Below are 144,179 nucleotides of genomic sequence, written 5' to 3'. Positions count from 1 at the left end.
CAATAAATGCAACTCTTCAGGACTGGGGTTTTAGGTAAATAATGCAACAAGGAAGTGAGACAGGTAGGTCAATGAAAGTTCCTAGCAAAGGGTTAGGCAAATAGAATGGGCAGTCAATTAATTAAAATGCTTTTCAAAATGAACAAACTGACCTGGCTTTCTTGGTGAGCTATTACCAGGTTCTTTTGAGTTCTTAAAACATTTTCTTTACTCTCTGTTTCACAACAAACGTGGGCCAATTGCTGTGAGTTAATTGAAAAGGATTGTTTCCTAGTTGCCAAGAAACGGCGCTTTCTTACATTATGCAGGCCATTATGTGCACAGATCAAGCTTCCTGATTTTTCTTTCAGGGTTTAAGAATATTGGCTGCTGTGATTTAGTTGTCCCTTGAGCAGAGGAGCGCAAGTCAAGAAGGATTTCAGGGGTATTGTTCCATTTCAATTTACCAGGTAAGATTTGGATTTATTTGAAAGTGCTATCTTCTCCCTTATGCTTAACTTTTCCTAAATCACTTAAATGCTTTTGAGTGAATGGGTGAATATGAAACGATGACTTTACCTGGGATAGCTTCAAGTAAAATCGTGCTAAATTGATTTTCTTCCAGCTGAAGTTTCTGAGGGAAAAAATTTTTTTTAAAGAGGTAGCCCTAATAATTGAGGTCTGTGAGACAGCCTCTAGAGTTTGTTTCTCATTGTTTTCAGAGTAGTAGATACAGGTAAACCAAGAAGTTGTGAGTGTATTTAGGGTTGAAATTCTAAAATCATTGCTATGGAAGCAAATATCATGATTTCTTGTTTGGAGAAAAGATTTCAAATCTGACTGGTTCCAGCTGAGAAATGGACTTTATATTTGTTAACTTCAAAAGGAAGACTTGTTGATCTTATGTATAACTTTGTTACCTGTCTCTCTTAAAAACAAAGCCTCTCTGTTGGCTATTTTCCTCATGATTTTATCTTAGAGATGAAGATAAAATCAGGGTCCTGTACTCAGTGTAGCTTACTAATACATATGATACAAACAAAAAATGCACCCTTCTTTCTCAGGAAGGAAAATATCATTTATTGATTCAAGGTTAGCTGCTCCCAGGCAAAGTAGTGCTCGCTGTGGATAATAATGTGGGGTAAGTGTTTGACGAGGACCCTGTGTATTGAGTTTGTTGAGTCAATTCATCCTCCCACTCTTAGAGTTCACACTTTCACAGGGTTAGGTTGAACTCTGTAATCCTGTGAACTTACACTCACAACATCACACAGTTTACATAGACTATACGTTGAAAACAAGCTTTGTCAAATTTGCAGGGAACCTAGCTGAGCGCTGTTATTGATCCTCTCTTTCAAAGTCATATTTTACCTCCTCTCCTGCATGGCTCTGGATTTCCTAGGAATATATTTCCTTTACAAGGAAGATCATTGTAACGGATACAAGTCAGGTCAAACATTTGTCGTCTCATTAAGTAAGTTTCCATTTGTTCAGAGTTTGAAGACAACTGATTATAAAGATGACCTGTGCAATATGAACCCTAGCTGATGCTGGAAAGAAAGCATTGCAGCATGCCTTTAATGATAATATGATTTGGGTTTTCCACCAGTGAACCCACACTCTGGTTAGGAAACTATTTTGTGCAATACTGTGAATCACTATCAATGAAGGGATAGTTGAATATGACATTCAAACCATCCATTTATTTTTAACTTGTCAAATTGGAGTCTCCTTTCTTGAATTTCTATACATTTTAAACTAAAATAACAAATCACAGTATCATCAGTTATCACAAATTCATTACACTGTATTTTTTATTTACATAGTAGTAAAATTAAGCAGCCCATTTAAATAAATGCATGGTTTGTAGTTATGTATACTTGGTGTGACTTACTACCATTTTTGGAACAGTGTATTTCTTTCCAGGTAAGATGTAATTAAACAATTCCATTCTAGCTTACATTCCCTTTTTTACCTTGTCAAAAAGTTCTCTTTGCCCTGACAATATACTTTTGATATTATTGGTATTATGGTGCTTAAAATATCTATGCTGGTAAAATTTTTGCCTAGTCATTTTGTATTTATTGGAGCAGGGTGACAGGTGAATATGTAGAATGGGTAGAGTAGAGCAGAAGTCAGACTGATACAATATCTTACAGGCAGATTTCTTCCCACCTAGCTCACCAGTTCTTCTTTGTAAGTATAACAGAGTGTTTGTGACATTAATAAACTATTAAATATATTTAATAGTGTAACAATAAATCTTGTCTTTATTTCTGAATGGTATTTTTTAAATTAAATATTAACTGATACTGATTTGCTTCTCTGTGGATTAAGAATTTTACAAAAAGAATGATGTCCACCTAGGATGGGATGGGAATCAGTCTATAAAATTTTTGTTCAACCTTAATTAAGAAGAGACTGAATTGCACTGACAGTTTGTAGATCACAGTGACTAAAATACCATAAAATGATAGACTTTGAAAGGCACTTATTGATTATTGAGTCTAATGGCTTTGAAACTTTATTTTGAGGAGTCCTACATATTCCCAAAAAGCATTATAACAGGTGAGCCTATGAAGGTAGGAGGAGTAGTTAGCTGGTGGTGTAGGGAAAACAAACTGTATTATCAATCAGCCCATGCTTTTCCAGTTTGTCTGCAAGAACACAGAGGGCCTAAGGGTATTTCACAAAGTCTTTGTGGAAATCAAGATACACTGCATTACTCTGATCTACAATTCAAGGAACTCAGTCAAATATGAGATTAATTTGACATATCTCATACCATGCACTCAAGGTTTTTGACAGTCAATTCTTCTATTACAGGCACTCAGCATGTCTTTGATTGTTCTAGAATTATTTCAGGGATCCTTACTAAGTAGCTTATCAATTTTTTTTAACACCACCGATTTTTAAATTTTTTTGAAAATTGGGATTGTTTATTTTATGGTACAACTCAAAATAATTTCAAAGATTTCTAAAAATATTATTGTGCCTTTGATAATTTTCCCATACTCTTTTGATATGAAATTTACCTAACTTTAGAAATCCAGAATAATGTATAAAGTAATACAGTGCTTTCTTACTGTTACCTAAAAATGGTCTTTGTAATATTAGAAGATTGTCTAAACGGAGAAGATTATGCAAAATATTTCAGTAATTTTAATGGTTCTATTATTTATCTATACACAATCAGCACCACACTTTATCTTGTTCTGATAAGCCAGAGGAGACATTCCTTTTTTTTGCTCTTAATTTTGTTTTTAAACAAGGATTTTAAACTTCTCAACTGCAGTGATATGATTTTTGAATCACTCTTATAAGTTCCTTTTTCCATGTTTGCTTTTAAGTATTTCTTTCTGGGTTTTTTTTCATTCTTATCAATTTATTTGGCAGAGATTTAAAACAAAGTTTGACAAAACAAGGTATTTTTGAGGAAACTAAATTTCTATTAGGAGAGGAAAACAGAATAACCCACATCGAGAGCAATCAGTCAATGTCACAAAAATTACAAATGTCACTCCAGCAATTGCTACCTGTTTATAAAACTAAAGGATTGAAAACAATTTAAATGTCCATCAATAGAAAACTCATTATTTAAATTATGAAGTATTTATATAATAAAATAGTACGCACCGCTATAAAGGAATGAAGAAATTCTATATGTGTAGTTGAAGAATCTTCAAGATATGCCGTTAAATGAAAAAAATCAAAGTGCAGAACAAGTATGGGGTGTACAACCATTTATACTAAAAATATAATTTAAATATGTGATTTTATATTCATAAAATACCTTTGATAGAACACACAAGAAACTGGTAATGGTGGTTGTCTCTGAGAAGCGGAACAGAATAGCTGATTGTTCCAGTTATCTATAGCCCAGAACTTAGCAGCACAAAACAACATCTCTTTTATCACACTCACAGATTCTGTGGGTCAAGAATTTGGTTAGGGGGGCTTCCCTGGTGGCGCAGTGGTTGAGAGTCCGCCCACCGATGCAGGGTACGCGGGTTCGTGCCCCGGTCCGGGAGGATCCCACGTGCCGCGGAGCAGCTGGGCCCGTGAGCCATGGCCGCTGGGCCTGCGCATCCGGAGCCTGTGCTCCAAAGAGGCCCGCATACCCAAAAAAAAAAAAAAAAAAAAAAAAAAGAATTTGTGTAGGGCACAGTGCAGGGGATGGGGGCAACTTATCTCTCTGGTCATTGATGTCTGGAGCTCCAGCTGTGAAGAACTGATTGGCAGCATGTGACTTGAATGGCCAGAGCCTGACACATCTGAAGACTCTTCACTCCCTGTCTGGCACCCAGGCTACCGACTCAGCTGGCACTGTTAACCAGGGTGCCTACAAGCAATCTCTCCAGGTGACTGGAGCTCCCTCACAGCACGGTGGCCTCAGAGTAATTAGACCTCCTATGTGGCAACTCAGGGCTCCAAGAGCAAGTGTTCCAACAAGCAAGGCACATGCTGCATGGCCTTTACAGCTAGCCTCCAAAATCATATCCACCGTCCTCTATTGGTTGAAGCAGTCATAAACCATATTTGGTTTACCCATTCATCTCTGGGTGTGCTTATAAGTATTTCTAAAACCTGAGAATACTGTCTATCTTTTCTTCCTTCCTTTTGAGCAGTTATTCTCAATTTGGCAATGTCTGAAGATATTTTTTGGTTGCACAACAGAGGGGGTGTGGTACTCCCAACATCTAGTGGGTAGAGGCCAGGGTTGCTGCTAAACGTCTCACAATGTACAGGGTACTCCCTAGAACAAAGAAGTATCAGATTCCAAACGTCAATAATGCTGAGACTGAGACTGGCTAAATACATGATTATGGGTTAGAGTTTTTGTTTTCAAAAATCTGAAATCTCATGTGCCTTCATTGCTTTTATTTATAATATTGGCCTACAGGATCACACCTAATTTTTAATTGAACCTTCTGGAATCTGCCTATGTAAAGTCTAGGAATCATGATCTAACTGGATTGTCCAGTTTTCCCTTCCTTGATTATTACCATAATAAATATGACAATGGTCACATTATCTTTAAACTCATGTCACATCCATATTACTAAATAGTGCTTTGTCTGAATGACTTGTACAATATTTCCCTCATTGCTTCTACTTGTGAATAAAGAGGGACTCATTAAGGCAAGACAATAATATCATCTGTTTAACTGTTGTGCTCCTGATTTCATGTCCAAAGTCACTCTTTAATAACCATTCATTCATTCTATAGATATTTATTGAGCACCTATCATGTTCCAGAAACTGTTTTAGTTAGGAATTCAGTAATGAATAAAATAAAAATCCCATTTTTGTTGTGATTACATTCTAGTGGAAATCAGAAGATCCAAAATCCCCCTTTCTTCAACCATTTTTGATCCTGGTCTATTACATGTTCAAAACAAAATAACAGAATCTGATGCATTATAACTATATAAATAGTTGCAAAAGTTTGGTCATACTTTTTTTTTTTTTTTTCCATGTAAACCCTCTGCTTCTTGGGGACTGCCAAGAACCTTTTCATTAATTTTTGAATTTCACTTTCTGGCAGATATCTCTGTTTTCAACTTGCTTGATGTATATTCTAGAGAAGACTGACTTTTGAAGTAAATTTTGAATGAAGGGAAATATAATGTTTGATGAGTTGAAATAATGTTAGTAAGAAAAGTCAATCTGGCATTTAGGAAAAAAAGGCATAAAAGTAAAGATGGAAAATTGTGAGTGGAAAGAGGCTAGTCAGGCCTGAAATTTATTTTATTTGCTATGCCAAGAAAAAAGGGAAAAGAAAAGAAGAAAAAGGATAAAAGATAAAGAGCTATAATGTATCTTTCCAGTGTAACCATAACTCAGAGTAATTCATTTTCTTGGGTAGATATTTCTATACCTGGTGAATTCTTCAGAATTTCTTACCTATGTCATAGTTTATTCCTCAATAGCCACTGATGAAGTTATTGGTTTCTTCTTTGGATAAGGAATGAGAAGCATAAATGAAGCAAGGTATTATAATTTTAATATTCTGATCCAGATATTTCTTTTGATTTTACTTTGTAGTTTCTTTCCTTCCCGAATGCTTTTTTTTTTAGTGTACACAGAATTGTTTTCTTAGTATATATAGGAGTTAAAAGTTCTGCTAATATGTTAAAATGTGAAAAAAGGGATTTGATGCTCTAAAATTCTCAGACTTTGTAAAGTTATCAGTTTTAAGTAATCAGTTAGCTTATGAAATTTCTGTTTACCAAAAGCTATGATTCTCACCTTCTTCTGCTCTTCTATTTAAAAATAGAGATCATACCTAAGTAGGAGGTTATTAGTATAAAAAAATTCCAAAGAAACAATATAACTGTAGCGACAAAAAATGTTTAAAAATTATGTGAGTATATTTTCTGGAGTTTACTGAAAATGAGAGAAATTCTAATATTATGCCTTACAACTAGTTTTCTAGCAATAAATTTGAAAAAAATTAAAAAAAAATTTTAATCTCAAAAGTCTTAGTGGTACTGACAGATTACAGCGAAATTACCTTTGTTGTGTGAGCGAAACAAAAAGGCCTCTTTTCATCTTTGTCCAAGTCCAGGCTTTGCCATCTATAAATGTGCTGAATGCGGGCAAGAACCTAGATTGTCTCAACCATAAACTCGGTAAAAACACTTATCTTGTAGTGTCATTATGGAAACTAAATGAGATATTACAGTTTAGTACTTGTCACAGAGAAACTATTTGGTAATATGATGTTCCCCTTTCTTTGCAACTCCTAGACTATCATAATTCAATTCATAGAAAAGATTCTAAAGGAACCTTAACAATCATCTAGTTTGTCACACATCTGATGCTTGAATTGTTTATGTTTTCCTGGTCACAATACGCTTTATTGGTCTAATAAAATAAGAGTTACCTCCTAAGACAACAGACATTTATAAATATTATGCTGAAACATATAAAATTGTCACTTTTATAGGTCAAACAGTCTAATACTGGCAAATTTCTTATGTTCCAATCTAATACATATAATATAAAAGCAAATCTTATTTCCCAAAATATAATTTTATATGATAAAGTCTGACATAACTTGATAATGCTAGAATGTAAATATAGTTCTATTAGATGTTTTAAAAAAATTATAAAAAGACACTACTAGAAAAATAGTCCTTAAGAGCTTTATGCACGGATCAACAAACTAGTCTGTGGGCCAAATCCAGACTGTCTTGTGGTTTTGTCAGCCCACAGGGTAAGAATTGTTTTTACATTTTTAAACAGTTGAAAAAAAATTCAAAGAAGGATAATACTTTGTGACACATAAAAATTATATGAAATTCAAATTTCAGGGTCCATAAATAAAGTTTTCTTGGAATAACCCATGCTCACTCATTTACATGTTGTCTTAGGCTGCTATTCTGCAAAAACAGAGTTTAGTAGTTGCAACATAGGTGTTATGGCTTGAAAAGCCTACAATATTTATTATCTGGCCCTCTACAGAAAAAGTTTGACTACCCCTGTCTTAGAGTCAAGCTGCCTACATTCGAATGCCATCGCCACCACTTCTTGGCTCTGTGATTTAGATAAGTTAATCTTTGTGAGTCTTGGTTTCCACATTTTAAAATAGGCATCCTAACAGTACTTATATCACAGGATAATTATGAGTAACTAATACATCATAAGTACTCTCTAAATGTTAGTACAATTATTAATATTCTTCCAGGGTGCTATTGTAAATGATTGGGGGGAAAAACTATAGAAGCTTGGAAGTGCAGGTGGGTGACAATTGTTGCATCACCATATCATGATATAACACCAGTTGTCAGCATTCTATGGACCTAATAGTAAAATGTAACCACTTGCTCATAGGAATGATTTTAATACTTACATCTCACTCATACCACATGGACCATTTCAAGTTAAAAATATTTAAGTTTCTAAATTTGCAAGTGCTAAGCTGCAAAGTAGGGGCTGTTTTCTCCCTGGGACAATGAACATCTGCTGAAACAATTTGTCCAACAGAGCTTTTGCCTCTGCCGGCCTTTTTTTTTTTTTTTTAAAGAAATGGAAAAAGGATCATTGTTTAACTTCAATTCTTCTCATCTTCTAAACCAAGAAACAATTCCTCTCAGCACTAGATGTTTCTAGGATTTGGAAAAGTAAAGGGGCCTCAGCTTTTTATTTAGTTTTTCCTATTTTCAAGTAAGGGTAAGTAGAATTTTACTTAGAGCGCCATATTATTTTTTCCTTCTTATTTGAGTATTGTTTGAAAGACCACAGGCTTTTCTAGATGATTTAAGATTTCTGTAGTGAATTGAGCTCCACAGCACTTTCTAAGTCTGAGAGAGACTGGCGGGTGGGGTAGTGGTTATCACACAGCAGAAAAGGGGTCAAGCTTTAAATTAGAAAGGCTTTTAAGAAGCTCATATCTATTACTTTTTGTATGCAAAGTCAGAGTGGTCTGAAGGGAAGATGATCCAAAATCTTGAAAATAAATTAAATGCTCCCAAAGCTAAAATCCAATAGCATCCTAGAGATAATGGATGGTTAAGTAGAACTGCTGATAAACTTCAAGTCTAAGACTTATCAGTCAGGTTACCTCTCCAGCTTTTCTGCATTGGTTTCCCCAGGGAAAGCTGGAGAGAGGACACTTCAAGCACTCAGCTTTATAATGCACACTTAAGAAGGCAGTGAATAATAACCATTAGAGTTCTCTGGGTAAACCAGGTTGAATTAAAGGTGCTTCTTTTGTTACTTACTTTAAAGTAGAGCTTCTGGTCCTTGGGGATTACACCAAGAGCAATGAGTCATATCTGAAATGAGGAAGGGAAAGTGTTGTCAAATTTCATGTTGATTCATAAGAATAAGCATGAAAGGTTGTTCACAGTATTTCAGTGGGGGCAGGGAGACACAAGGGGAGACCAGAGAATCAAATACTTGAGCACTGAAGAGTTTCTATTTGCTATAAAAGATTGAAGAACCTTGCTGTTTTCAAATAGAGGACTTCATTATATATAAATTATTCCTGATTTTTTAAAATTTTATTTTATTCAAGTATAGTTGATTTACAATGTTGTGTTAATTTCTGCTATACAGCTAAGTGATTCAGTTATATATATATATATATATATATATATATATATATATACACACACACACACACACACACACATTCTTTTTCATATTCTTTTCCATTATGGTTTATCACAGGATATTGAATATAGTTTCCTATTCCTGATTTTTTTATTGTTTTCTAATTATTGTTATTTATAAAATGGTCAAGTATATAAAGAAAAAGAAAATGTTTTAGCTACCAAGTCAAAAATATTTTGCCACCTGCTATGTATTTTGCCAGCCAGTTAAAATCTTTAGCATTCTTTGGTACAAAGCCTTAAGATGATTGTGGGGTGGATGGAAATTTTCCTCTGTTAGAAACTTTTGGATGATAGTCAAACACTTTTGTAATTTCCTTCACCACTTTTAGCTCCTTTTGGCATCACTTATTTCAAGTATGCCTCAGGAATGTCAAGAAAATTGCCAGATATTATTTTGAATATTGTATTTTAATACAATATCAGGCTAAAGTTGTTCCTAGAGACTTCAGAAATAAAGGTAGAGTGCTTCTTTCTTATCTTTTAGCAAAATGGAAAACTTTAATTAAGACCCCATGGAGCTTTTGGTCAGTCTCCTACCTGTGAAAGTAGATTAGAAAAGAATTTTTATCCTCTGGCAGTAACAGATTTACTTTGGGGGGATGAGGGGAGAAGGAATTGGGTAGAAGGAAAACCAGAAGCTAGACTTGTCACTTAAGTTATCAAATGGTCCAAATATTTGTTCCAAAGCCATTGACTTCATTGGAGTTGTTTTGTCCTGAATATTGGCATTTGAGCCCTCCTCAGTTAAACCTTTTAGAATAATGACTCTGGCAATACTTTGGAATAAACTTTCCATGGTTATTTCCTCAGTTGAGTAAGTCTACAACTAGAAATTCTATCATTTCTGGCTACTCTAACTCCCGATACAAGTATGTGAGGTTTGTTGCCCTGGCACCAATAGGGAAAGAATGGTAGAGCAGGGAGACACCTCATGGGATCATCTAATCCATACTAAAATCATTCAAAACAGATGGTTCTTTAGTCAAAAGTTTTCCAAGGAAATCGTTACACTGGCAATTGCAGTATGACTAGGCTTATAACAATAAAAGAGGCTTGCTTGCCTTTCTGATCAAGAATCATTGCAATATCAAACAAAGGGTGAATTCTTTCCTAAGAAGCTTATGAGTAATTCAGGTCTCTACAAGCATTCCAGGAACAAGATTCTTTTTGGTTACTAAGATTGTAAGTGTGATTTTGGCCCAAAGGCTTAAAACCAAAGCACATATGCTGTGTCTCACTTGTTCTATGGACCACTTCCCTTTTCATTCCTCTCAGTATTTTTTTTCTATCTCTGTTATCTTGAGAAACAATAAGTATTTTTAGCAGGCTCACCTGAATTAATCTCTTACAGGGCTAACGTATTTGAACTAACAACCACAAAAAATAATTTACGGGGAAAACTCTTCCCTGCTCTATATTTTCTAGCTCTTATCCCATTATTTTTAGCTTTGTGACCTTGGGCAAGTCATTTAAATTCTCTGGGTCTCAGTTTCCTCTTCTGTATAAAATAAGAACGTGAATCTAGATGACTGAAAGAGTCTCTTTTAGCTCCAACAGTCTATAACCCAATCTATCATAAAGCAAAATTGTGACCTTTATCACGAAGAAAGGACAGTGGGAGGGAAACGCGTGAGGAATTTTTTCTCATTTCTCTCACTCCTACAAATGCTGCAAATGGCTGAAGTTAGAGACTCAGAACTTTATTAGGTATGTTAATTGTCAAGTTTTGCACAAGGTTTTAGAAGCTGAAGGGGTGAGAGATTTTAAGCTACAATCTTTTATTTTTCCCATTTTTGACTAATTTCAAGACTTGAAACCTGTTGTATTTTAGAATACTGAATAACATATCATGTGTTAGTTTCTTAGGAAATAACAGCTAACTGAATTTAATAGTTCACATTAGTATTGACATCTTCCTTCTAATTAATAAAATATAATTTTTCCCCCCAAGTTTTGTGATAAATGTGCTTACTCCTGCAAATGGCCAATATTTCTTTCTAATACTCCTTTGCTGAAATCCTCCAAAAAAGTTCAAAATACTTTTACTCCAGATAGAAAATACTGCTAAAAATTTACTTTTAATGATTCCATTCCACATGCAAATAGACTTTTAGAATCCAACTCTTTATCTATGGCTCTGAGGGTCAGAGGGGAGAAGAATATGTTATTAACAAACCTCCTATTGCTCTTCTTGAGATTTCCTCAAATGGCAGAGAAAACTAAAACTATGAGAAAATTACTGGAGAGCTCTAATAATAATAATAAAATATCCAATTTTGGTTACACAATTTAATTAACATACTGGGGAAAGGAGCTAAAATAAAAGGACTAGTTATGTTTCATTTCCTGAATTGTTATTTCCAAAAACAGAAACATTTTGTCCACTTCCCATTTTGTGGAGCTATTGCAAAAATTTTCTGCCATCACAAATCTTAGAGACAGTGAATCTTACTTAAAAGTTGTGGACAGCCTACTGCCGAAGTGCCAAAGTAGACTTGGTTTCATGTGCAAGATCTAGGAGCATAGCTGTTCTATTAGATTACGTTAGGAACCAGCCTTGGCGACAAGTTAAATCTTTCAAAGATTAAAAAATACTTCATTTTAACTGTCACTTGCTTAGTATGTCAGGCTGATTAAGGTTAGGTTAGCTCAGTGACACCATTGAGTGTTACCAAACACTGCAAATAATTGTGCATGGAGAGATAATAGCTGCAAGAAGAGCCGGTGACCAACTACAATGCTTATGTTTTTATTTTTCTATCACTGCTGAAAAAGTAAATAAATTTAATTAAAAAATTTCCACAGAATTTATAAAACCTGATTTATTCAAAGTTTAAAAATTGATCCATATTACAAAATCAAAATAATGTAAATAGTTTTATACCTTTTATTGGTAGAATATACAAACTCAGAGAACCAAGAACCTGTGACTTTCAACTTTAAAAAACCCTCATTTTCCAGTGTGTTTTCAATATATTCTATTAGATCTTCTTTGAAAATGAAAAGTACTCTACTACAGATTGCACTGATCTCAACAGGAGGAGAAAACAATCTATTTTTCATTAGAGTTCCTGATGGAAACAACAGAGAGAGCCAGTAATTTGTTAAGTGCAATAATGTCTCCATGAAAATCATGAATGAGGGACTTTCCTGGTGGAACAGTGGTTAAGAATCCGCCTGCCAATGCAGGGGACACGGGTTCAAGCCCTGGTCCAGGAAGATCCCACATGCTGCGGAGCAACTAAGCCTGTGCGCCACAACTACTGAGCCTGCACTCTAGAGCCCACAAGCCACAACTACTGAGCCCACGTGCCACATCTACTGAAGCCCACACGCCTAGAGCCCGTGCTCTGCAAAGAGAAGCCACCGCGATGAGAAGCCTGCGCACCGCAATGAAGAGTAGCCCCTGCTCGCGGCAACTAGAGAAGGCCCGTGCACAGCAACGAAGACCCAACGCAGCCAAAAGAAAATCATGAATGAAGGACATGATTTTTAAAAGATTAACTTGTGAGGATAATTCCCAGGTACATAATATTTTTCTAAACTGCCTTGCTTCAAGAAGGCCTCTCCAGAGAATAATTGAAACAATAAGAAAATAAACTTTAAAACATTATATAAGACATTCAATATATTTTTCTTCAAAATACATTTCACTGACTTAGTAGATATTCCAGGTAAGAAGGCACTAGTTTTATACTGGAATTTAGACATTTTCATTGGTTCAAAAGTATTCATTAAGAAAAACCTATATCTCGCTGAAGCACTGAGTCATAAGATTAAAAACTGTCCAATATTATTTTCTACTCCAGACAATATTATCTTTTGTGTTCCAACACTCAGCTCTTCCACTTAATTGGTACGTCTCATATGTTATATAGATAACAGCTCTTTTAATACTCGGAACCATTAGTTGTGTGTCCAAGATAACCTACATTCACAAATAGATAAGTACTTTTATTTTTGCATAGAAATGAAGAATGAGGAAATTTAGAAGTTAGATTTCTAAAAAGATAATTTAAAAGGTTCTCATTTAGCTATTTATCCATGTATCAGCAGCCTGGTGGCCCTAGTCACCCCCTTTGCTCAGTTGCCTACAATAGCTAACTGGAAATGGTCCCGCTTTTGCCCCTTCTCTGGGTCTCACATATAGTGTGAAACATAATTTTCTTCTTTTTTTTGTTTTGCTGCCACCCCTGCTTCCCACCCTACTTCCCATTAGATGTGGCAAAGGTCAGGGGGTTCATCCTCCCCACTTTACTCTTTATTTTCAGTTCCTACTAATGCTGAATTATCTCTTTCACATCCTTCCTCCTATGGCTATCCTCTTCTATCCATTTTGCATAAACACAAATGTAAAACATGTGTTTTCATTTATTTCCCTGAAACACAATCACACCAGGCAGTTGGGTTAAAGGTTTGGGTGGATATCTTGGGATACAAGGGTATTATATCACAGCACAGCATGGCAAATAATGTGAAACTGAACATCAGACATCTCTGTTCACTGGCAGTATTTGCCACTAACCAGCACCTTTTCTCAGGACCTAGCTCCTAATGTCTTGCAGCCATCTTCCCTACCTCCTATTATCCTCCATTGCTTTTCCTGGTTTTGGAACACTTGATTCATCCATCTCTGGCTAAAGCAAAACATTCTTCTTACTTTATTATGCAGGCGATGTTTTCTTTGTCCAATTTTTAGCTCATTTTAGACAAGCCCCAAATGCAGAATCAAAGATGGCTCACCAAAATGCTTTTGCTAAATAAGACATTTTTCTCCATGAGGAATTCCTTTTTTTTAAAATACATTTATTTATTTTATTTATTTATTTTTGGCTGCGTTGGGTCTTCGTTGCTGTGTGCAGGTTTTCTCTAGCTGTGGTGAGCGGGGGCTACTCTTCGTTGCAGTGCACGGGCTTCTCATTGCAGTGGCTTCTCTTGTTGCGGGTCACGGGCTTTAGGCATGCAGGCTTCAGTAGTTGTGGCATGCGGGCTCAGCAGTTGTGGCCCAACGGGCTCTAGAGAGCAGGCTCAGTAGTTGTGGAGAATGGGCTTAGTTGCTCCGCGGCATGTGGAATCTTCCCGGACCAGGGATTGAACCTGTGTCCCCTGCATTGGCAGGCAGATTCTTAACCACTGCGCCACCAGGGAACCCTCCATGAGGAATTCTGTTACCTGCCTTTGAGCTGCCCAACCACCCCCACACACACAAGTTTTGTAGCACACTCTACATTTTAAAGGCCATTCAGCCAGCAAGGTATTAAGTTTTTGAAGGGCCCTGGGAAGAAACCTAGGATTCATTCCCATGTTCTTCCTATTCCCTCCTGACCATAACCAAATCCCAAGCCCTGTTGATTCTGCTGGAAACATCTCTCTTACTTCTACTGCTACCCTTATCCAACACAGCATTGTCTTTTCACCAGTATTAGTTCAGCAGCCTCCTAATCCATTGTTGGGAGGAGAAACTTATCCTCTACCAACTTAAGTCCAAGTGGTTGGGAGCCTACAAGTTAATTGATGACAGATGGATTAACAGGAGAAAAGTTAATTTTCACATACAAGTGAGAGGACCCCGTATGAAGTGGCTCCCCAAACAGCTAGGAGTAAGGGTTTATATACAAGCTTAATGAAGGGGGGTGGATGAATTTAGGAATTCAAAGGATGGAAGGTTCTGATGAGGCTTGTGCATACAGTTTTCTGGAATGTCCCAATGCCTAAGGCCAGTCACCTTCCTGACTAGAGGCTTCCCCAGAGACTGGGTTTGGGGCAGCTGACTCTCACAAAGCCCTGCTTTAGTCAGATAAGGGAAGTCCTGATAAGATTACTTTCTGCAGACGTTTTCATTTTGAAGTAATCCGCATACCATTTTGGTGGGTTGATGATCCCTACACTATCTCCCTACATCCAGTCTTGTTTCCACACCTGTTCACGTTGCAGCCAGATATTTCTAAAACACCTGATCATGACACTCCCTTTCTTAAAAATACTTCAGTGGCTTTTCACTGCCAAGGATTATGATTTATAATCCTAGATTTACCACTTACCTACTAAAGCTTAAAGAACCAAAGAGTAAAATTGTATAAATCTAGCCTATATGGCCAAAGTTGATTTACATGGCAGGAAAGGTAAGGCAAGGTGGGTAAATTATGATATACCAAAACATTAGTATTTAGTGCCATGACACATTTTGCATCTATGTTTCTCAGATTTTACTTCTGAAGTTCCTACTTGGGGCAGTGTGCCAGGTACCAAATCTTTTTCTCTTCCCTTCGATTTTGATTAACATTTCATTCCTTTAGGGCCTTACTGAAACGCCTGGCTAAGTTAGTTCATAAGCTTATTCTTATTAGTGTTAATAAGTTAATGTACTATGCATTTCCACATACAGTGTTTCTATTTGAATAAGGTCATTCATGACTAATACCACGGGATGACCTATAAAAGGCATTTCAGACCCTGAAGCAACAAGCTAAGGAGAAAATCTGAGCAAATGGGCTTTGAATACCTCTTAAACCCAAGGTTCTTGCTCTGCTTATGAATAGAACTGGCCCTGAAGGGAAGAATTCTATTGCCTTTGTATAATCTGCACCCCTCAGGAGAGGGGTTCATGCTACTTTGTATTACTCTATTATGTAGCACAACCTCAGTGTACCAAATGGGATATTTTGCTATCCAGCTGTGATTCCTACATACTTGAATTGTCCATATGTATTTTTAAAATAGATTTATTTAGATATAATTTACATGCCATAAAATTCACCCTATTTAAAGTGTACAGTTGAGTAACTTTTAGTATATTCTGAGCTGTGTGACCAACACCCCTATCTAATTTTCAAACATTCTCATCATCCCCAAAAGAAACGCTGTACACATCAGCAGTCATTCCCTATTCCCACCCCCATTACCTCAACCTAGCACTAGGTAACAATCTATTTTCTGGCTCTACAGATTTGTCTATTCTGGACTTTCTGTACAAATTGAATCATACATCATGTGACCTTTTGTGAATGGCATCCTTCACCTAGCATAATGTTTTCAATATTCCTCCATGTTGTAGCATGTATCAGTACTTCATTCCTTTTTGTTGCCAAATAATATTCCATTATATGGATGTGCCACCATTGTTTATCCATTCATCGGTTGATGGACATTTGGGTTGTTTCCACTTTTTGTCTATTGCGAATAATGCTGCTATGAACATTAGTGTACACATTTTTGTGTGGATATATGTTTTCAATTCTCTTGCTTGTATACCTTGCTGTAGAATTGTTGGTCATATGGTAATTCTATGTTTAACATTTTGAGAAACTGCCAAACTATTTCCAAAGTGGCTACAGCAGTTTATATTCCCATCAGCAAGTATGAGCATTCCAATTTCTCTGCATCTTTGCCAACCCTTGTTATTGCCATCTGGTGGGTATGAAGTAGTATCTCATTATGGTTTTGATTTGCCTTTCCCTAAGGACCATTGATGTTGATCATCTTTTCATGAGCTTATTGGCCATTTGTATATCTTCCCTGGAGAAATGTATATTCACATCCTTTGACCATTTCTTATTGTGTTATTTGTTTTTATTATTATTGAGTTTTAAGAGTTATTTATATATTCTAGATATAAATTGTTTGTCAGATATATGATTTACAAATATTTTCTCCCACTCTGTGGGTTGTCTCTTCACGTTTTTGTCAGCTTCTTTTGAAGCACAAAATTTTTTAATTTTGAGGAGGTCTAATTTGTCTATTTTTTCTTTTGTTGCTTACTCTTTTGGAATCATATCCAAGAAAATATTGCTTAAGCTAAGGTTACAAAGGTTTGCTTTTATGTTTTTTTTCTAAGAGTTTTATAATTTTAGCTTTTAACTTTAGGTCTAGGATCCATTTTTGATTAATGTTTGTATATGGTATGAAGTGGGTGTCTAACTTCATTCTTTTTCATGTAGGTATCCAGTTATCTCAGCACCATTTGTTGAAATTGCATATACTTTTAAACCATATGCTAGGAAGCTGTTGAGTTAACAGTTCTGTTAGTCATTTGTTACTGAGTAACCTAGTAAGCAAATTCAACTCTGAGAGACTTCAGGTATCAGTATTTGGTTCTGTAGATTTGTATATACTGTTTATCTCTTCTTGCTTTTGAGTATTTTGTGAGTTTTGTTCTGTTGAATATTTCATGTATTTGGATGCATTTCTCTTCCCTAAAGTAAATATATAATTTACTATATTTAAATACTGATTTACCATATTTAATAGTGGGAACTGCTACATGTAATTAATCTTGACCTACAAAGAGCTAGCAATTCATCCATTTATTTCCTCAAGAAGTTTTTTGAGTACCTATGTGTCATGGATATAATGCTGGGAATATAGTAATAAACAAAACATATTCCTTGTCCTCGAAGAACATATTCTAGAGAGAAGAAGCAAACAAACAAACAGAAACCAAAAAAAAAAATATGTGAGGTATGGATGTTGATACATGTTAAGAAGAAAATAACAGCCAGAGGAAGAGGGTGAAGAGTGATGCAAAAGTGTTGCCAGTCTGTATAGAGTAGTCAGCGATCTCTTTGATGAAGGCAACATTTAGTCAGAAACTGGAAGGCTGCATCAAACTATCTATGGCCGATATCCTAAGGACGAGTGTTCCATGCAGCGGTAAGAGCAAGTGCAGCGACCTGAGATGGGACATGCTTCGCTCAGCTCAAATTTTCTCCCTCCCTCTGTAATTCTAACGCCAACAGCATAATTTCTGTACACATTCCAATTTCACCATAGTTTCTCTTCTAAAACCATTTTGCCATAATTGATTATATATTGTACCATACCTAAGAAGATTCAGTTTGGATGTTTCAAAATTAGATAAATTTAAACAAAACAACAAAAAACCCCAAACATTTTCCTGCATTACATTTTGCATCCTTGCTGAAGCACGATTTCTGATGTTGCAACTTCAGTCCAATTCAGCAAACTTAACTGAATGCCTACAGTGATATTTCCCAAATTGTAATCTGTGGACCATATTTGTGATTCAGAACTTTCACTACGACTTGAAAATGGTTTGAATAATTAAATGGTTAATAATTAAATGGTTTGAATAATTAAAATTAGGCCTCAGTAATTTATGACTATGCCTGTATGCTTGTTTTCTGACAATATGGAATGTAGTGAATGCCACCAGGGTGACTTAATTCCAAGGAGCTGTATGTTGAGGAATCTTATGGCTTATGCATAGCCTACCTTGAGCGTCATCAGCTATGACACACCGGGTGTGTATCATGGGGTCAATTCGTCACTTATGCCACATATGGCTATAGTAATTTAATAACTCACTGGAGTTACTGTTAGGAAATCAGATGTTGTTGCCTGTACACCACTGAATATCAATAACCAAAGAGAAGATACATTTGCCATGAAAATTTCAATGCATTTTACAGACAGTACTTTTCTTAAAAAGTCATCACTTTTTGACAGTAATACCCTGAAAATCAATGCCCCACCTTTCTCTGTTCCTCCTTCCCTTTGTTCATGATCTCTGTTTCGGATTACTTTAGGCAGTTGGTAAATCTTAAGTGGCCTGGATATGTGAAAGCAAGGTGCTTTGATATTTTCAATATTTAAACTCAGAATATTCCAGAATGCCCTAAATTAAAATGCAATTATGAAATGCCCTTTTGCCTTTTCACCAAATATATTCAATTCCTACCCACTGACTAAGGTAAAATAATCCTTTCTGTCCCTTAACTCACATTAAAACTCTTTCCCCTTGCCTAGCATTTCTTTTTGTTTGTTTGTTGTTTTTTAGGTTTTTTTCCAACTGGCAAATAACATGTACATTTTATTTTTAAAGAAAAATATGGCCTAATATAAAATAAAATTGGAATCAAGCAGTCTTTTTTTGTAAACATCTTTATTGGAGTATAATTACTTTACAATGGTGTGTTAGTTTCTGCTTTATAACAAAGTGAATCAGCCATACATATACATATATCCCCATATCTCCTCCCTCTTGCATCTCCCTCCCTCCCACCCTCCCTATCTCACCCCTCTAGGTGGACACAAAGCACTGAGCTGATCTCCCTGTACTACATGGCTGCTTACCACTACCTATCGGTTTTACATTTGGTAGTGTATATATGTACATGCTACTCTCTCACTTTGTCCCAGCTTATCCTTCCCCCTCCTCATGTCCTCAAGTCCATTCTCTAGTAGGTCTGCATCTTTATTCCCGTCCTGCCCCTAGGTTCTTCATGACCATTTTTTTTTTTTTTTTAGATTCCATATATATGTGTTAGCATACAGTATTTGTTTTTCTCTTTCTGACTTACTTCACTCTGTATGACAGACTCTAGGTCCATCCGCCTCACTACAAATGACTCAATTTCATTTCTTTTTATGGCTGAGTAATATTCCATTGTATATATGTGCCACATCTTCTTTATCCATTCATCTGTCGATGGACACTTAGGTTGCTTCCATGTCCTGGCTATTGTAAATAGAGCTGCAATGAACATTGTGGTACATGACTCCTTTTGAATTATGGTTTTCTCAGGGTATATGCCCAGTAGTGGGATTGCTGGGTTGTATGGTAGTTCTATTTTTAGTTTTGTAAGGAACCTCCATACTGTTCTCCATAGTGGCTGTATCAATTTACATTCCTACCAACAGTGCAGGAGGGTTCCCTTTTCTCCACACCCTCTCCAGCTTTTATTGTTTGTAGATTTTTTGATGATGGCCATTCTGACTGGTGTGAGATGACATCTCACTGTAGTTTTGATTTGCATTTGTCTAATGATTAATGATGTTGAGCATTCTTTCATGTGTTTGTTGGCAGTCTGTATATCTTCTTTGGAGAAATTTCTATTTAGGTCTTCTGCCCATTTTTGGATTGGGTTGTTTGTTTTTTGGATATTGAGCTGCTTGCAAATTTTGGAGATTAATCCTTTGTCAATTGCTTCATTTGCAAATATTTTCTCCCATTCTGAGGGTTGTCTTTTGGTCTTGTTTATGGTTTCCTTTGCTGTGCAAAAGCTTTTAAGTTTCATAAGGTCCCATTTGTTTATTTTTGTTTTTATTTCCATTTCTCTAGGAGGTGGGTCAAAAAGGATTTTGTTGGGATTTATGTCATAGAGTGTTCTGCCTGTTTTCCTCTAAGAGTTTTATAGTGTCTGGCTTTACATTTAGGTCTTTAATCCATTTTGAGTTTATTTTTGTGTATGGCGTTAGAGAGTGTTCTAATTTCATTCTTTTACATGTAGCTGTCCAGTTTTCCCAGCACCGCTTATTGAAGATTGCCTAGCATTTCTTATGCCGTATTTTCCACACTGTGTTATGCATACATCCCTTGACTACCATCAGCTAGGAGCATACCCTAGGGCTGTAGAGGGTTCTCAGTAAATATTTACAAATGTATTATTATTATGGCCTGGAAGTATTAGGGAGATAAATATCAGAATGATCCCATGGGGTTCAACTTTGTTTCTATTTTGGTTTCTTAGTTTTGTTTCTTTAATTTGAAAAGCTTTGATTAAAAAAAAAAACAGGAGAGAATGAGTGGGAAGAAAAGTTTAAAGTATGTCATTCCTTTAGAGATATTTTTTTTCATTGTTTTTACCTGCCCAGTGGTTAGATATAGAATTCAAGTTAAAAAACAAAATGAAACAAATGTTGTTTTGAGTCCTAATGGCTAGTTCCTTTGAATGTGGCTGGAATGATGGTCTTTAAAGGGTGTTACCAGATTACATCTTTGCCAAGTAAGGAAGGTGGAGCTGTGTGGGAATGAGGCTTTGTTTAGTCAGGTTGTATAATGTTTTGCTGAGACATGTTGGGAAAAGCAATCCAAAGTAATGTGGACTCACTATGAAGTCACAGTCTGAAGCACACCTTATAAAGTTTAGAGATTTTTTTTGTGATCCTCTTGGAAATTTGCATACCAGAAATGTTAGAGAAAATTAACTCTAATATATGTGTATGTATGTATATACAGTCCCTTCCCCTAACATTTGTGGGACTTGAAGAATAGTACAAATAAAGGCCCATATACAACACATCAAGTTATAAAGCATAGTATCTTCAAATAAAGTATGTTCTTTTCTCCCACCTTAAAAATACGTCTTCAGACAAAGTTAAAATTTAAAACTCTTTGATAACCTTGGAGCTTCATGTTTAAAAAGTGGAGATCCTGGAAAAGCCTGGTCTACAGCCCACAGCCCAGCTCCCCCACCCTTCTCTTCCCATCCCCAGCTCCATCCCACAAGGTGAGAGGTCTCAAGAGGATGCAGGTGGCCACATCTATTCACACATCCATATCAGATCCATAGCAAACAGCTGCCTCTTGGGCCTCCCTTGGGCCTAGGGGTGCAGAACAATCCATGCCTAGGGACTAGGGAAGAAGCTGAAGCAGGCTCAGGGCCTTTTGGGTGGAGAAGTCTGGAATTCCAGGTAACCAGAGAAGGCATAGGGGCATGGTTCAGGCTCTGGGTAGGCACAATCATTTAGTTCTTGGATTCTTTGTCTTGTGCAAAGGGCTGTAGTCAGAGGAAGGGCAGAGAGATTCTCTGAAACAGAAGGCACAGAACAGATGCCCTTCTTGCCTGAGTCAAAGAGCCATACTGTGTGTATATATATTTGTGTGTGTGTGTGTGTGTGTGTGTGTACACCAAGCTCTGATGCCTATATATCTTTTAAAGATATAGAAAATTTGACATATACTCAGGTATCGAGGGAGAGATATAACCTTATGGATGATCTGAAAGGATGAACAATACTTGATTGTATTACAATACATGACAATACATACTTGTCATTGTGTACACTAGAACAATTAATGGACTGTGGACATCTAAATACTTCAAACAAATAATGATACGTTATAAAATAATGAGATTGAAGCCCCTTTCAGAAAGGCCTAGAAAGCTGTCATTTCTCTCATCCATGTACTGAAGGATCAACTTCATCTCACTCCCTACTGTACAGCTCTGCCCTAGGGAAAATGAGGAGGATTATCTCTTGCTGAACAGAGCCCAGCAGGGGACTGATGTGAGAAGCCCCCTTCAGTTAGGTTCCCCTCACCCATCCTCCAACCTCCAACCCTTTTGGTATCTTCACAACCTCTTACCTTGAGCCCCCTTGCTCCTCTTGTATGCACTTTGGAAGGGATTTTCTTAAAATTTCACAGCCCTTTAACCTCATGAGCTGCTGAATATCTTAAGCCATAGAGAGAGTTGAAGCTCAATCTTTAGTCTTTTGAACAAAAAATACTGAAGCCCTCACTATATTTACTTTTGTGGTATGGGGATAGTGAAAGGAGATATTCAACAAAATGAAGCATGTGAATAAGAAAAGATTACTTTTTGTATGTGAATGTGGCTTTTAATTTTTCTGAGAGGCAATTTTTCAGCTAGCGTCTGTATTTCACAAATGGAATAGTCAAAAACTTGCTTCTAGGTAATAGGAGAATCCACCAAGGTATATAAAATGCAGTAAAGTAGGGCTTCCCTGGTGGCGCAGTGGTTGAGAGTCCACCTGCCGATGCAGGGGACGCGGGTTCGTGCCCCGGTCTGGGAAGATCCCACATGCTGCGGAGGGGCTGGGCCCGTGAGCCATGGCCGCTGGGCCTGCGCGTCCGGAGCCTGTGCTCCGCAGCGGGAGAGGCCACAACAGTGAGAGGCCCGCGTACCGCAAAAAAAGAAAAAAAAAATGCAGTAAAGTAGTTCTTAATAAAATGAATCAGACGTTTGAGCAGATATTGCAAATACACATATGTGAACCACTGAGGTTTAACACTGTATTTAATAGTCTTGGATAACTTGAAGTAGTGAATTTAATCTGCCATGATCTGATTTGTCAGAATTTGAAATGAGACAAGGTATTTTTCTGATATTTTAAGTGATCTACACCATGGATCATGGCTATTTGTAGGTTTCTTTACTACCATGTTCTCAAATATGTTATTACTCTGCAAAGAAGAAAGTGGGTAATTGTCCTATGTAGATAAACAGAGGGAGGGGGCGAGCTTGCACGCTGCCTGAGGACAAGGACATCTTGCTGGCTCACCACCCTCTTTCCAGAATCTAGAATCCAGAATGGCCCATAGTAAGGTCCTTGTAAGTATCCGGTGGCTAACAAAAGAATAAGTGAATTAATGGAAGTAATTTATATCAAGTATTGACTATGGCCCAGAGATTAGTGTTTTAGTTTGATTAGTGTTTGGTATATTGTATGGCATTAAATCTTGAGTTATAAGTGAAGAAAATGAGAATCAACAAGGTTACATAACCTGCCCAAGATAACACAACTTGTGAAATGATGGACTCACCTACCAACTATACTGTGATTTCATTATTTTTATTTCCTTGTAATATGTATACATATCACAGATTTAAATCTTGTTAGCTGTGACTGGCGTATCAAGAATATGACAGTTATATATAGTCAGTAACTTCCTTTCAAGGCTACCAGTATAGTTTGAAAGAGGGAAGCCAGTAATCTGTGGTCTAACATGGCAAAATTCTGTGCACTAAGTAATCCTGGCTCCTCTACCTCAGGGAGAAGCAGAGTTTCTGAGCAGACTTCTGACCTCTTTCTAGTGGCAATCAATAATCAGGGACCTCTGACGGCCACACATAGCAGGAAGAACAAACTATTACTTGTTCTCCAGAACCTTTCTTTTCAACTTGCTCTGACTTCCCGGACTCTGGGTCTTGATTACCTAGAACCATGGCTCTTGCCACCTGTGCTTGGCCTTACCTGACTTCCCTGGACTCCAGCCTAATGTATAACAACCTTGTGCCCCTCCCAGCCTGTTTCTACCTCCCCTGGCCTACCCGAAGCTCTCGAATGATGGTATCTGCCAGAACCTACCTGGCTCTTCTGCATGTTCTCTTGGCCTATGTAACCTCATAACCACCTAAGCAGTGAACTGCTGAAAATCTTAGGAGTCCTAAAAATAACTGGAAAACAAATTAGCTCTTATTCTAAACTGTCTTCTTTGTTACTATAACACTTATGTGGGACTTCCTTCTGTTCAGATAGGCCTGAGAGATGAATCTTCAAGAATATAACGAGTATTGGGTGACTATTTTCTTTTATCTGCAGGTATCCAACATTTGCAAAAGGACTGTAGTGTGTGTGTGTGGGGGGGGGGGGGTTGTGGATATGTATTGGATCAAATTTCGGTTGTTTTGCTAAGGTGTTGTTAAATGTTAGCTGGAACTGAACTGAAATGGTCTTGTGAAAAATAAAATGAAATCTGAACTGTAAATACTGATGAAAACCAAACCCACATCAGATAGTGTTCCTGCCATTAGCAGTAAGCATCTGTGCATGGGATGACTTAGTGGCTGCCACAGTTTACAAAGCAGTTAAAAAATTGTCACATGTTATTAATGTCTTTAGGGAATTGTTTTACTTGTCAAGGACAAAGATGGAGAGGGTCCCTAGCAAGAACTTGAGCTAATGTTACATATACTGTCTCACTGTAAAATGATGTGTATTAAAAAAAATATTCATTCTTAAATGTGAATTGTATTAATCATTAAAGTCATTTCAAAGTCCTCATGGGAAAGGTAAAGTGTTTTCTAGTTTCTAACCAGTGAAACTGAACAACAGGCAGATAAAGTCTGGGAAGTTGTTCAACTGAACTAATTTGTTTTAAACACCTGATGTTAAATATTTGATTAAAATTTTCCTTACCAACACTCAGTTTGGAATACAGAAAATGTTCATTTCAGAACATCTCAGACACTAAAGGTACTTGCATATTGTAACTAGATTGGTATATACAGAAAAAAGGTATTTTTAGACTATGTTAGAGCTAAAACTGTTGGCAACTGGGGGTTCTGTGAATTCATGTGAAGGTGGCATGGCTTATAAAATGAGGGCACTGGGAAAAAGAATTACACTTGCTTTCTGGTTCTAGCTTTGCCAATAACTAGGTTTGGTGAGCTTGGGCAGGTCATTTGACCTCCTTTGGCGTTAAATTTTTCTCACGGTAAATGAAGGACTGGGCTCTGATTTCTAAGGTCAATTAAAGCTATGAAATCATATGGTTTTTCTAGGAGTTTCTTTCAAAATACACATTGCCTTTTTAAAAAAATATCTTTATTGGAGTATAATTGCTTTACAAGGGTGTGCTAGTTTCTGCTGTATAACAAAATGAATCAGCTATACATATACATATATCCCCATATCTCCTCCCTCTTGCGTCTCCCTCCCACCCTCTCTATCCCACCCCTCTACGTGGACACAAAGCACTGAGCTGATCTCCCTGTGCTATGCGGCTCCTTCCCACTAGCTATCTATTTTACATTTGGTAGTGTATATGAGTCCATGCCACTCTCTCACTTCGTCCCAGCTTATGCTTCCACCTCCCTGTGTCCTCAAGTCCATTCTCTACATCTGCATCTTTATTCCTGTTCTGCCCCTAGGTTCTTCAGAACCTTTTTTTTTTTAGATTCCATATATTTGTGTTAGCATACGGTATTTGTTTTCCTCTTTCTGACTTACTTCACTCTGTATGAAAGTCTCTAGTTCCATCCACCTCATTATAAATAACTCAATTTCGTTTCTTTTTATGGCTGAGTAATATTCCATTGTATATATGTGCCACATCTTCTTTATCCATTCATCTGTCGATGGACACTTAGGTTGCTTCCATGTCCTGGCTATTGTAAATAGAGCTGCAATGAACATTGTGGTACATGACTCTTTTTGAATTATGGTTTTCTCAGGGTGTATGCCCAGTAGTGGGATTGCTGGGTCATATGGTAGTTCTACTTTTAGTTTTTTAAGGAACCTCCATACTGTTCTCCATAGTGGCTGTATCAATTTATATTCCCACCAACAGTGCAAGAGGGTTCTCTTTTCTCCACACCCTCTCCAGCATTTACTGTTTGTAGATTTTTTGATGATGGCCATTCTGACTAGTGTGAGATGACATCTCACTGTAGTTTTGATTTGCATTTCTCTAATGATTAGTGATGTTGAGCATCCCTTCATGTGTTTGTTGGTATAAAATACACATTGCCTTTTTACTGGACCTATCCTAAAGGTATTACTGGACCTTATCCAATCATAGCTTTGGCAAACAATACGGCCACTGAAAAGCTACTTGCGTCACTTGATTTTATTTTTTCAAACTCAAACAATACCTGGCAAATAAAGAAAGGTTACTGAATTGTGATTGGCACAATGATACATGGTCAGCTGCACTGAGAATTTAAGCAAACTATATATATCATCAGGGTGCAGAATGAAGGTGAGGGCTGATCTGCAATTACCTGCATTTGTGAATCAAACCAACGTTATAATTGTGGGTGTGGAACAAATGCCAAAAGCCCAACTGTGTCACACACTTTCTTTATGCCTATATCCAGTGTTGTTTTTAGCACAGTTTCCATCCTCTCCTACTCACTGGCTTTTCCACTAGAATGCACACACAGCAATTTTTTCTAGCCCTCCTCCTCCCAGATCTTCTATCGCAGCAGTCACCAACCTTTTTGGCACCAGGGACCAGTTTCGTGGAAGACAATTTTTCCACGGACAGATTGGGGCGGGGGATGGTTTCGGGATGATTCCAGTGCATTACATTTATTGTGCACTTTATTTCTATTATTATTACATTGTAATATATAATGAAATAATTACACAACTCACCATTATGCAGAATCAGTGGGAGCCCTGAGCTTGTTTTCACTTGCCACTGACTGATAGGGTTTTGTTTTTTTTTTTAAATATTTATTTATTTGGTTGCTTGGGGTCTTAGTTGCGGCAGGCAGCCTCCTTAGTTGTGGCATGTGAACTCCTAGTTGCAGCATGCATGTGGGATCTAGTTCCCTGACCAGGGATCAAACCTGGGCCCCCTGCATTGGGAGCGTGGAGTCCACTGCGCCACCAGGGAAGTCCCCTCACTGATAGGGTTTTGATATGAGTCTGCAAGCAATTGATTTATTATGGTCTCTGTGCAGTTAAACCTCTCTGCTAATGATAATCTGTATTTGCAGCTGCTCCTCAGTGCTAGCATCACAGCCTCAGCTCCACCTCAGATCATCAGGCATTAGATTCTCATGAGGAGTGTGCAATCTAGATCCCTCGCATGCACAGTTCACAGTAGGGTCCACACTCCTATGAGAATCTGATGCCACCACTGATCTGACAGGAGGCGGAGCTCAGGCAATAATGCAAGCAATGGGGAGCGGCTGTAAATACAGATGAAGCTTTGCTCGCTCACCAGCGCTCACCTCCTACTGTGCTGCCCATTTCCTAACAGGCCACGGACTGTTATCAGTCCGTGGCCCAGGGATTGGGGAACCCTGTTCTATTGCATTTACCACCATAGTCCACCCTTTATTCTTTGCACCCTCTCATTTCTGTGACACTACCCAACCTTCTTCCTTGGTTCTCACTCTTCTCTCTATACCTTAAATTTGGCTGTAATACAAGATATATTCCTAGACCCTGTGCTCTTCTGTATTGGTTCTCACTCCCTCAGAGTTTTTCTTGACGAATTGTCACTAATATGTGGATAGCTCCAAAGTTGACATCTTTATTTTTGATCACCTTTATACAAGTTTAAAAATAACTGCCCACTAGCTATATATTCTTATTCATTCATTCATTCATTCCCTAGGCAGAGAACATACTTTGAAAGGACTATTTTAAGGCAAATGGAGCATTTGAGGGATCATTTGTTAAACATGTCATTTCTAGAAAGAAGTGTTATGCTAAGTGTCTCAATATTTGCTGGATATTCAAAAAGCATTTTCAGTTTTCTTATATGACTAAATTAGATGTCCTATTTTTAAAAAAATAATGACTCGTGTTTTTTATGATTTGGAAATTACTTAGGAGAAACAGAATTTAAGAATAAGACTTTCAGGGTGGGGGACTTCCCTGGCAGTCCAGTGGTTAAGACTTCGCCTTCCAATGCAGGGGGTGCAGGATCGATCCTGGTCAGGGAACTAGGATCCCACATGCCTCACAGCCAAAACAAACACCACAGGATAAAACAGAAGCAATATTGTAACAAATTCAATAAAGACTTTAAAAAATGGTCCACGTCAAAAAAAAAAAAATATTTGAAAAAAAAAAGAATAAGACTTTGGGGTTTTTAGAATATATTAATTTTCAACTCAAAAAGAATCTTATATGTAACATATAAGATGCATATGTAATGCCCTTACATGAAACAGTCTGTAGTTGAATTACTCATCCTCCTCCTCGTCTCCTGTCTAGCACCCTAAACTACTTCCCATACCTGCTGCCCAAATCAGCTCTCCCCATCTCTGTTTGTATCATCCTTTCTTTGGTTTTACAACAGAGAAACCCCTTGCTCTTCCTGTTCCGTCTTCCCCTGGATTCCTTTATCCTTTATCAGACAGTGCATGGATTCTTGCCTCATATTCTTTTTCAAAAGCAGCCCTCTGCGTTCTCTCTGCCCCTCCCCAAGTGAGAACACCTTACATCTGCAATATTGCAACTATCTGTTCCCTTGCAGTCTCAATTCTCTTAACTCTCTTCTAAATCCCTCCTGAAACCTGCCAGCTAGATCTTCATAAAGCATTTTATACCATGCTTCTGTATCATCAGTAGCTTTCTAGTGACTACAGGATGAAGTCTAAACACTGCACATTCAAGACCCACCACAACTCTCTGATCCCTTCAAGAAAAGTTGAATTGCTATGTTTTGAAATAGAAGAGGGACTGTTTAGAACTGAGAATTTTAATGTTAAGAGGAGTTTTGATTCTTAGCAGAGTTTGTTTAATCTCTTATCTGTAGATCTGTTGGGAGATAACCTTTTTCTGCAAACAGAAATAAGAACAAACAACTGTGGACATAGATTTTTAGAAAAAATATATTGACGAAGGGAATAAAGAGGGCTGAAAGCGGAGGGATTTGGCTTCCTGTCTGAGTAAGGTTGGGGCCTCCTAGACACACTAGGATGCTTTGGAAGCCTAGGGAGGTAATATCTCACATGAGAGCATTTAGTACCAAGGTCAGACCAGAAGTGAAGCAAGAATTTGATATGTTTATGTATTAAGGCCTATGAGAAAGACTTACAGGTTAAGGCAAGAATCTGTAATTATTCTAAATATTTAATATTGCTCTTTAAATTGGAATAACATACCTTGAAAACACATTTTAAGAAAGACTTGTCCTTATTACAATAGTTTTTGAATCTATACAATTTACTTTAAATATACTCTAAATAGAAAGCAGAAGTACTGCCTTGTGAGACTTTCTGAAAGCTGAAAATACATGCAGATGAAGATCCTCAAATACAACCCTTATGTTATCTAGTAGAATTGGCAACTCAATCCAGTTACTTGAACCACACTCCAGAAGTTATGAAAGAAAGTGAAATGCAGTACAGAGCTTATAAGTGTTCTGGAGTCAGACAGCCCAGGTTCAAATCCGGGCTATGCCCTTATTAGCCAGGTATTTGTGGGTAAGTTACTTAATCTTTCTAGTGATATGTTTCAGTTGCCTTAACTATAGAATATGAATAATAACACTACCTACCTCATTGGATTGTGCTGAGGAATAAATGAGATGATGCATGTAAAGTGCTTAAAAATGGCACCAAGTACATATTTGAGTACTTATTAAGAATGCTGCAAAGTAGACAGTATTATATCTGTTTTACAGATTATGAAACCAAGTCATAGAGAAATCTCTCTAAACTTGCCTAAAGTAACACTAATTCTAAACTCTACAGCCTCAACAACTCCAAAATCTTAGCTCTTTCTCCATGCTGCCTGCCTCCTTGCTTTTGTATTGCTGGAGGTATGATAATGAATCAGACACTGGCCCTGTCATCAAGAGTGACACTGTTAAAAGGGAGAAAAACAAGAAGTGAATGGACAGTTCTGCACAGGTTCTCCAGGAGCACTGATAAAAGGAAACAACTCAGTCTGGAAGGGCTGGGGATGGCTTCTATAGCAGTTTCCAGCTAAATCAGGTCTTGAAGTGTGGACAGGAATTAGATCATGGGCTTCCATGGGTGGGAGACTGTCCTAAGGAGAGGAAACAGCAAACAAAGGAGTGGAGAGGACTCTCTGCGGGCAAAGGTGCAAAAAGGCTATGAGAGAGGACACAAAACATTCAGTATTTACAATAGATCAGCTCAGCTGGAATGTGGAATTTGGGGTAGGGCTGGGGCCTGGTTTTAAGGAGAAGAAGTTGAAGCAGTTCTCTTCTACCAGCCATGAAAATAAAAGTCAAGAAGAGGCAGCACAAATGCTTGTACACAATGCACAGGCCCCAAACAATAAGTACCCTTAGATAGGGAGACTGGTACTCATTTACTTTGAGGCATAAGTCAAAATACTTTTAAATATAATGTATGCCTCAGGCCTGGAGAGGTCAGACATGTCTATAGGTAGTGTATATTTTATACACTAACAATCGAGAGAAATCTCCACTTCCCTCTTCCAGGTATTCTTTCTTAAAGACACTTATCTGCATTAGAATTATGTTAAAACTCTTTTGTTTCTAAAGGAAAAACATCCTCCTGGCTTCTTGTGTGAAAAATACTATCTTTGGTGTTTTAATCTAACCATTCTCACAGCAGTAGATCATCTATAGAACATCTTAATGCCCCATAGATGGGCTACAGAGAAGTGATGGTTTAAGGACCTCTTTAATTTTTTTTTTCTAGTTGTTACTTTTATTTTTCTTAACTCTGAAATTGAACATATTTACATATATTTATGGTATATTTTGAATTAAAAACTTAATATAAACATATTGATATCCTTTACCAATTTTCCTTTAGTTGTGTTGATATTCTTCTTAAGAGTTGTAGAACTTTATTTTTTCAATTTTTTTTGAAGTATAGTAACATTGTAAGATTTACAATGTTGCTAGTTTCAGGTGTATAGCGAAGTGAATCAGTATACACATACATATATCCACTTTTTTTTTTTTTTTAGATTCTTTTCCCATATACACCATTACAGAGTACTGAGTAGAGTTCCCTGCGCTATACGGCAAGTTCTTATTAGTTATCTATTTTATATATAATAGTGTGTATGTCAATCCTAATTTCCCAATTTATCCATCCCCCCCTTATGTCCTGGTAACCATAAATTTGTTTTCTACATCTGTGACTCTACTTCTGTTCTGTAAATAAGTTCATTTGTACCCTTTTTTTAGATTCCACATATAAGTGATATCACATGATACTTGTCTTTCTGCATCTGACTTACTTCACTCAGTATGACAATTTCTAGGTCCATCCATGTTGCTGCAAATGGCATTATTTTGTTCTTTTTTATGGCTGAGTAATATTCCATTGTATAAATGTACCACATCTTCTTTATCCATTCCTCTGTTGGACATTTAAGTTGCTTCCATGTCCTGACTGTTGTAAATAGTGCTGCAGTGAATATTGGGGTGCATGTATGTTTTTGAATTACGGTTTTCTCTGGGTGTATGCCCAGGAGTGGGAATGCTGGGTCACATGGTAGTTCTATTTTTAGTTTCTTAAGGAACCTCCATACTGTTCTCCATACAAGTTGTACCAATTTATATTCCCATCAACAAACAGTGTAAAAGTGTTTCCTTTTTTCCGCACTCTCTCCAGCATCTCTACTGTTTGTAGATTTTTTGACGATGGCCATTCTGACCAGTGTGAGGTGATACCTCACTGTAGTTCTGATTTGCATTTCTCTAATAATTAGTGATGTTGAGCATCTTTTCATGTGCTTTTTGGCCATCTTATGTCTTTGTTGGAGAAATGTCTATTTAGATCTTCTGCCCATTTTTTAATTGGGCTGTTTGTTTTTTTGATATTGAGCTGCATGAGCTGTTTGTATATTTTGGAGATTAATCCTTTGCTGGTTGCTTCATTTGCAAATATTTTCTCCCATTCTGAGGGTTGTCTTATTGTATTGTTTATGGTTTCCTTTGCTGTGCAAAAGCTTTTAAATTTAATTAGATCCCATTTGTTTATTTTTGTCTTTATTTTCATTACTCTAGGAGGTGTATTAAAAAAGATCTTGCTGCGATTTATGTCAAAGAATGTCCTACCTGTGTTTTCCTCTAAGAGTTTTATAGTGTCAGGCCTTACATTTAGGTCTTTAACCCATTTTGAGTTTATTTTTGTGTATGGTGTTAGGGAGTGTTCTAATTTCATTCTTTTACATGCAGCTGTCCAGTTCTTCCAGCACCACTTATTGAAGGCCTCTTTAATCTTTACTCCTAACAGGAGATTATCTCAAGATAATAGTGGGTTTTAATAGTGCAAGTTTATTATTAAAACCATTTATTAAGAAGTAATTAAAATCTAAGGTAATTGGGCACCTTAGGAAATTTCAACACAGTACCTTCCTTACTCTGAAAGACAACTTCGTCCATCTAATGCCTCCTTGGATAGTTTGTAGGAAAGTTATTTACATGGTGCCAGCATATTGAGAAATCATCTATCTTAACACTGTTAATATTAGTGACAGCAGAACTCCTTGTGGTACAGACTTTAATTCATTTAACCAATAAAGTGTGACTAAGTGCTGGGCACTGTGTTAAGCACTAGGGATGTATGTGTGCAAATATAAAATATCCATGATGTAATATGATGAGTACTAATATAGAAGTATGCATCAAATCCATCTGACTTGAGAATCTAGAGAGAACATCCCCAAACCTGGAGAAAACAATAATAATTAAGCAACTCGTTAATTTTTTCTCTTGTAACTGGACGTGGGAGGGTTGAATCATTTTCTATAGGTCAGAAAAACATCTGATTAGCACTAACTTGTCTAGCGTTTGATCCTAATTCAAATAGTGATGATGTTACTGGAATTGTTAGTTCCCTTATCTTTTAAAATACCCTGGTCTCCCCTATGTGTTCTAAAAATGCAAACTATGTAATATGCACCTGCTTAACTGGAAATGTTTCCTTAGGTTATCTAATATGTAACAAAATATTTTTAAAGTCGTCAATCTCTAAAGTATGATAGTATTCCTAAAAACACTTAATGTGGATATCATAATTTATATAATTAAGATTCTTTTGAGACTATGAAAACTGCAAAACATATTTCTTTTTTTTAACATCTTTATTAGAGTCTAATTGCTTTACAATGGTGTGTCAGTTTCTGCTTTACAACAAAGTGAATCAGTTATAATATACATATGTCCCCATATCTCCTCCCTCTTGCATCTCCCTCCTTCCCGCCCTCCCTATCAGACCCCTCCAGGTGGTCACAAAGCACCAAGTTGATCTCCCTGTGCTATGCGGCTCCTTCCCACTAGCTATCTATTTTACATTTGGTGGTGTATATATGTCCATGCCACTCTCTCATTTTGTCCCAGCTTACCCTTCCCCCTCCCCGTATCCTCAAGTCCATTCTCTAGTAGGTCTGCATCTTTATTCCCGTCCTGCCCCTAGGTTCTTCTGACCATTTTCTTTTTCTTTTTTTTTAAGATTCCATATATATGTGTTAGCATGGGGTATTTTTTTTTCTCTTTCTGACTTACTTCACTCTGTATGACAGTCTCTAGCTCCATCCACCTCACTACAAATAACTCAGTTTCGTTTCTTTTTATGGCTGAGTAATATCCATTGTATGTATGTGCCACATCTTCTTTATCCATTCATCTATTCATGGACACTTAGGTTGCTTCCATGTCCTGGCTATTGTAAATAGAGCTGCAATAAACATTGTGGTACATGACTCCTTTGGAATTATGGTTTTCTCAGGGTATATGCCCAGTAGTGGGATTGCTGGGTCATATGGTAGTTCTATTTTTAGTTTTTTAAGGAACCTCCATACTGTTCTCCACAGTGGCTGTATCAATTTACATTCCCACCAACAGTGCAAGAGGGTTCCCTTTTCTCCACACCCTCTCCAGCATTTATTGTTTCTAAATTTTTTGATGATGGCCATTCTCACCGGTATGAGATGATATCTCATTGTAGTTTTTATTTGCATTTCTCTAATGATTAATGATGTTGAGCATTCTTTCATGTGTTTGTTGGCAGTCTGTATACCTTCTTTGAAGAAATGTCTATTTAGGTCTTCTGTACATTTTTGGATTGGGTTCTTTGTTTTTTTGATATTGAGCTGCATGAGTTGCTTGTGTTTTGGAGATTAATCCTTTGTCAGTTGCTTCATTTGCAAATATTTTCTCCCATTCTGAGGGTTGTCTTTTCACCTTGTTTATGGTTTTCTGTGCTGTGCAAAAGCTTTGAAGTTTCATTAGGTCCAATTTGTTTATGTTTGTTTTAATTTCCATTTCTCCAGCAGGTGGGTAAAAAAGGATCTTGCTGTGATTTATGTCATAGAGTGTTCTGCCTATGTTTTCCTCTAAGAGTTTGATGGATTCTGGCCTTATATTTAAGTCTTTAATCCATTTTTAGTTTATTTTTGTGTATGGTGTTAGGGAGTGTTCTAATTTCATTCTTTTACATGTAGCTGTCCAGTTTTCACAGCACCATTATTGAAGAGGATGTCTTTTCTCCACTGTATATTCTTGCCTCCTTTATCAAAGACAAGGTGACCGTATGTGTGTGGGTTTATCTCTGGGCTTTCTATACTGTTCCATTGATCTGTATTTCTGTTTTTGTGTCAGTACCGTACTGTCTTGATTACTGTAGCTTTGTAGTATAGTCTGAAGTCAGGGTGCCTGATTCTTCCAGCTCCGTTTTTCGTTCTCAAGATTGCTTTGGCTATTCAGGGTCTTTTGTGTTTCCATACAAATTGTGAAATTTTTTGTTCTAGTTCTGTGAAAAATGCCAGTGGTAGATTGATAGGGATTGCATTGAATCTGTAGATTGCTTTGGGTAGTAGAGTCATTTTCACAATGTTGATTCTTCCAATCCAAGAACATGGTATATCTCTCCATCTATTTGTATCTTTAATTTCTTTCATCAGTTTCTTATAATTTTCTGCATACAGGTCTTTTGTCTCCTTAGGTAGGTTTATTCCTATTTTATTCTTTTTGTTGCAATGGTAAATGGGAGTGTTTTCTTAATTTCACTTTCAGATTTTTCATCATTAGTGTATAGCAATGCAAGAGATTTCTGTGCATTAATTTTGTATCCTGCTACTTTGCCAAATGCATTGATTAGCTCTAGTAGTTTTCTGGTAGCATCTTTAGGACTCTCTATGTATAGTAGCATGTCATCTGCAAACAGTGACAGCTTTACTTCTTCTTTTCCAATTTGGATTCCTTTTATTCCTTTTTCTTCTCTGATTGCTGTGGCTAAAACTTCTAAAACTATGTTGAATAATAGTGGTGAGAGTGGGCAACCTTGTTTTGTTCCTGATCTTAGTGGAAATGGTTTCAAATTTTCACCATTGAAGACGATGTTGGCTGTGGACTTGTCATATACGGCCTTTATTATGTTGAGGAAAGTTCCCTATATGCCTACTTTCTTTTTTTTTTTTTTTTTTAAACATCTTTATTGGAGCATAATTGCTTTACAATGGTATGTTAGTTTCAGCTTCACAACAAAATGAATCAGTTATATATATACATATGTTCCCATATCTCTTCCCGCTTGCGTCACCCTCCCTCCCACCCTCCCTATCCCACCCCTCCAGGCGGTCACACAGCACCGAGCTGATCTCCCTGTGCTATGCGGCTGCTTCCCACTAGCTATCTACCTTACGTTTGGTAGTGTATACATGTCCATGCCTCTTTATTGCTTTGTCACCGTTTACCCTCCCCCCTCCCCATAGCCTCAAGTCCATTCTCTAGTAAGTCTGTGTCTTTATTCCTGTTTCACCCCTAGGTTTTTCATGACATTTTTTTTTTCTTAAATTCCACATATATGTGTTAGCATACGGTATTTGTCTCTCTCTTTCTGACTTACTTCACTCTGTATGACAGACTCTAGGTCTATCCACCTCATTACAAATAGCTCAATTTCGTCTCTTTTTATGGCTGAGTAATACTCCATTGTATATATGTGCCACATCTTCTTTATCCATTCATCCGATGATGGACACTTAGGTTGTTTCCATCTCTGGGCTATTGTAAATAGAGCTGCAATGAACATTTTGGTACATGACTCTTTTTGAATTATGGTTTTCTCAAGGTATATGCCCAGTAGTGGGATTGCTGGGTCATATGGTAGTTCTATTTGTAGCTTTTTAAGGAACCTCCATACTGTTCTCCACAGTGGCTGTATCAATTTACATTCCCACCAACAGTGTAAGAGGGTTCCCTTTTCTCCACACCCTCTCCAGCATTTATTGTTTCTAGATTTTTTGATGATGGCCATTCTGACTGGTGTGAGATGATATCTCATTGTAGTTTTGATTTGCATTTCTCTAATGATTAGTGATGTTGAGCATTCTTTCATGTGTTTGTTGGCACTCTGTATATCTTCTTTGGAGAAATGTCTATTTAGGTCTTCTGCCCATTTTTGGATTGGGTTGTTTGTTCTTTTGTTATTAAGCTGCATGAGCTGCTTATAAATTTTGGAGATTAATCCTTTGTCAGTTGCTTCATTTGCAAATATTTTCTCCCATTCTGAGGGTTGTCTTTTGGTCTTCTTTATGGTTTCCTTTGCTGCGCAAAAGCTTTTAAGTTTCATTAGGTCCCATTTGTTTACTTTTGTTTTTATTTCCATTTCTCTAGGAGGTGGGTCAAAAAGGATCTTGCTGTGATTTATGTCATAGAGTGTTCTGCCTATGTTTTCCTCTAAGAGTTTGATAGTTTCTGGCCATACATTTAGGTCTTTAATCCATTTTGAGCTTATTTTTGTGTATGGTGTTAGGGAGTGATCTAATCTCATACTTTTACATGTAGCTGTCCAGTTTTCCCAGCACCACTTATTGAATAGGCTGTCCTTTCTCCACTGTACATTTCTGCCTCCTTTGTCAAAGATAAGGTGACCATATGTGTGTGGGTTTATCTCTGGGCTTTCTATCCTGTTCCATTGATCTATATTTCTGTTTTGTGCCAGTACCATACTGTCTTGATTACTGTAGCTTTGTAGTATAGTCTGAAGTCAGGAAGCCTGATTCCTCCAGCTCCATTTTTCGTTCTCAAAATTGCTTTGGCTATTCGGGGTCTTTTGTGTTTCCATACAAATTGTGACATTTTTTGTTCTAGTTCTGTGAAAAATGCCAGTGGTAGTTTCACAGGGATTGCATTGAATCTGTAGATTGCTTTGGGTAGTAGAGTCATTTTCACAATGTTGATTCTTCCAATCCAAGAACATGGTATATCTCTCCATCTATTTGTATCATTTTTAATTTCTTTCATCAGTGTCTTATAATTTTCTGCATACAGGTCTTTTGTCTCCTTAGGTAGGTTTATTCCTACGTATTTATTCTTTTTGTTGCAATGGTAAATGGGAGTGTTTTCTTGATTTCACTTTCAGATTTTTCATCCTTAGTGTATAGGAATGCCAGAGATTTCTGTGCATTAATTTTGTATCCTGCTACTTTACCAAATTCATTGATTAGCTCTAGTAGTTTTCTGGTAGCATCTTTAGGACTCTCTATGTATAGTATCATGTCATCTGCAAACAGTGACAGCTTTACTTCTTCTTTTCCGATTTGGATTCCTTTTATGCCTACTTTCTGGAGGGTTTTTATCATATATGGGTGTTGAATTTTGTTGAAAGCTTTGTCTGCATCTATTGAGATGATCATGTGGTTTTTCTCCTTCAATTTGTTAATATGGTGTATCATGTTGATTGATTTGCATATATTGAAGAATCCTTGCACTCCTGGGATAAACCCCACTTGATCATAATGTATGATCCTTTTAATGTGCTGTTGGATTCTCTTTGCTAGTATTTTGTTGAGGATTTTTGCATCTATGTTCATCAGTGATATTGGCCTGTAGTTTTCTTTCTTTGTGACATCTTTGTCTGGTTTTGGTATCAGAGTGATGGTGGCCTCGTAGAATGAGTTTGGGAGTTTTCCTCCCTCTGGTATATTTTGGAAGAGTTTGAGAAGGATAGATGTTAGCTCTTCTGTAAATGTTTGATAGAATTCACCTGTGAAGCCATCTGGTCCTGGGCTTTTGTTTGTTGGAAGATTTTTAATCACAGTTTCAATTTCAGTGCTTGTGATCGGTCTGTTCATATTTTCTATTTCTTCCTGGTTCAGTCTTGGAAGGTTGTGCATTGCTAAGAATTTGTCCATTTCTTCCAGGTTGTTCATTTTATTGGCATAGAGTTGCTTGTAGTAATCTCTCATGATCCTTTGTATTTCTGCAGTGTCCGTTGTTACTTCTCCTTTTTCATTTCTAATTCTACTGATTTGAGTCTTCTCCCTTTTTTTCTTGATAAGTCTGGCTAATGGTTTATCAATTTTATCTTCTCAAAGAACCAGCTTTTAGTTTTATTGATCTTTGCTATCGTTTCCTTCTTTTTCATTTATTTCTGATCTGATCTTTATGATTTCTTTCCTTCTGCTAGTTTTGGGGTTTTTTTTTGTTCTTTTTTCTCTAATTGCTTTAGGTGTAAAGTTTGGTTGTTTATTTGAGATGTTTCTTGTTTCTTAAAGTAGGCTTGTATAGCTATAAACTTCCCTCTTAGAACTGCTTTTGCTGCATCCCATACGTTTTGGGTCATTGTGTTTTCATTGTCATTCGTTTCTATGTAGTTTTTGATTTCTTCTTTGATTTCTTCAGTGATCTCTTGGTTATTAAGTAATGTGTTGTTTAGCCTCCATGTGTTTGTATTTCTTACAGATTTTTTCCTGTAATTGATTCTAGTCTCATAGTGTTGCGGTTGGAAAAGATACTTGATACAATTTCAATTTGCTTAAACTTACCAAGGCTTGATTTGTAACCCAAGATATGATCTATCCTGGAGAATGTTCCATGAGCACTTGAGAAGAATATGCATTCTGTTGTTTTCGGATGGAATGTTCTATAAATATCAATTAAGTCCACCTTGTTTAATGTATCATTTAAAGCTTGTGTTTCCTTATTTATTTTCATTTTGGATGATCTGTCCATTGGTGAAAGTGGGGTGTTAAAGTCCCCTACTATGATTGTGTTACTGTCTATTTCCCCTTTTATGGCTGTTAGTATTTGCCTTATGTATTGAGGTGCTCCTATGTTGGGTGCATAAATATTGATAATTGTTATATCTTCTTCTTGGATTGATCCCTTGATCATTATAGTGTCCTTCTTTGTCTCTTGTAATAGTCTTTGTTTTAAAGTGTATTTTGTCTGATATGAGAATTGCTACTCCAGCTTTCTTTTGATTTCCATTTGCATGGAATATCTTTTTCCATCCTCTCACTTTCAGTGTGTATGTGTCCCTAGGTCTGAAGTGTGTCTCTTGTAGACAGCATATATACAGGTCTTATTTTTGTATCCATTCAGCCAGTCTATGTCTTTTGGTTGGAGCATTTAATCAATTTACACTTAAGGTAATTATCGATATGTATGTTCCTTTTCCCATTTTCTTAATTGTTTTGGGTTTATTATTGTAGGTCTTTTCCTTCTCTTGTGTTTTCTGCCTAGGGAAGTTCCTTTAGCATTTTTTGTAAAGCTGGTTTGGTGGTGCTGAATTCTCTTAGCTTTTGCTTGTCTGTAAAGCTTTTAATTTATCCATCAAATCTGAATGAGATCCTTGCTGGGTAGAGTAATCTTGGTTGTAGGTTTTTCTCTTTCATCACTTTAAATATGTCCTGCCACTCCCTTCTGGCTTGCAGAGTTTCTGCTGAAGGATCAGCTGTTAACCTTATGGGGATTCCCTTGTGTGTTACTTGTTGTTTTTCCCTTGCTGCTTTTAATATTTGTTTTTTGTATTTAATTTTTGATAGTTTGATTAATATGTGTCTTGGTGTGTTTCTCCTTGGATTTATCCTGTATAGGATTCCCTGTGCTTCCTGGAGTTGATTAACTATTTCCTTTCCCATATTAGGGAAGTTTTCAACTATAATCTTTTCAAATATTTTCTCAGTCCCTTTCTTTTTCTCTTCTTCTTCTGGGACCCCTACAATTCGAATGTTCGTCTGTTTAATGTTGTCCCAGAGGTCTCTTAGACTGTCCTCAATTCTTTTCATTCTTTTTTCTTTATTCTGCTCTGCAGTAGTAATTTCCACTCTTTTATCTTCCAGATCACTTATCCATTCTTCTGCCCCTGTTATTTTGCTATTGATCCCTTCTAGAGAATTTTTAATTTCATTTATTGTGTTGTTCATCTCTGTTTGTTTGCTCTTTAGTTCTTCTAGGTCCTTGTTAAACGTTTCTTGTATTTTGTCCCTTCTACTTCCAAGATTTTGGATCATCTTTACTATCATTATTCTGAATTCTTTTTCAGGTAGACTGCCTATTTCCTCTTCATTCGTTTGGTCTGGTGGTTTTTACCTTGCTCCTTCATCTGCTGTGTGTTTTTCTGTCTTCTCATTTTGCTTAACTTACTGTATTTGGTGTCTCCTTTTCGCAGGCTGCAGGTTCATAGTTTCCGTTGTTTTTGGTGTCCTTCCCCAGTAGCTAGGGTTGGTTCAATGGGTTGTGTAGGCTTCCTCATGGAGGGGACTAGTGCCTGTGTTCTGGTGGATGAGGCTGGATCTTGTCCTTCTGGTGGGCAGGTCCACGTCTGGTGGTGTGTTTTGGGATGTTTGTGGCCTTATTATGATTTTAGGCAGCCTCTGTGCTAATGGATGGGGTTGTGTTCCTGTCCTGCTAGTTGTTTGGCATAGGGTGTCCAGAACTGTAGCTTGCTGGTCGTTGAGTGGTGCTGGGTCTTGGTGTTGAGATGGAGATCTCTGGGAGATTTTCACCATTTGATATTACGTGGAGCTGGGAGGACTCTTGTGGACCAGTGTCCTGAACTTGGCTCTCCCAACTCAGTGGCACAGCCCTGATGCTCTGCTGGAGCACCAAGAGCCTGTCCTCCACACAGCTCAGAATAAAAGGGAGAAAAAAAAGAAAGAAAGAAGATAAAATAAAGTAAAATAAAATAGTTATGAAAATAAAAAATAATTATTAAGAAAAAAAAGCTTTTTAAGTAATTAACAAAAAATGGAGAGAACCCTAGGACAAATGGTAAAAGCAAAGCTATACAGAGAAAATCACACACAGAAGCATACACATACACACTCACAGAAAGAGAAAAAGGGGGAAAAAATATATATATATATATATATCGTTGCTTCCAACATCCACCTCCTCAATTTAGGATGATTCGTTGTCTATTCAGATATTCCAGAGACGCAGGGTACATCAAGTTGATTATGGAGATTTAATCCGCTGCTCCTGAGGCTGCTGGGAGAGATTTCCCTTTCTCTTGTTTGTTCGCACAGGTCCCGGAGTTCAGCTTTGGATTTGGACCCACCTCTGTGTGTAGGTCGCCTGAGGGCATCTTTTCTTCGCTCAGACAGTATGGGGTTAAAGGAGCAGCTGATTCAGGGTCTCTGGCTCACTCAGGCCGGGGGGAGAGAGGGGTACGGATGTGGGTCGAGCTTGCGGCGGCAGAGGCCAGCGTGACATTTCACCAGCCTGAGGTGCGCCTTGTGTTCTCCCGGGGAAAGTTGTCCCTGGATCACGGGACCTGGCAGTGGCAGGCTGCACAGGTTCCCGGGAGAGGAGGTGTGGAGAGTGACCTGTGCTTGCACACAGGCTTCTTTGTGGCTGCAGCAGCAGTCTTAGCGTCTCATGCCCGTCTCTGGGGTCCGCGCTGGTAGCCGCCGCTCGGGCCCATCTTTGGAGCTCCTTTAAGCAGCGCTCTTAATCCCCTGTCCTCGCACACCAGGAAACAAAGAGGCAAGAAAAAGTCTCTTGCCTCTTCGGCAGCTCCAGACTTTTTCCTGGACTCTCTCCCGGGTAGCCATGGCGCACTAGCCCCTTTTAGGCTCTGTTCACTCAGGCAACCCCAGTCCTCTCCCTGGGATCCGACCTCCGAAGCCGGAGCCTCAGCTCCCAGCCCTGACCCGTCCCTGCGGGTGAGCAGACACACCTCTCGGGCTGGTGAGTGCTGGTCGGCTCCGATCCTCTGTGCAGGAATCTCTCCGCTGTGCCCTCCGCACCCCTGTTGCTGCGTTTTCCTCCGTGGCTCTGAAACTTCCCCCACCTCTGCCACCCACAGTCTCCGCCTGAGAAGGGGCTTCCTAGTTTGTGGAAACCTTTCCTCCTTCACAGCTCCCTCCCACTGGTGCAGGTCCTGTCCCTATTCTTTGTCTCTGTTTTTTCTTTTGCCCTCCCCAAGTACGGGGGCGTTTCTTGCGTTTTGGGAGGTCTGAGGTCTTCTGCCAGCGTTCAGTAGGTGTTCTGTAGGAGTTGTTCCACATGTAGATGTATTTCTGATGTATTTGTGGGGAGGAAGGTGATCTCTGCGTCTTACTCTTCCGCCATCTTGAAGCTCCTCAAAACATATTTCTCTAAAACTCTGAAGCCATTTTTTTGTTGCCTTTGAAGCAGAAACATTTTCATGTAATAAATCTGTGATCTATTTGTCATTGTAATCTGAATTCTTTAATCTATTATGGATAATTTATTATGGATAAATCACAATTTTTAATCTGAAGAGTCTAAACGTTCAAATAATTTAAAGGAATGTCTTTGTCTAGCCTGTGTCAGAACTTATATTTCCCACTTCACATGGAGAATTTCAGATTTAATACTTCCTCTGCTTTTCCATGTGAGGGTGATATCAGCTTCATTTGTCAACAGTGCTGTTACTGTTCTTTAGCTCATTTCTTTTTATCCTAATTTCCTCATCCCCAATAATCATATGGCAGTGATACCAATTTTAATATATTAATGGGATTTATATTTCATTTAAAAAAATTAGTGCCTTCCTATTTTTTTCTTTTTGGCGGTACGTGGGCCACTCACTGTTGTGGCCTCTCCCGTTGCGGAGCACAGGCTCCGGACGCACAGGCTCATCGGGCATGGCTCACGGGCCCAGCCGCTCCGCAGCATGTGGGATCTTCCTGGACCGGGGCACGAACCCGTGTCCCCTGCATCAGCAGGTGGACTCTCAACCACTGCACCACTAGGGAAGCCCAGTGCCTTCCTATTTTTTAGGTGTAGAAGAAGAGAAAATATATAGTGCTGGTTCCATGTATTTGAAATACAGTGCCCAAATATACCAAATTAGTTTCAAACAAAATTCCTATTTATGATAGAATTAACTATAATAGAGGATCATAGACATTTCCAAATCTCCCCAACTGTTAGAAACATGAAATAATTCTTGCTGACTATATTAGAAAAGGCATCCTGATCAGTTTGCAGGTAGATAATGCCCATTTAACATATGAATATTTGAACATTTCCTGTTTATAATCATAATGCCTTTCACTTATAGATGGAAATGCTTCTAGTTTTTTTTCACCCCCCAGATTTATTGAGATATAATTGACATATAACATTGTATAAGTTTAAAGTGTACAACATGTTGATTTGGTACTTTGAGTATATTGCAAAATAATTACCACCCATAGTGTTAGCTAACACCTCTATCATGTCACATAATTACCATTTTTTTTTGTGGTAAGTACATTTAAGATCTACTTGATTAGTAACTTGCAAATATATAGTACAGCATTATTAACTATAATCACCATTCTATATATTAGGTCCCCAGAACTTATTCATCTTTAACTAGACATTTGTACCCTTTGATCAATACGTCTAGTTTTTAAAGTCCTTTCCCATGTGTTTGTTTGGTTCTCACAAATCTCAATATATATCGATATATATAACAATATATTATATATTAACTATATACATAAACTATAGAGAGTGAGAAGTGTGGTTCAGTTATCTTTGTTAAACAGAGAAAATGTAAAATGTTTATATGTTCTGTAACAGTGGTCAGCAGACTATGGCCCAGAGGCCAAATCTGACCCACCACCTGCTTTTGAAAATAAAGTTTTATTGGAAGACAGCCCTGCTCATTCATTTATGTATTGCCTATGGCTGCTTTTGTTGTGCAATGGCAGAACTGAGTAGTGACAGAGACCATTAGGCTCACAAAGCTTTAAAACATTTACTATCTGGCCTCTTAATGAAAAAAAAAATTTCTAATCCTGTTCTACAGCAATTTTTCCTTAAGAACCATATTTAAATAATTAATTTAAAACTTTTTCCAACTTTATGATGTCAAAATTAATAGTGTCCAATACATGGCATATACATTTTCTATGGGAACTCTGCATACCACAAGAAGTGAACTATGGAATTTCACAGCATTTAATGCTACTATTTTATAATGTAGGAAACAGCATATCAAGATATGCATGTTAATAATAAAATAATTAGGGGAATTTTTTTTTTTTTTCTGTACGCGGGCCTCTCACTGTTGTGGCCTCCCCCGTTGCGGAGCACAGGCTCTGGACGTGCAGGCTCTGCAGCCATGGCTCACGGGCCCAGCCGCTCCGCGGCATGTGGGATCCTCCCGGACTGGGGCACGAACCCGCGTCCCCTGCATCGGCAGGCGGACTCTCAACCACTGCGCCACCAGGGAAGCCCATTTAGGGGAATTTTGATTTATTGATATTGATGTGACTTTACTGAACCAGAGAAGTTCAGAAAAAGTCTCCTCTTAAAAGTGAAACTAATACAGTTCTAATTTAGTATGGTGTGCAAGTCCATTCCTATCAATATTTCAGCTTAGCTTGCGTGTAGCTAGCTCTTAACAGAAGCAATTATCAAATGATTCTTATAGTCTTAAAATAAACACTAAGGCTGATTTAACCTTACTTTTGAACATCATTTCCTACTACGGAGTTTTACACTTGAGCACAAATATCTGGCTCTTTCTTTAGAAACATCATCTTCAGACAAGATGCGCTCTAATTCTATGATATGTAATGTAAAAATGTATCAATAGATTCTCACCAGTTGAACATACAAATGAACTAAATACAGATTCTCTGGAAGGCATACATAACTTCAAATTATTGCCTAACTCTTGTCTTTCTACTCTTAAGATATTTAACTTTGGAGAAATGGGAAACACCAGACTCCCGTTTATTACTGCTAGAAATTTGAGGGAAATTTATTTCAGAACATAAAATAAAGAACTGGTGTAGATAAATGAAACACAAATGTATAGTAAAGTTAGAAGTTGTTTTTAAAAATGAAACTACAACATGTCAGGGGCTTCCCTGGTGGCGCAGTGGTTGAGAATCTGCCTGCCAATGCGGGAACACGGGTTCGAGCCCTGGTCTGGTAGGATCCCACATGCCGCGGAGCAACCAGGCCCGTGAGCCACAGCCACTGAGCGTGCGCGTCTGGAGCCTGTGCTCCGCAACGCGGGGCCGCGACAGTGAGAGGCCCGCGCACCGCGATGAAGAGTGGCCCCCGCTCGCCGCAACTGGAGAAAGCCCTCGCACAGAAACGAAGACCCAACACAGCCAAAAATAAATAAACAAATTTAAATTTAAAAAAAAATATGAAACTACAACATTTTAACTGTCAGAATGCTTTCCTTTGGGGTTTTATTTTGATGTATTTCAGCTATCGAAAAATAATGGGATCTTTCCCTTAAAGACCCAAAACTCAACATCTTTCTAAAAAGAAATGCAACCAACTTTCAAGTGTCTTTTCATGGCTATACTATAGTTCTTGTGGGTCTTATCAGTAGCAGTTATATTCAAGTGCTTATGGGTAGGCATCTATTCCAAAAACTTATTTCATAATATATCTTCTGAGCATTACCTTTATTTACCCATTTTCCATTGTAACTTATAGCTTAATTAAACTAAATTAAACTGCTTCCCTGGTGGTCCAGTGGTAAAGAATCTGCCTTACAATGCAGGGGACATGGGTTTGATCCCTGGTCAGGGAACTAAGATCCCACATGCCACGGGGCAACTAAGCCCGCGCACCACAATTACTGAGCTCGTGTGCCTCAATGAGAGAGCCTGCATGCTGCAAACTACAGAGCCCATGCACCCTGGAGCCTCTGCACCGCTGCTAGAGAAAAGAAAACCTACACACCACAACTAGAGAGAAGCCCGTGCACCACGACGAAGAGCCCGTGCACCGCAAAAAAAAAAAAAAAAAAAAAAAAAAAAAAAAAAATCCCACATGCCTCTACGAAGATCCTGCGTGCCACAACTAAGACCCGATGCAGCCAAAAAACAAACAAATTAAAAACATTGATGATCTACTAAATTCAAGGAATGAATACAGTTTGAAAGAAAATCTTACTTAACATTCTCTATAAGTTTGGGGCTAGATACTCTTCCCTCAAGGACTGGTCAACTGTGACAAAGTTGAATAGAGCCAAGATTAAACAAATTCTATTCTATTTGTTCATTTTCCATTCCTGCTTATACCTCAGTGGTTTCAATAGCTTTCTAGCTGGTTTCCTTTAAGAAGAAACATAATGTCATAATAGACATAAAAGTTCAATTGCTAAATACTCAGTGAATGTTAGTTCCCTTTCTTTCTTATCTTACTTCTTTACCTTTCCCCTCTCCGTCAGGATTTCCCAAGTCAAAATCACTCTCCTCACCCTTGCCAGAAAATTTTTTTCCTTTTTTAATAACAGTGTTTTTAAAGCTGGTTGATGTTGGTTCTACAGCAAAAGGGAAAGAAAGTGTGAACAGGAATCTCTCACTGCTTCTCCAGGCAAAAAAGTTCCCCTTTGATTCATTTTCTGACCTTACTTGCTTTTCAACATTTTTTTTAAGTGACATTTTAAAGCACTTGCCTGTACCACTAAGATGATAACAACCTTATACTGAAGTTCCTCATTATGACCCTCATTAGTTTGTAAGTTTCTGGGTATCAGAAACTAACTCTTAGTACTCAATTCCTATCTGGGTCAAGTAAATCTCCTTGTACAAAAGCATGACACAACTATTAATTGAATTTAAAAAAAGTGTACATGGATTGAATGATTCTTACTTTAAGTATATTTAAAATTTTATATAATTTGTCAGTAACAAGGGCACTCCAGTCAAAAAATTAAATTTGCAGTAAGTTTTATAAATGTATTACTTTTATTTGCAAAGTTTAATTCACTAGAAATAACTTTATTTAGCAATAAATATTTCTAAAATTATATGTCTATTCATATATATATATGTATGTATATACACACACACACACACACATACATGCACATAGATGAACTGGGTTTTTCACTGAGATTTTCATATTATAAATCAACTTTGTAAAATGAAAAGTTTTGTTAAAAAGATTAGTAGTATCAAAAGTTGTTTTGATCAAGCCAAATTGACAGCTAAGTCACTTTTATATTGATAACTGAGTCAAGTTTGTCTGATGGAGAAACCAGGAATTCTAAAAAAATTACAGACTTTGGCAGTCACATTTAAGTACTTTGCAGTTAAAAGCAGCAACGGTTTATTTAACAAGTTGCTCGGAATCAAGTGGAACTTACTGTTTTGGTGTTTTGCCTGACTTTTTTTCCATTTACAAGTGAATCAATGCCCCGTAGATAGAAATAGTTTTTTAAATACAGCCAAAATGAAATGGCTAATTTCACCAATATATTTTATTAACTGGAATGATAGTACTCTTTAATGGCATTTGTCTGACACCAGGTTTGTGTATTTCTTCACACATTCTGTTAAATGAACACCTGCCAAAGCAAATATCTGACTGATATTTATACCAGACTGTTTCTACGTAGGAACACTATGTTACACTGCTTGCTTACTTGAAGGAATACAGAAGATTAGAAGTTGTGAATGTTGAATACAAACTTTGGTTTCTTTTTTTTGAAATGCTAACTCAAAGTAGAATTTTCAAAACTGAAATTTACTGACAATAAAAGGTACTCACAAACCAGAATCTAAATAACTCCCCCCAAATTGTTCAAATCTTTAATCAATCCTCGATACTAATTTTTATCAAACATCAAGCAATTTTTTTCAAAAGAAAGTTTCTAAAAATATTGACTCAATACAACAATAGAACACCAAAATAGTCTAGGTGTGAATCTTTTTTGATTCACTTGAGTACTGCTTGCATTATGAGGCTTTGTGGTTTATACGAAGGGTCTCTGATGATCAAGTTCATTGTTTTTAAGGTTGAGGAGACTCAAGCGCAAGCCTGAACAGAGAAAAGAGAGCAGAGCCAAGGTCAGCTTTTCTCCTGTTTCTACATGGTGCCTCCAGAATTCCTCCAAGGAGCCCTAGGAGCTACTGGTGGGGCTGTAGAAGGGCTAAGCAGGCAGGACCCCTCACTTTTCCCTCACACACTGCACTCTCTTTAATAAGGGTTATTCTGCTGCACCTCTTTTACATATTTGAAATTCTAGGTAAGAATGAGTTTGAAGAAAAAACTCTGTCCCTAAAAAACAAATCTGAAAACCACTGTATTACCTTGTGCACCATAAGGAAGAGGGGGAATATCAGACCCAAATTTGAAATGACGTCCCTGTTAGTAGCCAGCATGAGAAACACTTAGAAATTGCATTCCAAAATAAGGGAAAAGGGATCCTGAATGTAGTTTTTTTGTACAAGTAAAGCCCTATTTTATTATTTTTTTTCTTGTACATCGGTTGTTGACTTAGTGTTTCTAGAAATTTGAATTGTACAAAAATGAACAATGAATAAACAAAGTTTGGTAGAGAAACTTCCAATGTGTTTCAGAATGCAAGAAAAAGTGAGGCTTACAGAAAAGCATAAGAATAAACTAGTTAACAGAAATCAGAACAATGGAAAGTTAAATGACAGTAAGAGCACCATATGGACTAAAAGACTCAGGAAGAGCTTTCTGGAAAAGAGGCACTCAAGTAAGAGTAGAAGATAAGGGAGATGGCATTCCTGGTGGCAAGAACAACAGAGATGAAGGGGGGGAAAATCATGTTTATTGAAGAGAAAGAAGATACAACCAAACGGAGAGGACTGTTTGTGTCAGTGGGATATGAGCTTGAATTGGTAAAATGGGGTTTTATTGAAGAAGCCCCTGGAAGGTAATTGAGGACTGTACATTTAAAGTATGCATAAGGGCAATATGGTACTACCTTTGGTACTCAACAGAAGATGTGCTTTGGTGCTAGCAGGCTGGCAGTGCATTTTGAACATTCAAGGAAGTTTCTTTTATTGTGTTAAATTACAGGTGGTGGAAAAAATGTAGGTGGTACTTCAAAAGATGCTAGATTGTTTTTAGAGATTTAAAATCACATACGCAATAGGAGACACACATGGACATTTTATACTGCTCTCACAACTCTGTTGTCTGGGGAAAAAAAGCTTAGGAAGTGTATACCATGACCTAATCCATATCTTTCATGTCATATTTATGTAATATGCATAATTTAAAATTTTTGTCATCCCTTTTAAATAATTTGTAAAATAAATTAAGAAATTTTGCTTAATGGTAAGCGCTATGTGTTTGAGAAATGATATTCGAAATAAACTTGTTTCTCGTAGAGTAGAAATACTATTGGATATAGTAGAAAAACAAGATAATTACTATTACTAGATAATTAAAACTGAAGATAATTAAAACTGAAGAAACAACTTCCCTTAAAAAGATTTGAATTAAATGACCCTGGAGAAGTGTTCTTTTCCATTTATAGCTTTTATTTCTGTTTCTTCATTATGCAAGACATGGAGACAAAATTTTACCTAGCATAAATGAATAATATAAAGGAAGAATCAATGGACTAGAAATATCCTTCCAAGGTCAATCCAATGAATGGTCCCTATATTGTATGACTATTAATTTTTAGGCAGAAGCAGATAAACCATCATTTTTTATAAGCAACACATCTGTTATATAGGTTAAAATCAATCTCAAATGAAAATTATCCTACAAAAATATTTTTAACTTCTAAATATATTTCTTCAATCTCCAGTGTCTTTGGACCACCCAACTGAATGTTAAATGTTTCCATTCTTCTTTTCTTTTTCTTTTACCAAGTCCACTATGGAGGTGTGTGGCTATGCATGCATGTGCCATGGTTCTCCTTTGCTAAAGTCTGATATGGAGAAAATTATTTTTCTAAGGAGAAAAAAATTTTCCTTCTTGGGAATTACCTGGTTTTGCTGGATACTTTGATATTCTTATTGAGGGGTGTGCATGGGAAGTCCATCAAAGGGTATGTTTGACTGAGAATAGTGGTAACTGGACAGTTTTCTAAAATGAGTGGCTTCTATAATGCAGTGTTTTAGTTTTTCTTAGAAGGCAAGCTTGGAAAGAGAGCAGAATTGCATTTAAATAAAACCGTGTTAAGAAAGGGAGGGGAGAAGAGTGATGAGATGGCTAGTTTCAGATAAGAGCATAATTTTGAAGAGTACTGATATGCCAGATAACAATGTTGATTATAATCTTCTCCTTGGTAGTCCTCCTCCATTTTCCAGACTTGTAAATCTTAGTAAAATTGACTTCACCCGCTCTGGTATTGTGTGGGTGGACCTGCCTTGAGGATGGGTGTTGGGGAAAGAGCAGAGGCTTCTTGATGTAATAACCTCTGGATGGCTCACAAGCATAAGGACACATACACATTCACAGACATGCACACACGCAGACCTGTGCATACATGCACACAAATGTATATCGCCATGTAAAAAGCACCTGTCAGCTTAAGCCATTTCCACACTGACCGGGCAAGGTTGGTTCAGGTAAAACTTACACTGGTTTTGAATCACTGTGATTGTACTCATGGTAGAAAATAGAACTTTAAGAGCATTCATAAACTAATTTGGCCCTTTGATAAATCTTTGGAAATGGATAGAAAATTCAGAACTTTTGGTACTTCCAGGGCCACACAGCCTGTGATTATAATCATTCAGAAATTTTCCATCATTTATCTTGTTTTCTTTTGCTGGAGGTTATTTTGTACTTTGGGGATATTAAGAATCAAAACTATGCATTTATATGGATAAAGGACTTCATTCTAATTCGTATTCATAACTCAAGAAACTCCATGTCAGAGTTGTTGAATTATTGCTTTTCACCATGTCTCCCTCTGCACAGTTTAGTGGATTGGATGTTCTCTAAGACCTATTCTAGTTCAGAAAATATTAGTTATTATAGGACCTCTTAGTATTATGTGTAGATGCTAATATCCAGTGGCATAAAAAGGATTCTGCTGGTAAGGAAGAAGATGGAGCAGTGATGGTTTGGCAGGTAACCAACAGTATAGGTTACCAAGGCAAATCTGAATTTTTGTTGACTAAAACATAATTTCCTCTAATATTAAGTAGTTAGTTCTATAACAGTATGTAATTTAGCCTGCCTTCTGATTCAGGGATAGGATTTTTTTCTATAAACATTTATTTTTTGTTTCTGAGGCTCTTAACATTGTTAGAACAGGGAAAGCACACATCAATGCATATGAAATTATTAACATAATTTTTATTAAGTATTCTGAACTAAGAGAAGGAGATAGCTCGTTTGCACATTTCCCCTTTTCTACATCATTCTTAGGGCACATGTTAGAGGTTCTCCATGTACATGGTTGCTGGCTCCTTCTCCTTTATATTAGCTGTTCACATTACCCATGGCCAAAACCTCAATTTCCTGTGTTCCCTTCCTCCTTCCAGTTTCCCACCTTTTAAAACATATCCATATCCTTGGAGCCCTATTTGTACTTATGTGATAATGGTTTTATATGGGCTAGATTAACTGTGCTAATATTTACTTTGCTAATGTGTTGGACCTCTAAGGTAATTTAAGGCTTTAATTGTTTCAAAAGTTCAACCCCTTTAAAAATCTCTTCAGGAATGCTGCCAGTTTACACATCTTGATGGAATGGCCATTTTGGCTTCCCTATCACACTCACAGAAGCAGGTGGCTACAAGAAACGTTGGTTGGCCTGTATGACTCCACTGTCTGGAGTCTGTTCATTATGTCAGCCTGATCTCTCATCTTACGCCATCTCTCATTCCCTCATCAAACTCACATTGCAAATTGCTGGTTTCTGCAGCCATTTTCTCCACCCTGTTTCCTGTGTCATCTTGAGTGATTCATATGTGACTTCAATATTTATAGAGATGCCCCACCCAACACCCTGAACTCATTATTTCTTGACCTCCTCTGCTGCTCAGGCCTTTTAACTCCTTTGGATCTCAGTGATCTACTACCAGTGCTATACCCCAGTGCTACCTTGTCTTCCCCAGAAACTCATCTCTCTTAATTACATTTCATAATCATACTGTCTTAATCTGAGTTCCTGCTTCTTCCAACTATCCCTATTCTTTACTTCTAGCAAACTAACTCTTTGGCTCATAAAGAATCTAAAACCTTAGGAAAACAGCAAAGATTCAAGTCTCTGAGCCCCTCTATGACCCTGCTTCTTTATCCTCTGCCCTACCTCTTCCATCCAGTCTGCATTCTGTGGTTTATCTCACCAACTAATGTCTCTACTATCATCACACTCAAGCTCTGAGCTCCTCTCCTGGAGGAATCTAAACTTTTGTCTCTTGAAATTCCACACCTACGTACCTAAGCCTGCCAAATAAAGTTATATCATTGCCATCAGCATTGTAAAGTGGTTAAGAGCATGGACTCTGGAGCCTGACCACCAAAGCTCAGTTCCTGGTTCCTCCACTTACTAGCTGGGTGCCCTTAGCAAAACAGCGTGACCACTTTGTGCCTCATTTTCTTCATCTGTAAGAAGGTAATAATAACTGAACACATCTCATAGAGATGCTATGATGAATAAATGAGCTAATATTTATAAGGTGCTTAGAGAGGTATGTAACTGTTAAATAAACAAGTATTCTACTTCTCCCTTGTAGTTTTTATTCCATTTTTAATAACAGCTATTTCAAAACTTCACTCTCTTTAATTCTCCAAAAAGCTCACTCTCCATCACTTCAACAGATGATCTGGCCTCATTCTCAGAGTACATATAGGACAGTAGGTGTGAATTCCTTTAAATTATCTTATCCTAGAAATTTAACTACATTGGTGCATTTATATCTCTTTCCAATCTAAAAGAAAGAAATCACCTGCTAAAATTAAGTTTCCTCCCTTCAAATACCTAACCTTTTGTGTATATTTAACCTTTCTCTGTCTACTTGTTCCTTTCTTTAACCAGTAAACATGTTTTAATTCCCATGCATTCCCCTCAAAAAATAACCAAAAATCCTTCTTCAACTCTACATTTCCTTTTAGCTATTTTCCTATCTTCATCTTTCTCTTCATCAGATGCCTACATTTCCTGTTTCTACCTTTACCTCTTTCATGACTATGTTACTCAGAAATGATAGTAATTGTAAGAAGGTCTAATATTAAAATCAAGTGGGAATAAACTTCAAGGGATCAAAACTTTAGAACTTGGCTTTTTCCCAACCTTAACCAGACATAGATATTCATGATCTTGAATGCTCGTATATTTATATAACGGCTTTCCTGCTCTTTTGTTCTACCATAACGAATTAATTGTTATCATTTGACTACCCCTGCTATTTCCTGTTTCCCTCTTCTAAAAAGAATTAGCCCTACAGACTCCCACTACAATCAAGGCTTCACTCTTCACCATTCCACCACAATTACTGTCAAGGTCAGCAATAACATCTCGATTTCCAAATCCAGAGGTCAATTCTCAGTGTTCATCTTAATCAACTTCTCAGGAAGTTGGTAGAATTTACCATTTCCTCTTCTTTAAAACCTTTTTTTTTTCAGTTGCCTTCTGGATACCACTTTCAGTTCTCTTCCTACCTTGCTAGTTGATCTCTCTTAGCCTCCTCTGATGGATGCTTCTCAATTATCTGCCTCTAAAATGTGAAGTACCCCAAGACACTATCCTTAGATAGCTCTTCGTAACATTCTTCACCAATTCCCCCATGGTGGCCCCAGCTAATTTTTGAGCTTTAGATACCACCTATATGCTGATGACTCCTAAACTTATGTGCTAGTCCACATTTTCCCCTTGAACTCTATACTCATATATCCAAATGCTTACTCAATATATACACTTAGATGTCTAACAGGCTTTTCAAACTTAACACACTGAACAAACTTTTATTTCTCCCAGAACTCCTCCACCTTTAATCTTCTTCATTTCAGTCAGAGACAGTGTATGAACTTAATAGTTTATACTGGTAAAAGAATGAAAGCCGGTGAAGGAGACTGGGAAGTAGTAAAATGTAAGATCAAGAAAGAAATGTGAGGCATAATCAATCCTGACAAGAGCTATAAAGATACCTATAAAATTAGAGCTGAAAGGATCCACTAGACTTGACATTTTATAAGTCATTGATGACTACTGCCTTAATAGGCTTAGAATAGCTTACTTGGGAAATAGGAGGAAGGCTGACCAGAATCATATAGAAAAAATGGCTGTCTGATATTAATGATGCCAAACACACACACACGCACACACACACACACACCCTTACAATATTTAAGCCAAACTTTCATTCAGAGTTCCACCTTTGTACTGTAATTTCTCTCTCTTTTTTTTTTTGATGTGGACCATTTTAAAAGTCTTTTTTGAATTTGTTACAATATTGCTTCTGTTTTACGTTTTGGTTTTTCAGCCACGAGGCACGTGGGATCTTAGCTCCCCGACCGGGGATTGAACCCATACCCCCTGCACTGGAAGGCAAAGTCTTAACCACTGGACCGCCAGGGAAGTCCCTGTATTGTATTTCTGACTGCTTGGGGCTACATCTCTTATATGTATTATAAGTACCTCATATCTAATATGTCCAATAATGAACTCAATTCCTTTCTTCTCTGTTCTCCTTACTCTCAAACAAATTAATGCCTAATCATTCTAAATTCTCTATCATGTTGAATGACACCAATACCTATCCATTACCTAAAGTACAAAGCAAACCTGGGGATCATTCTATTTCCTCCTCCCCACCCACTTCTAATCTGTCAAATCTGATTGCAGCCCTTATCTCCATTGGTCTAACTCAAGTTTTTATAAACCTCCGTCCTCCAACCCCTGCCACCAAACTAATAAGCCTCCTACCTGGTTCCCTTGCCTGAGGCTTTCCCATGCCCTATTCTTTCAACTGTATAGTTACAGTTATCTTTCAGTAAAGCACTTTAGTTAAAAAGTGCTGCTTCCAACTTCACACTGGCAGTAATACACTCCCTTAAAATAGCACACCAAGGCCTTTAAAATTTGGCTCTCACCTACCATTTCAACCTCAGTCTATGACAGTTCCTCACTTGCCTTAACATAATCAAACTGAAAAATACACTGCATGGGGTCAGACACATACTTCCCACACTTCTATATCTGGAATACCTAGAGCTTTCAAAGTTCAAATAAGTTTTTATCCTTAAATTGTAAATACAATTATTAAGATTTTTAAAAGTTTGAAAAATAAAAGAAAAAAATTTAGCCATAATATTGTCATTTAATAGAACATCTTTGTTTCCCTCCTAACGTTCCTCTCTGAAAATACATATTTGTAAACATATAATTTTGCTTAAGATTCTCACATATTTTATTTAGCTATTCCTTGTTATGTTACAGAAAAGAAATATCAAAAATTATAAAATTTATTTTGATAAAAAGAAATAAATGGGGCTTCCCGGGTGGCGCAGTGGTTGAGAGTCCGCCTGCCGACGCAGGGGACACAGGTTCGTGCCCCGGTCCGCGAAGATCCCACATGCCGCGGAGCGGCTGGGCCCGTGAGCCATGGCCGCTGAGCCTGCGCGTTCAGAGCCTGTGCTCCGCAACGGGAGAGGCCACAACAGTGAGAGGCCCGCATACCACAAAAAAAAAAAAGAAATGAAAGAAAAAAGAGGAAAAAAAACAAGGGTGGGGACAGAATCGAGCCATGAATAAAGTTTAAGATGCATTCCATGATGACCTACTCATCCACCATGAGTGAGCCACACATTTGGCTTTCAATTTTCTAGCTGCCAATGTGAAAAGAGAAACTCTGTCAGTTATCTAACTCCCAGTGCCCGTGAGATTAACCAAAAATGTCCTGGTAATTTTAACTCTTCTTGGAACAAATATTGTGAAAAGATATTTCTCCTGAAGGGAATACAGGGGCGATATACTTAACAACCTGTGGGAAGATTCTTTATTGGAGATGGTACATCTCATTTCATGTCACTGCTCAAATCAAGAATCAGTATAGGCAGATGCCATTGCACAAATCATAGAGTAATTCTGTAAAAACCATCTTCTTGGAAATCATTTGATACTATCAAGGCACCCAGCTCTTTGCTGGTCTGCTTTAAATCATGAGTAAATATAATATATTGAAATACTCACATATCATATATGTTAGTCACAGTAGTGACTGAAGTTTATCCTTTAGAAAAACTTTCTGAATATTGTTTCTCTTCAACATAGAGTTTAAAATAGTTCTTAGGTGAAATCTTAAAACGTCATGTCCCATACTGGGCAGGTGAAGCTTGCTTGGAAGACCAGATTTTAGGTTGAGAAGCAAAAACTCCCTCTTTTTGATCAGGAACATTGTTCCCTTTGAGAAAGTCCTCTGAGTGCAAGAATGTGGCTGGGCCAGGGATGTTACAGTCTTGGGCTTTTGCATCTAATAAAGAACAGAATGTTATCCTAGAAGGACTCAAACATAACCTGAATAACATACTTGTTTGCAGAGATTCTCACTGTCTCCAACCTTGAGTCCTCTCCAGAAATATGCATAGGTGGAGCTACAGATTTTGGGCCAGAAGTATCAACTTTACTTCTGTAATATTACATGCTAGTAAGAAACCTGAATACTCATATCTTTGTTTTTACATTCTCTGAGTTTTTCAGAAGATTTGGTGAGATAAAAACAATTTTTCTACCTTTGCCTTTGTGTTTGCAGGACTGTTGAGTTATGGATTCTCGTCCCTCAATAATTCTGTCACTAAGATGGCTGACCTTAGGCAGGCTTCTTAAAATTTCTGAGCTTAGTTCTCCTCCCTTGTGAAATGAGGGAGTCTTAGTAGGTAATCGCCTCCCTTGAATTCCCTCTGCCCATCAGCTGTAAGTGGAGAATCCCCTCAGTTTGATGACAGTAAGTGGTTGCTAATGTTTCTCTAACAGCGGACCTGGAGTATCTAAGACAGTCACACATCTTGGCTAAGAGCATGGGCTTTGCAGGGGAAAAGTCCTGGTTCTACTCTGCCCCTTACTACTATGTGGCCTGGGGCAAGTATTAACCTCTCTGAAGCTCAGTTTCCCTTCTGTAAAGTGAAAGTAATATAAGCTCTTATAGAGTTGTACTAAATGAGACAGGTATAAATCCAGGTATAAATACTGTGTCTGGAACAAAGCAAGTGCTCAATCAAAACTATCCGTTTTTAATATCATTACCCTGGATCCACTGAAATAATCGCTCTTCTAACAGCATTTCTCCAAGTTGAATATCAGCACTAGTGTAATTACAGTGTTTAAAGGTTTTAATTACAGTGTTTAAAGGTTTTGAGGTGCCAACTTGAGTTGACTTGTTTTAGAAAAAAATTGGAAAGACGTAGGCTCAGGGAAATTTTTAAAAATTAAGCAAAACAACCTGTGTGCTGACCTTTACCCTGTAGTTCTTTTATTTAATAACCGTCTGTTAGCAAACACCACTTTAAGCTGTTTGATTAGTCCTAATGTAATCCAGGCCAAATATGCTACCTAACAGCAATAATAAACTTTTTCGCCTCAAAGAAATTTTAATGGCATTTGCTTTACTTTTCTGTTTGTTTTGAAACAAGATTGTGAAGAAGTTCTTAGTTTGGGGTTCCCATCAATAGATGTTTAGTCCTTTTAACTTTTGATCATATGTAGATTATATTTCAATACAACTAAGTACAATAAAATCATTCTTAGATAGCAGAGATAAGCTTTGAAGGCTAAGTACTTATTTTATAATTTTAAAGCAATTGTTTACCCACAAAAGAAAAGGAAAAAAATTCCCCCAAATGTGGGAAACCGGAGTTCTTTGCTGTGCTCTTAACTACAGCAGGAAATACGTGTTTGTTTATTATGACCCTAGTGCTTCCATAGCCAGATTAACATTCAAACACAGAGTTTTTATTCCTCTTAACCAACAATTGTCACCCTGACTGTGGAAACTGATAATTTGCAGGGAGTTCGAGAAGAATACTTGTATAATTACATCCACTAGAGCCTGGCTTGTACCCACAACTTTTCGATAAATTCTTTGTGAACAGAGAACACTTCTAAGAGTAGGTCCCCCTACAGGGTGTATTAATTAACATGCGGTAATGTGCTGGGTCAACCTTTGTCAAACATGACTTTCAAGGACTATCAAATTTTATAGCAAAAGAGTTCAGAATTACCATTATATGTTAAGGAAGTCTCCTTGTTGATTCTAGGTTTTTCCTCATTCATGAGATGTGAGCCTCAACTGATTTGTAACCGGTTGTGAAAGAGTAATCACTTGTATTGCTGCTAGAAAGTTCTCTGCAGGATAAAAGGTGAGTAATATATTTTATAGATAGATAAATAAGACTCTACACTGATGCTTAAGTCCTGAATACCTGCATGTTAAAACCCCAAATTTATCAAGCCATTGTAGAGACATATTAATTCAATTTTAAAAGTTCTTAGGGGGCTTCCCTGGTGGCGCAGTGGTTGAGAGTCCGCCTGCCGATGCAGGGAACACGGGTTCGTGCCCCAGTCTGGGAGGATCCCACATGCCATGGAGCGGCTGGGCCCGTGAGCCATGGCCGCTGGGCCTGCGCGTCCGGAGTCTATGCCCCGCAACAGGAGAGGCCACAACAGTGAGAGGCCCGTGTACCGCAAAAAAAAAAAAAAAAAAGTTCTTAGGAACTAGCTTATTATTTTCTGTCTCTATAGCTGTTATTTCCTTCAATATTTTATTATTGGATTAACTTTCATAGAACATCACTTATTTTAAAAGCAATTTTAAAGGATTGCTTACTGAATTTATACACAACTTTATTTTCTTAATACACAACTTTCTAAAAATTGCTTATAATCATTATTTGTTTGCCAAAATGATTTAATCAGAGGAAAGAGATTATTAAGTGGATACATCTTATAGCTTCTGAATTAAGGGAGACACAAAGGGGGATTTAAAACTGTCACTAAGTTCTAAGGGATCTACTGGCCCTGCCCACCAATACAGTGCTGGTGGAAATTGAGTGTCCTTGTTTTGACGGCCTACCTGCTCAATCTTGTACTTTTTGGTTAGTGATGGTAAGGAAAGTTGGTGGAGCTGAATGTAAAGAATAGCCAAAAATGGTTTAGCAGAATCCTGTCTGAATCTGGCAGAAACCCTGCTTTCTCCCCATTTTGTCCACCCTCAAACTTGCCAAGCCTTGTTCACTTTGGCTTTATTTTAAAAATGCATTTCTGGTGAGTGAGGAAAGGTTTTGTACTGTGTTTTCAATGACTCACCCAAAATAACTCCATTGAACTTGTAAACGGTCCTGTACTGAATGCAGATTGTGTTTGTTCTGAGATGGGCATGAAGGGGCTGCAGAATGGAGATTAGAGAGGGGAAATGTGGTGGGATAGGCCAGTGCAGTTTATATTTATTCAGGTTCAGGAACACATCAGAATTACTTTTTAAAAAGACATTGTGTGTGTGTGTGTGTGTGTGTGTGTGTGTGTGTGTGTGTGTGTGTGTGTGGTGTGTTTTAAAAAAACATTTATGAGGTCTGTACCCTTTAAAGCTTTTAAAGATACATCGTATTACATAGATACGTGGTTCATCTAGTTATCAACCTTTTTTCTGATCCTCATAAAATGTGGAAGGGGAGATTTACATGTAAATATATAATGCCAAATATATGCATAGTGAAATCATTTTTTTACAGTTCTAAATGCCTTCAAATAGGAAGAATCATATAGGCAACATAAGAGCTAGAAATTAATCTTAAATTAGGAAAAAAACGTGTATCAATAAATTGATCATATAAAAGTAGTGTTAAAACTCGAAAATGCAATAATGACTCCCTCTTGTTTTGTTGTGTACCGCAGAAAAACGTTTTATATCAAGTGGCATAGATTGAGCATCTGATATCAATAAATATACCTTTTCCAAAGCTTTTATGATTCAAAATATCAGAGACCTTTAAAAACAATATTTTAGGGCAGGACTGAAAAGAAAATGAAGAAAAGGACTGATCTAAACATGAGCATTAAAGCTTCACAGATGAATTAAAAACATTTTGGCTTTCCCATGTGTTACTATGTCCAGTTATAAGGATTTCAAAACCTCCTTTGAGTTGTTTCATGAATTTATGAAACAGACCAAATAAAGCTTATTCTGTTATATAATCTTGCTTCACCCATTGTTGATGAAGAATAGATGAGCCATTCTCACCTGTTGCTCAGAAACACCAGAGAATTGAGCCACTGAAAAGAAAACAAGCAGGCTAACAACGTTTTACCATGGAGAGGGTAAATTTAGCACTATGTGGCAAACTGAAGAAATTGTGATCTGGGAACGGTGAAATGAATGATAAACGACAAGTTTTAGCATGCACAAAATCAGAAAGTATATAAACTTACCCAGATTATGTAAATAATTTGCAAGGCAAAGTTCCAGTGGTATTAACACCTGCTTCTTCCGATGTGTACCTGGGAGAATGAAGGAAATCAAAATAGATGGTTTTGCTATGTTAATGCTTACTTATGAGGACAATGAACTAGTATAATAAGAGTTTTTGCTAATGTGGAAAAACCCAAAAGTATAGGTAATCGGTTTATAGACCTTAAATATTTAATTTTATTACTTTAAAATATACACAATAACCAGAAATATTTTAATGGTTAATAATGACAAAGAAATATATCAAAAAATCAGTCTAAGTCAGACTAACCACCTTTCCTCATAGTTCAATTACATGATTTGTAAATAAACCTTTGAAAGTTTTTGAAGAATTCATTCATTCAGTAACATTTCCCTTTTATCCTCTTTTATCCTATTGTAAATCATCCCACTGGTATCCCTGGAAATCTCAACAGTTATGTTGAGGGGGCCCAAAACATTACATGTCGAAATGAATTTTAGAAATGCTGGGTTAAGCAAAGTTAAACAGTTTTATTTTAAAAAAATAAATCTTGAAAACTTCGCAAGTCTTTAACATTCACTGCGACTGGGATGGGCTTGGGGCAGGTGAAAATATGCAGAGTTTACCAAACTTACTTTATACAGAATTCTTTCCTCCAGGCAATTCTATTATTAAGACAAAAGGGATCTGGGAGGTGTAAGGTAAATAGAATGGCAGATTAAATAAAAAGTGTAGCATTTTATATTTCAATTTGTTAAACTGCAGCACTATACCACTCTCTGATCAGATTCCTAATTACTAAGATTTTGATGCACAAAATAAAATTTTTAATTATGTAAAGACTAAAGAAACAATACCTTAACTAGAACCAAAATGCCTTAGCTTACCTAGTAGTAAATCTTGTTTTGTAATTTGGAGGCATGTGTTAAGGCCTAGAAAAGCAAAAAATAAGTAATTAATTAAACTGAGCATAATGTTTCACTTTTGATATATGCTTTTACCACTTAAAATTGCCTAATTTAACTAGTCTGTTTTCTGTCCTAGCCTGAATTTATGCCATTTAAAAAATTCAGCTGCATAAGCATGAAGACAGATGCCATTTACTATAAGAATAATCCCCCCATATAAAATTAACTGATTTTTGTCTGCTGCGATATAATAATGCCTAGAGCTATACTGAGCAACCACTTTATTTCATATAATCCTCACATCACCTTGGGAAGGTAGTTATCATGATTGCAACTTCACAGATGAGGAATGTGATATCCAGAGATATTAGCTGTCTTACCCTAGGCCATACAACTAGAAAGAGACAGAAACTGATTTCAAACTTCAGTCTGACACCAAAGACCCTACTGTTCCCACTACATCATGCTGGATGGGATTATCCACGTCTAACATAAATGTATTTCTTCCTCCACCTTGTAGGCTTTAGTAACTCAGACATTATTCTTTATGTAGAACTTCTGCAACGTTGATTGGCAGTAGGTCTACAATACAGTACTTGTTTAGAAAAAAAAATCCTTGCAGAAGCAAGCAAACAACTAGACTCTCCTCAGGTGTAGTATGGCATTCATTTCTGAATAAATTAAATACCTTGGGCAGTTTTCTAAAATCTCAAAGTTGAGAATACAATTAAAACCCCTTACTTTTCAAAATAGCTTACTGTTTCAAGGATTTCCTTCTTTATTAGTTCTGTATCCTCAACATTTTACATTAAAATTATCATGTAGAAGAAAACATATGATTGTGCTATTGGTGATTCAAGAATTGCTGTACTCTATTCTAATGTTACCTGCTGGCAATTTTTCCCACTTTCTTTATCATTTGACTTGGTGGTTTGGTTTTTAAATATAAAATGTGGTTCATTATTCTCAAAAATTCTTTATTGTCTTAAAGTATTTAAACAACAAAACTATGTAAAAGGTAATAGGCCATAGAGAAACAACATAAAGCAAGTAAATATTTTATCCATTTGCCAGTCCATTCTGAAGAATGTAAAGCATAGAAAATTTACCTCAAGAGAACTCAATGTTCCTTGTGGGATTAGCACTGTACTAAAAGTGTAAGGTGTGCAAGAAGAATATAGAATAACGTTCTTTAGTCTCCATTTACAGTCTGCCTAGGAAGTCAAACATACCCTCAGAAGCCAGTCATATTATTTACTGCACAGTTCAGTCCCAAAATAAATGAGACAGACATTCAGTTATATACCAGGGAATTGTGGAAAAGATGTGACCAGAGGTGGTGGAAAGATGTAGTCCAGGAAAAGTTCTGGATCAGCTGGATCTTGAAGATCATTAAGGTATTGGACAGAAAGAACAGGAATGAAATGAGAGGCTAGGATAGAGAGTTAGCAACAGCATGTGGAAATGATGGAACTGGGTAGGGTGGGGTCCATCAGGGCCCTGAATGAAACTGAAGACAGTATACTTTGTTCTGTGTGGCTTCTGACCAGCCCTTTCAGTGCCTTCTCTCCAGGTACCTCCCTCACTTGCTTTCCTGCTCACCTTTCCTACAGGCAGCTAGACACTGGCCTATTTTGAAGGACCATTAAACTGTTAGCTGCATTTTGCTATAGGACTCTTGAAGGCTGGAAAGCTTTTCAGATTCAAAGAAAAAATTTTTTAAGATTCAAAGAAAAAATAGTGAAATGGCAAGGCAATGAGATACCAGTATCCCTGTTCTAGCTCCCTCTCATATTTCACAGTATAAGGCCCAGAATGATATTATGATGGTTCTGGGAAGTTTGTCTGGATCTTGGATATGATGTTGAATAGGATTTTATAGTCTTTCTGCTAATAAGATTTTAAAAATAACAAAAGGGACTGCTCAAACTCATTTTTAAAATGTTCTAAACCTTTACATCATTTGTATCTTGTAGCACCAAAATCCAAGCAAGTATTTCTACTTTTTCCCAGCTGTTCCTTGCTCTATTTTCCTTCACCTCTCTATGTCTAATTTCAATGTGGAATTTCCAAATTAAATCTTTCATACATAACACGACCACAATAAATAACTTTCTTAAGCGTGAAAGGAGCACTCCACGAAGCTTAGTCTTTTCCAGTTCTGATATTTTGACAAGAAATACCAATTACGCGCCTCTTTCTCCCATCTTTCTCCACCATTTCTTGGACAGAATTCTTTGGACTCCTCGAAGAATAACTTCCAGCGAGCCCAAGCAGACACTCAGTTTGGACGCAGTGAAGAAGGGCGTTGAGTGAAACTTGGCCTTTCCACATTCCTTCTGTTTTTGGGGTGAGAGGAGAAGTTAATAAGCAAAGATTACTAACCAACAAGGAACCAAATTTCGCCTGCTCCGCCGGCCGCGACGGGGTACCGGGGATAGGGGACAGAGGGCGGGGGACAGGGGACAGAGGGCGGGGGACAGGGGTCGGGCCTTTCCACTCTGCGCTCGCCGCGCCCCGCCCCGCGCGCCCCCGGCCGGAAGGGGGCGTGGAACGCCGCTGAGGGAGGGGCGCGCTGACGCGCGGCGGCCGGCCAGGCCCCTGGCGCGTCAGGCTGAGGCGGGAGGAGGGGCGGGGGCCGAGGGGAGGGCGGGGCGGGGCGGGGGCCGAGGGGAGGGCGGGGCGGGGAGCCGGGACTGGGGCCGTCCGGCGCTCGGCTCCCAGCCGCGCTGGCTCGAGCCGCTCGCGCTCCCGCGCCGCGCCCGGCCGGCTTCATGTGAAACGCTGGCCCTCCGCCCCCTCCCTCCCCTTCCTTCCCTCCCTTCCTCCCTCCCGTCCCCTCCTCCTCCTCCTCCTCCCCCCGCGCCTGCTCCAGCTCCCCGGGGCCCCCAGCCCGGCCGGGCGCTGACCGCAGGGGCTGGGGTCCCAGCCGCCGCCTTGTCTCTCACAGGCTCCGGTTGGGGTTGCGGAGCCCCCGGTGCAGCCATGGACCGGCCCCTGGTGGCGTCGGCGGAGGCGGAGGAGGAACTGGAGTGGCAAGTGGCGAGTCGCAGGAGGAAGGCCTGGGCCAAGTGCCGCGGCTCCTGGCAGGCGTCGGAGACGGAGGACCTGTCCACAGAAGCTACGACGCAGGACGAGGACGAGGACGACGAGGAAGACCTCTCTGGAGCGAAGCTGCCGGCGGCCGCGGGGAGAGGTCCGTGCGCCCCGCGGGGCAGCGGCGGGCGGGGAGCTCAGGGAAGTTCGGGCGGGCGGGGAAAAGTCTCGTGCGCTTTGGGCGACTGCTGTGAGTTCTGGAAGATCGTCCTGGGCTCGAGAGGCCGAGGGGAGAGGGGACATTTCCGACCTTTAAACGTGCGTGCTTGGTAAGGCGTCTCCAGCGTCGAGACACCCAGGTGCTATCATTTCCCTTCAGATGGTCTCTAAGCCGTGTTGCTTAGGCTGCATTCTGCCCCCAGTAGATTTTCCTACCTGGGGGTATCCAGGGTGGCCCCACGGTAGGAGTCCTCCTGGGGTCGGTAACGAGCTGTCCCCTCGCTCTGCCCCGCAGGAAACGTGCCCAACGAGAAGATCGCGATATGGCTCAAGGACTGCCGGTGAGTCCTCGGTTGCGCCGCTCGCGTCCCGGGGAAAGATCAGCGCTGATGGGACGCCCGGGCGGAGTGACTCGGGCCGCCGTCCTTGCGGGTCCCTTGGACCTCGTAAGCCGTAAACCGGAAAGTGAGCCGGCGGATAGCTTCCTCCTTTAAGCGATTAGAAATGGAAGTGCTGTGACCGCCGATTATTTGGTGACCATGTTGACTTCACAGTTATTAGGACTTCAGCTCCGGTGCGTGATGTTAGCATCAGAGATCAGAAACCTGAAACAGATAATCATGCCATGTTATTATGCTTGCCCTGTTTCTATTTGAAAGGATTGTCACATTTCACACAGTATTTTATTTTGCTTTTGTTTTGACATGTGTATATCTGGCAGAAGAGTCATTTCCCTTTCAAATGTGTTTTAGATGAATGTAATTTACTTAACTACAGTAACCGGGCTTTAACTTTATGTTGGTGCCTTAATTCTGTTTGGAGAACTGTTAAAACTAGCTAACTACTTTGTTCTAGCTTACTTCTTGGACATGAATTTGTCAGATGGCCCTGGAATTCACAGAAGGGAAATAGAGCTTTGAAGACATTCAGGCTGCATAAATCTGTTTAATTACATGCTTTGGTAGCTGGTACAGAAATGTTTGATAAAGTACAGAGGAGATTAATCGTATCTTACTACAGTAAAATGTACTTATTTCATATTTTAATTATTTTTTTCCAACTTATTTGCTACTTATAAAATCTCACATGAAGAATGTTGGCTTTTTAACTTTTCTTAAGATGTTTGCTTCTGTACATATTTTTTGCCATCTCAATTTGGGCTTTTCTTAATCTTTTGTCCAAGTACCAGAGTTTGAGAAGTCTTTTCTGGTGGGGAGAGAGAAATGATACTTATATATGCCAGTTTATTTTTCTTTCTTAAAGACATAAAATATTGAACATTACTCTGTTGCTATCCTGTTTTGGTGAATTGCCTGGAGCCTTACTGAACACTCTTTATTATAGAGCTCTTTAACCTTTATTGAGGATGTCATAGACCCTTCTGAGATATGATGAAATATATGGACCTTTTCTCTAAAGATGCACAAAAAAATGTTTAAGAGCAAGAGAAGAATCATGTTATGTTTATTTTATGGTGTACGGGAGTTAAGATTATATAAGAGTTATATCAAGTAGACAGTAAATAAGTGCATCTTTTAAGATAAATGCAGTGGGCAAATGTTAACATTCACCAAGACACAAGATCTCTGAAAATTCCAGGAGTTTTGTTGCTAATCTTGATTTATGTAGGCAGATTCTATAGTCTGTTGCGGATTTCCTACATAGGTTTCTTTCTTGTTCCCTACAGCTTCACCTATTCTGTACGAAAGGGACATTCATTTGTACTCTGGAGAGCTAGAACAAAGTCTTTTATTGTTAGCTTTATTATTACAGATTTGACTGCTAGGATATATGCAAGTTTTTTTTTTTTCTATAACAATTTAGGGTCCTTCCCAGAGTCAGGCATCTGTCTACTTTGTATATTATGTACAGATGATCTGAAGACAGCATCCGCCCCCAACCCCCCTGATAAGTTCTCAAATATTCTTTGTTTTCTTATTGCTTTCCATATCCTGAATAAAGATACCATGTTGTTTTTCCTTAAAGGGAGTCTTTATTTTGGTAATTTTTTTTTTTTTTTTGTGGCTAAGCTGAAACAAATTGCTTGAATAAGTAGCATCTAAGAAGGGATAGAGTTTTTGATAAGATTTTTAAGAGGGCAATTATAAGAGTGAGAGACTTGTTTTTGAAGGAGAATGCCAGTTATATTCTGCTCATTTGCCATTTTCTGTTGGTGCCCAGGTCAGTTGAGACATTTACAGAAGGAGTAATGCAATGTTTTGTCCTACGAAAGTAACCGCCAGGGAAGAGGAATGACTTTTTTGAGGGCATAAAGTATAGTTTTATTAAAATATATGCAAAAACTTCAAGGTTTTATTATCTTTATGGTCATGGCTTATTCTTTTTCATTTCAAAAGCACTTTTAAAGAACTGCCATTGCTTGTATATTTGTTTTAACATTTAACATTTAAGTGGCATTTCAGTAATATTTCTTTGAAACTGATATTTTTATGATTGATCCCATTTCTGATGTGAATTTATAACAGGTATAAATTGTTGCTGACGAAAGGCTTATAACACAAAGTAGAACTTTCATAATGAAACAACCTGTTTCTTTCTTAACTTAGTTTTGAGAAAGAAATGAAAAACATTTTGCATTAAAAAGATTTCTAAGTTATCTGTGTTTGAACAACAAGAATGTGAAAGAATTTTAGTAATGGCTAGTTCTTAGGGTTGATTCTCAAGCCAACTTTTTAGTAATTTTCTTTTCAGAGTTAAATGAAGAATACATGTATTTTTTTTAGTTTAAAAGCCTAAAATTCCAAACTTCTCCATTGTATCAGAAAAGATAATAGTTGGGGTAAGGGAGGCATTGAGTGGTGCTCTAAAATGCTTGATGGGATTTGAGAAAACTGTTGAGCCTTATTTCTAACTATACTCTGACTTTTTAATTTTATTGAGATAAAGATTTGTTTTTTCTTAATTCTCTTTCCTGTTTCTAGGGAGGGGATTGAGGGGAGCAGACATTTTCTTAAGGCCTGTTGTCATTCTCTTTTCTTTTTCTGTTTTTGTAAAGAAAATGCCAATTCATATCATTTGTAATTGCCATTCTTGCTCTTAATTGCTGGCAGATCAGACGTGTGATTAGATCATTCCTGGTGATCTGACTTGATGATAGGTATTTGCTTAGTAGGATATTACTTATGTAATTCACTTGCATTCCATGTGCATTTGGGAGGAAAATTCAACTGTGATTAGAAGCTTGCTTAGCTATAACCCTTTAAAGTGTAAGGCTGTGCAGTGACAGCTTTCCAGACAGCTTTTCAAGACTAAGGTTTATATGTTTGTGTGGTTTCAGTACCCCTTTGGGAGCCTCACTGGATGAGCAAAGCAGTAGTACACTCAAGGGTAAGAGAAAGTTGCCTTTCTAAATCTGTTCTTTATGAGGGTCCTACTTTATATGTCCTCTGAGTGAAAGAGTGTGTGTGTGTATAAATTATAAAAGTGATGTTCATGTTTATAAAGTATGGTGTTTTAAGATAAAAGCCTAAAGGGAGAAACCTTGTCATGAACCATAAAACAGTGATGAGTTTAAACAAATTACCAAACCTTTCCACAATATGAAACTCGTTTCTTTTTATTGTCCAATTAGATATTATAAAGACTAATTAAATACATAAATATGATATGTAAACATAGGGAAAATATATGTTGAGTGAAACAGGTGAGCTTTAGTGTAGCATTTAGTGTAGCATTTCTTTGCTTACATTAACTGAGATTGCCACACCTGTGCAAGGCAAAATTCTGAAGTTCAAAGTACAACAAGAATGTGCAGGTAGTGGCAAGGCATATGAAAAACATTTATAGTATCAGGAAAATCTAGCTTGAGCTCCTGACTTAATATAAGGGGGTAAAAGGAATGATTGTGCTGGGATCTGGTTTCCCATGAAACTGTTGGGTAAGATACATTATCTAACTGAACATCTTAGAGGCTTATTAAGTATAAAGTAGCCTGTAGATTGGGGCTTCTAATAACTTTACCTGGCTGCAAATCATGGTTTCCTTTACGATAAAGTGAAAACTTATATTTCCTTCCTGAAATTATATAATCAGAATAACCTGTGAGTACATTCAGGTCTGAAATGCTTTACTGTGTCTTATATTTTGCTTGGTCAGTTTGTTTTAATTAAAACAGTGATTTTCTGTGGGGGTCAGAAAGAACAGAATACCAGCATGAATCTTCTAATGTTTCTTTCAGGTGTGCTTGTGAGAAATGGAGGAAGTTTTGAGGATGATTTGTCCTTGGGAGCTGAAGGTATGTTTGGAAGAACTGTACCTTCATATAGTTTTAAAATTAAAAAAAATATAGAGAGAGAAAGTCATGTGTTTTCATGTTTATGATCCTCAAAGCTAAATTTAAAGTTCTTGAAAGTGGCTCAGACACATTTTACAGAACCTTTTATGTGTTAATAATCTAGTAAGAGCCTATAGGAGACCTGTAGGAATGGCTCTGGAAAACCATTGTGCAATGTCCAAAGGTCTTCCTTGGACTCTGTAGCTTACAGGAACTATTTGGGGGCAAACAATGGTCATATAACTGAGGGAAGAATTGTCTCTCAAAAGGAAGGAAACTTAAATATTTATACGTGAGAAAACTAAAGTGAAGCTTATTTTAGTGTGAGGTAGCCTTATGTCAGACTTAACAGCTGCAGCTTGTCTTTCTCTTTGCATTCAAGTGTCTCCTGTCTTTCCCGCTTCCTCTTTTTCCAGATTTTTAGAAGACTAAAGGACAAAGACAAAATAGAGTTACGAGAAGTTAATTAGAAAGCATTATGCTGATGTCTGTTCAAGGCTGCGTTAGGATTTTAAGTGTATTGTGCAATGTTTAAATTTTCACAGATTATATAATCTTTTCCTGTGGATTCATAATAAAGCTTTCCACAACATAAAATTAAGAATTTTTTTATTGTTTTACTGGTATTTTAAAATTATTGGTAACTGTATAGCTGGGTTATTAATGTGTGCTTTTTTAAAAAAATTAATTAATTTATTTATTTTTGGCTGCGTTGGGTCTTCATTGCTGTGCGTGGGCTTTCTCTAGTTGCAGCGAGTGAGGGGCTACCCTTCGTTGCAGAGCGCGGGCTTCTCATCGCGGTGGCTTCTCTTGTTGCAGAGCACAGGCTCTAGGCGCGTCGGCTTCAGTAGTTGTGCACACGGGCTCAGTAGTTGTGGCTCACAGGCTTTAGAGCACAGTCTCCGTAGTTGTGGCACACAGGCTTAGTTGCTTCACGGCATGTGGAATCTTCCTGGACCAGGGCTCAAACCCGTGTCGCCTACAGTGGCAGGCAGATTCTTAACCACTGTGCCACCAGGGAAGTCCCAATGTGTGCTTTTTATTAAAAAAAAGAATTAAGGATTTTATTAAATCTTTTTGAATTGTAAGTTGATGAATAGTGAATTTATCCACTGAATTTAATATCCTTGGTCTTTTGCAGTTTGAAGTCAATCTGTATGATAAGAATACTTATTTAGAGCCTTCTAACATTGAAAACTCTAGAATGTGTATGTGTTAGTTTTTTTATTTCTGTTAATATGCTTTTAAGGATTAAACTCTATAAAATAAACTCAAACTTACTGCTTCCCAATCAGGATAGTTGAACATACTGTTAACCCCTTATTAAAATTCATTTTATTGTTATTGTAAATAGCACTTTTGATATCTGCCTTAGTAGTTTCACAATATAGAATTCTTTTTAAAAACTTCATTTTTTTAGAGCAGTTTTGTTCACAGAAAAATTGAGGGGAAGGTACAGAGATTTCCAACATACTTTCTGCCCCACACGTGCACAGCCTCCCCCATTGTCAACATCCCTCACCAGAATAGTACATTTGTTACAATTGATGAAACTAGGATAAGGCATCATAGTTACCCAAAGTCCATAGTGTATGCTAGGGTTTACTCTTGGTCTTATACATTCTATGGGTTTAGACAAATGTGTAATGACACGTATCCATCATTATGCTATCATATAGCGTATTTTCACTGCCCTAAAAATCCTCCGTGCTCTGCCTGTTCATCCACAGTGAATGATTTTATTGGAAGCCAGACCCAAAAAGGAAGTCTCAGAGAAGAGTGGAGCTATTATGTTGTTTTACTGAAAATTGTTTCAAGATTATTTTCATTCATTCATTATTTTCATTTCATTCATTCATCAACCTTTCTGGTTGATAAGAAATTGCCATGACTCTGCAGATCAGAAATGAAAAAAGAAAAAAGTCTGTTGTGCTGAAAAAGATGTTTTTAATTAATTTCATTCTTTATGTTTGTCTATAAAATTTAAATGCAGTAAATTTAACCCACTGTAAACTTAACAACATTTATTTGTTTAGAACTTGTAAGTCTAGGATAAACTTGAAAGGCAACTTTTAAAAGAAAACTTATGTGAAATGAGTAGGAATTTTCAAAGTAGGTGCATGAAAAATTGGTTGTAACTGGAGTGAATTATCAGCCTTAAAAAAACCACGTTAGGAATAGATATTGCCACACTTAAGTAATGCTAAATCATGTTTTTGCTTTTGAGGTATTCTTTATTAACAGTTTTTAAATTTAGTAATTAGAAGTACATATACCACGTATCTTCTACTTATTTCAAACTGTTAAATTTAATTGGTTATTTATATATCTTTTTATATTAAACGTTCAGTGGAGGTAGTTTTACATTGCTAACAAACAAAACCTAAAACACCCTCCAAAAGCTGCTGAGTCTGTTCTTATCTATCTGTATATTACCGTTAATGGTGCAGATTTAATGAACCAGGACAAGAGTCTGGCATATTAGGCATTTAGCTATAATAATGTGGTTAATTTGCTTTCTTGTTGATTGTATCATAGTAGTTATTGTCCTACTAACAGTTGTGCTTTGCATATATTCTTTTTACCTTTAGCCAACCACCTCCATGAAACTGATGCTCAAATTGAAAACTGGTACGTAGCTGTTTGTTTTTTTCCTTTCTAAAAATGAAGAACAGTTATGGAAATAAAGTTTTATATAATCTAATTTTGTTTATAGCAATAATATCTTGGCCAAAGAGAGAAGACTACAGTTTCATCAGAAGGGGAGAAGTATGAATTCCACTGGATCCGGGAAAAGTAGTGGAACAGTCTCAAGGTAACTTATTCTGGATTTATACTGCAACTACATTGTGTTGTAGATGACCTACTCTTAACCCTTTTCAGCCTTGGATTTGGCTTGGTAGTATGAAGTCAAAAGGAATCCACAGTGTTTTGTGGGTCAACATAACTGAGAGAAGAGAAGCGTCTTCTTTTTTTTTTTAATTAAGATTAAATAAAAATTAACAGATATGTTAAAAATGCTGCTGGAATCCATTAATGAGTATTTTGAGTCCTATCAACAGCTTGAAAGAGGAAATCCATAGTGGAATAATTTCTACTTCCCAAATTCTCCATTCTGCTAGGGTCTTGAGTTACTCTGATATAAAAATCAGAATAAACCTTTATAATTTAAAGCTTGATATTTAAGTGTAGATTTATCTTCATATAAAACCAAAGATCTTTAAACTATATATTAAAATAAGCAAACACGTGTGCATAATGAACCAGTTTAAACTATTATCCAAATTATTGTTTTGGAATTTGAACATTTTCTCTGAAACAAATTGAAATTTCCTTCTGCTCAAGTTCTATTTCTAACATTCCTATTTTCCCTGGTGAGTCTCAGCTTGGATTATCACTGGTATGAGAGATAAGGGTTAATAAATGTTCAATTCACAATAGAATTAGAGCAAGAATTTACCTTTGTGTAACCCATACTCTCATTACTTTACTCCTCCTACTTCCTGAGTGCAAGTGGTTAGAGAGAAGTTGAAAGTAAGCTCCTCCTTCACTTTTCTGAGATCAGTTGTTACCTATATTGCCTCTTCTAGGACAGCCAAAGAGCAGAAAAACTCAAGCTCTGCAGAATGTCCCTTGGTACCAAAGTTGTACCAACTTCCTAGTGCATTTTCCCTTTTCATTTTTTCCTAATCTGTTTACTCCTTATTCTCCCTTATCTGTCCTCAGATTGTTTAGCTGCTTTACTGGAAATCTCTTTAAAATGACAAAAAAAATAAGGTGAGGAATCAGAGCTTCTTACTGAGGATGTTCTTAGGGCTTAGCTCTTTTTCCCAAAAGTAACAGCTTGAGAGAATGGACCCTTTTTAAGGGTTATTTATTGCATTTGGTACCCAATGTATAAAGATGCTGAAATAAATAACGGATTAAACAGCAGAAGCTGTAGAAGACTTTTTCACAGGAAAGCAGGAATATGAATTCATTTATATTGTGATATGTACTATTATAAACTTACATCTTGCTGTTTCTTTTTTTTTTTTTTCTTTTTAGTGTTTCAGAATTGTTGGAACTTTATGAGGAAGATCCTGAAGAAATCCTTTATAATCTTGGATTTGGACGAGATGAACCAGATATTGCTTCTAAAATTCCTTCCAGATTTTTTAATTCATCATCATTTGCCAGAGGAATAGATATTAAAGTATTTTTGAGTGCGCAAATGCAGCGGATGGAAGTAGAAAATCCAAATTATGCTTTAACAAGTAAGGTTTTTAAATGTTAGCATATTATTTTTAAAATTATGGCATCTACAGCAAGATGGTCTTGTTTTTAAAGCCTTATTAATTTCTAGAAATAGCAGTGGCAATTTAATTATTGAGGTTAACACAACAGCTGTTTTGCATATTATAAATTTTTATTATTCTATTTATAGAAGTTAATTTACCTATTCCCCCACCCCCCACCCCATTCTCCACATACTTAAGTGTTACATCCGTAGAATGTAACTTGTAGACCCTTATACTTATCGCCAAATTGCTTTTGTTCCAAAAGGAAAGAAGTAGAGGAGGGGCCTTGTTACTATTAGTTGAAGTCAGTCAATTTCAGATGCTTTCATGTAAATCTACAATGGCAAGGCTAATTTGATGATTTTTCAAGTTAAATCTTGCTTATTTTTCTCTGCTGACCAGAAATCCCCAAAATGGGATCCCTAGGTGGTCCTTGGATTAGCTTTAAGAGATCTATAAATCCAACCTCCCTCCCATTAGGTATAAAATATATACTTACATATACTTCACATTTGGAAGAGTTCAAGACCTAAAAACAGGGTCACAACTATAGATCAATAGCTAGTCCTTTCTGTTTTATTCAGTGTTGTCATTATGCTTTGTCCTTCCTTTTGATTTTTTAAAATGTAAATTCTAGTGCTTAAGAGTGAAAAATCTTTCTCCCTCTCCACAGTAAATGTAGAGAAGTTTTAAGTGATAGATAGGAAAAAAATCTGGTTTCATAATCTTTGTGATTTAAGTAGTTCAGTTATTGAAATTCTGAACAGTAGTGATGGTTTAAGTAATATATGTGTGTGTATATGTGTGTATATACACATATAAATATAAATATATATAATTATTGTTTTTTTCCTTTTATAGGCCGTTTTCGTCAAATTGAAGTGCTAACTACTGTGGCCAATGCATTTTCTTCTTTATATTCCCAAGTCTCTGGGACTCCCCTGCAGAGAATTGGGAGTCTGTCCTCGGTGACCTCTAACAAGGAGACAGACTCGCCTCCACCTTTAACCCGAAGTAACACTGCAAATCGTTTAATGAAAACACTATCAAAACTAAATTTATGTGTTGATAAAACAGAGAAAGGAGAAGGTAGTACCCTTTCCCCAGCAGTTGACAAAGGAAAGACTCTAAATCTTTCAGTGATGGAAGAAATTGGCAATAAAAGTGATCAAAAGTCTCAAAAACTTGTGAAGAAGAAAGATTCATCTTCTATGTTGGCTACAGTTAAAGAAGAAGTATCAGGTAGTTCAGCAGCTGTTATGGAGAATGCTGACATTGATAGACTTTCTGATGAAGCAAACAGTAATTTTAACCAAGAAGCTGAAAGTGGACAAAGTAAAGAAACTCAAAGTCATGAGAATAAACTAGGTGAGGAAGCTGGTATTATAAAAACTCATTTAGATAGCGATTTCAACATGTCCAGCCACAGTGAGCTGGAAAATAGCAGGGAGCTGAAAAATGTCCCTTTGTCCACACCTGAAAAAGAGCCATGTGCACCGTTGACGATCCCATCCATAAGAAGTATAATGGCACAGCAGAAGGACTCCTTTGAAATGGAAGAGGTAGGTAAAAAATTACTGAGAACTGTTTTAAACAGTGAGTTAGGGAAAAAAGTGCCAAAAAATGTTTTTAAAATGCAAGGTGGTGAATAGATTTATACTAGAAAAAAGTCATCCTGATTTTGACTTTCCAGGTTTTTTGTTTTATGTTTCACAAACCAAGAAGTCCCAGGACTATGTGATGTCAAGATAATGGCCCCTCTAGATCTTCTGTAATCCATTGCTCATACTTGAACTTTAACCCCTTTTCTCTCTCAATTTAAGATTTTGATTCTCTGAGAAAGCCCTGAGAGAATATATCCAAACTCAGATCAATATTGCATAATAGTTAAAAATACAGGCTTTGAAATCAAACAGGTTTGAGTTCTGTTTGGGCCACTGAATTGCTGTGTGCCTTTGGGCAAGCTTTTCTTAATGTATCTCAGTGGAAGGTTAGGTGTGAAGAAGGCTTTGAGGGTAGGTCTGGGAACATGAACGTGAAGACATTTCCTGAAGGGGAGGATAGGGAATCTTGAGGAAGAAGGTTTGAAAGGCCACTGAAAGGATTTCTGCAACCCCAGAAGACCAGCGTTTGGCTACTTTTTTTTTAAACCTAGTGATATTCTTACTATTTTACATAAATTTCAAATTGGACAAGGTAAAAATATTTGTTTTGATGAGGTTCACCTAAAACTGCTTTTGAATAGTCAGAGGATAACTTATGCATTGGAGCTGTATACCTTGGGGCAGGAAACTGAACATTATCAAGCACCTACCTTGTGGCAGTCACTGTACTAGGCCCTTGAAGTACTTTTCTCTCTTCAGTGTGTGAGGCCAGCAGTGCTGGTCTTATTTTACATATGAGGAAACAGGCACATATGTACTGCTAACGATTTGTGGCTATAAATTATACAATGTGCAATTTTTCTTTTTAAAATTTATTACAGAATAGTTTTAGTAATAGCTCACAGCTGTTTTAGAATCACTTGCCATTGTTTTAGGGAACTAGGAAACAGGATAATTGATTCTGCCCATAAAATGTCCTCTTAGGTGAGTGTGTCTCTCTCACATCAGTTAAGATTTTTCATTTATTGCAAAATTTCAATTGCTGATACAGCTTTTTTTGTGGTCTTTGAATGCACCTCTTAATACTTTAATTCTGACTAAAAAGTGAAATAAAAAGGGAGCAAGAGCAGCCCTTTGAAATATTTTACATTTTTTGTAAGCTTCTTTATTTCTCATTATAATGAGTTCAGAAAATGACAACTTTAATTAGAACCGTTTTGTTCCATTTCACTGTTCGATTCTTTTTTTGGCTTTGTTTTGGTCTAAACTTGTCCTAGCATTCATAATTGAAGTGTAACCTCTTGCCTTCCTTTAGGGCCCCTCTTCTGACAATTGGATAGAGTGCAGATACTTGTTAGATACTTGCAGACCTGATTTGGTGACTCAGATGAGGAGACACTCGTATTTTGCTTTTTAATTTCTAGAATTCCTGAATTCTAAGCCAGAGTTGTGTTTTTGTTTTTTAAATTACTGATGCCATACACGAAAGTTCTTTACAACATTTATAAAGTGCTAGACAGATGTACTTTGGCAGCAAGTGAACATTTAATAATAGGCTGGTGTTTTGGGTTTTTTTTTTCTTTTTTTTTTTTTTGCTCCCTCTGCTGGCAAAAGCAGTTAGTGAAGAAAGTAACAACATTGAAGTGAATATTTTTTTGAACTACAAAATTATAGGCATTGGTGGCTTAAGGATAATGGAAGATTTTTGTTTTCAAAAAAATATATGGTCAACCATAGCTACATTGTAAATAACAGGGAATTTTAAGGATAATCCTTATTTTTCAGACATATTTCAAACATGGATAAAAACCTCCTAGAATTGTGTTTTTAATCCCTTTGGGAACTTTAAAGAAAGCTTGTAGAACAATGGATAAAGAAAGGAAATAATGTGTTTCTTTAATTTCCTCTTCTCCCAAGCTTGTTGAATCATACTGACAAATGAAGAGAACAATCTTATTAAAGCAGACTTTTAGATCCCATTCAAAGTAGGTCATTACTATTTTTCTTTTGCACTCCTTTCCCTTGAGGTTTGATTCCTATTGGGAACTTTCTTCATTTTGTAAAAATAGCAAATAAATATAAGCTAGAGCACGCACACGCTGTCAGTAAGCCAGTTTTTAAACAGATTAACTGAATGCCCACTGCTTTGGGTGACTAGGTAGGAGAAAATGTTGCAGATGCGGCTCTGCGCATGAAGCTGCCTAGTCCCTCTGAAGCAGAAGGTAAGATCTGACAGTCACCAGGAGCAGAGAGAACTATTTAAATGTAGAAAGAGTTAAATAGATGACAAGACTGACCTAGGCCTTGGAGAGTGAAAGTGACTATCTCTTATGATAAGCAAAAAAGGCCAGACACTATTTTCAATTAAAAGTCAGTTTGCCATATAAAAAATATCTTGCAGACTGTTTTGGTGTATCTAAAAGTTGTAAAACCCCACTCTTGAGTTTTCTGATTCTTAGTGACTTGCTTGGATAATTCTTGTGTTCTTCTTGAAATGATTTATTTTGAATAAATACATCATGGTAACTCTCTAGAGCCATAAATTAGTAGCATGAATGATTCACAGTTAAACCAGAATGATTTTACTCAGTAAACAATTGTTCATCTTTTAGGCGTAAAGGAAAATTTTCTCATGCTTAAACGCTAGAGGAAGGAGAACTTTTATCTGTGTGTTTCTGTAGATAGGTTGTCCTGTGTCTCTTACTCTATAAATAAACATTTAAATAAAGATATTATTGGCAGCATATACAATTTTTTAAGCTACTGAAGTTTTAGTAAATGTTTCTAATCCTGTCTTCACACTGATTGTTGATTTAACTAATATACCTTATTACTTACTTTTAGCCAGTAAGTTTCAGGATTCTTTTTATTCTATTTACTGGCCTGAGTTAAAGTAATCCCAAATCAGTCAAATACCTGACAGGTAGTTAAGTTGTTCTGTTGGCCTTTCAGAATGAGACGTGAATTTGAGTCTTTGTACAAACCTGCTCCTTTTGAGTACACCGTAAAGCTTACTATGGTCCGGCTGGTTGATAGGGTCAGACATAGGACAAGAACTCACGTCATCCCATGCCCAGCCCCCTGCCCCTTTTTGGAAAAATAATGCTTTCCTTTGAATTTTTTTGAGGTATCATTAAAAATTAGACAGAATTGTAATTTTTGAAGTTCCAGTTTTGGATTTCTGCTGTATAGGTCTCTTTAAACCTTAGAGGAAGGGTGATTTGAGTTAGAACATTCTACGGTGTTACTGCTCTATAAAACATAGTACAATAGTATTGTGCCTAGAAGATATGTCTTAGTCAAGATAAATGTGACAGATGTTGAAAAATCAAACTAGGTATCTGCGTGGTAGCAGGACATTGATTCAAAAAGATACAATCTTTGTTTGATTAAAATATTTTTAAAATGTAGTAACTCAAATGCGTGAATTACTCTAAAGCTGTTGTCCTACAGCTTTAAATCCCAAAACACTGAGACCAAGTGATTTTATCATTTTGGTTTACTGGGTTGTTTTGGGTTTTTTTTTTGTAATTTTTATTATGAAAAGTTTCAAACTTACCCAGCGTTTAGAGAAAATAGTATAATGAACGCCCATTATCCGTCACTCAATTCGGTTATCAATATTTAGCTATAGTTAATTTAATAAAAGACCAACTTGTAGCAAATGACCGGAATTCCACTGAGGATTTGAAACCATGGAATAGGAAAAATCCTGCCACATAAATCTAAGTTCTGTGTTTGCATTATAATTTTCTGTGGTGCACCCCATCTTGAATTTGACGGCTTTCCTCTGCACAACTGTAGCCAATAATGAAACCTAATAAGCTATGAAATTCAACCATTAACACTAGCAAGTCTATTTCTGTCTTCAGCAAGTGATTGATGATTTTGCTGAGTAAGTAGGAGGAAGGATCCTAACTTTAGTAACTTTATTAGTAAAATATGATCCTGTCAGCTCATTTTTAAGGGTCCTGTTCTTCTTTTCTTTCAGTTAATTATGGAGTTTGTAGTAGAGGGAGACAGGGAGTGTTTTTTGTTTTTTTATTGTCCATGGAGTAGCAGCATCTTGAAGGATAATATACTGAGGATACATATTCATTAAAGTCATGTTACCTTGTGACTAATTTTATAAATCTAAAGAATAGAATATGTGATAATTCTGCATTTAAAAATGAGAGATCATAATCTTTTGCTTAAGCTGAGATTCCTAGAATAAAATTAAAGAGACATTTAGATTTCTGTTATACTTTTTTTGGTCTGTTTGATATTTGGTTTACAGAAAACTCTTTGAAATAGGCTAGTCCTGAATAGAGGCTAATAATAGACCGACCTCCTGTTGACTACAAAGAGAAAATGCATTTTGTTTCTTTGCACACAAAACAATAGTTTTCCTCTTGAACTTATGTCTGCTGCTTTGAAGAATATGATTTTTCAATAAAAACAAAGATAGTAGAAACCATTTTATATATGATTTATAGGTGATGGTTTTAAATGACCAGTACGCGTTCAGTTTTCAAAAGATACATAAACTTGGATTCATGTTCAACTATGTAGAACAAAGATATCACAAATCAGAGCAATTTCTAAATTGGGTAATATCTTTAACCTTTGAAGTTTTTTCTCATGTTGGCTATTCCACTTTTACTCCTATGGAATCTTTCTTACTCTAGAATGGAGTCATAGCTCAAAACTGCGAGGGTTCAATCTAAAACCTGTTTGCTATTTGCTCTCCAGCTTGTTCAAGGCTGAAAGCCCAAATGTTTGGCTAGTTTGCCCACTTTACTAGGATGTTATTTATTATTTTAAGTACTAATCATTATAGGGTAAAGAGTGGGGCGTTAGTAGCATACCCCCGCAAATATTTACTCTTAGTATAGGGTTAGTTATGTTAGGATAGATAGAGTATTTGGGGAGTGAGTGTGATGAGTAAAGAATCTGGAAATTCCTAAATTATGTAGTTGTTTAGGTAGGAAAAAAAAGACAGCATAAAAGGACAACTTCTGTGGGTTTGGTATCTTTTTGAGCATAATTTTCAGGGAGGATTTATGGCTAAGATCTTTCAACATTTTAGTCCTATAATGAAACCTGCTTTTCTACCTACAACTCCCAAGTTATGTCTTAAAAGAACATTTGTGTCAGGACAAAGCAGTCTTCCACATGAGTGGTTTTTGATACCTGAAAATTTGTGGACTTTTATAAGATTTTGCAGTGGGAGCATGATTGCCATTTTTCAAGATACAAGACTTGTAATTGCTTCAAGTGTGTGCCAGTGTGCTGCAGTGAGTGTATCAGTATTTCTCCTGGGATTGACCTTACACTTTGAAGTTTAACATTTAGAGAAGAACTTTTAATTTTGGATCTGTTTTTCATTTAATGGTAACTTTTTTTAATGAAGTAGTTTACACATGTAGTTATTTTTCGTTGCTAGCTATAAGCTTGCAATCTTGTTGTTAACTGAAAAATAGATCGTAAAATTGAGATGTGGGACATTATAGCGATTTTGAGATAGGATGCACTTTTTAAATATATAAAGCATTGGTACCTTCTTATGTTGGTTGTTTAGTAAATGACTATTAAGAGGTGTTCTTCTTTGCCATAGATTCTTAAGTTTTAACTACTTAAAACTCTTCTTTAGGTTCAAAGTACAGAGGGAGAAGCTCCTCATGTTCCAACCACTTACCAGCTAGGTCTTAACAAGTCAAAAAGAGGTAAGTAAACCAGTACTTAGTAGTTCCCGAGCACATTACCAAAGCATCTTTGGGGGATTTGGAAAAGGTATTTTTTTTTAATCTATCAGTGTTTGTAGTACCTGTAAGTATAAAAAGAAGATTAGGAACACAGCTGTGCCTGCTTCATTATGGTTTGGTTATAGAATTTTTTTTATCTTCCTGAAGACTTTTGTGCTCATAAAGTAATTTTAGTTTGCTTATCTTGTAATGACCTCCTTACACAATTCTGTGTATTCTAAATATTTTTTCAGTTCTACACAAGGGCTAGATGGGAAGTGATAGAGCAACAGAGTCAGGCCTACTTTTTACATGGTTGGGATTGAAATGTACACTTGTATTATCCACCTCTGGGTTTTTATTATTTAAATGCGACTCCTAGGTGTAATAAATGAATGTGCCTCTGGCAGAAAACACCAGTCAGTCTCTCAGCAGTAGGTAAAGCTAGTTAAATTCAAACTGTAAATCAAAGGTCAGTGGCTCAGACATTGTTCTTCTCTTGAATTATTATTGACGAAAGAACCTTTGAATCCATTTCTTTCACTTTTAACTTACAACAGAAAAACATGTCTGATCATCTTTAAAGTCACAAAGCTTTTGAGATTTAGAGAAAAGGAGAGAGGAAGTTAAAATGACCACTGAAGGTAGGAGTGTTTATTTTTAAAACTTTACACATGCTGAACCACCCTTTTTTTTTTAAGCAAAGATTCATATGTATGTTCCTAGAATAGGAAATTACATGTTTGTTCTCTTCTGATCTCTGAAGTGACTTCATATGAGACAATTTGCATATAATTTTTCTTTTATTGCAGTATGATACTGAGAAACAAGAGCTCCACTCTCACTAGGTCATCACAGTTCTGGTCAGACACAAAATGAACTTTCCTGCTTAATTTTCTTCCCTTTGTGAGTCCATAAATTTATGTATGTGTTCCTGAGCCATAGGCAGAGTTCACAGCCATCCAGGAATCTTTGCTTTAGATAGGTAGACAAGGGATGCATTGGAAAAAGCAGCTTGCCCTGTGTAAAAAAGAGGATAAAAACAGCATAATTACTTTAAGATCTTTGAAGAGTAAGCTTCCTGTGGTGGGAAAGATGGAATGTGGTTTTTATTCACATCTGGGTTTCTTCCTCTTATCTATGTAGGAGCACTTATTTCTGGTGGCATAAGTAAAAATGGTAACATTTTTTTTGAATCACATCTTTATAAAGTAACAGTAAAATGGTTTTGTGCGTGTGCATGAGAGAGAGGGAGTGAGAACAGTACAGTGTTTTAGTCATTTTTTGAAAGTAGCCTATCGAATTTTGATAATGTGATATGCAAATATCTTAAATTAATCATAGTGGCAGACTTAGAATCACTGGTATAATATATTCATTTCACAAAGTTAGTAAAAATGCATACAGTGCATGTATAAAAATACTTCACACTTTAGTAATAGAACTTTTGAAGTTACAGTGATCTTAATCTCAAATCCAGTCCTGGGATTTACATACTGAAGAAGAGAGGTTTAGTGACTCAACTCATGTCACAAGCTAACATTCAGTAGGTATATTAAGAGCAGTCCAACATTTTTCTAATTACTGAAGACATTCAATATTCTCTTTAGTCTAGCAGAGTATATGGGTGTCCTGTTTACGTTTCTCTGCAATACTGGATAAATAGAATTTCCACATCTGTTTTGTTCTCACTTTAATGTTTGCTCTAACTTCCTAGTTTTTAATTAGAAATAATGTCTTATCTCTTCAGTTAGGACAGAGGTCTATTTCTTTTTAATTGTACCTTTTTCTTTGGTGAACTGTGTTTTTTGTGAAACTGAAACATCTGACTAAAGAACCTCAGTTGTGATTTATAGTTTACAAAACAGTTTCACTTATGTTCTACTTAGTTTCTGAAGTAACCCTGTGAGGTAGAATGATTATCCCACTTTTTTGGAGGAGAGAAGTTATTGCTTATGATGATAAAGCCGAAACTTGAACCCAGGCTTCCTTGTTCTTTTCCACTGCCTCACACCTGCTCTGAAGCCTGAGCAGTCTATCCTCGACCTGATGTGTGTGAATTCAGGCAGGACTAACCGTGGAGAGGTGCACTCGGCACAGGCTGTAGTATGCTACGGATAAAACAGATCTTAGCAGAGAGAACCTGAACGGAGCTGGTCAGGGCTTCCTGGGCTCTTTTGCAACTGCCCTTTGCCCAAGCAGATGGGGCAGTTTCACTTCTAAATCCTTTAAGAAACTGTTTAATTCTGTTGTTGCTTTAAGGAGATAGTTATCATTGATTCATTCAGCAAACATTTTTTATTGTTGGCTTGGTCTAGGTACTTGGGATACAAAGAAGAATAAATAATGTTCCTGTCTTCAGAACGCTGACAATCTAGTTTTTTTAAAAAAAAGACATGCAAACACATAATTATGGTGATGACTCCTATGACATGTTAATCATCTTCTCAAATAATAAAATGCATAATCAGTACCTATGGTAACAGCTTATTCCAATTCACTTTCACAATTATTACAATTTACCTAGATTTATCAAGGATATGGATCAATTCCATATATTTCATTATGCAGTTTTGTTAATTTCAAAACAACATTACAGAATTATTTTAAATTTTTAATGGGAAAAAAATTATTCTGTTTCATGTTGCTCCAGATTGAACCTAAGGTTATTATAATATTTTTCAAAGTCAGGCAACCTGTAATTAATTTTGGATTTTATTGAAACATATTATTAAGTACTTTCTATCATTCAAGTCTTAAATGAATGTGGACTTGGTAAACACACTTTATTTAGCCTGTTGCTTTTTAAGTTCTGTGGAACTTGACTATCTCATGAAGTGTCTCCCTCAGTAAATGTAATAGCTGTAAAGTCTCCCCCACTGTGGTACTTGTAGTGTGGTTGGGCATGTGATCAGGCCAGCTGTGTTCAGTTGGTCATTTTAGTTACTTAAAAAAAAATTTTCTAGGTTATACTAACCAGGAATTAGAGTTTTGAGGCCAAAAAATAAGCAAGTTTATTGTAAAATTAACAATATTACCTACTAGTTGAACCTATGTGATTGAGTTTCATTCAGTTGTTAAGAAATAACTTTCATAACTTACAAATGTTTGCATCATTTGAAACATCAGAGACATGTAAGTACTCTTGTGTACAACTTATTTAATTTGTTGGCCTTAATTGTATTTTTATTTTCTTATTAGTGAAGGTAATAGAAGTTTTTACACACTACATTTAAACTTCTGATTTCACCTACTACGTGTCTTCACATATTTACATAATGAAAATGGTTTACTTTGGGACTTTATTTTTATTAGAGCCATTTTTCATTTCAGGCTCTTGTCCTCCAAGGATAAGACATTAATTGGATTTACCAAAAAATACATTATAATTAGAGCTTAATTAGCAACTGAACACTGAGGATTTCTGATCTGATTCAGTTTTGTTTGAATTCAAGTTACTTCCTATGCTTTGAAGCCACAATTTTGCATAAGTGATGTATACTTTTCTAAGAAAGAATCACTGTTGTGTATCATATATCTTTTGGGAATCATATATCTGTAATACTGTACTCATTGAAGTCTTATTTAGCAGTTTTGTATAACTAAATTTCTTTTGGTAGATCAACTATTACGTACTGCAAGTCAGCACTCTGATAGCAGTGGTTTTGCTGAAGATTCGACAGACTGCCTCTCCCTTAATCATCTTCAGGTAAAATTTCCTATTGTAGTAGGCACTGTGATTAACTTCTGTATATTTAGGTGGTTTTTCACTGGCTGTATATTTCAAGACCATCTGTGTAATCTTTATTTTTCAAATGACGATAAGACTAAAATTCTAGGATGCAGATGTTATCTGAGCATTTGACTGCAAATTTTAGGTTTCACTAATTCTTCATTTTTCTCTGAGAAACAACAAAAAAAGCTTCTCCTTTATTTTTGCACCACCAGTAAACAGAGTATTTTAATCCTTAACCTATTCTATTATTTAAAAAATTTTTTTCCCGTCATTGTGTTTCAGTATTTTACAATAATTATTTAATAACTAAAACTGTGGATCCATAGCTTGCTGAATATTATCTGACTGTTATGCTATAGTGTGTTAGATAACCCAGAAAATAGCCACATCTTTATCCCCATCGAGCTTATAGTTTATGTGTGCAGTACACAGAATGTACATGAAAAGTGTTTAAAACATCTGTAAGGAAATTTTAAAGAAAATTGGAGTAAGAGAAAAAGCCCTTTAGAAACATAGCATTTAAGGAGTAAGTTTCTAAGGAAACTCAGAATAATCCAGCAGGCATAAAAATTGGGAGATGGAGGAGAAACTTTTAAAAGGAAAGCTATGGCCAGTGGAGTGAAAAGGTGAGAATTTGTTTATTCTGAAATTGAGTAGTTGAGCAAATAGTTCTGATGTATTAAATGATGCAAAAGCATGAACGGAGAGTAGATCAGTGATGAAGAGAAGATATGAATGTTAACTGTTTTTTCAAATAAGAATGATAGCTTAAGAGTTATAGGTCTTTTTGTCTTTTTCATACAGTAATGACTAAGGGAAAGGGCTCTAAGAGAAAGAGAGCTTGATGCAGAAAAATCTGGGATGAAACTGGAGAAATACCCTAGCCCTGGAGAGGATGTGATCAGAAGTACAGGTTGGAGGGATTAGCTTTGAAAAGAGATACAGTTTTCTTAATGGAGAGGAGGGAATGATGAGGAAAGGTATGGGGAAATTTGTAGGTGTTGGGAAAGAAGTTAAGAAATGTCTGTCCATTTTCTTTGTGTCAGTGTCATATGTTAGAAGAAAAGGAGTGGGTATTGAAAAGGGATTTAAGGAAAATAGTAAAGATCTGGAATAATCTTTGTGAGAAAGTGGAGGGGTTGTTGATCAGGGGCACTGAAAGCAGTTTAGAAAAGCACCAGAGCCAAAACCAAGGTGGGAGACCCCAAAAGTATAGAAGCATCGTATCAGTTTGGTATTTTGTTAATGCTACTACTTATTTGAATTCTCCATCCTTCTACCTGTTTTCTTTTCACAGGTTCACGAGTCCTTGCAAGCCATGGGGAGTAGTGCTGATAGTTGTGACAGTGAGACAACAGTCACATCATTTGGTGAAGACCTTGTCACACCAACAGCACAAGACCAGCCTTATTTTAATGAATCAGAAGAGGAGTCTCTTACCTGTCCTCAGATGGGAAGAGAGAAGGCAGCAACAATTGCTGACAAACGGTCAGATGGCCAGGATTTCCCCCAGTGCGAGACTGTTGAGAATACAGGACATCAACAGTCCACCTGTAGTGCAGGGGATCACGTTACTGAAATTACTGAAAGGAAAGAGGTTGTGTCTCCAGCACAGCCAGTGGAACTACTGAGGGAAGCAAGTGCTGAAAGTGATGTGGATAAAAGCAGTGAATGTGAATTTGCCCAGTATACCACCCACCATATTCTTAAATCATTGGCTTCTATTGAAGCTAAATGCAATGAGAAGGGTGCTGAAAATACAACTGGGCCTCCCTCTTCTGTGGACAGAGTTAATACAGCTTTGCAAAGAGCGCAAATGAAGGTTTGCACTCTGTCTAATCAAAGAGTGGGGCGTAGCTTGATAAAGTCAAAAGATCTGTTAAAACAGAGGTACTTGTTTGCAAAAGCTGGCTATCCTCTAAGAAGGTCTCAGTCTTTACCAACCACCTTGCTGAGCCCAGTAAGGGTTGTATCCTCTGTCAATGTTCGGTTATCCCCTGGAAAAGAGACCAGATGCAGTCCACCTTCCTTCACTTACAAGTACACACCAGAAGAGGAACAGAAATTAGAAAGAGAGGCGATTGAGCATGATGGTCAGTCTTTAGTTAAGTCCACCATTTTCATCTCTCCATCATTTGTGAAGAAAGAAGCCGCCGCCCAGAGTGAGGTGAACCGGTTGGAGGAGTGCCATCAGCAAAGGACTCCGGCCTGTTCGCTGTATGCTCCGGCACCTGTATCTCAGTCCACCTGCTCCCTTCACTCTGTCCCCTCCGAGTGGCAGGAAGGGCCCCTGTGTGAGCACATGAGAACTCTGAGCACTCACAGCATTCCCAACATATCAGGCACCACCTGTAGTGCCTTCACTTCCCCTCTCGGGTGTCCTTACTCACATAGACATGCTGCCTACCCTCACCGAGTGTGCTCTGTGAACCCTCCTTCTGCCATCGAAATGCAGTTGCGAAGAGTGTTGCATGATATTAGAAGCTCACTGCAGAATCTTTCACAGGTATGAGAAAAAGTTTATCCTTCTTACCTTTTTTTTCTTTTATTGGTCTGAGTACCTCTTAATTTTCAGGGAAGCTGGGACCCATCAGGCCTGAGCTACCTCAGCCTCATTTTCCTGCATGCCTCAGCTTATCTGTACCTGCCCCCTCCCAGCGTCTTCCCTCCTAGCTCAAGGGAACAGCTGTAACTAATTCTGAACAAGGTGAATTTCTCTGCTCACAATCTCCCTCCTTTCTAGAGAAGAGATTTTGCTCGTTAGGTCTCCTCCCTTCTTTAGCCTCTCCTGCACTGTCGTTGTCTTAGTCAAGTTGTCTCTGTTATTAAAAGAACTTCCCTCTCAAGTACCGTCTGTCCTTTTCTTTTCCATCTGACAGTGTTCACCACCTCTTCTTTCTAAGTTTTCCTCCCCTTGGCTTCTGTGTCGCCGTATGTTCTCCTGGTTCCACTCGTTGCTCTCTGACTAAGCTTTCCCTTCATCTGCTGACTCCTGATGCTGGTCGCCTGGCACAGAATTAGTCTGCTTCCACTGAGTTAAAAGGCTGGGACCACCCCAGAAGAGAAAAAATCAGGTAAAGTGTGAATTTGAATAAAAACGGTCTATGTGTCTTGTCACTTTTAAAGTCATCGCTCTCAGATTTGTTAGTGGGCTGGAAATAATGTCCAAAATAAGCTTTGAAAAGAAGTAAATTGTCTCTTGGTTTGCCTCTCATGTTTCCTTTATTTTTTAAATTAATTAATTTATTCATTTATTTATTTTTGGCTGCGTTGGGTCTTCATTACTGCGTGCGGGCTTTCTCTAGTTGCGGCAAGAGGGGGCTACTCTTCGTCGTAGTGCATGGGCTTCTTGTGTTGCGGAGCATGGGTTCTAGGCGCTTGGGCTTCAGTAGTTGTGATGTGTGGGCTCAGTAATTGTGGCTCGTGGGATCTAGAGCGCAGGCTTGGTAGTTGTGGCACACAGGCTTAATTGCTTCGCGGCATGTGGGATCTTCCTGGACCAGGGCTCGAACCCGTGTCCTCTGCATTGGCAGGCGGATTCTTAACCACTGCACCACCAGGGAAGCCCTACATTTCCTTTCTAAATCTCTTTCTAAACTACTTATATTTAGACAGTTGAGGAAATGAAGAAAATGACAGTGTAATGTAATGATCGGGTTATTCAGTTAAGAGTCGAGAGGCATAGAGTGTATATAATAGATCCCTTATCATGGTGACATAGTAGACAGGAAGCCACTTGGACAGTAAAAATGAAAGTTGGAACTTTTCAAGTTATGTAGTAAAATACACCTTCTTTTAAGTATAGATTTTATCCTCATGATGATTGTCTCCTAATGATTTTCAGTCTAACCAGAAAGTGGGTGTTTCTTCTTCCTCCTTACAAAATGTAGTTCTATCTACATGTGAGACATTTAACCTTTCAGCTGCAATTATATGAAGCTGGGGATTCCCAGGGTCCTGTCCACCTGCATCCTCAAGTGCACCTGTCTAGGCCAACTTGTTCTGCTCTAAATGCGGTCTTCTCTTCAGTGTCCCATCAGTAACTCAGCTAACCCTCACACCACCCCACCTCAGTAGACAGATGCTCTTCATGACCTGGCCTCTGCCTCTCTCTCCAGGCCCATTCCCTGTGTGTGTGCTCCAGCCACACTGGACTCCATGCAAGCCTCTACACAGGCGTGTGTCCCTAGGTGTCTGTTTCTTTACACATTCTACTTTTTTTTTTTTTTAGCTGGAACACCCCGCCCTTGCCTTTCTTCACCTGACCAAGTCCCTTTTACCGTTAAGGCTCAGCTCAGGGGTCACCACTGTCGGGAACACTTAACTAATCTGGATTTTTGCTTGTTCCTATCATAGCACTCCCCATGCTGCCCCCAGCCAATATTATATATATATATATTTTTTACTTCTGTTTTCTCTTTTTTCTTACACTGTGAGAACACTTGAAGGCTGGAAGTGACTTTTACTTCCTTTTATCTTTTTCACTGCCTAAAATAGTGAAGCATAGTAGATACTCAGATGTCTAAGAATGAGTGTGATGATTGCTTGCTACTTTCTCCAGCCAAGTTAGTAATTTCTATAATCTCAGAATGATATTTGCTATTGCTTCTACATTTCTGAGTTTTGTTTTTATTTTTCTGCTTTCTCAAGGCAAGAGAGAGGTCCTGTAAGACATAGGTTTGAACTATTTGTGTTCCTTTGCCTCTTTCCCGTTCCAATACACTGACTTATAACCTTCAACAGATAGGAGTAGTGGGTAGCATTGGGTACTGATTTATTTGGTTCCTGCTTATAACATGAAGTGGTTTTTGTTTTTTGCCTCAAAGAGAAAAATATGTAGACCCCAAATTCTGCCTTTTTAATACCTTAGATAATTTGGAAGCAGTCACTTTAACATTGATTCCTAATCATACTTCCACTCTTTTGAAGCACCCTGTGATGAGAGGGCCTGATCTTGCTGCTGCTCCCTATAGTACTCAGAAGTCATCTGTTCTACCTCTTTATGAAGTAAGTTCTTACTTAAATCTCTGTGTTACAAAATAATTTGTGTGATTTAGAAGTTAATGCTGTTGTATTGTATTTTAGAATACTTTTCAGGAGCTCCAAGTAATGAGGCGGAGCCTGAATTTGTTTAGAACGCAAATGATGGATTTAGAATTGGCAGTGCTGCGTCAGCAAACCATGGTTTATCATCATATGACTGAGGACGAAAGGTAAAAGTTCATTGGACTCAAAATATTTTTCTTTCTAAAAAGCATTGTTAACTTTTTTTTTGAAGCTGGGTTTTATTTCTACTGTTGTGTACCCTTTATGTAGTCTGTGAACCAGTATAAATAAAATTGGGCATAGTGTTCTGCTAGGTAAACTTCTCTGCCTTTGGTGGATTGAGGAAGATAGTGGTTGCAATCTGTTTTTATTGTTTGGGATATTTGTAATCGAGGAGAGAGGAAGAAAAACCAGTTCTCCCAGTGGTTATACCTATTGCAGTCGCTGTTGTGCTAATTTATAGAACTTGGAGTTCAGTGCCTTCTGAAAACTTGTGAGACAGTTGTGAACACTGAATCTCCAAACTGCTTTTTTCAAACTTTGTGCCTACTGATAGATATGAAGTTGATCAGCTCCAGAGCTTGAGAAATTCAGTCCGAATGGAACTTCAGGACCTGGAGATGCATCTGGAGGAGCGTCTGCTGGGGCTGGAGGAGCAGCTTCACGCTGTGAGTGTGCCTTCGCCCTTCCGCTCCTCAGCACTCATGGTACGCTACCTTGGGTTGTGCATAGGTTTTTCACTCAGGACTTGTTTATAATGTTCCACACAATTTAGGACAGATGTCTCAATTTAAAAACACTTATTTTAATGGTATTAGAGACATGCAGAGTTTTTAAGGAGCCTTTCCCACAAATCAGTGGAATGTGCAAGTTGTAATTATTTTCTTAAATGTTTAGTATATTTAGAAATACATTGAAAAATCATAATTTTTAATAATAGAAAATAAGGAGCAATACAAAAGTTTAGGGATTTTAAAGGGAAAATGATAGTGGGTTAACATATGACTGATATAGATGTTAATCATTGCATGTAACTGTGAAGAACACAGATATATGTAATATATATATTTCACTTAGACTTCTTTTCCCCCTTTCTTGCCTTTGAAAAAAAAAACTGTTTCCTTTAAACATTCCCTTTATTTTGGATTCTTTTCCATTCTTTATGTTTTTTAAGGAATCAAATGATATCTTCGTAAAAGCAGAGAAACATGTATTCAACCAAGAGAATAGAAAGAAACACTGTTTCTCTTTATTTTGTACCACTGTTCTTACTCCTAAGGTTCCTTTCCATGCAATTTGAACTCCAACAGTTGTATTCTTATTTTTGCCAAAATCTTTCAGTCGTAGAATATACTGTTTTGAAATGTTGAAATACTGAATTTTCTCTTTGTTAATTGAACAACATACCTGATTTTGTTAAAAATAAATGCATGAATACACACACATATATATGCACACATATGGAGTAGAATAAGAATGTGTGTGTGTATACACATATATATGTATAGCATAGACTAAGAATATCCTGTATTGTCAATGAATATCTTTTTCCATAAAAGGCTTTGATCCATTATTCTGAGAAATGTGTGTTGGTGAGAGCAGAGAATCAGAACATCTTCTATACAAACTTCAGTCACAGTAACACATTTTATAGGATCCTGTGACAGTTTAGACTGACCTTTGTGACATAAAGGACTGCTTCAGAGCAATAATTAGTTCATTATAAAACACTTGCAATTTGAAAAAATACACACACACACATATTGTTCTTACTTTTTCAGGGAATGTGTGGCAGTAGAAGCGCTGATAACTTGTCATGCCCTTCTCCATTGAATGTAATGGAACCAGTAAGCCTCTTTCCTTTTAAATCACTGGGGAAGGGAATGATATAATATTTCATAAACACACAGTTTTCCTAATGTAGATGAATTTTTTTTAAAATACAGAATTTGATAAGTTAGTTAAATTGATTAGAAGTGACTCGGGCACTTCTGAAAGTCCACCGCCATCTTTGGCCACTGAAGAGCCAGTTAATTGCAAAAGTGATTTATCTTTGTGGTCTAAAGGAAATAATGCATCATATAAAGTAATTCATGCTCCAGGAAATGTGCTTTCACAGTCTGATTCCAGGTCCTTTTGGTAATTGGATCTGTAAGATGACTACTTTTTGAACAAAAGTATGATTTTTATTATTTTTTAAGCAAGTCAGTTTATTTGGGGGGCATTATGAGTAGCTATTTTATTTTTTACAAGTTACTCTTCTTTTTATTTTTTTTCACGATATGCGGGCCTCTCACCGTTGTGGCCTCTCCCGTTGCGGAGCACAGGCTCCAGACACGCAGGCCCAGCGGCCATGGCTCACAGGCCCAGCCGCTCCGCGGCATGTGGGATCCTCCCGGACTGGGGCACGAACCCGTGTCTCCTGCGTTGGCAGGCGGACTCTCAACCACTGCGCCACCAGGGAAGCCCAAGTTACTCTTCTTGATAAGTAATTTGGACCCCTGTGTGGGACCAAGTAAAATTTCATCCAGCTATAGTTTAGTTACACATTTCATGGCTTGATCTCTGTGAATTTAAATTTTCCTTGCTATTTTTGCAAATGAAATTGAGTAGTAACTAAATAAATGCATTAGAATCATGTCTTTACAAGTTAAGTGATTTGGGGCAGTAATCACACCTAGGATTTTAATCTTCTTTTAACTACCAATCTTAATTTCAAGAGAGAAGAATTACAATTTTTCTCTTCTCCAGGTCACTGAACTGATGCGGGAACAGTCATATCTGAAGTCTGAATTGGGCCTGGGCCTTGGAGAAATGGGATTTGAAATTCCTCCTGGAGAAAGCTTAGAATCTGTTTTCTCCCAAGCAACATCAGAGTCATCTTCTGTATGTTCTGGTCCCTCTCATGCCAATAGAACTGGAGTACCTTCTAGTGACTCAGTGGGCAGACCCAAAACCCATCTGGTACCAAGCAAGAAAGTATTCCGAGCGTCGGTGGCCTTAACACCAACTGCTCCTTCTAGAACAGGCTCTGTGCAGACACCTCCAGATATGGAAAGTTCTGAGGAAGTTTTTGCAGCTGAAGAAGCCTCAGAGGCTGTAGGACCTAAATCTGAAGTGGAGAAAGAGCATGGAAGAATCTCATTATTGCCAGCTGCTGAGGAAATGCATAAAAATGTGGAGCAAGATGAGTTACAGCAAGTCATAAGGGAGGTGAGTAAAATCTACGCTTAGTTTATTTGGAGTAGGTTTTGTTTGAACATTATTTATAAGCTATTCCTTTGATTCACTGTATTCAGTAATTTTCCCATTGATCCAATTTGTGTCTATTAAGTATCTATGAAGAAGGCATATGTAGGGTTCAAATAAGTGAACATATGACAAACTCTCTAGATCTCTGTTTCCACCTTTGTAAAATTAGGGATTATAATTTAGATCTCTTCCAGGATTAAAAGCTGTCATTTAATAATGTCAATTGACATAAAAAAATGGTGTTGAGATTTTAAGAAGTAAAAAAAATTTGAGCTGTTTGGCTTAGTGGGTGGAGAAATGTGGAAATTATGTAAGTTGTTCAAAGATAGAAATACAAAATGAAAAGAAGGTTTACCCTGTGTGATTAGCAGTATGCAGACCTGAAATATTTAACCATAGTTGTAGGTTACAAAAAAGACTGCAGAAACTTAGGAGGATTAGTAATCAAGGGCAAACATTAATTGAGAAAATTAGTAAAATAGTTGCTTTTGGCACTAGGGTCAGGTGGTAAGGAATAGTATGTATGTCATTTAAAAAGGGAGACTGCTATAGATACATGTTTATGATGACTTTTTTTTCCTTTTCTTCTCAAATCACATTGTGTCTTTGGGTGCAAAATCCAGTAGAGTGCATGGAATAAAAATTACACATGTTGAATTTATTTTTTTCATTCTGTTCCCTGTATTAAGAGTAACTCTAAGGAAGAACCGTAATTACTCATAATTCTTTCCAAATGAGATACTAAAATCCATGATAAAAAAGGATCATTCATTCTTTCCAATAGTTGAAAAGAAGAATATCCTATAAGTTTAAAAAAAAAAAAGTTTATAAGTATCTTAATGAGTACCTGCTCTGTAAGGGTAAAAGAAAGATATGAGACATGAATCCTTAAGCTTAAAATCCAGTAGGAAGGTAAATAAGACTAACTAACTCAGGAAACAATTGAAAAATCATACAGAAATCATTTGGTATAATGTATTGAGAACTAAGAATTTAGAACTGGAAAAAATCAAACTGAGCCAGAGAAATAATTAGTGTCAGTGACTCCCTCTTTTTAATCTGTGTATTTCCAATAAATTCAGTAAACGTGAACTTAACATATTTTTAGAATTAACTCATGAATAGCATAAAACAAATTTTTAGTGGTTATAGGTCAATAATGGTGGCAACAGACCAAAATATTCCTTCAAATGGGCCATTGATCCTCTGGGTCCAAAGATTAGTTCATGTGTATTAGTTGCCACCATTTATAGCTGCATGATAGTAGCTTGAGAAGTATACTGAAAATACTCAGTTTTGTTATATAGTATGATATATGCATTCCTAAAAATCGTTGTGCTATGCAAATTTGTATAATAAAAACACAGAGCTTATGGGGAAAATAGTATTAGAAGCATAACACTCAAAACTTGTGACATGTTTTTAAAAAGGTAAAAACCTAATAAAAACAGTAACACTATTTTATAAATGTTAAATGGTTAAGAAATACATAAATACTGCAATAATGTGACACTTTACCTTGAAAAAGACCTGAAACTTGCTTGTGGAATTGGACTTTGGAAGGGTTGCAGCTTGTGAGTTATTGTGGAGTGGTGGAGGAGGGTGACATGAAGTCCAGCAGAAAGTTTTAATGCCAGATGCAGATAGGTGCGCTTCATAACACAGTGAACTGACATAGCTGGTAGGTGTTTAATGTTTGTACAGTTTGGGTAATCTGTTCCCTGGTTCAACTGACATTCAGACAAATTCACATTTACAAAACAAGCATTCTAGCAGATGAGACTGCATGTATGTAATTTCTTTTCATGACATGAATTACCAACTTAAAAGGTCTTAATTCTATAAATTTATTTGTCCTACAAATGTAATTACTTTTGTAGGTTGATTGTGGCTGGCAGATATTTAGCAGGGTCTGTACATCTACCTTGCTCAGTTAGTTAGGTGTGACTGATTATAATTCATTCTTATTTATGTGTTTCACATCAAAGATCAATTTTTCAGTAGAATTGAGTTTTACTCAAAAAATTATTTTTCTCCACAATATATATGTTAACTGAGGAAATAAGTTTTAAGGTACTCTCCCCCCGCCCAGAAATGTGATATTTTTGTTCCCTTTAGCTTGTTTTGGTTTGAAAATTTTCCTTGGAAACTGGACTTTATGTACTCATTTAGCACAAATACTCCCTTAATGCACACTTGAATCCTCATTTTTAAAGTTGTTAATGGATGGCCTGATATGTGCTATAAGTAATTTCCTGGGTGTAAAGCATCCCTAAGCCAGAACATTGATTTTTTTGGCTGATAGAAAATAGCATACATGTAGAAAAGTTGGTTGTTTCCATCATAATGTGGTGGTGCTAGAGAATTAATCATTTATAAGAACATCCCATCAAATATGGAAGATTTTATAATTTGAAGACTGATATGCAAGGCAAATGTTTGAAGAATTTTTCAGAATTTGTTATTAAACCTGTTAACTAGAAACTCCCTAATTCAGAATTTGGCATAGTTTGGACAAACTTTGGCTTAGTATTGACCCTTTTAACTGTCTACAAAGAAGGACTTAGCAAGCAAAATACGTAGTAGATCAAACAAGGCATAAGAAGGAATACTTAAAAAAAAAAAAAATACAGACTAATATCACTGATGAACAGAGATGCAAAAATCCTCAACAAAATACTAGCAAACAGCACATTAAAAGGATCATACACCATGATCAAGGGGGGTTTATCCCAGGAATGCAGGGATTCTTCAGTATATGGAAATCAGTCATCAATGTGATACACCATATTAACGATTGAAGGAGAAAAACCATATGATCATCTCAATAGATGCAGAAAAAGCTTTTGACAAAATTCAACATGGATTTATGATAAAAACTCTCCAGAAAGTGGGCATAGAGGGAACCTACCTCAACATAATAAAGGCCATATATGACAAACCCACAGCAAACATGATTCTCAATGGAGAAAAACTGAAACCATTTCCTCTAAGATCAGGAACAAGACAAGGATGTCCACTCTCACCACTATTATTCAACATAGTTTTGGTAGTTTTAGCCACAGCAAGCAGAGAATAAAAGAAATAAAAGGAATCCAAATTGGAAAAAAAGAAGTAAAGCTGTCACTTTTTGCAGATGACATGATACTATACATAGAGAATCCTAAAGATGCTACCAGAAAACTACTAGAGCTAATCAATGAATTTGGTAAAGTAGCAGGATACAAAATTAATGCACAGAAATCTCTTGCATTCCTGTACACTAATGATGAAAAATCTGAAAGAGAAATTAAGGCAACACTCCCATTTACCATTGCAACAAAAAGAATAAAATACCTAGGAATAAACCTACCTAAGGAGACAAAAGACCTGTATGCAGAAAACTATAAGACACTGATGAAAGTAATTAAAGATGATACAAATAGATGGAGAGATATACTGTGTTCTTGGATTGGAAGAATCAACATTGTGAAAATGACTCTACTACCCAAAGCAATCTACAGATTCAGTGCATTCTCTATCAAACTACCATTGGCATTTTTCACAGAACTAGAACAAAAAATTTCACAATCTGTATGGAAACACAAAAGACCCCAAATAGCCAAAGCAATCTTTTGAAACAAAAATGGAACTGGAGAAATCGGGCTCCCTGACTTCAGACTATACTACAAAGCTACAGTAATCAAGACAGTATGGTACTGGCACAAAAACAGAAATATAGATCAATGCAACAGGATAGAAAGCCCAGAGATAAACCCACGAACATATGGTCACCTTATCTTTGATAAAGGAGGCAAGAATACACAATGGAGAAAAGACAGCCTCTTCAATAAGTGGTGCTGGAAAAACTGGACAGCTACATATAAAAGAATGAAATTAGAACACTCCCTAATACCATACACAAAAATAAACTCAAAATGGGTTAAAGACCTAAATGTAAGGCCAGACACTATCAAACTCTTAGAGGAAAACATAGGAAGCACACTCTATGACATAAATCACAGCAAGATCCTTTTTGACCCACCTCCTAGAGAAATGGAAATAAAAATAAACAAATGGGACCTAATGAAACTTCAAAGCCTTTGCACGGCAAAGGAAACCATAAACAAGACGAAAAGACAACCCTGAGAATGGGAGAAAATCTTTGCAAATGAAGCAACTGACAAAGGATTAATCTCCAAAATTTCCAAGCAGCTCATGCAGCTCAATATCAGGAACACAAACAAACCAATCCAAAAATGGGCAGAAGACCTAAATAGACATTTCTCCAGAGAAGATATACAGATGGCCAACAAACACATGAAAGAATGCTCAACATCATTAATCATTAGAGAAATGCAAATCAAAACTACAATGAGATATCATCTCACACCAGTCAGAATGGCCATCATCAAAAAATCTAGAAACAATAAATGCTGGAGAGGGTGTGGAGCAAAGGGAACCCTCATACACTGTTGGTGGGAATGTAAATTGATACAGCCACTATGGAGAACAGTATGGAGGGTCCTTAAAAATCTAAAAATAGAATTACCATATGACCCAGCAATCCCAGTACTGGGCATATATCCTGAGAAAACCATAATTCAAAGAGTCATGTACCACAATGTTCATTGCAGCTCTATTTAGCCAGGACATGGAAGCAACCTAAGTGTCCATCGACAGATGAATGGATAAAGAAGATGTGGCACATACATACAATGAAATATTACTCAGCCATGAAAAGAAATGAAACTGAGTTATTTGTAGTGATGTGTATGGACCTAGAGTCTGTCATACAGAGTGAAGTTAGTCAGAAAGAGAAATACAGATACCGTATGCTAACACGTATATGTGGAATCTAAAAAAAAAAAAAATTGGTCATGAAGAACCTAGGGGCAAGACAGGAATAAAGACACAGACCTACTAGAGAATGGACTTGAGGACACGGGGAGGGGGATGGGTAAGCTGGGATAAAGTGAGAGTGGTAGTGTCTATATGGACATATATACACTACCAAATGTAAAATAGCTAGCTAGTGGGAAGCAGTCGCATAGCACAGGGAGATCAGCTCGGTGCTATGTGACCAGCTAGAAGGGTGGGATAGGGAGGGTGGGAGGGAGGGAGATAGATGAGGGAAGAGATATGGGGATATATGTATATGTATATGTATAACTGGTTCACTTTGTTATAAAGCAGAAACTAACACACCATTGTAAAGCAATTATACTCCAATTAAAATGTTTAAAAAAATAAATAAGTATAGCATCAGAGAACCAGGTTAAAAAAAAAGGAATACTGATGTCCTTAAGAAAATAAACTCTTCTGAAGCAGTTTAAAAGCATGTGTTAATAGATAAGTTACTCTAATGCCATTTACAATTTAAACAAATAATTTGGGTTATCATCTTAGCTCAATTACAATGGTGTTCTGTTAAACTTTGTTTACAAAATATTTAAAATTCAGATTAGTCTTGATTCTGTTCATTTAAAATTGGTAATCTTTTTACTTAAATATACATGGTACTGAATTCCAATTTTTTTTAAGCTTATTGTATCAGCTACCAAGAAAATTAGATTGTCTTCCCAGTAAATTATGGGTCTCTAACCCCATTAACAAAGCTACTATTCATGAAGAAAAGATTTAAGCTTGGGTTGAACAGTTTTGTAGGTGAGGATTAAACATGTTTGGCAGACACTTTCAGGGAAGTTTTCTTATTGCAGTCTTGGATGCATGAAACGATGTCTATCAGGCCTTTGTTTCCATTATTTCACCATATGTGAACTTTTTTAAAAGAATCCTTTCATTATTTATAATGTGTTAATGCAGTAGTTTAATGCAGTAGAATTCTTTTGAAGGAACACACTGGAAGTTCTTGCAAATATTCAATACACTCATTTAATAACTAAGCTTTTTGTCAGATGAAAGATACCCCATTCCTGTGCAGATTGCATATGTTGTAGTGGGGACATGTACACACTCTTGGAATTTGCCCAGGTGGTCTGTGATGTATGTAATCAGTGGCCTGAAACTGTTTATAGTTACTTTAAAAAAAAAAAGTAAGAAAGAAGATTACTTAATAGAATAAATGAGCATCTGCCCACAGAAGCAAATGGAACAGAATTACATATCAAAGCATAAACATAGATTGCTCTGTGTAGAGAGTACTTTGTTTATTGAAGTTCCTAGGCTTGGTTCATGCCTTTTTGTATCTATTACACTTCATCTGGCAAGCTTTAACATGTATTTTGGTAAATACACAGCTTGCGTGTGTTCTTATTACAATTCTATTAGTGATCACTTGATATAATGGCTGCCACACAGGAAGCACTCAGTAACTCAGTAGATGCGTAGTAAATGGACGTGTTGCCCCACACTTCAGGCTTGCTGTCTGCCTGTTTATTTGCCAATGTGCATTCCTTCCTTAATCTCAAGTAGTCTGTCTTCAGCCTGTCTTACTTTTTGAAAGTTATAAAGGTGACTTCACCATCCATCCCACTGATTTTCTCACTACTAATCCTTCCCACCTCTCTGTAGCGTGGGAGACTTTGCAACTAATTTATTTGTTCATACATTTATTACTTCAATAAATTATCAAAGGCATTTTGTCATTTTCAGTGCTAGTCTGTAGTCCTTTGTTTTTCTACTTTCTGTTCCTTTTTGTGTCTGATACTGTCTCTCTCAGGCATGTGCTGTCTCACTCTCTCATTGATGCATTTATTCAGACATTCATTGAGCACTTACTGTGTGCCAGGATACATTGATTAATTTCCATTTGAGCTCCCCGTTTCTATTCTAATTCCCCTGTACTCTTTACCTAGTAGGAACTGTCTTGTTGGCTAGGCTTCTTTTTGCTGTGTCTCCAAGGTGCTCTTGCTACATGTAGTTTTCATCCTCACTATTGTCTGAAATTTTCCTTACTTTTTCATTATTATGTTAAAGACTGCTATTCTCTGAGAATTTATTTTTTTCCTCTTCTAGCCCATACTAGTCTCTCATTTTTAAAAATTTGTTCTTATGTCATTTATGAATTAATAAATAATTTTCTCCTTTCAATATTTCATGAAACAATATTCATTTTGTGCCCATCTAGATTATAACATCCTTGGTAGAGACTCTTTTATGCTTTACTCCAGTAATATCTGTACCCCACACCCCCCCAAATGTTGGCACACATTTTGGTTTGTAGAGAATACTTTCTAGCTAGTTTGTTTTTGAGTGATGTACGATGAGATGTGCATTGGACAACAGGACTGAAAGACTCTGCTACTCACTGTCTTTTGTAAATATAGATTTACAGAGGATCTGATTCAACACACGGCATTTGCACTTGTATACTGTGGCAAAGAGATTCTGGTTTTCATAATATTTGTATCCAATACATATTTGTTTAAAAAATGAATCTGTGGTACTATGAACTTAAACTTTTGATGTTTTGTTGTTTAAAGCTTAGAAATATTGGTAGAAGGTAAGATGAGAAGCTTCTATTTATTCAAATATGTTTCAGTACAGATGGCTGGTAGCTAAGGAGCATTTGTTTCTCTGAATACTTATGTATAAATATGTATTGTGTACCAATTTTGCATGACATTAATACAGAGCCATTTTTGGAAAGACTTCGATTGAGATGTGTTCAGGATGTACTTAGGAACATTTAAGGGAACAGATCAGGCTGACAGGAAACTGGAAATGCAGAAGTTTTTAAAGCTGGTTGAGAGTGTCTCAAGTGCTAATTCGGGAAGGCATTATCAGCTTATTTCAGGAAATACACGTTTAAAGGCTTCACAGAGGGCTATTCGGAGGTGATGCTATGTCATTAGAGAGAAAAAGGCTTAGATAGGCATGTGTAGTGTTTGGGCATCTGGAGAAGAAAATCTTGATGGAATTGTCATTGCCCCTAGGTCTGTTTGCCTTTTCCAACAATAAAATGATGTAACCCTTGTCCAAAGCAAAATTTTCAGACAGGTGACAAATGTACCATACAATTAAATAAATATTTATTTCTTTAGAGTTTATGGTTGATTAGAGGATTTTTTTTCATGTTTTAAATTAAATTGTACTAAATGATCATTTCTTCTTTTCACTTAAAATGCACATGTTAGGTTAGAATAATATGTAATAACTTCTTTAGATACTTTGCTTTCAGTTAGTATAAACAGGCAATACACCTGTATATTATTTTGCCACTAATAGGTTTTCTTAACAATGAGAATACTTGAGTATCCTGCTGGTTACCAAACAAAGATAGACATTAACAAAAAACATAAAAGTGAACCTAACATTTAATCAGTTCTTTCAGGTTATTTTGTGTCATGGGGCAAATTATCTAATGAAGTTTTTAAATCTAACGTTTGTTAATGTTCTCAACTTGAGAATTGTGATATTTTATAATGGAGCTATCTGAGTTGTGCTAGACAAGACTTCACAATGTGATCTGAGTTTGAGGATAGATGGATGTGATTCCCTACTTGCTCTCTGTATTTCATGAAGGGTTTACATGAAGGTTGTAGTTCTCTCTATAGTTTAGCTGACTGCAGGAATTAAATACTATTTATTTTTCTGAAAATAGAATAAAATGGATTATAGTCATATTGTTAAATTCTTATTTTCCTCTTCTTCCATTCTAGATTAAAGAGTCTATTGTTGGGGAAATCAGACGGGAAATTGTAAGTGGACTTCTGGCAGCAGTATCTTCAAGTAAAGCATCTAATTCTAAGCAAGATAGTCATTAAATGGAATTTATAGGTAAATTTTTCTGAATTTCTTTGTTTAGATAAATGTAAATTAGTACTTAGTTTTTAATACTTTTTTTTTTTTAGTATACAGGTCTGTTTCTCTAGCTAAATTTTGATTTATAGAAAGTATGTAATATGTTATCCTGCAGTGTGAAAACCTCTCACAACCTCATTTGAAGTGTAAGCAAGTCAAACCTCATAATCTCAAACCTCCAAGGAATTATTGATATTTTGTCATTTTATTGAAATTTCATTATAGTAAATAAATTCTGGAATTGGGGAAATTGGGACCTTCAAACCTGAGTTTTATCTTGATAGCACTGGTTTTAATGTTATTTCAAATGTACAATTTATGGATCAAGATTTCAAGCCTTAATCATAAATTTTTAGTATCTTTGTCTTTTAAAGAAACCTATCCCATAGGTCCCATATCTAATCATGTCATAATTTATAAAGGAGGATCATATATATATATATATATATATATATATATACACACACACACACATATATATTTATATATATTTTTTTTTACAGAATATTCTCATCCTTCCTTTTAAAGACCTTTCAGTAGTAATTGAAAAATGTGTAATGTTCACTTCTCTTTCTTTTTTAAGATTGGCATGGGTCCTATTAGCTGTGTGATATTGGAGTTATCAATGATATACACTGGTGGAGGTGTCATTTGTGCTTCAGAAGATACTTGCTGCTGAGCTGGGCTACTGTATACAGTGTACAATGTTTATTTCTTCTGTGCGTATCTTTTTAAAAAACATAGAAACTTAGGCACTTTGCTGACTTTCTTTTCTAAACTATCAAAACTGTAGGCATTTGAAAAGCCTAATATTTATTTGTATGTCAATATTTTCCAATTGATTCCCTAGGAAGAATTAATTTTAAAACTTGAAAACTTCCAGACTTAACCAACTTATAAATAACATATTTCTTCAGACTAGCTTCTTAAAACACTGACCTCTATGAGGTATTTACTGTGCAATAACTGATTCATTTTTTGAGAGCTTGAAACAACCAATGATTTTTCCCTCCACTGCTGTTAATTAGTGTCACTTCCAAGAAGAAAAATTGTTCTCTTGTAAAAATTGCTCTTAATTCTTGAGGAGGTTACTAATAGCAGTAGGATAGAATTTATATGTTACCTAAAACTACTTAATGTTCTTACACTGTAAAGCATTGTTACTTTACCCAAGACAATTGCAATTTTATTATAGCTTATGTAGTTTTTTTATTTTATTTTGGAAACATGCCTTAGGTTAAACACTATGTACTTATTGCATTTTCCAGACTTCTTTATTATAAGGAGATGTTTCTTCTTTTAGACTAAATAGTGGAGTATTGCCAAAATAATGGGGCCTGTGACTTGAATGGATAGAAATGAATAAGCTGGTTTTGTTTTTTCAAAATGGAAGTAATTTAGATTTGTTTTTCTCATAATAGATGGTTTTAATTCATTTTTAACCAGTGAGAACTGTTTATGGGGAAAAAAGGAAGGTAGTTTCCTATTTGGTTTCATATATGTTAAATAAATGTGTAAAGTAACAACCAAATGTTATTAGAATTATTCTTTAGCATTTATAATTTTCAACTCCTATCATATTTCTTTGTGTGAAGTTTTAATCAAAAGTGGTTGAGATGTTAACAGTATACTTTGAAAGAATATCTAAAAGGTTTTTAAATGTCTGAATTATCACACAAAGGCTGATTTCTAAAAAAAAAAAAATTAATAAAGTATTTATTTTGCCTAACATGTTTTTAGTGATTTCTTTTCTTGAACCACAACATGAAGAATTTGGATTAGCTATGAAGAGTAACAAATAAGGTCCAAAAGAATTGGAGCATATAACGTAATAGGCTAAAATTCTCTTTTCCTCAAGAGGCCTCTATGATGCTTTCAAAAATGGTTAAGACTAGACCACCCTGGAGAAGGAGTGCACACTGATGCCTCTTGGTCTCATCCAGTTCTGTGGTCCTAATGATTACCATCTGAGGCAAAATAAAACTTTTCTTTAAAATGCACTGTTAAACTACAAAGAACAGACATTAAAATATTACCTTAGTCTTTGGCCAAATTATTCAGCAATTTGACTACTTGATTCTCATAATTGCAATGACACATATAAGCCAAACACCCAACGTTAATAGTTATACAGATATCAGTGATTTTTAACTAATCAGCTTTGTAGCCACTTATAGTTCATTTCTGACAATACAAGATACCCAGAATTTGACAATCAAAATGAAAGGTAATACAACTGGAATAACAGCCTGAGTCAATGGGCAAATCCCTTACACAGTTTATAAGTCAAATAAAATGAACTTCATCTCCTCTTTCCATTCTAAATCTTTGTGTACTTGAACATTTGAAAGCTACTATATTCACGCCACCATGCTAGCTGCTGAAATGAATGAGAGTGGGTCTAGATGGAAGGACAGGACATTTTTTTTTTCTTAATGGTAAGTATCAAATGAAAAATATGAAGATCATAAAAAGAATCTGCAAAAGTGTAGCCTGGGGTGGTTGGAGAAATAAGTCTTCACCAAGAAGATTTGGTTTGAGTAAAGTCTTGAAGAATGGGAAGTGGAAAGGATAGGGTTTAAGTTATCAAGAATATTAGCAAAGGTTATAAATTGAGTTTGAATTACTATATGATTGGCAAAGGCATGTTTTTAAGAGCCCAAGCTGTGTATAGCTTGTACCTATTGTGCTTAAGAGCCTGAATGAAGAAGGCATAGAAGGAAAACAAAACTTGAAATGGTGATATGGAAGTTGGGAGCCATTGTGAATGATGTACCATTGACAAAAATGGGCAGCTTCTCAGACTTGAAGTAAGTACTGTTCCTCTAAGAACATTAGGTTGAATTTCTGTAACATTTAAAATAATTGTCTTAGGGCTTCCCTGGTGGCGCAGTGGTTGAGAGTCTGCCTGCCAATGCAGGGGACACAGGTTCGTGCCCCGGTCCCGGAAGATCCCACATGCCGCAGAGCAGCTGGCCCCGTGAGCCATGGCCGCTGAGCCTGCGCGTCCAGAGGCTGTGCTCCACAATGGGAGAGGCCACAACAGTGAGAGGCCCACGTACCACAAAAAAAAAAAAAAAAAAAAGTCTTACACCAATTAAGACAATTAAGCTCAGCTGGATGTCTCACCTCTTTTTTTTATTTATTATTTTTAAAGACATTACTTTTAGAGCAGTTTTAGGTTTACAACATTTAACTTGTTGTAGAGGAAAATAAGAATGCAGTAAAGTGCATGTAAAATAATGTAAAAAAAAAAGTATGTTTCGGGGATTCCTGAGGAGATGGTGTATTGTCCATTCTCCTGACCTGTCCAAATGGGAGTGTAGTTCTAGCTGGGAGAGTAAAGCAGAACTGAAGCACAGTTTCTTGTTTTTGTTTTTCTTACCTTTTCCTGGAAAGGAAGAATTGATAGCACTTAGGAAGTCGGAAGACAAAGCATTCTATCTTATAATTAAATTAAGGATCTAAGTTGTAGTAGGTTATGTATGGCTGTTAGAATCATTTATGAATATTGAAAGCATTTAGTTAACACTCTAGCTGCATTCTAAATGTACAAAGTTAAGATGTCTTACCTAATTAATAGCTCTCTCCTATACAGTTTTTTATTTCCATTTATTAGTTAGGTGAGGCCGTTCACCTTTTTTTGTTCTCATTTTCACAACTGATGCTCTGTTTCTCCTAATGAATAAGTAATGGCTTGTGTACAGAATGTTGGTGTGCCCAGCAACAAATCAGAAATGTACTCAAAGAAACATGTCAAACAAATGCCAGGGGCCATTTCCTCCAGTAGGATATCCCAACGGAGGCTAAATCTTTTGTGTACAACGATTAACTAGTTTACGTGTTCACTCAAAAGGTTGCTGGATACCCAAACTTTTTAAGGTTCTGAGTTTGGGAAAATGGAAATATAAAGAATGAGTTAAGAGCATGTTTTAAGGAAAGTTAATAAAGTACATTGTTTAGACCTTTGAAAGGATCAATACATTTAGGAATTATATTGTCTCTTTTTGTCCATTTTTTAAAAAATCTAAAGCGTTCTTTAATGGATAGAAAAGCATATTAAATGTAGGTAACATGAAGTTGGAATGAATAGGAAAGCAATTTGAAGAGCAGACTTCAGAATGACTTAGAAGTGGAACTGAGCAAAGAATGTTGCTTTATTTTAGAAATAAAAATATTTGAAGTGATGACAAAATATCTTAAATAAACTGATTAACCTCTAGGCTTAGAAGAAAAAAACTGAAGGAAACTTGAGAAGTTACCTTGTATATACTACTTAAGAGGAGATCACACAACTATAGATAAAACATGCATTTTGTAAATATTTCTATGTTGTTGTGGTTTTATACATTCTATACTTTTGATGCCCCTATTGATCTAGATGTACAAAAATGTCCCTTGAATCAGCCTTGATGTCATAAATACACTTTCATGGAATTAATAAAAGTAGTATTGAATGACAAGTGTACTCAATTTGAACATTCAAATGATATGCAACAATATAATATTTTAAAACAGAGATTCACGTTTTATACTAAATTATTTTTGGTTCTTGATTCTAATATGCATAAATCTCTTAATTTTCCTAAGAGAGCAACTTGACAGTGTAACACACTTTACAAAATATACTTTATAATTTTATGCCTTTAAAAATATTGGGACTTTCCTGGTGGTGCAGTGGTTAAGAATCCACCTGCCAATGCAGGGGACATGGGTTCAATCCCTGGTCCGAGAAGATCCCACATGCCACAGAGCAACTAAGCCCATGCGCCACAACTACTGAGCCTGTGCTCTATAGAGCCCTCAAGACACAACTACTGAGCCCACATGTCACAACCACTGAAGCCTGCTCGCCTAGATCTCGTGCTCCACAACAAGAGAAGCCACCGCAATGAAAAGCCCGCGCACCACAACAAAGAGTAGCCCCCACTCGCCGCAACTAGAGAAAGCCTGCGCCCAGCAACCAAGACCCAACGCAGCCAAAAATAAATAAATAATTTATTAAAAATATTATTAAATGTCATATGTTTGGCTTCATGAAATATAGAAATGTAAATGCTACTTTTTGTTCATAAATACATGCACATTTTAATAGAATACCTATTTTTTCCAGTGTAATTACGCTTATAGCTAGTAATAGTAGTGTTTTTGTTAAATAAAAGTGGTTAAGTATCACTCTATTTCTACAGGTACTTTCTCAGACTCCACACACAAACTACTAGAAAGCAACGTACTAGATCACTAGAAAGGGTAACAAAATATTTAAAGAGGGCTAGTATATATGAGATTCATGCAGTCATTGACTTGACAAGGTTGTACATGTTTCTAGTGGTTAAGGCTCAAGCTGGGTTCAGATGTCTGCTATGTAGAACTGGGATGGTAATAATAGTACCTCTTTCATAGAGTTGTTAGTATGAATATAAATGCACTTGGCACAGCTCAATAAGATTTGTGGTGGTGGTGGTGGTAATGATGATGGGTAGAAACAGGGTAACATGTAGATGAGGTATGGCAAATTAGGCATTATGTGGAAGAGAGAACCTGAACTTCTAGATACAGGTCTGAACCATTTGTCTTCATTGTGGTCTTTCAAGCAGTAGAACTAGGGACTGGCAAAGGACCCTGACTCTCCTGTTACATGAAAGGTGGACATTACTGAGTTTCAATTTTCAACAAAGAAATTTTGTTCTTTGGAACAAAAAAATTTTCTAATGGAATACCACTTAGAGTAATGCTTCTCAAACTTTAATATACATAGAAATCAAATCACCTGAGATTTTGTGGAAATGAAGATTCTGATTGAGTAGGTCTGGGTCCTACTTTCTGGGGTCCAAATTTCTGCATTTCTAGAAGCACTCAGGTGAAATTGATGCTTCTAGTCCATGAACTGTACTTTTAGTAGCAAGGATTTAGATTAGTAGGTCTTACTACCTGTCTGCCAGTTACTTCAAAGGGAGAAATTTGGTAAGCAGGAAAAGGAATTTTTATCTTCAAGGAGATGTCATCTAGAGGCCCCCTTCAGGAAACTTTTCATTACAGCCCAAAGTTAAAAATTAAGAACAAATGTATATGAAAACCAGAGAAAGATACTACCAAAAAAGAAAATTACAGGCTAGTATCTTTGATGAATATAGATGCAGAAATTCTCAACAAAACATTGGCAAACCAAATCCAACAACACATAAAAAAGATCATACACCACGACCAAGTTGGATTCATCCCAGGATCACAAGGATGGTTCAACATACACAAATTAATGTGATGCACCACATCAACAAAAGAAAAGACAAACACCACATGATCATCTCAATAGATAAGAAAAGGCATTTGATAAAATTCAATATCCATTCATGATAACTTACCAAAGTGGGTATAGAGGGAACATATCTCAACATAATAAAAACTATTTATGACAAACACACAGCCAATATAATACTCAACGGTGAAAAGCTAAAAGCCTTCCTGCTAAAATCTGGAACACGACAAGGCTGCCCACTCTCACCACTTCTATTCAGCATAGTATTGGAAGTCCTAGCCATAGCAATCAGGCAAGAAAAAGAAATAAAAGGTATCCAAATTGGAAGAGAACAGGTAAAATTGTCATTATATGCAGAAGACATGATACTCTATATAGAAAACTCTAAAGACTCCACACACAAACTACTAGAACTGATAAACGGATTAGGCAAAGTAGCAGGATACAAGATTAACATACAGAAATCTGTTGCATTTCTTTACACTAACAACAAAATATCAGAAAGGGAATGAACAAAAATAATCCCTTTTTAAGTCGCACCCAAAAAAATAAAATACTTAGGAATAAATCTGACCAAAGAGGTGAAAGACTTAATGCTGAGAACTATAAAACATTAAAAAGGAAACTGAAGATGATTCAAAGAAATGGAAAGATATCCCATGTTCTTGGATTGGAAGAATTAATGTTGTTAAAATGGCCATACTACCCAGAGCAATCTACAGATTTAATGCAATCCCAATCAAATTACCCATGACATTTTTCACAGAAGTAGAACAAATAATCCTAAAATTCATATGGAACCATAAAAGACCCAGAATTGCCAAAGCAATCCTGAGGAAAATGAACAAATCAGGAGGCATAACCCTCCCAGACTCTAGACTACCACAAAGCTACAGTAATCACATCAGCATGGTATTGGCACAAAAACAGACATATAGATCAATGGAACAGAACAGACAGCCCAGAAATAAACCCACACACCTACGGTCAATTAACCTTTGACAAAGGAGGCAAGAATATAAAATGGGAAAAAGAGAGTCTCTTCAGCAAGTGGTGTTGGGAAAGTTGGACAGCCACATGTATATCAGTGAAGTTAGAACACACTCTCGTACCACACACAGAAATAAACTCAAAATGGCTTAAAGACTTAAATATAAGACATGACATCATAAAACTCCTAGAAGAGATCACAGGCAAAACATTCTCTGACATAAATCATACAAATGTTTTCTCATGTCAGTCTCCCAAAGCAATAGAAATAAAAACAAAAATAAACAAATGGGGCCTAATCAAAAGCTTTTGTACAGCAAAGGAAACCATAAACAAAAAGACAACTTAGAGAATGGGAGAAAATATTTGCAAATGATGAGACTGACAAGGGCTTAATTTCCAAAATATAAAAACATCTCATACAACTCAACCTCCCAAAATAAACAACTCAATTGAAAAATGGGCAGGGGCTTCCCTAGTGGCACAGTGGTTAAGAATCCACCAGCCAACACAGGGGACACGGGTTTGAGCCCTGGTTTGGGGAGATCCCACATGCCACGGAGCAACTAAGCATGCACGCCACAACTACTGAAGCCTGAGCACCTAGAGCCCGTGCTCTGCAACGAGAGAAGCCACCACAATGAGAAGCCTGCACACCGCGACAAAGAGTAGCCCCCACTCACTGCAACTAGAGAAAGCTTGCGTGCAGCAAGAAAGACCCAATGCAGCCAAAAATAAAATAAATTTAAAAAAAGAAAAATGGGCAGAAGACCTAAATAGACATTTCTCCAAAGAAGACATAAAGATGGCCAACAGGCACAAGAAAAGATGCTCAACATCGCTAATTACTACAGAAATGCAAATCAAAATTACAATGAGGTACCACCTCACACCAGTCAGAATGGCCATCATTAAAAAATCTACAAATAACAAATTCTAGAGAGAGTGTGGAGAAAAGGGAACCCTCCTACACTGTTGATGGGAATGCAAATTTTTACAGCCACTAAGGAACACAGTATGGAGGTTCCTCAGAAAACTAAAATTAGAATTACCATATGATCCAGCAATCCCACTTCTGGGCATATATCCAGACAAAACTATAATTCAAAAAGATGCATGCACCCCTATGTTCATAGCAGTACTATTCACAATAACCAAGACATGGAAACAACCTAAATGTCCATCGACAGATGAATGGATAAAGAAGATATGGTGCATCTATACATTGTAATACTACTCAGCCATAAAAAGAATGAAATAATGCCATTTGCAGAAACATGGATGCAACTAGAGATTATCATACTGAGTGAAGTAAGTCAGAAAGAGATAGACAAATACCACATGATAACACTTATATGTGGAATCTAAAATATGACACAAATGAACCTATCTATGAAACAGAGACAGAATCACAGACATAGAGAACAGACTGGTGGTTGTCAAGGGCTGAGGGAGAGATGGAGTGGGAGGTTGCGGTTAGCAGATGTAAGTGTTTATATGTAGAATGGATAAACAACAGGGTCCTACTCTATAGCACAGGAAAGTATATTCAATATCCTATGATAAACCATAATGGAAAAGAATATAAAAAAGAATATGTATATGAAACTGAATCACTTTGCTGTACAGAAGTAATTAACACAACATTGTAAATCAACTATACTTCAATACAATACATTTTAAAAAATTGAGAACAAATGTAAGCAGAGCACATAGGAAGGGAACCCACCAAAGGACTCATAGAAATGTACAATGTTCAAGAGAGTCTTATGTGGCAGCAATCGCAGCATGAGCTAGGAGCTATTTTACTGTTAATGATAGCAGCTAATAAGTCTATGTACTGTGTTGAGTGTACAATGAGAAAACGCAAAGATAAGTCTGAGTCCTTCTAGAGTCAACCAGTCAAGAAACAGAATGAGACTCAAAAAGGAAAGAACTAGCTCTGGAGATGCTTCAGAAAGAGGAGATGAGCTCTAGTGTGGAGTTTGTTCCAGTAATTGGTGTTTGGAGGAGTTTACCATTGCTTTGGGGAAGGGATTAGTGATTTAAAACAATTACACCTATGTTGAACACATTGTAATATGTTGTGTTCTTGAATAAATTGTTTAGTAAACCCATCCACAGATGATCCATGGTTTTATTTTGGTATATGTCATATAACTCCTTTTATTATTTTTCCAGTCCCAAGATTAAAAACCTCTGAGGTCTTGCAAAGTAGGTATTATGTGATGAGTTGATTCTGTAACATCTATCACACTCCTGTGCCTGGGCAGAGGTTGCTCTTGATTGAATCACAGGCTCATCAGATAAATCTCAGCTGTGAATGTTCTGTGTTTGGTTAGAAAGTATTCATACCATTTTTAACCTATTGAGATATATAAAATAAACTTATTCATATAAGCATTTGAAGAAAAAATGTAATGTGCTTACCGGGGCCTCATCAGACTGTGAGGACAAATAGGATTGCATTAATGGTGATAGACATTTTAAAAAGTCTTTTTTCCATCACCTGCTGAGGCATATCCTCTTCCAAATCTCATTCATTTATACTGAGAGTCTGAAGAGTTATTCATATATCTTCACAATAGTCCTTATCAATCAATTCCAGCTAACTTCCTCTTCTCTTGCTTCCCTGCTCTTCCACTGGGTCCTCAATAGGCCAAAGTTGTGATGGTATCATGCTGTTTGGAAGTGGAGAGCTTCTCGTGCCGTTATTACCACTTACTACATTGGCAGAAAAGCAGCACTTCTTAAAATCCAGCCTTCTTCCCCCTTGTGAACACAACTTTGTTCCTTTATGCTTTTACTACCATCTCCTTGGGGCTTAGCCACGGGTGAAAAGCACTTGAGATAAACACTTTGCTGTCCTTCCCATCCCGTTCTCCAGGGCTGGCAAGCACTCTTGCTCTCTGCCAAAACACCGTCCTGCAAATCAACTAATTCAAATCAACAGCGGCTGAATATTTAGCAGGAGCACAATGTAGGTAAAAATTCGTTCCCTCTTACTCTTAGGAACATACAAGCATTTTAATGACAAATGTTAAGCATTCATATTTTTATTATTTTTTCACTCTGAAATATCATCACAATTAGATTCATCTAATACACAGCTAATGAACAACTGTTGAGTACAAAGCACTAATTAAGAAGTTAATTTTTTGTGCTCTTATTTTGCTATTGGCTAAAATGTTAATTTTGCTGGCATTTGGATCAAGTTTCTCAAGATTCACAAAAGAGAATTTTTATTTTGGTACAATTTATTGTTGTTGTTGTCATTACCTTTCAACTGCAGTACAAGAAGCCAAAAGCAGAATACAAATTACACCACCAATTCTGTCAGGTATAATCCTAAACCATTTTTTAGAGAAGATATTAATTTCCTAGAAGAGTCTTTGCTTGGTCCATTCTGCCTGTAATGCCCATGATGGAAAGGGAAGTGAGAGAAACAGCCCATCTCTTGTGAGATGTTCTACTTCTTTAGACTCCAGATCCACATTTGACAGAACTTATTTGTAAAAAGGCACAGTAGCAGTGAAGGAAACTTCATCCATGGTCAGAAATTATGTGAGTATAGAACACAGCTGTACTTATCACTCCTGATTTTGGGGACAGTTTCCCAAAAACAGGCTTACCTTCCAAAGATTTTAGATTGTGTCTATTCTAGATAAATTATCATTTTTTAGAAATCCAAGTGACAGAATGCTTGGCTTTATAAGTAATACCTGGAACTCAACATGGACCATCAGTGAAACTGATAACCGTTCATTTACAACATGTCTTGGTTTATGGATTCGCTGAATTATAGCAAAGTTGGCAGCAAACCAAATTCTTCAAAGTACTCTATACTTTCCAATTAATAACAAGAATAAAGGAAGCACAGGAGGCAGCTGGGGCAATCAGTAATAGCCTGAACTTAAATTGTTTGGTGAGGAAATACTTCTATGACTGAAAAACCGTAACCACAGGTACCGTAGAGTAATATGTGTTTCTTTTATAGTGTGTTCTCAACTTCAGCATTTCCTTTCTGCTCTTTTCTTTTCTTACCTCTTGCCCTTCAAGACCTAGAAATTACTTCCTCGCCGAGGGATTTCTTTTTTTTCTTTTTTTAAAAATTTATTTATTTATTTTTGGCTGCATTGGGTCTTAGTTGCAGCACGTGGGATCTTCGTCGAGGCATGTGGGATCTTTTGTTGCAGCGCGCGGGCTTCTCTCTAGTTGTGGCATGTGGGTTTTCTCTCTCTAGTTGTGGTGCGCAGGCTCCAGGGCATGTGGGCTCTAGCTGAGGTGTGTGAGCTCAGAAGTTGTGGCACACAGGCTTAGTTGCCCCGCAGCATGTGGGATCTTAGTTCCCCAACCATGGATCGAACCCGCGTCTCCTGCATTGTAAGGTGGATTCTTTACCACTGGACAACCAGGAAAGTCCCACCGAGGGATTTCTTGAACCTCACTTTTCTGCTCTGAGACATGTTTTCTTTTTCAAATCTGTGCATTAGCATATCTGGTTATGGATTTAAATATCATAACTGGATTAAAATATAACACTTTGTCAACAAATGTTCCTTTCAATGTCGTTCTAGCCTGAACACTGAGTTTGAGACTTCAGGTTATGTAAAACAAATTAGTTCTTCATGTGATCTGGCCTACATGTTTGAGTCTGTACTGAGTTTGCTAAAAAACAAAGACATCTATGTTCACTTTTCTTTTTACAAGAAAATATTGTTGAAAATATATATAACTGAAGGGAGTAGATGAATGTAAGCATTAAGAGGCCCAATCCAGAGGCAGAGAGACCTCAGTTCCAGGCTTAGCTCTGCCACTTTCTTACTCGATCTCCTGGAAATAACAATAACCCCTTCCTCTTTGGTTTATTGGGAGAGATTAATAAGGTGTAATAACATAAGGACATTTAGGATACTGTCTAGCATATGATAAGAGCTCAGTAAATATTAGCTATTAGCAAGAAGTAGTAATAACAACAGTAGAAGAGAAAGCAAAAATACACAGCACTGTATTAAATATCAAGATGATACACTGTATTGATTATGTGAGTCAAATCTGAGTAAAAATACAGTTGACATCATCCCAATTTTATGTTAAATGAACCACAATCAAAATTGTGTGATTTGTCCTGCTTAAGCTTTATTTAATTCAGGAAAAGCTCAACATTAGGTACATTTGTCAGAAGTATATCTTTTCTGTTATTTATAATACACTTAATTGGCACCACAGTAAATGATTTGGATAATTGCCAATGCTGAGGTGCTTTACTCTGTATCATCTATTCAAAGGCTTTGGGGTTTCAGAAAACTGGAATCCTTAGTTGTGGCTATTTGCAACCATTTATTGTTTTTTCTAAGAACGCGCTTGACAACAACATTCTTAGCATAATCCTCCTGTTTCTTTTCTTTTTCTCATTAAAAAAAAATGAATTAATGAACCACCGAGTTGAGCTTTTAAAAATCCTCTAAGCACAGAGATTCTCAGTTGGGCAAAGGCAATTATGAGAATACATGTTTGTGTGTGTGTGTGTGTGCATATGTGTATTTATGCACATATGCATGGGTATGTTTTTATTCAGTTTTATAATTTTGTATTTGAAGAAATATTCCTTTGAAATACAAGCCTTTAAAACACAGCCTTTCAAAATCTCAACTGGTGAGGTGTGGGTTTTAAAAAGTTGAGAAAAACTAACAAATTAAGCCAATTTATTATCAACCTAGAAATACTGCAAATAATATAGTACAAATACTCTGTACTATATCCAGAGTGTTTACTTAATTGATATGCAACTGTCAAATGATCTTCAAGCTGATATAATTCTGAAAGACAATCTAAAGTTGAATAAATATTCAACTGGTAGAAATTGCAAATAATTTCAACAACAAATGTTTAAGTCACTACAATGGAGCAGTCAGCATCTTCTCTCTAGAGGGAAGAATTTACAGCTCTGGGTGATAAAGTTTGCTAAGGGAGTAATACTTACCTAACCATGACTTCTATATCTTAGAGACTGATAATCAGGAAGTGTGGACATCAGTCTTTCATGACCTTGACATCTCATTACAGGCGAGAAAAAAAAGAGGCCCTTTTGAGAAGTGATGTTCACTGCCAACTTCCTGGTTTCTTCTTCAAACAAGGAACATTTAGACCTCTCCAAAGTCCTCTGGCACAATGCTAGAGAAACATCTCATATCAGCAGGTGCTTCTGCCCAGTCCACCAATTTTTATGGTTGCTGGTACAAAACTTCACAGTTATTCTCAAACATTATGGGACTTCTAATTAATGATGACACTAATTTGCAAAAATAACTCTAAAAAGAACTTCCGAATATCTAAAATAAGCCTCTGGTTTAGTGGTTATGCAGTTATTAAAATATATATTTGACTTCTTCTTGAGGAGCATGTGTGAACAATTTTATATATTTGAGCCCACCTTTACAGATTCCAAGCATATAAAAATACACTTCTAGGCTGTGCCATGTATCATTTCTTTCCCTTCAAGGAAACATTACAGGCAAAGATTATGTCATGTGAAGCATTAGCCATTTCAGATTACTTTTTACATTTTTCCCTCATTGAAATAGCAAGTAAAAGCCCCACCAAGTTCTGGTTTTGCTTAGCAAATATTGTCTTTCTTTGCTAGGTACCTTGCTTCTTTACAAGTCCTGAGAGTCTAACTCCTTCATATCTAATCATTTCCACTGCTAATATCTTAGTTCAGACCCTCCTACTTCTTGCCTGAGTTATGGCACTATATACCACGTAGGCCATTCTGCTTATAGTAATTCATCTACAGTCCATATTCCTCCATATTGAGTTATTACTCTGAATGCAAATATGATCCTATTGCCTTTGTCCATTTGCTCAAAGCCTTCCAATGACTCTCCATTGTTTTGGAGTTAAAGTCCAAATGCATCCCTTTTTACATCTCCAAGCCTCATTCCTTGCAAGCCCTCAGCATGCGGCCGTGCTTCAGCTACACTCAACCATGCTGCTCCATCCTTCCCTGTAATTGCATGTTCTATTCTCTCTGCTTGGAAGTCCTTTCCTTTTTCTCCAGTGCCACCCACTTTAAGCATATCTTCCTCCAAGAAGCCCTCTGGGATCCACCAAGTTGAGATCACTACTTTGCCTTTGACTCTACTTTACATAGTACATACTTTTATGTGTGTGTGTATCAGCTTTATTAAAATATAATTCACATACCATACAGTTTACCTATTTAATGTGTACAATTCCATGGTTTTTAGTAGATTCACAGAGTTGTGCAATCATCATCACAATTAACTTTAGAACATTTTCATTACCTCCCCAAATATCCAGTACCACTTAGCAGTCACTCTCCATTTCTCCCCAACCCACTCCCATCCTCTACAACTACTAATCTACTTTCTGTCTCTATAGATTTGCCTATTCTGGACATTTCAGATAAACAGAATAATACAATATGTAAACTTGTGTGACTGGCTTCTTTCATTTAGTGTAATGTTTTCAAAGTTCATCCATGTGTATCATGTATCAATTCATCATTTCTTTTTATTGTTGAATAATATTCCAATGTATGGATATACCACATTTTGTTTATCCATCATTATTTGATGGACATCTGGACTGTTTTCACTTTTTGTCTATTATTAATAATGCTGTTAAGAACTTTCATGTGCAAGTTTTTGTACGGACATATATTTTTATTTCTTTTGGGTAGTATCTAGAAGTGGATTTTATGTTTAACCTTTTGAAGAACTGCCAGACTGTTTTCCATAGTGGCTGGTTAGACAGAGTTAACAAAGGTTGAATAGAGTTACCTTGTGAACCATTTTACATTTCTACGAGCAGTGTATGAGGGTTACAATTTCTCCACATCCTTGACAAAATTCTCTGTTGCTTTTTTTTTTTTTAATTCTAGCCTCCTAATGGGTGAGTGGTCATATCTCATTGTGGTTTTGATGGACATTTACCTGAATGATATTGAATCTCTTTTCATGTGCTTATTAGCCATTTGTATATCTTCTTTGGAGAAATGTCTATTTGGATCCTTTTTCCAATTAAAAAAACTGAGTTATTTCTCCTTTATTCTAGATATGAGTCCCTTATCATATGTATGATTTGAAAACCTTTCCTCCTATTCTGTGTGCTGTCTTCTCACTTTCTTGATGGTGTCCTTGAAGCATAAAAGTTTTTAATTTGAATGAAGTCCAATCGATCTATTTTTTCTTTCATTGCTTGTGTTTTTGGTGTCATATCCAAGAAACCATTGTCTAACTCGAGGTCACGAAGATTTACTCTTACATTGTCTTCCAAGAGTTTTATAGTTTAAGCTCTCACATTTAGATCTTTATGGATCTTGAGTTTTAATTTTTATATATAATGTGATGTAGAGGTCCAACTTCATTAATTTTCATGTGGATATAGTACATACCTTTAATATTTTTACACTTATCTTACTATGGTATAATTAGCTAGTGTATGCCTTTCAAACTACACAAAGAGAGGAACATATCTTATTTACCGTAGTATACCTAGCACAGTACTTGGCATCTAATGTTCAAAATATACTTGTTAAATGGAACTTAACTGGATTGTAAATATAGACCATTTTTTTCTTGATACTAAAAAACAATAAGTTATTTTGATTGAAACATGCAGTATTACTTGATTTTTAGGATAGTTATATTTTATGAGGATATGTCCATTTTAGATGGGCATAAAAAGATTCCGAAACTGGGTTAAATCTATAATCCATCTAGACAGATTTTATTTACTTGCAAAGGAACAAGAGCTATATTATAAAGTGTTTAATTCTTCTTCATAGTTTTGGCATCAGTGATAAGAAATAGGCCCCCCAAATATTAACTTTTTATGCAAATTTTTAAAACTTAAGGTAGCAGATTATATTTTCTAAAGATGGGTCCAGCAATATCTCCTGTCCCACCCCCATACTCTTCTAAAACCTTGCCACTTCCCCATCAAGAGCTGTAGTCTATATCCTTTCCCCTTGCAATTGGTTGAAACTTTATGACTGCTTCAAACAATAGAGTCTAGTAGAAACGATGATCGCTACTTTTAAGGCTAGAACATAAAAATGTTATGCATGTCATTCTGGTTCTTTGGGGATGCTTGGTTTTGGAACCCAGCCACCATTCTGTAAGGAAGGCCAAACACCTTGGAAGAAGAGGTCTATGTGGAGAAAAACAGAAGCTTCTGGCTTTTGGCTTTGGCTGAACTCCCAGCCAATGGATAGCACCAAATTGCCAAATATGTGAATGAGTTGTCATGAATGTGGATTCTCCAGTTGCCAGGAAAGTCACCCCAGATGATGCCATGAAGAGCTGAGACAAGTTGTCCCTGCTAAATCCTGCCCAAATTACAGATTTATGAACAAAACAAATGATGGTTGTTGCTTTACGCCACTAAGTTTGGGGGATAGCTTGTATATCAATAGGTAACTACTATTAATTTTGGTACCTAAAAAAGGGATGTTGTCATAATGAAATCTACTACATGTGGCATTGGCTTTGGAACTGGACTGCGGGGAGAAGTTAAAATGGTATTGAGGAGACTGTTAGTGAAACCAAAGGGGTCTTAAGTAGAAGGGTTGTGGAAGACCTACAAGGCCTTGAGGAAGCTGTCAGCAAAGCCTTAAAAAAAGAGAGGAAAATATTATTGGAAGCTGAAAGAAAAGGAACCTTTGTTAGGTGACGGCAGAGAGCTTGCCAACACAGTCATCTAGAATAATGTGGCAAGGAGAAAATGTACCTAATAAACTCAATGATGTAGCTAAGGAGATTTCTAGGAATAATATTCAAAATGCCACCTGATTTTTTTTCTCATTGTCTAAGATGAAATGTGAGGAGAGAGAAACGAGCTAAAGAATAGACCATTAAATATAAAAGAGCTCAAACTTGCTGTGTTTGAAATAGAACCATTTTTCATACCCACATTCTGTAAAACAATTACTAAATTCTAAAAAATGGCTCTGGAAAGATCAAATCCAAGATGAGTCTGTAAGATCTTTGTTAATACCTCAGAAGGATTTAAGACAGTTGTTCATAAAACATTTCAAGAGAGGAAAGGTCCTTTAGGAATCTTAATACCTACCTGGCCACAACATTTCAGTTAAACAATAGGACTTCTAAGATTCTTTTATTTTTTTAAATAAATTAATTTTATTTATTTATTTTTGGCTGTGTTGGGTCTTCATTGCTGTGTGCGGGCTCTCTCTAGTTGCGGCGAGCAGGGGCTACTCTTCGTTGCGGTGCACGGGCTTCTCATTGCGGTGGCTTCTCTTGTTGCAGAGCACGGGCTCTAGGCGCGCAGGCTTCAGTAGTTGTGGTGCACGGGCTTAGCTGCTCCGCAGCATGTGGGATCTTCCTGGATCAGGGCTTGAACCCGTGTCCCCCGCATTGGCAGGTGGATTCTTAACCACTGCACCACCAGGGAAGCCCTAAGAGTCTTAAAAGAATTCTCCCACAGCAGTCTCAAAAGAATCCCAACTATACAAGTGTTTGTCTTCAAGAGTTTTGTGGATTTGTCTTTTGTTTAATGGAGTTGGTTATCAATTGATACACAAGAAACCCACAAGAATTTTTAACAAATTACATCTGTTCAGACTGAAAGCAGGAGATATAATATAAAATGAAGAGGACCCTGGACCCCCAGATTTTTAGAGGCAGGCCTTTTCAATCCACACATTTGTGCTAGATCAGATTATTTGCCTTGCTTGGCTGATGTATTTTACTTCATGTGTCTTAAATTTTCAGGTTTCTGTTTTTGAAGGGCATTTCCTTATTTCTAATATTACTGGAATTTTTAAAAGAAGATGTTGTCCTCAATCCATTAATTTAGTAAGTTTTAGAGGCTTCAAATAAACTATTACACTGACTTTCAGATTGAGAAACACTAGAGTTATTTTTGCTTTTTTCTGTCAAAATGTAGTCTCCTCCCACCCAGTACCCACCATCTACTTTCCTTCAATAGTTTATGATTTCCTTTTGTCTATTTTATGGATTTGCTCTTTCTTAAAGTCTATTGGCCAGAACTACACTAATATTTCAGGGCAGATATATGCAATCTTTGTCAAAGATCAGAACAAGGTTATATCTTTTGTTTACTACAAAACTTTTCTTGATGATCATGGAGATGATATTTGTCTTACTAGATTTGGTGTGATTGAAAAACTACTTAAATATCTTTAGCTATAAATCCCAGAGCAAGGAGATTACATTGTTAACTGCCTCTATTAGGAACAGTTCATGGATTATGGAAAAAAAAGTAGGAAGCAAATATCACACCAAAATATTGTCAGTAGAAACATTAAATATTGGCAGGATCCTGTTTGAAAAGCAACAGAGGATTATTCCATGTGTTTCCTTTTATTCATTCAATTATGTTAAGTTTAAGGGGGTGAATTGAAGTTAGGTATATGTAAAATACTTCCCTTTGCATTAGGCATTTGGGGACTGGAAGTCAGTGTTACAGCAAGTACATATTTGGGATTGTCTCAGACCCTGTGTGAAGTATGTCTCTCCCTGAGCAGCATGTACTGGCAGTGTCAACAGTAACTAAGTAAGTACCAGCTGAGCTGCACTCCTTGTAAAACAATCCAGTTATGGTGAGCATGAAGACCTTAGCCCTGGTGATAATTTCCAGAATGAAATGTTCACAGGATGAAATGGAAAAACAGCAGCAGCTCATCCTTTTCTCTGTCATCCTTGTTTATGGAAAGCTAAAAATGTGAAGCAGCTTCCCTTGTTCGTGTTTCCCAAGCTTCAAAGAGACATATATGGAATTTGGCCTAATGAGTTAACATTTCTAGGCAAGTTCTATACAAATGGTTTTCTACTGTTTGAACAACTAGTCACTTGTTCTGGATTCAAAGTCATTTACTTAGAAAGAAACACACCAATTTAATCAAGTCGTTAACTCAAGACAATGTTGAGTGATGGTAGAATCTCACTTTTTAGTTGTTTATCATTTGATTGGTCTAGTTTTGTATAGTTTAACAGAGTCAATGTCTCTCAGGTCTTTATGCCTAATTTGCTCTGGCAGGATAGTTCTTTACATTAATTTATGCTTATTTCCTTCGTATTCTTCTCACTGCAATTAGAAGATACTAGTCAAGATTTATAATCCCTTGTTTCAGGATTATGATGCAGGGCTGATTATCCAACACTAAAAAAGAAGCAGCTGCTCTCCCAGACCCCACCCTTGAGACGGCTCCACTTTGGCCCTCATCTTTGGACTGTTGTATGAGCAAACCCACCACCACCACAAGACAGCAACTACAACCTTTCCATCATGGCAGGATACCTGGAGATATGGGTATGGTGCAGACCAGGCACCCACAGTTCAACTCTGATGACATACATAGAACATGGGCTAAGAAGAAGGACTTCCATAGAACGAAGACCACATACCCTTTCTTTAGGATTATTTTCAGGAAGAGGAGGGACAACCTCTGTGAACTTCAAAGTTCATGTAAAAGTAAACAATCTGATAGAACTTCCTATCACTGGGTCAAAAGGAAATTAAGGACTCTGCAAAGGATGATGACTAAAAGAATTTGGAGGGTCTTAAATTTGTAGTTTTGCCAATGTTTTTTTTATTTTTCATGTCCATCTGTTTTCCTAAAATGAACGTTAGTGACACACATAAAAGATCTGTGTACTTATCTTGAGGGTCAGCTAGTAAGATTGTGCCTAGTGCTTAGACATTCTTGGGAGATTAGCCTAAGGAACAGTGTGGGAAAAGGCTGATCTCTTGCAAATAGAAATTCCCATGCAGGTTGACTAATCCTATGACACAACTGAGGTGAGTTTTTAATTCATTCATTGTGAATTAAATGTATAGAAATGTAGATTTTTAGTTTAAAACTGAGCTTGTTCACCATTTGCATCTGATGCTCATCAAAATGAAATTTTCAAAAAAAAATTAAAAACACAACTCTGACAAATATAAAATCAGCAAGTGTCAAAGATTAATTTAGTTAATTATTTAAGGGAACCAGAGGGATAATAAAGCTAATTTTAAAATGTGCTGATCTACAGATTTAATGTGATCCCTATCAAATAACCCATGACATTTTTCACAGAAGTAGAACAAATAATCCTAAAATTCATATGGAACCATAAAAGACCCAGAATTGCCAAAGCAATCCTGAGGAAAAAGAACAAAGCGGGAGGCATAATGCTCTCAGACTCCAGACAATTCTACAAAGCCACAGTAATCACATCAGCATGATACTGGCACAAAAACAGATATGGATCAATGGAACAGAACAGAGAGCCCGGAAAAAAACCCACACACCTACGGTCAATTAACCTTCGACAAAGGAGGCAAGGATATACAATGGGAAAAAGATGGTCTCTTCAGCAAGTGGTGTTGGGAAAATTGGACAGCCACATATAAGTCAATGAAGTTATAACACACCCTCTCACTGACACAAAAATAAACTCAAAATGGCTTAAAGACTTAAACATAAGACATGACATCATAAAACTCCTAGAAGAGATCATAGGCAAACATTCTCTGACATAAATCATACCAAGGTTTTCTTAGGGCAGTCTCCCAAAGCAATAGAAATAAAAACAGTCAAACTTACAAGCTTTTTCAGAGCAAAGGAAACCATAAACAAAATGAAAAGACAAGCTATAGAATGGGAGAAAATATTTGCAAATGATGAGACTGGAAAGGGATTAATTTTCAAAATATAAAAACAGCTCATATAACTCAATACAAAAAAACAAACAACCCAATCAAAAAGTGGGCAGAAGACCTAAATAGACATTTCTCCAAATAAGACATATAGATGGCCAACAGGTACATGAAAAGATTCTCAACAGTGTTAATTATTATAGAAATGCAAATCAAAATTACAATCAGGTACCACCTCACACCAGTCAGAATGGCCATCATTAAAAAGTCTACAAATGACAAATGCTGGAGAGGGTGTGGAGAAGAGGGAACCCTCCTACACTGTTGGTGGGAATGTAAATTGGTACAGCCACTAAGGAACACAGTATGGAGGTTCCTCAGAAAACTAAAACTAGAATTACCATATGATCCAGCAATCCCACTTCTGGGCATATATCCAGACAAAACTATAATTCAAAAAGATACATGCACTCCCATGTTCATAGCAGCACTATTCACCATAGCCAAGACATGGAAGCAACATAAATGTCCATTGACATGGACAGATGAATGGATAAAGAAGATATGGTGCATCTATACATTGTAATACTACCCAGCCATAAAAAGAATGAAATAATGCCATTTGCAGAAACATGGATGCAAATAGAGATCATCATACTAAGTGAAGTAAGTCAGAAAGAGAAAGACAAATACCGCATGATATCACTTATATGTGGAATCTAAAATATGACACAAATGAACCTATCTATGAAACAGAGACAGAATCACAGACATAGAGAACAGACTGGTGGTTGCCAAGGGTTGAGGGAGGGATGGAGTGGGAGGTTGGGGTTAGCAGATGTAAGCTACTATATATAGAACGGATAAACAACAAGGTCCTACTGTATAGCACAGAGAACTATATTCAATATCCTATGATAAGCCATAATGGAAAAGAATATAAAAAAGAATATACATATATATATATATATATGTGTGTACAACTGAATCACTTTGCTGTACAGCTGTGATCAACACAACATTGTAAATCAACTTTACTTCAATTAAAAAATTGATTTAAAAATGTGCTGGACAGGCAGAAATATTATAATTTTTAAAAAAGAATACCAAATTAAGATTGTTAAATTTTAAAATCTTGTGTTTTAATCTTTTCTACTAGACAGAAACCATTTACATTTCTATAGGAAAAATTCATTTGCAATGCTATGGACAAAGATAATTTGAATTGCTATCAGTTTTCTATAAGTTAACATTTACTTTCTTACAGTTGTAAGATACCCTAATTAACGGGAATATTAAGTCAAAACAAACTATATACCCTTAAAGAATCAATCTTTTGCCTATTCCCACTTTGGGATTTTTCTTTTTACTGTCCTGATATAATTAATTATATTTTCCCTCAAAATGAGAAATACAGAGTGATTCCTCCTGAGTTGTGATTCCAATAAGGGAGTGAAATTATGACACAAATATTTCAGTATTTATTTTATGTAAAACTAAAAACCAGTATTGATTTTTTTTAATTTTAAAAGTGTTTTCAGAAGTCAAAACAAAATAGTTAATAAAACTAAATACAAAATTTATGAAAAATTACAAATCGCAAAATAAATTTATAAAATATGTACAAAACATTTTGTCAGCCTATTATAAATTAACATAAAATGTAAGGATAATAAAAATATTAAATCAGACTCATAAAATGCTGAAAGTTTAATTAATCATAAAACATAATATTCAATTTTTAATAACAAGAAAAATAAAGCCCTTGAACACTGGTATAGTTAAGTGGCAAGGTTGCTTTTGTGTAAATTGTTACAGATATTGAAAAAGGATTTTTGACTTTTAGTCAGTCAGGGTAATGTGAAGTGTTAACTCCAAACTGAGGATTGCGGGAGTATAAAAGGATGCTTTCTAAATGAGGGCACCATTGCTTAATGCAAAATTTTAAAGGAGTATAATTACTCTCTGGGAATACATCAAGATATAAATGATACCAACTCTATTCCCTATCCCTCAGTGCTGGCTACTTTTAAGATTTTCTCTTTAATACTGGTTTGCAGCACTTTTATTACAGTTTGCCTTGGAGTGGTTTGAGTTTCTTGGATAAAATTCTTGGATCTGTGGGTTTATACTTTCATCAAATTTGGAATTTTTTACTCATTATTTCTTCAGTTGTTTTTTTTTTTTTTTTTCTGTCCTCCTACCCCTCCTTTCCTTCTGCAACTCCAACTGCTGTATGTTAAACTTTTATATTGTTCCTCAGGTCACCGAGGACCTGTTCTTCCCCCTTAGCCACCCTCTTTCTCTCTACTTCATTTTGAGTATTTCTATTTCTTTAAATTAATTTATAATTTTTTGAATTTTTGAATTTTATTTTTTATACAGCAGATTATTAGTCATCAATTTTATACACATCAGTGTATACATGTCATTCCCAATCACCCAATTCATTACACCCCCCCCACCCCCCGTGGCTTTCCCCCCTTGGTGTCCATACATTTCTTCTCTACATCTGTGTCTCAACTTCTGCCCTGAAAACTGGTTCATCTGTACCATTTTTCTAGGTTCCACATACATGTGTTAATAAATGATATTTGTTTTTCTCTCTCTGACTTTCACCCTGTATGACAGTCTCTAGATCCATCAACAACTCAACAAATGACCCAATTTTGTTCCTTTTTATGGCTGAGTAATATGCCATTGTGTATATGTACCACATCTTCTTTATCCATTCGTCTGTCTATGGGCATTTAGGTTGCCTACATGACCTGATTATTGTAAACAGTGCTGCAATGAACATTGGGGTGCATGTGTCCTTTTGAATTATGTTTTTCTCTCAGTATATGCCCAGTAGTGGGATTGCTGGATCATATGATAATTCTACTTTTAGTTTTTTAAGGAACCTCCATACTGTTCTCCATAGTGGCGATATCAGTTGACATTCCCACCAACAGTGCAAGAGGGTTCCCTTTTCTCCACACCCTCTCCAGCATTTGTTTTTTGTAGATTATCTGATGACACCCATTCTAACTGCTGTGAGGTGATACCTCATGGTAGTTTTGATTTGCATTTCTCTAATAATTAGTGATATTGAGCAGCTTTTCATGTGCCTCTTGGCCATCTGTATGTCTTCTTTGGAGAAATGTCTATTTAGGTCGTCTGCCCATTTTTGGATTGGGTTGTTTGCTTTTTTAATATTGAGCTGCATAAGCTGTTTACATATTTTGGAGATTAATCCTTTGTTGACTTGTTTGCAAATATTTTCTCACATTCTGAGGGTTGTCTTTTCACCTTGTCTATGGTTTCCTTTGCTGTGCAAAAGCTTTGAAGTTTCATTCGGTCCCATTTGTTTATTTTTGTTTTTATTTCCATTACTCAAGGAGGTGGATCAAAAAAGATCTTGCTGTGATTTATGTCAGAGTGTTCTTCCTACGTTTTCCTAGAAGAGTTTTATAGCATCCGGTCTTACATTTAGGTCTCTAATCCATTTTGAGTTTATTTTTGTGTATGGTGTTAGGGAATGTTCTAATTTCATTCTTTTACATGTAGTTGTCCAGCTTTTTCCAGCACTACTTATTGAAGAAGCTGTCTTTTCTCCATTGTATATCCTTGCCTCCTTTGTCATAGATTCGTTGACCATAGGTGCATGGGTTTATCTCTGGGCTTTCTATCTTGTTCCATTGATCTATATTTCTGTTTTTGTGCCAGTACCATATTGTCTTGATTACTGTAGCTCTGTAGTATAGTCTGAAGTCAGGGAGTCTGATTCCTCCAGCTCCGTTTTCTTCCCTCATGTCTGCTTTGGCTGTTCGGGGTCTTTTGTGTCTCCATACAAATTTTAAGATTTTTTATTCTAGTTCTGTAAAAAATGCCATTGGTAATTTGATAGGGATTGCACTGATTCTGTAGATTGCTTTGGGTAGTACAGTCATTTTCACAATATTGATTCTTCCAATCCAAGAACATGGTATATCTCTCCATCTGTTTGTATCATCTTTAATTTCTTTCCTCAGTGTCTTATAGTTTTCTGCATACAGGTCTTTTGTCTCCCTAGGTAGGTTTATTCCTAGGTATTTTATTCTTTTTGTTGCAATGGTAAATGGGAGTGTTTCCTTAATTTCTCTTTCAGATTTTTCATCATTAGTGTATAGGAATGCAAGAGATTTCTATGCATTAATTTTGTATCCTGCAACTTTACCAAATTCATTGATTAGCTCTAGTCGTTTTCTGGTGGCATCTTTAGGATTCTCTATGTATAGTATCATGTCATCTGCAAACAGTGACAGTTCTACTTCTTCTTTTCCAATTTGTATTCCTTTTATTTCTTTTTCTTCTCTGATTGCCGTGGCTAGGACTTCCAAAACTATGTTGAATAATAGTGGTGAGAGTGGACATCCTTGTCTTGTTTCTGATCTTAGAGGAAATGCTTTCAGTTTTTCACCATTGAGAATCATGTTTGCTGTGGGTTTGTCATATATGGCCTTTATTATGTTGAGGTAAGTTCCCTCTATGCCCACTTTCTGTGGAGCTTTTATCATAAATGCATGTTGAATCTTGTCAAAAGCTTTTGCTGCATCTACTGAGATGATCATATGGTGTTTATTCTTCAGTTTGTTAATATGGTGTATCACATTGATTGATTTGCATATACTGAAGAATCCTTGCATCCCTGGGATAAATCACACTTGATCATGGTGTATGATCCTTTTAATGTGTTGCTGGATTCTGTTTGCTAGTATTTTGTTGAGGATTTTTGCATCTATATTCATCAGTGATATTGGTCTGTAATTTTCTTTTTTTGTAGTAGCTTTGTCTGGTTTTGGTATCAGGGTGATGGTGGGCTCATAGAATGAGTCTGGGAGTGTTCCTTCCTCTGCAATTTTTTGGAAGAGCTTGAGAAGGGTGGGTGTTAGCTCTTCTCTAAATGTTTGATAGAATTCACCTGTGAAGCCATCTGGTCCTGGACATTTTGTTTGTTGGAAGATTTTTAATCACAGTTTCAATTTCATTACTTGTGGTTGGTCTGTTCATATTTTCTATTTCTTCCTGGTTTAGTCTTGGATGTTATACCTTTCTAAGAATTTGTCCATTTCTTCCAGGTTGTCCATTTTATTGGCATAGAGTTGCTTGTAGTAGTCTCTTAGGATGCTTTGTATTTCTGCGGTGTCTGTTGTAACTTCTCCTTTTTCATTTCTAATTTTATTGATTTGAGTCCTCTCCCTCTTGCCCTTGATGAGTCTGGCTAATGATTAATCAATTTTGTTTATCTTTTCAAAGAACCAGCTTTTAGTTTTATTGATCTTTGCTATTTTCTTTGTTTCTATTTCACTTATTTCTGTTCTGATCTTTATGATTTCCTTCCTTCTGCTAACTTTGGGTTTTGTTTGCTCTTCTTTCACTAGTTCCTTTAGGTGTAAGGTTAGATTATTTGAGATTTTTCTTGTTTTGAGGTAGGATTGTATTGCTATAAATTTCCCTCTTAGAACTGCTTTTGCTGCATCCCATAGGTTTTGGATCGTCGTGTTTTCACTGTCATTTGTATCCAGGTTTTTTTTTTTTTTTTTTTTTGCAGTCTGCGGGCCTCTCACTATTGTGGCCTCTCCTGTTGCAGAGCACAGGCTCCGGACGCGCAGGCTCAGTGACCATGGCTCACGGGACTAGCCTCTCCGCGGCATGTGGGATCTTTCTGCACTGGGGCACAAAACCGTGTCCCCTGCATTGGCAGGTGGACCTTCAACCACTGCGCCACCAGAGAAGCCCTCTAGGTATTTTTTGATTTCCTCTTTGATTCCTTCAGTGATCTCTTGGTTATGTAGTAACGTATTGTTTAGCCTCCATGTGTTTGTGTTTTTTAAGTTTTTTCCTCTGTAATTTATTTCTAATCTCATAGCATTGTGGTCAGAAAAGATGCTTGATATGATTTCAATTTTCTTAAATTTACTGAGGCTTGATTTGTGACAAAGATGTGATCTATCCTGGAGAATATTCCATGTGCACTTGAGAAGAAAGTGTAATCTGCTGTTTTTGGATGGAATGTCCTATAAATAACACTTAAATCTATCTGGTCTCTTGTGTCATTTAAAGCTTCTGTTTTCTTATTTATTTTCATTTTGGATGATCTGTCCATTGCTGTAAGTGAGGTGTTAAAGTATCCCACTATTATTGTGTTACTCTCGATTTCCTCTTTTATAGCTGTTAGCAGTTGCCTTATGTATAGAGGTGCTCCTAGGTTCGGTGCTTATACATTTATAACTGTTATATCTTCTTCTTGGATTGATCCCTTGATAGTTATGCAGTGTCCTTCCTTGTCTCTGGTAACATTCTTTTTTTTTTTTTTTTCCACGTACGCGGGCCTCTCACTGCTGTGGCCTCTCCCATTGCGGAGCACAGGCTGTGGACACGCAGGCCCAGCGGCCATGGCTCACAGGCCCAGCCGCTCCGCGGCATGTGGGATCCTCCCGGACCGGGGAACGAACCCACGTGCCCTGCATCGGCAGGCAGACTCTCAACCACTGCATCACCAGGGAAGCCCTGTAACATTCTTTAAATTCTATTTTATCTGATACGAGTATTGCTACTCCAGCTTTCTTTTGATTTCCATTTGCATGGAATATCTTTTTCCATCCCTTCACTTTCAGTCTGTATGTGTCCCTAGGTCTGAAGTGGGTCTCTTGTAGACAACATATAGGTGGGTCTTGTTTTTGTATCCATTCAGCGAGCCTGTGTCCTTTGGTTCCAGCATTTAATCCATCCACGTTTAAGGTAATTTTCGATATGTATGTCCCTATGACCATTTTCTTAATTGTTTTGGGTTTGTTTTGTAGGTCCTTTTCTTCTCTTGTTTTTCCCACTTAGAAAAGTTCCTTTAGCATTTGTTGTAGAGCTGGTTTAGTAGTGCTGAATTCTCTTAGCTTTTGCTTGTCTGTAAAACTTTTGATTTCTCCATCGAATCTGAATGAGATCCTTGCCAGGTAAAGTATTCCTGGTTGTAGGGTCTTTACTTTCATCACTTTAAGTATATCATGCCACTCCATTCTGGCTTGTAGAGTTTCTGTTGAGAAATCAGCTGTTAACCTTATGGGAGTTCTCTTGTATCTTATTTGTTGTTTTTCCCTTGCTGCTTTCAATAATTTTTCTTTGTCTTTAATTTTTGCCAATTTTATTACTGTGTGTCTTGGCGTGTTTCTCCTTGGGTTTATCCTGTATGGGACTCTCTGTGCTTCCTGGACTTGGGTGGCTATTTCCTTTCCCATGTTAGAGAAGTTTTCGACTATAATCTCTTCAAATATTTTCTCGGGTCCTTTCTCTCTCTCTTCTTTTGGGACCCCTATAATGTGAATGTTGTTGCATTTAATGTTGTCCCAGAGGTCTCTTAGGCTGTCTTCATTTCTTTTCATTCTTTTTTCTTTATTCTGTTCCACAGCAGTGAATTCCACCATTCTGTCTTTCAGGTCACTTATCCATTCTTCTGCCTTGGTTATTGTTATTGATTCCTTCTAGTGTAGTTTTCATTTCAAGTATTGTATTGTTCATCTCTGTTTGTTCTTTAATTCTTCTAGGTCTTTGTTAAACATTTTTTGCATCTTCTCGATCTTTGCCTCCATTCTTTTTCCGAGGCCCTGGATCATCTTCACTATCATTATTCTCAATTCTTTTTCTGGAAGGTGGCCTATCTCTCCACTTCATTTAGTTGTTTTTCCGGGGTTTTATACTGTTCCTTCATCTGGTACATAGCCCTCTGCCTTTTCATCTTGTCTATCTTTCTGTGAATGTGGATTTTGTTCCACAGGCTGCAGGATTGTAGTTGTTCTTGCTTCTGCTGTCTGCCCTCTGGTGGATGAGGCTGTCTAAGAGGCTTGTGAGTACTTCTATTTCTATGTCTTCAGGTTTATGGATTTATTTCTTTAATATTTAATATGCTGTTCATATCATTCAATGAAATTTTCAATTCCAATATTTTTTAGCTATAGAAATTTTATTTGGTTCTTTTTATATCTTCCATTTCTCTCATTGTGTTTGTTTTTCTTAGAATCTTTTAACATATTTATAATAGCTGTTTTAAAGTGCCTGTTTGTTAATTCCATGTTTGTCATTTGGCGGACTGTTTCTATTAGCTGATTTATCTATTGCTTATGAGACATATTTCCTTGCTTCTTCACATGACCAGTAATTTTTTAATTATATGCTGGACGTTGTGATTTTGTGTCATTTAGTGCTGGATTTTGTGGTATTCCTTTAAAAAGTTTTGGATATTGCTTTGGCAGGGTAAGCTACTTGCAGATCAGCTTGATCCTTTCAAGGCTTCCCTTTCAGTTTTTCATATGCGTCTATAGTAGCCCTTAATCCCACAGCTCACCCTGAACCTTCTGGTTTCTCTAATGAAATGACAAGTGTGTTCAAGACTTCTCCACTCTGACTGATGTTACATCAAATGATTCCCAGGTTCATATGAGTTCTGCGGATAGTTCAATTACAGCTCCCTAGTAACTATCTTCTCTCAGCAGCTATTGTTTGTCTGGCCATGTTGAATTTCCCCTTACCCACCAGGGACCAAAGACCACCAAAAACCTCAACGCAGACTTCTAGAGCTCATTCTCTGCACAGCTCCCTCCTCTCTGGTAATCTTCCTTGCAAATTTTAGTTGCCTCAGCCTCCCTCATCAGCTCTGTCTTCTCAACTCTTTGCAACTGCTAGGGTCTGTTTGTGTTTGCGCCCCCTGTGCTGCAGTCCAGAAATTGCTGGGGTAAACACAGGGCTCATCTTGTTTAGTTTCCTTCTCTCAGAGAGTAGTTATTCAATGTATAAAAACAGCTGTTTCATCTGTTTTGTCCAGTTTTCTAGTTGTTTGCAGTAGGAAGGTAAGTTCCACAAGCAATTGTGCTCTCATAGAAGTATGGGGAGGGGGAAGGGTAAGCTGTGACAAAGCGAGAGAGAGGCATGGACATATATACACTACCAAACATAAGATAGATAGCTAGTGGGAAGCAGCCGCATAGCACAGGGAGATCAGCTCGGTGCTTTGTGACCGCCTGGAGGGGTGGGATAGGGAGGGTGGGAGGGAGGGAGATGCAAGAGGGAAAAGATATGGGAACATATGTATATGTATAACTGATTCACTTTGTTATAAAACAGAAACTAACACACCATTGTAAAGCAATTATACTCCAATATAGATGTAAAAATAAATAAATAAATATAAATAAAAATATTCCAGAATAAAAATACTATGCCAACAAAAATATTGTGTTTTCTTACCATCGTATATTGGAATAGTAGAATGCCAACAAATGGTATAGCAGCCACTATGTCTGAAGAAAGTAGACCAACTTCCCAGAGTTGACTAGAGCCCACTTCGGCTCTTGCTAGTATTTCGGATCTGATGAGATTTTTCTGGGATTCCCATTCAATGTCTGGCTTAGCGGACTCCTCCTTATAGCCCACTACTAAGGGCTGTGGCAACTCCAAATTGAGCATGTGGAAATTTCTGCAGATGGAGAAGGTGCTGCACACAAGGTGCTATCACAGGTCTTCTTGGTCTGAATATGCCCTATTGCTTTCCACTTTATGGCACCCATGCCACTTTGGCATGGAACACTCTTAGAGGCTGCCTCCACTTAGAATTCCAGGCCCCAAACAAGTGAAAGTTCCTTTCTGCCCATAGCACTGAGCTACTTGAGACTTTTCTGCCATCTAGTTTATTGTCCAACCCACCTTCTCTCCACAGGGGGAGGAGGCAGGGCACGGCCCTGTTTGGAAACTCATCTATGATTCACTTACTTGATCTACTACCTTTAGGATCCTTTCTACATGCTTTGGACTGAATTATGTATCCCCAAATTCATATGCTGAAGCCCTATCCCCCAGGGCAGCTGTGTTTGGAATAAGAAAGTAACTAACCAATTACAAGTATGGAAATTGAATCTGTGATTTAAAAACTCCCAACAAGCAAAAGTCCAGGATCATATATGGCTTCACAGGTGAATTATATTAAACATTTAGAGACTAGTTAACGCCTATCCTTCTGAAACTATTACCAAAAGTTGCAGATGAACACTTCCGAACTCATTCTACAAGGCCACAATCACCCCAATACCAAGACCAGACAAAGACACCACAAAAAAAGAAAATTACATGCCAATATCACCAATGAACATAGATGCAAAAATCCTAAACAAAATACTAGCAAACTGAATCCAACAATATATTAAAAGGATCATACACCACAGACAGCTACATGTAAAAGAATGAAATTAGAACATTCTCTAACACCACGCACAAAAATAAAGATGGATAAAGATCTAAGTGTAAGATCAGATACTATAAAACTCCTAGAGGAAAACATAGGCAGGACACACTTTGACATAAATCACAGCAATATGTTTTCAGATCTGTCTCCTAGAGTAATGGAAATAAGAACAAAAGTAAACAAATGGGACCTAATTAAACTGAAATTCTTTTGTACAACAAAGGAATCCATAAAGAAGATGAAAAGACAACCCTCAGAATGGGAGGAAATATTTGCAAATGATGCAACTGACAGGGATTAATCTCCAAAATAAAGAAATAGCTCATACAGCTCAATATCAAATAAAACAAACAACCCAATAAAAAAAATGGGCAGAAGATCTAAACAGACACTTCTCCAAAGAAGACATACAGATGGGCAAAAGGTACATGAAAATGTGCTTAATATTGCTAATTATTAGAGAAATGCAAATCAAAACCACAATGAGTTATCACCTCACACCTGTCAGAATGGCCATCATCAAAAAGTCTACAAATAATAAATGCTGCAGAGGGTATGGAGAAAAAAGAACCCTCCTACACCACTGGTGGGAATGTAAATTGGCACAACCACTATGGAAAACAGTATGGAGGGTCCCTAAAAAACTAAAAACAGAGTTACCATATGACCCTACAAGCCCACTTTGGGGCACATATCTGGAGAAAACCTTAATTCAAAAAGATACACGCACCCCAGTGTTCACTGCAGCACTATTTACAACAGCCAAGACATGGAAGCAACATAAATGTCCAACATAGGAATGGATAAAGAAGATGTGGCATACACACACACAATGAATATTAGCCATAAAAAAGAATGAAATAATGTCATTTGCAGCAACATGAGTAGACCTAGAGATGATCATACTAAGTGAAGTAAGACAGAGAAAGACAAATATCATATGATATCACTTATATGTGCAATCTAAAAAAATGATACAAATGAACTTATTTACAAAACAGAAAGAGACTCACAGACATAGAAAACAAACTCATGGTTACCAAATGGGAAAGGGGGGTCAGGGAGAGATATATTAGGAGGTTGGGATTAACATATACACAGTACTATATAGAAAATAGATAACCAACAAGGACCTACTGTATAGCACTGGGAACTGTACACAATATTTTATAATAAGGGAAAAGAATCTTAAAAGGAATATAAATATATATTACTGAATCTCTATTCTGTATACCTGAAACTAACATGATATTCTAAATCAACTATACTTCAAAAAAAAAAACAGAAAACCCAGGGGAAAAAAGTAACTAACATAAGAGTGGAGCCCTGATGTGATAAAATTAGCATATTTATAAAGAGACACCCATATCCTTTTTCTCTCTTCCACATGAGGACACAAAGAGAAGGCAACCACCTGCAAGGCAGGAGAAAGGGCCTCACCAAGAACTCAATTAGCGGGCACCTTGATCTTGGACTTCCCAGTTCAGAACTATGAGAAATAAATTTCTGTTGTTTAGCCACCCGATCTGTGGTATTTTGTTATAGTAACCCAAGCAGTCTAAGACACCACACCTAAGGAAAGCTTTGTTACTTTTTTGTTTCCTTTCTTTAGACTTGAAAACTGCCCTCCCATCATCTCCTGTATCCTTCATATTTAAAGGTTTTTAGTAAAAATACTTTTCTCAGCTTTCTAGGCTTTTTTTCTTGACATTTAAAGGAGAGATTATGAAATTAAAAACAAAAACAAAACAAATACAAAAATCTTCTCTATCTCAATCTCTTGCTGGCTCTTGAAATTGAAAACTAACTTCAAAACTGTTTTTACTGAAATTGATTTTAGGAACATAATTTTGGAAGCCAAAAGCCAAACTCTGACTACTGATTCTTTTTCTTTTTTAATTATATAATCTTAACCCTCCCAGAGGTAATGAAAGCTCTTGTTGAATAGGGGATTTTTAAAAATAAATACAAGGAAGTGCTGAAAACTATAGTAATGTATTTCAAAATATTATTTCACTACACAAATATAAGATTTTCTAACCATGCATAAAAAAATAATAGAGAAGAACTAGGTAACACCAAACAATAGTTTTTTTTAAAAAGTAGTATTCTGTTCTAAGCTACTTCTCCTCTCTCTCTCTAGCCCACTGATACTGCTAGACCTTAGATTACAAAATACTTTTCTTTCTTGGCAGAGTCTCTGGTATGGAGTTCTTATGGGCAGTACGTGCTTGGCCTCCACACTGGTCTCAGGATTGCTGCCTGGGGACCTGGTGTGCAGGGGCTCCTCTAGGTGAGTCTACTGATGGTGGTAGAAAGTCTATTCCCCTCAACAGTATTATTATTTTATGTGGTGTCTAGGTAGAGTAGCTTTTATAGTTTTCTCAGGTCCTATCTGTAGCGCCAGATGTTATATGCTTCTTGATATCCTCTTCAATTTCTTGAGAGAATTAGAATAATATCTTCCATGAGCAGTTTTGGGACAATCCATATGACATTCCATTGGGTCACCTGGAAATATCACCTTTTACTACAAGATTAGCCAGTTTCCTACAATTCAATTCAAGCATCTTCCTACTCCTTTCCCTGAGTTTTTTTTTTTTATATATCCACTATTTCCCTGAGAGATTCTAAGATTGCTTTTATCCTCTTCTTTGAGGAGAGATTTAATTTTTTTTTTTTTTTTTTTGGTATGCGGGCCTCTCACTGCTGTGTCGTCTCCCGTCGCGGAGCACAGGCTCCGGACGCGCAGGCTCAGCGGCCATGGCTCACGGGCCCAGGCCCTCCACGGCATGTGGGCTCTTCCCAGACCGGGGCACAAACCCGCGTCCCCTGCATCGGCAGGTGGACTCTCAACCACTGCGCCACCGGGAAAGCCGGAGATTTAATTCTTGATTCCTTTTTTTCTAGAGTCTGTGTACAACTTCCCCTCAGGGAACAACAGACTCTTTTGCAAATATACTTACTGTTTGTCCTGACATGTTATAATTTTGGATGAACATGCAAATTAGGTCTTTAACAAGTTGGTTAAAATGACGGAAAGGATTCATCGGCTCACATAACTGGAAATTGACATATAAGTTGGCTTCAGGGTTGGTTTGATCAGCCGCTCAATCGTTTCTTCAAGGATTCAGTTTCCTTTTATCTCCTGTCTCTTGCAGGTTCAGCTTTTTTTTTTTTTTTGCTGTACGCGGGCCTCTCACTGTTGTGGCCTCTCCCGTTGCGGAGCACAGGCTCCGGACGCGCAGGCTTAGCGGCCATGGCTCACGGGCCCAGCCGCTCCGCGGCATGTGGGATCTTCCCGGACCGGGGCACAAACCCGTGTCCGCTGCATCGGCAGGCGGGCTCTCAACCACTGCGCCACCAGGGAAGCCCAGGTTCAGCTTTTTCTTAAGCCTGGTTCTACTTTGTGGTCATAAGATGGTTGTGTCAACTCCCATGGCAATGTGTTTCTCCACGCACATCTAAGGAAGACGAGGGGATCGTTTCCAAGAGTGCTCTCAGAAGAGGGAGGTCGCTTTTTCTAAAGAAACCACCAGAAAACCTCTCCTCTGATCTCCTCAGCCTGAGATCAGTCATCGTGGAACAAATAACTGAGACCAAGGAGGGGCTTCAGCCACTTGCTCCATGGCTAGTGTGAGATGCCCAGGGGAGGTGAAGATATCTGAATGAAAACTGGAGTAGTGACTAAGGAAAGGGAGAGTAATTTGGAGAGCCAGCCACAATGTCTGCTCTAACTCCTCAGAAGAGAATAAATGTCTTGAAAGGGCAGAAAAACATGCTAAGTATTTACTTATGCCAGGCCTTGCGGCAGCAATATATGTATTTCTCACACTATTGGGGAGCATCTACCTAGCCTATTACCTCCTTTCTTTGAGAATTTCCTTGCCCTCAGGGATGGGCTCTGATAGCCTGTTTGTTGAACAAAGGTCATTGGAGTAGGGATAGACATTTGGTCTAGACTAGGCCAATTGTCTCTTATCTTTAGGAATTTTGAAATGAGATTCAAACTAGTTAGTCTCTGTGGCCTGTGGGAGCAAACATATAACATTGGAAGCTGTGGGGTAGCTGTTTTTTGTATGTACACAGAGAAACCAAGAAAGAGAGTTTGGGCCGAGAAAGGAGAATGAAATAGATTATGAGCAGGGAAAAGCAGAGTTAAGGTAGTTATTTGACTCTAAAGAGGGAAAGACAAAGAAAAGCCTCCTTGGTTCTTGAGGACTTTCACATTCATGGTTCAGTTACTCCTTAAGCCCATTATCTGTGGAACAGGTTGTTAAATGGAGCCCAAAGACTAATATAATAGATTCCAAAGAATAATTCCACCCCCACCCCACCCAATGATCCAGATACTGAAGTGAAGTGCTATGCATAATGCTGAGGGATAACAAGATGCTTCTGCCGGCTTGATCAGGTACCCCAGCCGGTATAAGGATGAAAAGTTTGCAGAGTAGAGAGATTTCTTTGTGTGAGCTTTGTATTCTCTTCTCCATCCTCACAGACATAGAAAGATACTTTATTTTCACCTCAGGCCAATAAGCGAAGACAATGGGGAGTTTTTGATATTTGTGTCCTGGAGATTGAGGGAGACAGACAATGGTGCTTGACTTAAGTCTAAGAAGTTAAAGTCAAGAGCTGTAAAGAGACTCCACTGTGATGGTATGCATTTCCACTCCAAATGGCTCGTGGGGACAAAATGAGACCTCTCACAAACGTGAGCTGACCTGGGTCATCTTAAAAAGGAATCTTCCAAAAGGACAGCTTCAGTGGTTTATGATACATGAAGAAATGGTGAGTTCCTGGATGCTCAAAACAGAACTATCCAGGAGAGCACTGCCAGCCATGGTCCCTTTCCTCTAGTCGCTCTTTTCCCAGGCTGACTTGGGAGAGGCCAGAAATGTGGCTTACACTGTCGGAGAGGAGACAGAGGATGAGTTGCTCCCAAAGCTAACTTTCTCCCCTCCCTGCCTGGACCTCCATTCTGGGAATGGGGAGAACTTGACACTGAATAAGATTTCAGATAATTTATTTCTTTACTGAACTGGACTTCATCTTTGCAATTATTAGACTAGACTGGAGCTTTTAATGCCAAAACATAATCTAAGAGTGAGTATAAAAGCTACGGACCTACTAAAGTTTGATCTTTAACAGTGAGAAATAATACATTTACTTTCTCTTTACATTTTATTACTGATGGAGGTGTCATAAACATCATTTAAATGACGCTCCCAGGTAGACATGATTATCTCAGTAGGAATTCTTTTCTCCACTCTGTGATTGAGGAAACTGAGGCTCAAAGAGCCTCATGGGATGGCAGTGACTCATGAAATGGACTTTACAGGATGAATAGGTTTTCAGTAAGCTGCGTGGAGAGGAAGGGCACTGTAGGAGAGAAAAGAATGAAGAAGCTGAGGCTGGATAGGGTGTATCCCAGGAACTGTGGGAATACAGTTTGGGTACAATATAAGTTCTGGGCAGGGGCAATGTAAGATAAGTCTGGAAACATTTTAGAGCAATAGAGCAGCAGTTCTTTAACCCCACTTTCCCCCCATCCCTCCTCTACAGTTGCCTCCTTCTCATTCTCTGAAGAAAAATGAAAATATCCCTTCCATTTGATCTATGCGAGAATGCACAATTCGGAAAGTAGGGATTATGTGCTAGAATCCCATAAGGTATAGGGAAAAATTTCAAGAGCTTCTGAGATAGGTAGACCTAGTTGCGAATCCATTACGACTGTAAGAACACACTTTCTCTGAAACTATTTTCTAGTCTGTAGAGCATGGAAATTACCCTAGAGGACTACTGTGAGGGATAAATAAAATACAGTGAGATGAAAACGAGGCAGAGACATAAAATAACTGTGTGATCTTAAGTAAATCATAGACGTTGTAGGTCTCAGTCCCTCTGTTTGCCCATCCCATTGTGTTGTCAATGACACTACACGTCAGTGTTTGAAGTACCTAACAGTCAAGATTGTTTTTTTAGGCAAAGCAAGGTATTCATTTCTTGTAAATGTCAAGTCTAACTTTTTCTGCGTCCAAAATTAAACCTTTTGTTTTAGTTACATAAGAAAGGTCCTTTTGGGGATGGTAATAAGGACATTTAAACTGAAAGTTATATATATTGGGTCTGAAAAATTTTTAATGGCCTTATTTAAAATGAATGGAAAGGTACTTAAGGAAGGTAGCAGTTGTAAGCTTTCTTTTCTTAGGAAATCAATACTCATAAAATTCAAGGTTGGAATTGAGAATTAAAACCCACAGTGAGTTTATTTTAAAACATGCAGTCTGTCATCTTTATTTTCCCTTTGGATAACATAGTGTTTATACCCTGAGGTCTATTTATGTTACTGCAACTCTTTCCCTGACTTTGAAGTGAACTTTGTTTGGTGCTAGAATCAGAACCTTAGGGCTTAGAGATCATGTAGTCCAACCCCCTCATTTAAAAAGAGTAAATTGAGGTCAGAGAGGAAAGTGAATTGCCCAGACACCTCCTCCATTTCCTCCGAGTTGAGTTGTAAAATGGAACCTCCTGTTGTTCTTAACCACAAGGTCCAGCTCTGAAAGCACAGGAGTCGTCTTCCCCCTGCTCATCCCTCACCTCAGGCCTTGATCTTCCATAAACCTAGACAGTGCCTGGCGCTTAGCAGGCACTCTGTCTACAGTTCTTAAAAAGAGGAATTGTATTTAACTATGAACAGAGCATTTCGTCTCAACCGAGTCTGATCAGAAACTCTCTGGCATTCTTGGTGTGACTTAGGAGAATCACTAATTACTGGTTAAAACAAACAAAAAACCCTGCTGCTCTTCTCCCAAATGCATGCTTCATGGAGCTGCCCGTGTGACAGTCAGTTCCCGAGCCAATCAATGCCTGCAATTGGAAGCCCCCTACTCTTGAAACTTCTCATCTGCAGGTTCATTGAATACCACCATCTCCTCTGCCCAGGCCATCTTAAAGCATCCAGCACCTCTCATCCAACTGGCAAGCACACAGATTTGTTGTCACAGCTCATTGTCAGGTCCGAGAACTGCCCAGTTCTTTGGGCTGTCCCTTCAGGGTTCGAGAAAACAGATTTCCTTTATGCTTATATTTTAAATCTGGCTGTCCCAAACAAGCTTCTGTATTTACAAGAAGTCTGTTTATTTCTCTTGGTGTGATTCAGATACAAACAGAGACTGATTTTATTTACATAGTTATCTTTAAGGTTATGTGGATTGTAGAATGAGTCATAGACAACGAAAACATAAAGTGAGTAGAACAAACCAACTTAGAGGGTTTGTAATTGTGCAGGTTTTGTGTGAAGAGGAGATAGCTAAATCTGCGTGAGCAGTAGGCTTCCTGTGTGCTCTGTGTAGGAGAGACCCGCTGTTCCCCTCTTTACTAGGGTGGGCACACTAGTCATCAGGCTTGAAAGGCAGCAATAGGCACTTTTACCTGGAGTTTCTATAATGAGAGAAAGGTACCTCCCTGGAGTCCCTTTTCAAATTCCCCCAAGGCCAGTTCTGCCCCTCGCGCCACCTCGTTCACAGATGATCTAGAGCAGTGCGTCCCTAACTGAGCCCAGGTGCCCAGGAGCCCCCAAGGGAGAATGTTGTCGAGGAAAGCACAGTGCCATCTGTTGGACATCACGCCAACTACTATTACTAGTTGTTCAGACCAAACTACTTAATAAATAGAACTCTTAGGTATTTCTTTTGCCTTAGAGGCCCAGTGAAAAATTTACTGAGACCTCAGGGAATCAAGAGCCAAGAAAGTTTGGGAACCTCTGAACAAAGGTTAAGAGATGTCAGGAAGATCACAACTGACAAAGGAGCTAGGAAAAAAAATCCCAAGCCTTCCACCTTTCTATTTATTGCTTACAGACTCCCCCATTTTGTTCTCAGCTATGTAAACAAAGGCAGATGTTCGTGGTCAGGAGCCAGTCTCCACCTTCAATGCCTGTTATCAATTTACTGCTACTTTACTGGTTATGAACCCTTTCTATGTATATCTCAGTATCTATATAGATAGATATTTATCTGTATGTGTGCATATATTTTTTTTTTTCCTAGTGACGTCTCAAAAATTATCTTTAAAATTTAAAGACATGAGTTTCATGTTACAGAGTGTTCTAGAATTGAAGCTGTGGAGTTCTCAAACCCTAATTGACGGCCATCACTGGGAGAGGTACAGATATAGAATCAATCTCATCCTAGGTGACTGTCAACTTCACAAGCTCTTTGATGACTTATTAAGTCCATTTATAAAGCAAAAAAATCTGCAGGTGTTACTGAAGTTTTGTGTTTATAAAATATTCTGAGATGCTCAGATAAAAGGTGTGACAGGAAATGCCAAGTATGAAATAAACAGTCCCATGGGTTCACATCTGATCCCATTCAATGTGATGGAAACTTGTTAATTGAAAACTCCCTTGATAAGAATTCTGTTCTCATCAGCTATGCCTTTTCTCTGAAATTTGTTCCTTTTTTCTTCTTTTACCATGCCTTGAAAATGGCTGGTATTTATAACCTGCAAGGGAGTCATTGAGCAGTTACTTAAGGGAGACCTGCACAAATACACTTTCCTCTCTACCAGGTAAAGGTCGTGTGAGTGTGTGTTTACATGTGCTTATCCCCTCCCTTTTAGTATTTGTCCATCAAGGAAATAGATGTTAGGAAAATGGCTGATAGTTTAATCTCACCACTACCAACAAAAACAGTTCTATTTTGGTCTGCAATGCTCCCTTATTTTGGAATGTTTTCTAGGTAGTATATGGTAATTCAAAGAGATCAAAGTAAATCTCTGCCTAATTCACACAAGCCTTCATAATAATGCTTTCAGAGCATGCCCATGCCTAGGTGACAGTCACCCACTAAGCCTTTATTTCAGCTAACTTTGAATGGGAGACAGGATCTTACACATCATGTTTTTCATAAACAACACTTCTCCTGATGAAGAAAATAAAATGATCCTCAATCCTAGCAGACAGATAAACACTACTGAAATGTTGGCATGTTTCAGTCGAGGCTTTGTCTATGCATATTGTTGTTTATACATTTTTTGTTTTGTTCATCGCCTTTTGTCACAGGTTCTTGTGGTAACTTTAATTACCATTCACTCCAATTCTGTCAACACTTAATAATTAACACTTTTCTTTTTTGCACAAACTGTTTAAAAGGCCAATTTAAGATAATTTTAGATATAACTAAATTGAAGTTGTGAGAGTATAGATTTAAAATATTTTTGAAATTTCCATCTGATATGTTAGATAATTTTATGATTATTGACTCACTCGGTAATTAACTCTAAAGCTCATACCACCAGCTGTTCATATTGCTAAACCTTAAGATGGATTTTGGGCCAAAGCAATTTTGATCAGCTGTTTGAGTTAGAATAATTAGAATTGATGTGTTTTTCCATTGGATAACTGTGCTCTTACCAAGCAAGCTCTTGAAATTTCACTCAATTCATGAAGCCTGACTGGTTTCATCTGGGACAGGCAGTCATTTTCCCCATTCTCAACTACTTAAAAATATTATAAGTCCCCTGATTTATTAAATCACAACATGCATTCATACATAGAATTAATAAATATTAGTTCAGGGCTAGTCCTAGATGAAATTCATGAAGTTAGATTGTCTTCTGCTCAAAATTGTTTCTATTTTGAGTCGTCCTTTCCTGTGCCCAGGTGACTGAAATCTAATATTGCTGCTTGTAGCCTGACGAATGTCTCTCATGCCCCACTCAGCTCTCCTTTCCAGGCAAGGCTTGTGCTTTGGATCTTTTCTGAACATGATTCCTGGCACCCACAATCACCAGTCAGTGGTGGGTCTCCTGCTGGCTGAGGGTCCTGTCAGATGGTTGCATCGCTAATCTTATTGCATTTTGCTAAAATGCAAATCATTGATAAATGCTTCACGAGAAGTTTGGCCGGCTAAGATGACAGAGAAAGACCCTGAGCTCACCTCCTCTCACCAACACAACAAAATCCCAACTATATGCAGAGCAACCATCAATGAAAAAGACAATATCTTTTACAACTAAAGACATAAAGAAGGAACCTCAGTGAGATGAGTAGGAGGGGCAGACCCGCGATATAATCAAATCCCATTACCCCTCCCCCATAGTGGGCAACCCACAAACTGGCAAATAATTATATTGCAGAGTTTCTCCCACAGGAGTGAGAGTTCTGAGCCTCATGTCAGACTCCTCAACCCGGGAGTTCGGCACAAGAGCATCTGGCTTTGAAGGCCAGTGGGGCTTGATTGCAAGCACCCCACAAGACTGAGGGAAATAGAGACTTCACTCTTAAAGGACGCACACGAAATCTCACACGCACCCAGACCCAGGGCAAAAGCAGTAATTTGATAGGCACCCGGGCCAGACCTACCTGCTGGTCTTGGAGAGTCTCCTGGAGAGGCGGGGGTGAGACGCGGCTGCGGCTCACCCCGGGGACATAAACGCTGGACAGTCAGCTGCTTGAACACTCTTGGTGGCTCTTTAGTGCCAAGACCTAGCACCATCCAACAGCCTGCAGGCGCCAGTGCCGAGACGGCTCAGGCCAAACAGCTAACTGGGCGGAGACACAGCCTCACCATCAGCAGACAGGCTTCCTACAGACTATGAGCCACAGCTGTCTCTGGATCTGCCTCTAGACGCATCCCAGCCCACCAGAGGGCCAAGACCCAGCTCCACCCACCAGGGGGCAGACACCAGAAGCAAGATCTTGCAGTGCAGGCTAGACCCACCCCTGGGACCAGCGGGGCCCTGGCCCTGCTCACTAGCAGGCCAGTGCAAGCTTTACCCTGGACCCCGTATCCAACTGTGTCAGGAACCATGCCCCTGCCCCCTCAACAATCTGAACCAAGCTCTGGGATCCCTGGGTCCTGCAGTTAGACTCCAGGAACCATCTCTGCCTGCAAGTAGTCTGTCACCAACCCCAGAATCTGGCTTCACCTGCCAGTGGTGGGGAGCAACAGCCCCAGAGTCTTTGGGACCCGAACTCCACCCACCAGTGAGCCAGCGCTAGCCCAAGGGGCCCCTAGGGTTCTACAGGCCCACCTCATGACCAGACCCTGCTAAACAGCAGCCAGCAGCATCCACACAGGCAGGGCCTTGCAATCAACCAGACTAGGAACCGACCAAGCCTACCAGACTACCCAAGTAGTCAGTCCACCACAACAGAAGGACTCATGCAGCTCTCTTAGGAGGAATCCCTAGAGCATACACCTTGGGTGATAAGAGGGGAGTGCACTGCTGGAATGCACAGGACGTCTCCTACAGAGGGCCACTTCTCCAAGGTCAAGAAACGTAAGTAACCTACCACATACATAAAAATACAAATAGCATCTTAGACGAAATGAGGCAGCAGAGGAACATGTTTCAGACAAAGGAACAAGATAAAACCGCAGAAGAACTAAGTGAAGTGAAGATAGGCAATCTACCCAAGAAAGAGTTCACAGCAATGATCATAAAGATGATCCAAGAACTCGGGAGAATGAATGCTTCATGAGTGTTGCCTCCTGAATTAGTCTCCATTTAATTCATAGAAGCCTTTCAGAACCTTAATCCCTAAAACAGATTGTTTGGGGTATAAACTCTAGGCAATAAGGAAGGAAGTGTTAAGCATTTCGAAGGGGAATGGGGGAGAGAAAGCTACATTCATGTGATACTGGATTTCCAATATGCCTGTTTGGGGTCCAATTCTTAGAGGATGACCTTGACATGAGAATCTGTGGGCAAGAGATTTGTTACGGCAGAACTCATAGGAGAAGCCAGTAGAGGTGTAGCAGAAGCTAGACAGGTAGGGGAAAGAAGCTAAGGAAGGG

General features: G+C 37.3%; 1 protein-coding gene and 2 long non-coding RNA genes across 6 annotated transcripts in view; 1 reads left to right on the top strand and 2 right to left on the bottom strand.

Annotated features, from left to right (window-relative positions):
* The window catches only part of LOC309825299, a 73,410-nt gene extending 12,960 nt beyond the window's left edge, over positions 1-60,450 (bottom strand). Inside the window, exons 1-2 of the long non-coding RNA XR_014297017.1 lie at positions 60,380-60,450; positions 8,709-8,762 (exon numbers count right to left, since the gene is read on the bottom strand). This is a non-coding gene — a long non-coding RNA (uncharacterized lncRNA). The remainder of the gene's footprint in view (positions 1-8,708; positions 8,763-60,379) is intronic.
* A 3,687-nt stretch (positions 60,451-64,137) lies between these two features.
* Positions 64,138-102,947, top strand: ITPRID2 (ITPR interacting domain containing 2). 4 transcript variants are annotated; one of them, XM_082657979.1, is made up of 18 exons: positions 64,138-64,485; positions 64,840-64,885; positions 67,843-67,892; positions 68,743-68,799; positions 71,430-71,469; positions 71,555-71,653; positions 72,886-73,094; positions 73,980-74,680; positions 80,358-80,430; positions 84,069-84,157; positions 85,482-86,690; positions 89,114-89,191; positions 89,270-89,397; positions 89,787-89,898; positions 91,012-91,077; positions 91,982-92,443; positions 101,086-101,203; positions 101,811-102,947. In XM_082657979.1, exons 1-17 carry the CDS (start codon positions 64,275-64,277, stop codon positions 101,188-101,190), a joined length of 3,735 nt encoding a protein of 1,244 aa, XP_082514105.1. In that variant the 5' UTR covers positions 64,138-64,274; the 3' UTR covers positions 101,191-101,203; positions 101,811-102,947. The 4 variants fall into 4 exon arrangements, with proteins under 4 accessions (XP_082514105.1, XP_082514104.1, XP_082514106.1 ...); XM_082657978.1 differs by having other exon boundaries at positions 89,787-89,937; XM_082657980.1 differs by lacking the exon at positions 91,012-91,077 and having other exon boundaries at positions 89,787-89,937.
* On the bottom strand, positions 81,076-142,939 carry LOC309824810. The gene is made up of 3 exons (XR_014296973.1): positions 142,742-142,939; positions 85,625-85,735; positions 81,076-81,468 (listed from the first exon to the last, which is right to left on the bottom strand). It is a non-coding gene; the product is annotated as an uncharacterized lncRNA (long non-coding RNA).
* Between the last annotated feature and the right edge of the window lie 1,240 nt (positions 142,940-144,179).

Source organism: Grampus griseus (genome assembly GCF_964374135.1).
Source record: "Grampus griseus genome assembly, chromosome: 7".
Taxonomy (NCBI): domain Eukaryota; kingdom Metazoa; phylum Chordata; class Mammalia; order Artiodactyla; family Delphinidae; genus Grampus; species Grampus griseus.
Note: the sequence above shows the minus strand (reverse complement) of the source record. Positions and strands in the feature narration are given on the sequence as shown.

Bases quoted from the DNA above. Each gene is read 5' to 3' on its own strand.
- ITPRID2 (XM_082657978.1), top strand. From the start codon at position 64,275: ATGGACCGGCCCCTGGTGGCGTCGGCGGAGGCGGAGGAGGAACTGGAG. The intron at 74,681-80,357 runs GTAGGTAAAAAA...ACTCTTCTTTAG, and splicing joins ACTCCTTTGAAATGGAAGAG to GTTCAAAGTACAGAGGGAGA. The intron at 89,398-89,786 runs GTAAAAGTTCAT...GCCTACTGATAG, and splicing joins CATATGACTGAGGACGAAAG to ATATGAAGTTGATCAGCTCC.